Source organism: Melospiza georgiana, chromosome 4 (genome assembly GCF_028018845.1).
Source record: "Melospiza georgiana isolate bMelGeo1 chromosome 4, bMelGeo1.pri, whole genome shotgun sequence".
Taxonomy (NCBI): domain Eukaryota; kingdom Metazoa; phylum Chordata; class Aves; order Passeriformes; family Passerellidae; genus Melospiza; species Melospiza georgiana.
The window spans coordinates 56,320,346-56,463,699 of record NC_080433.1 but is presented as its reverse complement, the minus strand read 5'-3'; the positions used below and the strand labels follow the sequence as shown (position 1 = coordinate 56,463,699).

The window sequence follows — 143,354 nt, the reverse complement described above, 5'->3', positions numbered from 1 at the left end:
TGGATCAATATGTAGGACTGCAGCTGATGTCTCAAGAATCAGAGAGAACTTCTTCTTCAACCAATAAAAAATTTTTTCAAAAGTTTTCAGAAAATCTGATTTTATTTCCTGTGACAAAGAGCCTACAGAGGCATAAGTTCCACCACAGGTGGATGCTTATATTTGCTTACTGAATTTGGTCTTTCTTAAGGCTTGTCCTAAAAGCAGTTTGCCTATGCTTTTAGCTTTACACAGCCACGTGGTGAAATTGAATTTAAGTGGTATAATGGCTTGCATACCATTGACAAATGTGTTTTGGAGAGAAATAAAAACATTTTCACTTGATTAAAAAATTCAGTAAAGGTGGCTGTGTAGCTGAGGAGCAATGAGAGAAGACATCTAGTTCTATCTAACATCCATTTCTAAAGCAGCAGTTCTGATTTTTCCTTCTTCCTTTATTTCTGCCCTTTGCCCAGTCTAATGACCTTATTTATGCCATTTCTGGCTCTGACCTGATTACTTGAGTAGCCAGTTCAACTCTGTAACCAGTAGAAACGTATTAATCTTGTGATTATTTAATTTTCTGTCCTCTTAGTGAGCTGATTGTAGAGACCTGAAATGGCTGTGGAAGAAATTAAACATGAGAGAGAGCAGAAGGAAAGGAGCATGATGGTGTAGTTGGTAGCAGAGAAGTTCTCGTGGAACTTCAGAGTGAGATAATGGGAGAAGTCCTTGCAGAAGCAGAATTGGGAGGACTGTTAAATACAGCTGTGAGACAGCTTTGTGACAAAATTATGTCCAGAAGGGATTAGGGATTAGCCCTTAAAGATGAATAGGTGGAGGCAAGTTTGGGGGGCTGGTTGTTCAGGACACACTCTAGAATTCCTATCTTCTAGACAGTATCATGGGGAAGCTGTCTGTTGTACATACCACAGGCCAAGAAACAAGTTTGATTCCCAAAGATTATCAGCATGTTTGCATGTCTTGAACTACAGTACTGTCCAGATTCTGGCTAGTTCAGTAGGAGCTAGTAAAATTGCAACAGTATGTAAGCTAAGAACTGAAAGCTGTATCATTCACTGGTTCAAGCATTTAGTACTAATGAACAATGGGCATATTGTGTCTCAAAAGCTGTTGGATAGAATATGTGCACAAGTGCTGAGGAAAACAGAAACTGTTGAATTTGTATCTCATTTTTAAGTTTTTCACTTCTCCATTGCCTGTATGGTGTGTTTCCTCCTTTCTGTGTATAGTAGGCATGAAACATTACAACACAATTTATCACAGCTGTGTCATGTATACAACAACTGTACTCCTTTACCGGTAAAGACTAAAGGATTCACAAAACATTATTAAAAAGAAACTGTATGAACAATATGGTTCATCAGATTAGAGCTTTTCATATATTTTCTTCATTCTTCTCTATGTATGCCTTTTTTGTATGCTTTGCTGCTCTGTTATTTGTCTTCCACTCCCTTATATGGAGCAACTGAAGTCTTAGTTTACTTTTCTCATCCATGTTTTGTCCTCCATTCTCAAAGAGTATTTTAATATAACTTGATAGCATCTTGTATTTGTCTGTTACTAATGCAATACATACAAAAAGATACACTAGAAAAGAAAGTCAGAATTCAGTGCCCATGTATGTGCCTTCCTCTCAAATGCTTTTCTCATTCATTTCATTGCTTATTTTTCCACCAGTGGCAAAATACAATACCAAGAGCCAAGGCTAGCCCATGCTTCCTGGTACAGGGTCTATTTTCAGCTTGTTAGAGCTTTATCAAGCATCAGCCATTTGAGATGAAAGCTTTACTGCTTCACATCCTACCCAGCGTAAAAACATAATTATTCCATTCTTCTTCTAAAATTTGTTGACTGTTTTTTTGTTTGTTTGTTTGTTTGTTTTTTGTGGAACATTAGAGGAGAGAAAGAAGTTGATTTGATTTCCTGTTGATGCTGCATAATTTAAGGTGTTTCCTAGAACATAACTAGTGAAGAATATTTTTCCTTCTTTTGCCAGAACTAACAATTCTTGTGCCTGTTTCCCTGAAAATTTTTCTGGCAGCTGGAGTCTCATTTGGAGGCATTTTGAATAGAAGTCAGTGGCTATATTTGGCAAACAAACTAAATGGACATACTGATCTCTTCTTGAATAGTCTTGTGTTTAGGGCCTTCAGCTGTACATGAACTATGGGACAGCCTTGTCATATAGTTTCTATTTTTATACCAAATCTCCCACACAAATCCTGTAACCTCAAAGGTTATGAAACAATCTATCTCACCATGTATGAACTTAAAATATTTTGTATGGAACAGAACAGCTTTGACAAGAAATGTTCTTTTTCTAATATATCCCTTTCTGTGCAGAATCCCTGCTGTGAAGGAGCAACCCCTGATTTGGGATAATTACCATTCTATTTAATGTGGAATAATTGCTAGTCACACTTAGAATATATAAACTAGGTCATTTTTATATTCCCTGGCAACTTTATTATGCACTAGTGGATAAAGTTTTGGAAGAAAATATACCTTTCTTTCTTGGTTTTGTAAATGACCCCTGAAAATGGCTGTTATGGTTTGATTTTTCTAATAAAGCCTATTTTTCAGATTCAGCCCAGCATCATAGATGCCATTACAGAATGTAAAACTGCTTTTTTGTTAAATTGATTATTCCCTCCAAAAGTACATGCAACTGTAATTCTAATATTTCTAAACTGCTCAATGAATATTTGAATTTTTGCAGAAAATAAGTCTGGGATTTCTCTTTTAATGTTTATTAAAGAACAGATGAATTTAATTATGACTGTATAATTGTTATGATACTATTATGATTATTAGAGAGAGATGCCTCTGCTCAAATTAAGATGCAAGTAAGACCATATGCCAAAGCTAATAATACAGATTTCATTTAACTGTAAATGTGAAATAGAGCGAGAGAGAAACAGATAGGAAAGAGAGGGCAGGAGGGAGAAGGAGTGAGAGACAAGTTAAGTAGAAAGAGTCATCACCCCTGTGCATCCAGTCGCATCCCACTGGTCCTTTTCACCCAGAGCTTGTCGGTGTTGGGGTCCCATGGAGCACACACAGAGTTCTGTGGATTAATATAGCCCAGGTAGAGGTGGGAATGCCCAAGCACGTCCCCTGAGGTGGGGGATATTTTACACTGTCATTTGCAGCAATGATGTTGCAACAGGTGAATCAAGAGCAATCCCCTGGTGGAAGGCCTCAGGAATGAATGAGTAAGGGACACACTTCTCTGGTCTTTGGTGGTTTGTGTCACCTTCTAGACATGACAGCTGCCTCTCATGTCAGAGCAGTTGAATGTCCTGTGAAAATGTGACCTTCTGCGGGGAGGGAGGCAGAGTTTTACAGCTGGGCCAGTTTGTGTAAGGGAAGACAACTGGCATAGCAAAAACCACTATTTTGTCTTTGCTGGGTCTGCTTTTTTTCTGGCCCAAATCTCAGCTTTTAGCCTTTGGTGATGGATGTTCAACCTCTCTGCTTTATGAAGACCAGAGGCTTTGTCACCACCTCCCCAAAAACTCCCCTTCTGCTCCCCCTTGGTTTGTGCGAGGAGGGCGTGCAAACCTGGCCTCGGCAAATGAGTCTGTGGGCTGTGGCCTGCCCAGCCTTGTTTGCTCCTCCTTACTCCTTAGATACTTGGACAATAATATGGCCTTTATCTTATCTCGAGTTCCTGTCAGGTGCCTTAACTCAGGTGCAGTTTCCTGAAATCAGAAGGCATACATGTATCTGGAGGGTTGGGCTTCAGTGGCTGTAGATGAGCAGTTCCTTCTTTGCACTGTTTGCTGCAGTGGGCAAAGTCCTTTGGTGGTCTTAACCGTGTTTAAGACAATTATGATTTTTAAGTCTCTTATAATAATAATATTAGCATTTGAAAAATTGTGTTCTCAAAAACATGTCACAGTTTGGTAGCTCAGTTTGAAACCTGTCAATGCCATGTAGTTTAGCAACCATTCACTCTAAGCTCAGTAACCTGAAAAGGATACATGACTCTGAATAATGTATTGGGGATAAAAGTTCAGAAATAGCGTCAGCTAACTTAATTTCTTGAAAAATCTGGATCTCAGTATTCATGTCTAAAATGTGAAAAATAAGTCTTCCTTAGATACATATGACCTTTGAAAAAAAATGGATTGAAAAAATCAAGAATCCAAGAGCTTCATATGCAGCAAGGGACAAACTTCATTAATATCTGAAATAGATACCTTGCTCTGGAGCAATTAAATAGAGACTCCGCTTCAACATCTTATTTTTTTTCTAATTTTAGTTAAGTCAAATAAATTATATTTATTAATTTCTTATGAATTACCTTATCTTTCCTATTGAGGGGATGCCTTGTTTAAGCTAGATAATTGTCTTCAGATTTTGATCCACTGATACTATAAATAAAAGTTTTTCTGTCACCAGTGTGCCTTGCATCTGGTGGCCAGCTATATCAAGCAACAACAAATTGTTTTATCAAGCATTGCTATGTTTTTAAAGGTCTGCTCCACCCTGAAAATAAAGATTCTACTGCTTTTGGCAGGAGAATGCTGAATTTTCCTTTAAATTCAATTTGCAATTCAAATCATGTCTTCAAAACAGGATTATCAAACATCAGGTTCATGCAGAATTCCTAAAACATCTTAATGCAAGTTGGCAGTCGCTTATCACACACTATTAAGCAGTTTTCAGAAATCACAATGTTGTCACTGTAATTATAAGCCTCTTTATATTGTACTACATAAGTGGCTTATTAATCTGAAGAGAAAGTTATTAATAGAAGGGTCTTAATTGCTGTAATTACATTAAAAGTAGTCTTGCTATAAAGCCTGAGAAAGCTCTAGCTGCTTTACAGACTTCTGGGTCTTTGGATGATCATTATGAAATGCCAGTGATTTTAAATTAGCTTTCAGAGATAATTATTATTTAAATTGTAAACTCTGCATTACTTCATGTAGTATAGCCTGAAAATACCTTCTGCTTTGAGATTCTAATGTAGCTAAGGATAAAATTCTACCAAGACTGCCATCATAATTTCAAGGGGTTTTTTGTAGCTTTGTTTTCTGTTTTTGTGGTTTTTTAGTTTTTGGGTTTTTTTAGTATTAATTAATTATTTTCTTTCCTTTTTTTGAAGGGTAAGTGAACCTGTTGAGTAGCAGATCATCCAACTACCAACTATGGTGTAATCTTAGAATTACACAGATTGTAATCTTGGCATACTTCAGGGGTCAGCAAAGGGAAAGTGATGCTGTTCTCAAAATAATTATGTTTTGTATTTTTAAGGTTCTCACCTATGAAAAAAGTAAGAATTGAATTTGGAAAACCAGATTGAATTTCCAGAGCTGCTGCTGCATGAATTTGCAGTTATGTTCGCTCTCATTCATAGAGACATTACCCATGATTTGGCACAGCATACAACTGATGGAGGGGAAATGAGTATTTCACAGAATCATTCAGATTGGAAGGGTGCTCCTGCTCATCTACTCCAGCCTCTTGGCTAGAGGATCAGCAGTATTGCTCAGGGCTTTGTCCTCTTGGTCTGGAACATCTCCAAGGATGGAGCTCACACAACTGGGCAACTGGGCAACCTGCTCCAGTTCTTAATGATAATGTTTTCCTTTTATAGTCAGGATATCCCATCTTTTGAGTTTATGGATGCTGTTTCTCATTTTCCTACTGCACCTTAGGAAAGAGCTTGTCTCTGTCTTCTGGATGGTCTCCATGTACCACTGCAGCTGTCTCTTCTGAACAGGATAAGCTCAGCTCCCTCAGCCTCTTTTCACAAGGCAAATGCTCCAGTCACTGATGATCTTGGTGGCCCTTTGCTGAAGTCTCACCAGCTGGTCAATGTCTTTAATGTACTGAGGGGCCCCAAACTGAATGTGGGGAGCCCCTCTGAGAGTGATTTAACAAGGATTGATCACTTCCCTTTTCTTAGTAGTTGCAGTCTTTTTTCTCCTTTACCAACCAGTATGCAGTTAGCCTGAAGAATAACACATGGTTTTTTTTAACCCATTGTTGTGGTTTAAACCCAGGTAGCAACTAAGCCCCATGCAGTCACTCACTCACTCCCCCTCAGTGCTGGGAGAGAATCAGAAAGGTAAAACTGAATAAACCTCATGAGTGAAATAAAAGCAATATAAGTAAGATAGACAAAGGTGGGGAAAAAAAGTAAGGAAAAACCCAAACAAAGAGAAGGAAAAATAAAATCCAATATTTTTTTCTTGAAAATGTAAAATAAAACAATTGCTCACCAGCAAATGACCAATGCCCAGTGAGACCCCACCAGCCTCCCTCTCTGAATTTTGCTGCTGAGCAACATCCTATGATCTGGAATATATTTGTGATCAGTAGATGTCATCTGTCCTGGCTGTCTTCCCTCCAGGCATCGTGTGCATCCCCCACCTCCTCACTGGAAGAGGGAATGTCAGGAGCAGAATCAGCTTTGACTCTGTGTAAGCCCTGCTCAGCAGTAACTAGAGAAGCCCTGCATTACCAACATTATTTTCAGCACAAATCCAAAACACAGCTGCTGTGGAGAAAATTTACTCTATCCCAGCCAAAATGAGCGGAAACCTCCAGTAGTTCATCTATGTAGATACCAACAATCTTTCTTCCACAAGAAAGCTGTAGAACATCTCAAGGCCTTCTGCAGTGAACTTTCTCGCCTTCCTAAGCCAGCAGGAGACCTAGGCAAGGGTATTATTCTGCTGGTTTACCTGTTACAAGTGGTTCACTCTACTGGGGTCAGCATCAAGGAATGAGAGGAAGCAAGACACCAGAGGGACCAGAGGGAACTGTGGCACCTCTGCCAGAGAGAGTCTGAAGCTGTCAGAACAGCTGCCTCAGGTTGTAATTTGAGATGCATCTAAATCGCCACTGACTTCCACAAAGCAGTTCCCTTTTCCCTGTGCCTATTCCTGTCCCACATTGGGATGGTGGATCTCAACAAGCTTGTCTATCATGGCTCTGAAAACAAGGTAATTGGCACCATTCAACAGGTATCTAGAAAGCAAAATGGAATGAAAGAGTGAGGGTGGTAACTTCTCATAAGGGTAATAAATCCAGCTCTGGCAGTGCTGTTTTCTGTTCTAGAAGTGTACAATCCATTTCATTTGAAATTGCATATAAATAAAACCTCCAAGATGTGCCTTGCTTAAAAAGCTCAATTTTCCTAAACCTGTATTATGTAAACAACTTGAGTTTCTTACACTTCACATGGGGAAAAGGGAGAGGTATAAGAGAACCACTGATACAAGAAGTAGTACTATGAAAAAAACCCATGTTTTCTATTTCCAAAAAGGCAATCCAAAGATTTGTTTCTAGCTCTGAAGTAACTGCATGGCATCATAGAATTTATTTCTGTTATTGATTCATAGAAGTGCTGAATAAAGATGTGTCTTTCTCATGCCATGATTTTATTACATGTATAAATATCTCTGTATTCAATTTATAAAACAATTCAGACCACTGAATTTTTTAGGTTTTATTGAACCATTCTCTAAATATAAATGTATTAAAGCATTAATATCTTCCAGTTGCCTGAATTCTTGAGAATTCTAGAGAAGACATTTTATTGCTTATTTTGCTTTGCCATATGAGACAAGGTTAGATTATCTTTTGAACAAAGTCCAAAGAAAAAATTTATAGTACTAGCTAAAGGTCAGAGTTCTTTCATGTGGAAGTTCTGTTGATAAATCTTCTTGACTAAACCAGCTCAGTTCTCTGACAAGTTTCTGATATTGTATTTAATGAGCTGATGTGGGACTTGTTTAATTTTTTGTACTATTTTAATTTAAAGTAATGTATAGTCATTAATATTGGTGCATTGATTATGACAAAGTAAGGTAGAATCTTACTGAATCAGGAAATTGTAAAACCAGATGGCTCACAGTAATACATGAAATACATATAAAAAGGATGTTGTTTTGGAAGGTCAAAGGAATATCCTGACACTGGGTGTTTCTTTATCAGCGTAGTGTTGGTTGATCTCTTTCGTCTCAGCTGACAAAATGCAACGTTCAGTCATTGTTTATGGAAGCAGGAACAGGGAAAACAGTGCCTACTGAAATGTACAAGAACTAAGGAGAGGCCTGGGAATAGGAAACACCTGTGAGAAAGTCAGGAAACAATGAATTCAATGCTCCTTGCTCATTCACAGGCAAGGGAATGGAGATGTTAAAGTCGCATCTGTAAACCCCGTGGGCTGAGACAGTGTGATCTAGTTCAGGTCTGCTTCCACCGTCTGCTTTGTATACTGCTAATGGATGTCCACAACTTGTTCATTCATTCATTCATTAGTTTGTTGATGAAGCCAAGGAAGGCTCTGGCAACTCATAAATGCAAGTCTTCTGCCTTGCTTTGTTTTACAAGGGGAGCAGCTTTTAACACAGCTTGATTTGCAAAACTCCAGGTTCTGATTGCAGGTAGCAGGCATAAAAATCATCTTTATTTGGAAACTGAAGAAACAAGCTCTCACTGTTAAATACAAACTCCAGTAATGTGATTAGGCTAGCATATGCTATGACCAAAATTACACATCTGCTATAAGCACTTAAGTTCTGTGTGTGTGTGTGACTGTGTGTGTTAGTGTGGTCTATGAACAGTGGATGCTATGGGGTATCAGAAAGTATGATGAAATGATGGAAATATTAGTGAAATATTGATTCAGTGAATCAAACACTTGCAGAAGTGCCAGATGAATTATATGTGTACTGAGTTTAGGAATGTCTGTGCAGAGGGGGAAATACCTTTCTGGGGGAACTCAATTTCTCCCTAAAACTACCTGATAGGACATTCTGGACAGATTGGAGTTGGTCTCTGGCTCCAGGTAGAAAGGGCCAGGACAAGAGAAAATGGCCCTCAAGTTACACCAGGGAAAGTTTAGATTGGATATCAGAAGAAATTCCTTTGCTGAAAGGGAGGTCAAGCATTGGAACAGGCTTCCCATTGGAGCAGTGGGATCACTGTCTCAGGAAATGTCCAAAACACATGTGGATGTGCTGCTTGGAGACATGGTTTAGTAGAGGACTTGGGTGCTGGGTTAATGGTTGGACATAGTGATCTTAAAGATCTTTTCCAACCTAAATGTTTTTGTGATTCTGTAAGTACCTGGGATGTGTATAAGACCAGCTGTCTACTCTGTGATTTGCAATCCTTTACAAAAGTACAGTACCACTCACTCTGCCTGGACATGTTTTCAGTGGAAAAAGATTAAATATAGCTGGGAAGCTGCAAACAATGGCATCTTCTTTCCAGCATCAACCAGATTTGAAAAACAGGACAGGGCTGGTAGAGGACACTCGTACAGACTTGTCAGCCCCACAGATATCGTGTTTGAACAATAGACTTGTAGAAGTGATGACAATGACAATATTTCATATGCAATTCAGCTTGTTAATTTCTGAAGTGAACCTCTAGTACACAGATGGACAGATTTCTTAGCTGTAAACATATCAGTGAAAAGTTACATGTTTTCCAGGCTGCTTGAAAATACATGCTTTGTGGAGATACTGAATATTAAAAAGGCATGGGGCTCAGTAATGTGAAAACTTTGGGAAGGGGATTTTGTTGCAACGAGCTGTTAGATAAGCTGTGTTGTTAGTTCTGCTTATTCAATAGCCAGAGCACTGAGGTCAGCTGATGTATCATGAAAAGAAGCTACCAGTCTGTTCCCAGTGGGGTACATTCTGTCCCTTCATTGTGGGAGGTTTTATTGTTATTTTCCCCCGAGGTTCTAAGGATCATTTAATTTTACTTTATTAAATATTAAAGCATTTGATGTACACAGTGAGAAATAATGCTTTTTAAATCAGAGGAATACATATGCTACTGGTCTACTACTTTTTTATGTTAATTGGACAATGAAGAGGGGATATTAAAACATCAATTGAGCAAAATAGCGGACAGTCGCTGCTCTCAATTAAAAAGGAGTTTGCTGCCATCTTATGGGCTTGTGAAGTATTTATTTTCCTAAAAGTAGTGCAGCATTATTATGAAAATTCTTTAAATTATTTTCCCTAATCTATAGATGATCTTGAAAGAGCTTGTCCTGTCTAGGGTATTTTTTTTTTTTAATTTTAAAGTCTAAATTCTTTTTAATTGAAAACTGTTTCATTTGGTGCTTTAAAGCTTAATCTTCTCAGTAGGTATTAACACCCCAAATACATAATCTAAACTTCTATAAATTTCAATTATGAATATTTTTTGTATGTTATGAAAACTATTAATTATTTTGTGAAAATTATTTTAAGATCTTAAATTACTATTTTTAGAACCCCATTAGCCATCTGGATGACAGGCTTTTAACTTCCCAAGCACTATACTGCTTTACACGTGTAGCTTAGCTGTTGATGGCTTCTGTATCTTCTGAAGATGCGGTGGTCTTGCCATGTGCTCTGGGGTGCCATACATAGGGAATGCTCTTCTCTCTCAGCAGGGGTCAAGACCATGTAAAACTTTTTTACATTGTAAACAAATACTCATATTAAATAAAAGGTTTTTCTATATCTTTCAACATATAAGTAACTGGTCCAGTAGAAATCATGAATCAAACAATCTAAAACTTAAATCTACAGACTTTTTAAATGCAAGGAAGGAAAGATCAACTATAAGCAGAGCTGAATTCTTGTATTTCTGTAAGTATGATTCCCATTAAAGACAATTAACCCAAAACACAGTACTGTTTTTTGACAGCTGTTGGGGATGTGTTGATGTGAGTATGGAAAGATTTTCTGTTATACAGAATTTTCTGATCTTTAAGTGTTCTGTGTTGTCCTAGAATTGACCAGAAGGTACAAATATTTTGTAGAAAGAGATTCCAGAACAGTAAATATGCTCCTAGTTTGGTGCATTGAAGTCATAAGGAAAGAACTACTGCTTCAACAACTTCATTTGTTTATGGAAGCAGAAACAGCTTCTGAAAAATAGATCAAGTAAATGTTTTGCGAGCACTTCTTCTCACCTGGGGTGTAAGAAAGTTTGAAAGGAAGGCTTCTCTGGTATTGCAATTTACACTTTAACAATTTTTTTTTTTTCCACAGAAATTACTACTGTATTTAAATACGGGGTTTATTTCCGAGGGGGGTGGGGGGGCGGCGAATAATTCTGTAGTGAGTCATTTATTTTCTCCCGGGCTGCTTTCCTTGAAAAGTCCTCACCCAGATTAACTTACAAACAAGTTTGTGATACTGCCAGGCTTTTCCGCAAATCTGAAAGAAAGTAGGGTAGATGGGGTTGCAAAAAGTTGAATTGCAGGTGACTTCTTTTCACTTCAAAAAATTTCCCTATCACTTGCACTTAAAACCTCATTACTGTCCTTTTATGTAGGTGGAAATTTTGATGCAAGAATGTTGATGAAATTATCTTGATAAAAGAATTCTCAAAGGGATTTAGGAAAGAAGATGCGAACGGCTGTGTTTCCTGCGTGGCCAGCCGCAGCGTGCCCGTGCTCCCTCTAGCGGCGGGCTGCGGGCAGGGCCGGCTGTGGCCGCGCTCAGCCCAGCGCTCTGCTGCAGCATCGATCCCGAACATCCCCGGGTGCCCCGCTCCTCGCTCCCTCTGCGGGCTCCCCTCTGAAGCCAGAACCCCAAGGCTCTTCACTCGGTAGTTTCAGTGTCTTCTGCATTGCAGCAGGTTGTGCCTGGTGAGGACAGTGGTGTTAGGGAGCAGTGGAGTTTGCTGCGTCTAGGGCAAAGCTGCCAAAATCTTACCAAATGTGGCCCGTGTTAAATACACTCAGAGAGGGGAAAGAATCATGGAATTCACACTGGTTATACCAATATATTCTTGTGTCTAATACTCTTCCATATCATTACCTGGAAGGAAGGTGTGGTGGAGTGGATGGTTTGTTTGCAGCTGTATTTGAGCTATGTGAATTGCAGGAATAAATTTTTTCCTTTCAGGGAGTTTAGCTATGTACTAATCCTCATGAATAACATTGCAAGCCAAAATAGGATAACGTGAATGTCACTGTATAAGTTTCACTCCAACAATCTCAAAAAGTAACTATTGTTCCTGTTCTAGCATGCAGCTATTTATCATCAAGAAGGAACTGATTTGTGATTAATTTATCGTTTCCTTGTCAATACATGACCAAAGATAGAATTGACTGAGTACAATATGGTCTTCTTCCCTTATAATTCTTGGTCCTTCTCTTCCTAGACTAGGATAATTTGGCAATCAGTGGAGAGTAAGTACATAGAAATCTTTTTAAAGAAGAAGTGCATATGGGGCATGTGTTAGTCAAGGGAACTAATACAGGACATCTGGCTTAGAATTTCCTTGCTGAAATTAGGTTTCCATCTTTGAATGAAAAAGTGGGACAGCTAGTTTGCTTAAGGCAGGCATATAATCAGTGTGGACTGGTAGGTACATACTGGAAATGTCCAGCTATTGCAGACTATATTCCTGCCTCTCTTAATTCCCTAGATAGGCAATCTCTAGAAAGTGCTGGGGAGGTGCTCTCCTTCTTGCATTCCCCTCTGCCTGTCTCTGTCCTGAAAAGAGAGCCTGTGGCAGCACCCAGCCTTCAGGGTTTGTATGGAGTTTCTGTGTTCTTTCAGGTAATTTTGGAGGGACAGAAGTCATGAATACTTTGGTCATCTCTTTGTCTTGGTAATAATTTTTTTTCTTCCATTTATTTCCATTATCCTATTTGCTGTCATTATTGTGCATTTGATTTAAAAATTCATGTTTTTGAAAATAAGCAAATCTGTCTCAATATATTGCAAATGAAAGTGATGCCAAAAAGTGTTGTATCACCTATGTTCTCTGCATTGAGGACTGTTAGTTAAGGCTACATGTCTAGAATTTTTCGTCCTTCTTAAGCTTTAGAAATGCTTTTTTCTAGAATAATGTCTCTTCTGGAGACACAGGCACACACAGTCCCATCAAGTAATGGCTAGTACGCTGAGATACTTCATCCTACTAAATATTCCACTTCTCTGTAAAGGTCTGCAACATATTTTCTTTATCCTGAGTGCTTTATGGTACAACTATAGATCCAGAATAAAGCATTTTACAAGTATCTAGTGACTTTGTTTTAATTTTGATATAAACTTGTCAATTTAGAATTAGCTTTTTACATAATCAGACGGCACAATGACTCAGCAATTAAACCCCAGCATCTGCTACAGCAACACCTCCTGGGAGTTTCTAACAAGAGTTAGGTTGTTATCTGTTTATAAATCAGTCACGTTGAATAAAGAGGAAGTAACCAGTAAGTCAAGTGGGGAAGAATAGAAAAAATTCCTATAACAAAGTAGGTAGTAACTAAAATGTCCTTAATATGTCCTTCTTCCAACTTCAATATGACTACTGAGACAATCAAAAGTCCTGGAGAAAGAGACAAAGTGTTCAGAAGCTTTGTCTCTTAGAGAATGCTCTAGAATATCCTGTCACAGCAGCCTTTATGTAATATTACAAGCTAGACAATCTGGCTCACCTCTAAAGGCTTACAATACATTATGATGTTGTATGTAGGATTGGACACAAAACCAGATATGTTACAAAAAAGAAAATTATTAGGCACTATTACCAGTGTCCTTAGTTTCTGCCATTTGCTGATTATCCTTTTCAGCTTTTTTTGATGGCTGTTATAGTATCAGGATTTATTTTGCAGTGAGGTTAATCTATAGAGAAGGGAGGTTTGAGGTTGGGAGAATGCTTCCTCTTGCAGTTCCTTCACAAGGTTGTGGGAGCCAAGGGGCATCTTGAGGCACAGTATTTGTATGTGTGGGTGGGAAGCTGGGTATCTGCTCAGGGAAGTTTCCGGTGAAGCAATATAATGAAACCGTGGGTAGAGAAGGGGAGCATGGATGCAAATAAACTAAAACGACATCCTGGGGATCTATAACTCGCATTCAATCAGATTTTGTGATGTGTGATGTTAAGATGGGAATGTGGCACTCTCTGCAGGGGTTGTAGGAACCCTGGTGGTTCCTGTACACTCATGGGGTTCCAGTCTGGCACCTTCTGTGGCCTGTGGAAAGGCTGTGCCTTTGGCCTGAATAACAGCACTACTAAAACTTTGTCAAGTGTCAATGTATATATTGTTCACTTGCTCTTCAATTTCAAAACTCATAAACAGCAAACAAACTGGTATAGCAAAGGATTTAGAAACCAAATAGGTTTCTTGAGGTCTCTTGACCTTTGGATTTGGATGTTGGTAGATGTGAAAACCTCTTGAACCATATTTAGGGAAAGAATAGAAGCACCTGAGCAGGGAATTTCCATGACAGATACATTACTTCTTATAAGCATACTCTACAAACTCAGAAGTTAAGAAACTGAAGGTTCTGAGGAACACTGAAGTTCTGGCAGGTGGTAGGCTTCTACAACCACATATCCTGGAATTTTCTAATGTGGCAGCATATTTCAGAAATCTGAATTTGCCCTGATCATGCATGGAAACTTTGGAAAAGCTGCCACAAACTCAGAAAAATGGTTTGTAAACCTCCATGAAGTGATTAGTCCTTTTTTAGTCAGAGATGCCTTTTTTTGTGTACAGTACACATAAGATTAGTGAATAAATGAGACTTTACATCAAGAGTTTATTTCCTGAAAGCTCCCAAATTGGTTAGAAAAAAACATCTAAAACTTATATAGACAAAAAATATATTTCACCACCAAATGCAATAGAGGAAAAATTGGATTTGGAGCCATTTGCAGAGCAGGAAATATGTTTTGCATCCTGAGTTTTAATAATGAAATTGCAAATGTTGTATTCTGGATGAAACTATCACAGTGCCTGTTAAGCATACCCACATTTTACTGAAAAATTGATCAAATATTATGGCCTGGAAAATGACACAAAGTGTGTATTGAGTTGCTGCAACACTTTAAGTGATTAAAGAGACATATAATACAATGATTTAGAATGCTCTTAAAATAGTCACATCTTTAAATTTGTAAATACACTAGATCTTGTAAGAAAATAGTGATCAGCTGTATGCCTTTGAGTTTATGTTTTGGTATTGAATAATGTTGCTATTTTTAGACTAACACATATATTTGGTTTTTTATCATATGCAGCATTGGATACTTGCTAAAAGTTATTGTGCCGTTTTTCATGGCCTCTTTAGAATTATGTTAGAGGAGTAGCATTTTATAAATATTTCTTGTTTCTAATCTTAAAGTAATATCCTGGCATTTCTTTGAGAGGCTGACAGTTGTCAAAATTGTAACGCTTATATATTAGTCATCACTTAACATCTCTGTTTAATAAATGGGGAACACGTTTTCTGTAAAAAAGAGGAAGTAACTTTGGTTTATATAGCATGCCCTTGTCTAAGGGGAGACAAAGACATTCATTTAGAACTGAAAGGGAGCATGTTCTTTGTCTGAAAAACCAATACAGAAAATGCATACAGCAAGTAATGTACCTGCAGCATTACTGAAGGTAATATTTTTTCAGAATATTTTTTTAAGAAATAGAAACAAGAAAACAGATATTAATGATTGAAATATATTACATACTGATTAAAATCAAAAGAGATAACTTCACTGCAGCAAGCTCTGGCAGCTAAAATGGTTTTCAATTATGTGTTTGTATTGCAGTGATGTCCAGAGTTGTTCTGAATTGGCTGGAGGTCATTGTATTGGACAAACAGGAAAAGAATTTCTTGCCATAAAATGCTTTGTATCATAGTTTAAAGGGCTAATGAAGTGAGAAAATGAATGGGTTAAACATGTTAACGTTTACAGCAATGTGTTTATCTGTTTTATGAAGATGCTGTGAAATTCTAAATAAGGTACAATTTTTGCATGTGATATACTGAGTACATTGGTGCTACTACATGGCTGTTGTAGTGTTTCCAAAGGTTGGTGTTCAGACACAGTTCGGGTGTTCTTGGCTGAATCACATTCTTAGATGCGTGCTGCTAGAAATCACAGTTGCAGCAGTGTGTGCAGGTGCACTCCTCAGTTCTTGGTGCTGGCTGATGCTCAGGCCTGAGTCAGCTTCTTGTCCTCACTCCAGCTGTGCATCCCCATGTGTGCTGAGGGTGGGAAAAGGGAAGAGCAACGAGAGAAAGAGCCGTGGCTGTTGCTGTGCTGCATTCCACTGCATTCCGCAGCTGGGTCAAGGCTGACGGCTCGATCCTGTTCAAGTTTTTTACAAGGACATGTAGTGATAGAAGAAGCAGGATTGGCTTTACATTTACACAGAATTGGTTTAGATTAGATATTAGGAAAAATTTGTTTATTGTGATGGTGGTGAAAATCTGGCACAAATTGCTCTGAGAATGTTGCCTAGAATGTTCAAGACAGGTTGAATGGAGCTTTGAGGAACCTGGTCTGGTGCAAGGTATCCCTGCTCAGGACAGGGAGGCTGGAACTAGATGATCTTTCAGATGCCTTCCAATCCACACCATTCTATGATTCTGTAAGCTCTGGTGCTGTCTTTGGGGCTACACCTCTCCAAATGAGCTTTTCTGGAGGAAAGATTTCCAGCCACACAAAACTTATTGCGTGGAGGTGAAAGGAGAGTTAATCAGCCTTGATCCGTCTTCTCTTCATTTTTTGTTGTACTTCTCATGAAAGAGCAGCAAATCTGTTGGGGGGTTTTTAAAGATGTAGAATATGATGTAAAGATTTTACACTCAGACTCAGACACGCTGAATTCCTCTCACCTCTTTTTGCAAGTAGTAGGTATAAATGAAGGATGTAAAGTTGTATCATTCTTGCTGATGTTGGTCAGAAGTTTTAGAATGGCGTAATGACAAACACAATGTTATTTACTACATGTAATAGCTGGCCTGGATACAAGCTAGTAGGAAATTAATCTGTGACTGACTGTCAGAAGTTTCTCAAGCTGAGAGAAATGAAGCTAGATAAAAGACAGAGAAAAAAATGAAATGAAAGCTTGTTCTATAAAATCTCTGATGGGGAGGAGGTAACGAGGTCCTGATTCTTCTTTGGTCAATTTAAACTTAAAGTCCATTATTAAAAAAAACCAACCCAGCCTCCCCCTCTGGTTCCCCAACCCCAACCCCAACTCCAAACTTGATGTTTTATTGGCCTTCTGTTTATTGACAGAGGCAAGAAGCCTATTAATGTGCTACTGCCCCCAGAGTGTCCTTAGAACTGGATGTCTCATAAAAATATACATGCTCAACAATTTATCATGAAACGTTAGAATTGCTTTCAAAAATCATAGATGCTTTTTATTTCCTAATAGCGGTCACTTCCCTTATATTTTCCAAAGTACTTAGGACATATTTTTCAATTATTAGCCATAATTAATAGAAAATAATCTTAGCTTCTCAATGCATCTTAGCTTCTCAAAGCATTATCTTTCCATGACATACCTTACCATGATTCAAAGTAACAATTTTATTATTTTACTCTGCTAAAAATTTATCAGTGATTTTTTCAATTAGTTTATCCTTGAAAGGAGACTTCTTCCAAAGAAAACCTGCAAAAATGGAAGGATGTATTTATATCTACTTATGTTTTAAAAGATCAGTGGAGGAATTTTAAAAATAATGCAACTTTAGGCAATGTTTATACATATTGCATGAGTGCCATTACTGACATAAGTGGAGCTACTCAAGAAGTGAAACACTGTTAAACATGAACAAACACATCAAAACCATGCCCAGAATGTGTGGAAAATATGCAGTGTTCTGTAATTGCTCAGTTTCTGGTAATGGCTCTCTGTATATGGAACAATGGGTGTTTGGTTTTTTTATCATAGTTTTTAGCAGCACAGGATGACAATACTGAAATCTCCCGCATCTATATTTGGACCATACTTCCTTCTTTCAAATGTCACTGCATATTTTTAGACATAAAGAAAGGGGGATCTAAATTCTTTCAACATACTGCCAAACATGTGATGTTTAAACATACCCTTTTAAAATGGACCCTAAATGTAGTTATGGTTCTCCACCAATTCCTATGGGGGAAATAAGTCCTGGAGTCTAGAGTGGGGACTTGGCTTCCGAAAAGGAGATTTCTGTCTTGCATCCAAGGTTTTGATCTTCCCAGAGTGGAGATGCCCCTCCAGGTGTGTGCCATGACCACAGAAGTGTATCCTGCACTGACATTTTTGTGCTCCCTGCCCTCTTTGTGCACGTTTGATTCGTGTGCACATCATGTCAGCACTGAGCTCAGTGTCACCCAGCTTGTGGTGTGGATTGAGCACCTGGAACTGCATGGGCAGAAGCAGGCAATATACAGGTGTACAGGCACAGAATGCAAATACTCATCTCCATATGTGTGTAGGGTGCAGCACATCCAGCTCTCTGTGGCTTTGGAAGGAGCTTTGGGTGGGAAGTGTCATAAATCCTGCTTTTCTCTTTGCTTACCTTTAATGACCAGAAGCCTTGTCCTTAGGGTGTAAGAAGGAAGAAGAGTTATATATGCATTTACCTGAAAAAAATTTGTTCTGTTAGTTGCAGAAAAGTTTATTGCATGACTGGATGCCAAACAGCTAATTTAAAAATGAAGCTTGATGTAGATATAAGAAGCTCTTTTAATGTCATGTATTTGAATTCCAAAATGGTATTCTTTTTCTTGTTTTTGTGCGGACTAATTTTTTTTCTTAACCTCATGTTTGTCAGTAGGTTTTTCCATAAGATTGTCTCTATGTTGTGTTTGAATGACTCAACATTGTTTTGGGATCTTTGTGACCCTTTTCACTCTAACTTTTGCAGTCTAACACAGCAAGTTTCTGCATTTACATTGCTTATCTGAGAATACGCAAAAAAAATAAGGTGCTGTGTTCTTTGTGAGACTAAGGCCTTTGTGTGGTAAGGTAATACATGAGAAAGGTGGGAAAGAGAAAGACATAAAGAGTCTGGAAGGTAGAAGAAAAACCAGAAAAGGCTATTTTGTGCATAGGTGCTGCCTGACTTATGCAATAAAATAGCATAATGATAAACTGCGAATATGTACACAAGATATGTTTATCTTATATTATAGATTTTAACATTAGCATTTGTCTTTAGCTCAATTTTAACTCAGTTTCCACAAATAAAATATATAAATAGCAACAAAAAAAGATAAATATAATTTCCTTATGCAACAAAAAAAGATAAGTATAATTTCCTTATGTAAAGCATTTAGCCTGATATATGCATGCCGTTTTCTTTTCTGAAGAAATAAAAGTTTTTCTTTATTTTTTGTATTTCTATGTATTTTGTTCAACTGCTCTCAAAATTCTCAGTTGTTCTCAGTGACTCAGTTTGTTGGACCCAAATGTGTTGTGTGTGCCTTCTTCCCAATGTGAGAATTGATATGGTTGTTCCATGCTGTGAGTGCTGTAGGCCAAATAGAACAGCTGTTTGCTGACCAGTTACCACTGTCTACATAATAATAGAGAAATATCTATGACAGTTTTATTGCTAGAACTTAAGTGTGATGTCTATATTTGCACTGACTTGTGGCTGTCTTTCACTCTGTTACTTCCAAGTCATTCTGTCATTTTAGAAGTCACTGCTCTTGCCTAAATACTCACATTGCTTTTTTGAAATTAATGTTCCCATAGTAAATTTATAAGTTTGGCAATACCCTATTGTTTACCTGTAGGTTGACGTTTTTTCCTTTTGGGAACGTTATTACTGATGCAAAATGCTAATTTGGAGTTATTTAATTTTTTCCCTTCTTCCGAACAGTCCTACTGAAAATAAGACAGAACCTGACTACTGGCTTTTCAGAAATGACTCAGTTTTCTCCTCTCCTGATTACATCAGTTTTACTGCTATGAGTTTTTCTGTCTTCTCAGATTTCTCACCTGCTCATGACACAGAATCAGAAAGATATTATAAAGGTGGCATTTTGTCACTTTTTCAGTGTCCTGGATATGGCCCATTCTCTGGAAACTCTTTTCACAACTGCAGATATCACAGTAGCACTCCTTTGTTTTTTTTATTTTCCCATTCCAACTAAATTTTAGGGAAGAGAGGGAAGACAATAACCTCATTATAAAGTATACAAGGAATCTACTGATGGACGAAAAATCTTATGTTGGAATGGCTGAACCAACTTAATGTCTCTTGAAACAGGTTTGAGGCTAGGATTCCATGTTGGCAAAACTTTGTTCTCAGAGTGTTATGTTGACAGAAAGCGAAACTGGAGTGAAAGTGCAGATCTAAGACATTTGAGGTATAAAGTCTCTGGGGTATAAAGTTGTCTATAGTAATTTTTCTGTGTGAGCACTTGAACATCATGTGAGTGAGAATGACTCAGAGCTGTCTTTCCTCAACTGAATAAAATATCACCACAATTCCCAGTAATATGTGCCAGCTCTTTTTGGTAAACTAAGCTTATTTATTTTATAGTGCGGCATGTATTAATGTAAAGTTAGACAGCGAGTATAATTTATAGAGGAATAATATTGTTTGGGGGTCTGCATGCTGTTAGACTAGTTGAGATTAAAAGAAAATAGTTGCTGTCTTAAAATCATGATGTGCAGCTTCTAAAAAACTGACTGTTTCTAATAGAGACACATATTTGTCTAATAAAATTAAATAGTAAAATTTTAATGTTATAAATACAATTATAAAGATTATAAATATACTGTATGATATGCAAAATATTAATATATATGTGCATATAATTTAATATTTAATATGAATATGACAGAAATATAAAAGCAAAATAAAAGCAGGTGACTTCTGGTTTAGTAAACATAGTAAGAAGATAATAATAAAAACTGGATTTACTTAAGACTAAAGCCTACATATGTTGCCACTGAGAAGTATCTAGTTTTCTCTGTAGGTATTTCTTTTACTAGAACTTTTAAAAAGCATAGAATACAAACATCCATCAGGAATAATATGGATAGAGTTTATCACATAGCAGATCTGGGGAATGGATGAGATGATTTCCTGATGGAAATTCAAGTTGTTATTTTCCATGATTTGTGAATGAGAAACTCTAATATTTCTGTTTTTTTTTGAAGTGTTGGGAAATTAATTAGTTTTAAGAGCTTAAATAAAAAATAGAAAAATTACTGCATGTGCAAGATAAATAGAAAAGGTCAGGTATTTTTGTAAAGAAAGCAAGATTTAAAGTCTGCTTACATGAACTTTATGCAGATTTTTAACACTGAACTTTTAACATTCTTTTCATGTTTTTACCTACTAATCTGCAGTCTTGCTTAGTCTCTAACAGCAGAAAATCTGGTAGCAGTCAAATTTTTGTGCTCTTCATTGCATGCTTGGGAAAAAAAATCTGGTAGATTAAAACCAGTTGCTGAAGAAGAACTGTGTGCCTGGGAATTCTCTGTCTTTCTGCTGCCTCCTGGGAGGGTTATTCCCTGGGATGCTCTGAGCATCCTACCCCACTCAGTTCCAGCCTTTTCTATAAGCATCACTTTCCCCATACATTGATCAATCAATCGGGGCCAAGTTACAGAGTATCACTAAATTGCCTTCAATATGTATGGACTCTAAGGATTCAAATCAGGAGATGCTTTAATTTTTGCTTTAGCTTGTTTTCCTCTCTCCTGCTTTCTGTGGTTCAAACAGGATGGCATTTATCAAAACTGGTGCTGCCCGGTCAGTGAAATGGCAGCACCATCTTCCTTTAAAGGGTGCTTTTGCAGCCCCTTCCTGCTCCAGATTGCTCTGGGTGCCTGTGCTCACTCCCAGCAGGGTTCCCAGCACAGCTGGGCACAGCAGCAGCACTGTCTTCCCTTCAGAACCACAAACAGGCCTATCTCTCTGCATCAATATTCACACTTTGCATAAGCCCCTTAGAAGATTTCCATTTTTAATAGTTTTAATTAGCATTTATGAAAAACTGGTCTCACATGATATAAAGCAACAGATTAAATTTGTTAAGTGGATAATAATAAAATGTGGGTTGATTTGTTTCACCGGAGTTTAAAAGGCTTCTGCTCAATGGGGCCTCCATGTTAATTCATTAAGCATGCTTTAGACCTTATGGAGATTTTTTTTTTATTTAATTAACACAGATCAAACTCCCAGGAGATTTTATGTCCTCCACAGCAGTGTGTGATAGAGACAGTAATTTAAAACTTATTTATAGGTCTTTGTGTTCATTTACTTCAAAAAGGGATTAAAAAATTCTATGAAATCATTCTAATATGACAGAAGCTACTGAAGTACTTTAGAGTAGGAGCCAAATGTGCTTGTAAATGATGGAAGAGCAGTGGCTAAGACTGGGCTTCAGAAGTCTGTTTTTTGTTCCCCGACAGCAATAATGGCTGGTTCCTGCAAAGCAAACCAATTGAACATTTTCTCCACAGATGTTTTAATCCATGCTGCATAAGCAGGCCCTTGGGTTGGGTCCCAAGACCTCTACCCCTCCTTCTCACAGTGTTCATCATCAGTGGGCCTGGCTGAGCTCTGTCGCAGTGTAAAACATGGGATGGGAGTTTCTGGTGTGGTTAGGGCAATCTCCTGGGAAGTAATGGATTGCTGGTTTCAGCCTCAACAGCCTGAGAAGGTCCCAAAGAGTTGCTGGGACACTGTAATAACATATTATATTTTCTTAATAAAAAGAAATCACTTCTAGAGACTTTTTTGTACTTCTCTTAATGTGATTACTGCCATTTTTCATTGAAGTCAGTGATTTCTAAGTCTAAGAATGCATCACAGATCAGCTCCCTCCTGTCTGTTTTTCATAGTGTTGTGGCTGAACTGTGGTATCCAGATTCTACATGTAAATTGTTTCTCAGATGCTTTGAATTAGAATCAGAAGGGAAAAAAAATAAAATTCACTTGTCTACAATAAATAATGAGAAGTAGAGACAGAGATTCAGAGAGAGAGAAGCATTCATTGAGGAATACAAAAGCAAAGAACGGGATATATATTCCCAAATAGATTCTGTAAAGCATATGAGAACCATGGAAGGAGATCTCAAACAGTTTTGCAGCATCTAAATTCTCCTTTATCATGTGTCCCATCAGGCTGCTTCTGTTCTCAAACAGGGTCTTGAGAGAAAATTATATGATATTGCAATTAAATAATATATTGTGTCTCATATACAAAAGGCAGAAGATCAATTGCATACAGCCTTTAAGTTATTCTTCCAAGCCAGGGACCAGACTAATTCTTAGTGGAAGCAGATGGAACAGAATGAAGATATGCTTTACTCAGGAAGTTCCATCATATCATGTTTTAAAGCCCTTTAAAGAGATGGGATTTGCTCTGGGATTCAGACAACCTTGTGTCCCCCTGTGAGCTAGACCCCCCTCACCTCCATGGATACCTGGTCAATATGGTCAGGAGAGCAATTCAGCTGACCATGGGAACTGAATTACTCTTGTGCTGCTGCTTTGAAATTGCTGACTGTAAAATATCTGACTGGCAGCTCAGATACCTTATGCAGTGAGAACTTCTTCACAGAGGTACTCAGACTGGTGTCTCTTAATCTTGAACCTCAGGCAAAGAGTCCTCTTGATAGACATGATTTTTGAACCTTTGTTTCCTGAAGTACTTCTGTAGAAGTTTGTTTTAATCTACATGGTCTGATGTAAAAGTAGATGAATGCAGGTTTTTACATTTTATTTTATGGTTGTACTGATGGCTACTTCATACTCTTCAGAGTTCAGTAATGATTTTTCAGTAGTGGGTAGAATTCTACGCATGCTGAAATGTTCAGCAATGAGAATTTTACTATTCCACTCTACCAGCAATTCTCTGAGAGTTGCTGATGCTATGTGACAGTAGTCAGGCAGATCTGTATTTCAGTACTGGGATATGGGATCACTGCCATTCTGTGTTCTTTGATCATTAGGAAAACCTGAGCTCTATGTCCTTCATTCTTTTAGTCAACAACAAATACAAAATGTGTGGGATTGTGCAACAAATACAAAATGTGTAAGATTGTGTTGGGAGGTTGCTGCTCCCTTCAAGTTTTATTTTGTACATCTCAGAATTTATTCTTAAGTTATTATTATTATTATTATTATGTCAGTGATATTATTATTATTATTATTATTATTATTATTATTATTATTATTATTATTATTATTATTATTATTATTATTATTATTATTATTCTGATCTGTTGCACTTTGCAGGTTTCAGCAATATTCCTGGGCGATTTTTTGTGTTGCATAACTTAAAATGTGCAATTATGTTCCCAAGCATCATAAGGATTTTCTGTGTGCTGTGCTATGCCTTTCAAAAAAGCATTTTTTTTGTCTTTGAGGACTGCTTTTAGGAGCTCCCAATGATTACTGTCATTTCCTCTTCACTGCTTTTAAGATTTGGGATTATTTTTATCTCCATCCAAAAAAAAAAAAAAAAAAAAAAAAAAAAAGAATTTAAATGAACATCTTTTTAAGATGCTCACAGATTGTAATGATTTAATACAGGGTCTGAGGCCTTCCTGAGGTCTAGCAGAACATCTGATTGTCTGATAGATTTTATCTTAGAAAAGAGAATTACATTTGGAAGAAATTCCTAGCAAGGTAACTAATAGAGCTCTTAAAATTGAACTTTCAAGGGAAATACAATTTTTTTAAAGCCTAAACTTTAATTTTAAATAATGTATTTTCCAGAAAATAAAATTCATAATCCTTCAGTTTCCCCAACACTTAAACATATACTTAGGAGTGAGAGAGACAGAAAAACTTTGCTAACTTCTTCACAACTGATGAAGATTATTCCTGAATCTGGGCTTCTTATACCCATGATCAAAGATGGTCTGTTCTGGAAGACTATTACATCTGACAGGAGAAAGAGTGTTGGTTCAGACCACCTTTCAGGTTGTGTTAATAATGGTTTTTTATTTCAGAAAACTTCATTAAAATCCTATGCACAGCAAGGTTTTTGAGTTTCATCTTTCAAGAACATAGGAGTTATAAAAAGATAAAATAAAACTGTGGAGTCTAAAGGGAAACCCACCCAATCCCATCTGAACTCTGTGCCATAATACACTTCAATGTTTCATAACATCATGAAATAATGCTGTTTTAACCACAAGAGTATAGTTAGGAAGCCATATTAAAATATACAACATATTAGTATAGCTGGGAATTTTTAAAATGCCCCCTCTACAAGTGTTTATACCAAACAAAATACCACTTATTATAAGAAATATATAAAGTATTTACTACCTTCTTTATGTGTTCATATTAATATTTTTATTTAATTTTTTATGATGTTTCAAGATGGGAAATTAAAAATCACAAATGGTAAACGAAATTCCCAACTGCCTCTATTTAAGTACAAAAATTCTTCTGGCCCAGCAAATTGTAAGGAAGGACCACCTTCTCCTATTTCATGACCTCTGGATAAAGTAAAACATTCCATGAGTTTCCTGCAGGAAAGGCCTTAGGCTTATATGTGTGTCACATATTTATACAAAATGAACTCATGTTGGAAGTTCCTCACCCAGGACCCTGGAGCTGTATGTGTTCATCAATCTGTGCACGACTTTAAACTCAGTGCAGTGTTAGCTAATTGGCCTGTGAATGGAGTCGTGGGTTATGGTAATCTTAATGTCCTTTTTTTGGGGTGCAATTTAACTTAGTGTTTTCTTGGTTTCTAACTTGTAACTTTTGAGCAGTGAAGTGGTGAGATGGTGGATGTTCTTGGAAGTAATGTATCCCCTTTTTCCAGACATCACATCTTTTGCTGAGGCACAGACATGACAGGCAACACTAACCTTTTCCAGTGTTTGTAGAGTATTTCCAGTCCTTTATTCACCCAGTGGATCAACTGCTTTGCAAGTTTTATAAATCATGACATGCCTCCTTCCTTTTGAGGCTCCTTGAAATGCCTCTGCAATTTCCAAACTACTAGATGGAGGAGCAGAGCAACTACTTAATGGGAAGGTTTTGGTAAGTGGGACTGAAATTCATCCCATCTAATTTTCATCAAAGCATGTTAAGCATTCAGTCTAAACTTTTGTCTAGACTTCCTCTCGAGAGGATGGAGGGGATAAGAAGCAGAAAACCTCCTCCCAAGGTGAGTAATTTTATCCCCTGAAGTTTTAAAACAGACATGGACTGAATCATTTTCTATGTCTCTATTAAGGAGCCTAGATGGCGAGCTTAGACCACACATGAACTTTCAGCAAGATGAATGTAGTCTGGAAAAAGATGAGAAGGATAAATAAAGCAGAGCTCAACTCTGTAGAAGAGGATAATGAGTGGGCTCATGTAGTCAATGAACTTTCTCTTCTATATGGTATCAGGACACTTGAACCAGTGAGAAAGCATATGGCTTTCTAATAGGGAGAAGACAAAGCAGAGAAGTTGGGAATGTGGAGGGAAAAATTTATGAATGTAACAGATGACAAAAAGAAAAGCTGAGGTTTTTACCTTGTCCACCAGATAAACTCCATGGGGTATCAAAGGGGAGTTCTGTCTGCAGACAGGAAAGGGTAGAAGAAAAGACATGATCTGATATATTTGGCAATATTTCCCCTGCTTGATGTCTGCAGAAGGGGAACCCCCAGAGAGCTTTAGTCAGCCTACCACGTGAACTTCAGGGAGGAAATGTTCTCCTTTTACATTGTCAAACATCCCTTGTGTGCAAGTGACATTTTGAACACTCTGAACGCTATTTCTACCACAAAAAAAAGTCACACAAATTTTGCACTGAGTTAATTCAGATACTCTGCCCTAGTTTTGGACAGAATCCAGACAATCAAAGACCTCAGCTCTCAGTTTTGCACATATTGGGATGCTTCTATGAATTTTAGAGTACAGAGAAGGTAAAAGTCAACCCTTGCACATTATTCAGGGAAACCTTAAGTCTGTGGTAACTTACCTCACCCTGTTTGCTAGCCAATATAAGATGCAGTGAGAATATGTAAATAAGGCTAGCTCCTAGAAGCTGATACTCTCTCACAGACTAACACAAAATTAGGATAGTTGCATATTGTCTCTGCTTTGCAGTCAGGGATGCTCAGAGAGGCAGCTCTTCAGGGAATTGAAGGTAACACAGGAAGGCAGCAGTAAAACTCGGTTGCTGACTTTTGGACTAATGCCCACACCATTTATTGCAATTTGTTTAGCTTAATTTGCTTGAGGCCTAAATGAAGAAGCATCAAACTGATTCTACTTCACAAAGTTCTTTCACAAAGGGCTGACTGCAGCTAGTTGTGTGTAGAAGAGGATGCACACTACTCTAGGTGTTAACGTCACAAAAGATTGAAAGAAAAAGAACCAGGAATCTCATCTGGCCTATGTTTAGTGAAGTTGGCTACATTTTCTAAGATATTTGTGTGACATCAATGTTCCTCTGTTTGATTTTCCTGCCTAAGCAAGAAGCAACTGAGGCTTTGTGTTGCTGTGGGAGGGTGAAGCCCTCTGGTGAGTCAGGGTGGTCAGAGCAGGAGCAGCTCTGCTCCGGCATCCTTGTGGTGCAGGGTGGGAGGAAGGGCAGCTGGAGGGCTGCAGCCTCCCCAGGCCTGTCCCACAGCCTGGAGCTCTGATGTGCCCTGAGAACTCTCCAGCCCCCAGTCCCCATCCCTGCCTCGCCCCTGTGCAGCCCAGAGGCCCAGCCACATGAGTGGGAGGTGGGGGAAAGTTTTCAATCAGTAAAATCCAGACTCCTGAGTTTAGTGGCAAACCCTGGGCACCAACTACTGCAGGTGACAGCAGCTGGGAACTCCTTGTGGGCCAGATGCTCCTAAGGGGACAGGAAAGCTGCTGCAATGCAGCCAATGAAGATTTTTCCTGGCACAGGAGAATTGCTTTGCCAATTTTCTCCATGAAGAGAAAGAAAACAACTGAAAGTTTTGAAAATCTTTCACTCTATTCTGTTTTACTCTACTTTTTACTGCTTGGTGTTTGCTTCCCTGAGTTCTGTAAATACTCTTGTTTCACCAGCTCTTTTTTTGGGAAAATACTGATCATCAGGGCTACAGAGAAAAAAAACTTTGAGAGGAACCACCTGCAAATTAGACTCTTAATTGTTTTTCTTTCCAAAATCAAACCCTACACAAACTTTGCAAGATTTCTGTCATAAAAAAAGCATAAAAGAGCCTCTCAGCAGCCTTCTCATCCAACTCACCTTTAAGACTCACATTTTCCCACTGTAAGATTCTTTCAAACCTTTTACACTAAAGAAAATAAAACAAAAAAGTCCAGACAAAGTCCCCCGGTAGCAAAGAGTATGGGACTTGAGTTCTGGAAGGAACAAAGTTACCTAACTAACTGTAACAAATGGATGGCAACAAGAGCACTGGGCTTTGTTTCACTGTTTCTCACATCTATTCATTGTTTAGATTGGCAAAATTATTGTCATTTTATTGTCATTGTGGGTCCCGGTGGCTCTGCTGAGGAAACCACTGGAAGGTTGTGAGTCCCCAGTCGGTGTTTACCATCATTCCTGGGAATGAGTGAGTTGCAGAGTACTTGCTTTGGTGTTTTCTTTCTCTCTGGTACAGCAGCTGCTTGTATAGACAGCACTAACATTTTAGCTGATCCCCTGAGAGTCAGAAACATGCTGCTAAATGGTTCTAGTTTAAGACCCCCTGTTGCCTTTTACAAATCCTTATTGCATTCCTCAGAATAGGAGGCACATCAGTGCAGGGCAGCTCTCTGCTGCAGCAGTGCTCTCAGCTGAGGCTTTGCAAAGCCCGAAAGCCTCGCAGAGCTCGCTGCGTGTCACAAAAGGCAAAATTAGTTACAGCTCAGGTTACCTGCCTTAAAAGTCTAATATGAAAGTATTGTTTCCAACCTGGCTTAAAATGATATTTATAGTCATTCCAGATTTTGGTCTCATTTTACTTTAAAGATCCATTGAAACTCAAATTAAGCAAAGCTCCTGCTGTTAGCTCAGTCACCTGTGAAGGACTCTGCAAAACACTTACACATCCTTTGAAAGTAACTAAGAGGAAAAAAAGACCCTGCTAAGGCTTCCCTTTTGATATAGAGGGATTTGTACAACAAGGATTTTCATTTGTTTTAAGACTTTCATTACTTAAATATTTTCAGAGAAGAAAGCATACATTATTCTTAATTTCTTCCTAAATTGGGAAACTGTTATATCTAAGGCAGAGAATTAAATTGTTGTGTTCTTCTTAAGGATCTGTGTCTTGCTAATCTTCCAGATAAAATGAACTCTAGAGTGAAAGTCATTAATCATGATATTTTAATAATATGCGCTTCAAAGGAGTATCTGCCCTTTCAGATTACGAATATCCGATCAGTGAAAGCCAAGTGTACCGTGACTGGCTGGGGACATCTAGTGGAGAAAAACTAAAATACTAAAAATACCAGGAACTAAAAATGCTGTTGCCCTAAAATCAAAATCAGGACTTTCACGACAGAACAGAAACTGGCTCTCTTTAAACTCTAAATTAAGTTTCTGGACAAAATAAAATTGTTTCATATTTGTAGAAGATTCGATTGTGTCTTTGTAGTTGTCTTTAAATAATACTTTTAAATTAATTTAATTTAATTATGGATGCAGGAGGGTTTTTCCCCCCTATTGTTTAATTTATCTGGTAAGTAAATTGCTTACATTTATTTCGGATTCCTTGCCTAACATAAAACAAAGATAATTTTTGTCAAATAATAGTTGCCAACTGTTTAATTAATTTTGAGATGTTTGGATGGAAGATGTTAAAAGAAGTATGTACAGATAGCTCAAACATTCCTTTCTTAAAATAGAATCATAGAATTTAGGCTTTTTAAAATTAAAGCAGTCAATTAAGTGGGTTCTTACTACTCATACTACCAATGTTATTACTTTTCATCTTTGACATTTTTTATATGACCTTGCAACTCAACTTGGTTTTGGAACTGTACTGTCATACTAGCAAGAAAAATGCTTACTTTGACTACCTCAAACACAGATTCAGAATCCTGAGTCTTTCTCAAGGCAGTTTTAAATCCCCAGGCAGTGGGATATTGACTTGGTAGGACACCAATGAGAGCAGTGTTCCTTGAGATTGGTCAAAGAAGCCTGCAGGTTTTAGAAGCCACTTGGGAGTAGCATCAAAACAATTACTCACCTGCCATTTTGATGATAGGCAGGCCAAATAATATTTAATAAACCCGGTAACCATCCTCCCATCTATCTCACTACAGTTACATACTCAGTTCCCTTAGGAAGAAACCCACACAGGTGTGTACAGGCAGGCTTGTGACATGCTAAGTCACTTCTTATGGAAGCAGTCTGAGACTGATCCCAGGAGCCAAAGCCAAGGAAACCACCTAGTTCCAAGCAAAGTTTCAGATTAGAACATATGAGGGGGCAGGTGTTATGGTATGATCTTAGAATTCTGAAATAGCTTGGGTTGCAAGGGACCTTTAACGATCAGCTAGTTCCAACTCCCCTGCCATGTAGAAAACCATAATGTGGGATGTAGCTAAACTGAGCTGTACCAGGGACCTGTGGGGAAGTAGCACACCACCAATGTGTGTTGATTTACATTTCTGTTGGTGAAAGAGAGTTATATTTTTGGCCAAAACTAGCAGTGGTTTCAGACAGGGACATTTAGTAATGCCTCTGTAAAGATGCAGGGAAACACAGCTTGTGTAACAACCACCTAAAGGAAGAACTGGGCTACTCTGGGTCAGAAATTTGAGAGAATCAGGAAAGCAGCTCCTCAGAGGTAACATGCAAGCTATTCTACTCAGTCTATACTATGTTATTCTCAGTGCATCAAAAGACCTTTGGATAAAGGGAAAGGTGCCACAGATTTTTAGTTTAGCATAGAGTTTTCAAGGTCGTTCTTAAGAATGGCAAAATTCTGAAAAGTCAAATAAGTGTACATGAACCCCGAGCCTTAGCCACTGAGAGTTGTTCTCAAAAGCACTCTTCAAGAGGGCAGCTAGATGAGGGAGTCCATAAGCAGGAGTAGGCAGGTAGATTGAGGTTATCCATAAGCAGGAGTAAAATTTACTTCCTTGGAATTGTAAAAGACTGTCCTTCTTCTCTCCAGATAAATCTCATGATAATGCTCTCTTCCACAAATTTAGTTACACTAGCCAGGTTCTCAACAGTCCTGACTACTGCTTTCCTGAGACTAGTCAGAACTATGTGTGGTCAGGCATTATTACTATGGAGTTCTACTGTAATACCAGCAAAAGAAAAGACTCAACCTTTTGTCTATTAGAATCCATGGGACTGTGATAAACTGTTCCTTTATCTGCTATTTGTTTACAGAAATTGTCCTCTGAAATCTTCCCTTCATTTAATAGGCCCTGGGTGAATAGTAAAAGCCTCTTTGGAGGAAGAATCTGTACTGCAGGTCTAACAGTTATTTAAATTAGATTTTAAGCCTAATAGATACGTAAGATTTGCCAAGATTCTGCATCATATAGCTAAATCATACACTACTGCAGTCCAGCTCTTACTCCAGTGAGAACCAGTCCATTGGCACCACTATGTAGCTAAATACTATGTTTTGGGGACTTTTTTCAGAGATTCCACACTGAGAGAGTTTAATTTATAGCTCTGATGAATCTACATTTGAACCGGAAATAGTTTGGGCATGTGTGTGACTGGATTAGAAAAGAGAAAATTCATCCTCTGCTAGACAAAATTGCACCGGAGATTTTTTCCTGGCTGTGAGCAGAGTCCCTCTTGGATCAGTTGACCTCTTTAATAGAAGAGTCTGTCCTTCCATTAAATCAAAGGGAACAGAAGTCAGTCCTGTAAGCAGGTGGTTGTCTCTGGGTGATGTCCAAGGTCAGACTTTCTAACTCTTGTCTGAGTTACTGGGGAAACTGCCCATGAAATTGGAGACATTGTGAAGGTAGAGGCTAAACAAGCTGTTCACTCCCCTGCCACTGTTACCAGCACTCAAGACTAATGTGTCTTTGTGAAAACAGAAGGGCTTAAATTCTCACCCAGACTGATGAGATTTTAGACAAGCTGCACAGTGCATTCTTCCTTATGGAAAAAAGTTAATTAAGTGCTGCTGCCTTCTGGACTCAGTTTCAGCATTGGCTGAACCAGCTCATTGCAGAGAATGAAGGTATTTGCTCAATGATACATCAACAGCATCTTATTTCTGTTGAGCAAAAAAAATATATTCCCTGGGATCACATTAAAAAAATATTAAAAATATAAAATATTTTAAATTTTATTAAAAATATAAAAAATTTAAAAATATGTATAAACTATTAAAAAATGAAAAATATGAAGGGAATTTTTTAAGACTGGTTTATCAAGGTGGCACACAATGACTTAAAGCCACATGTAGGATAGGTGGATTTACCAAGGTGAAGTGCTTATCTCAGAGGTGTGCCTGTCCCTTTTTAAAACATTGAAATTATATGGGAGATCTGTGCCCTTTTTAAAAATGGTTGGCTTAGGCAATAAAAAAGACAACATTTTCTGAACTCGTTATTTTGAAAAGTTTTACATGAAAATTAGAGTAGCAAAGCATAAAAATCCAGGTGTTCTAAATTCAGATTTTGACTAAACTTCCAGACATTTCTGTCACAGATTTGTTGAAGTTCTGTGCTGTGGCAGAGTGCTGTGAGGCAAAGGAGATAATCAATTTTGTACTTGGAAAAATAAGAGAAATCTTTCTTGACAAGAAAGTTACTTGCAATTGTTGAAAAAGAGGGCTCTGCATTTTTTAATTCTTAAAATGCGGAAAGCCTGACAATATTTTTCTCCAATCACTATTTTTTCACCCTGTTATGTTTAAAAGACTCACTTCTAGTATTCTAGCTAATTGATCAGAAAAATCTGACCATTGTTGCTACAAATTTCTTCATGTTCCTTGTGTCATAAAGTGTTTTTGGAGATGCTGCATGGATTTCTTCAAGAATAAATGAAACAGCAGTCTAGTGAAATCTTGCTATAATAAATGAAGATAGAGTAATTAGTATAGGAAAATAGTGGGAAAATCAACCAGATAGTGTACTGGGGATTTTCCAACCCTGTCATTCTCTTTATCAAACCTACTCCTTAACACCTCTAATCAAATGTTTCCAAGTAGCCTGTTCAAATACTAAACCATCTTAAAATTTAAAATGTTCTTATTGATAGCAAACTTTAATTCTCTTAGCTTTTATCAAATCTGCAGAGGGCAGATTTGATAAAGGACAGTGGGTTTCATACTGTCTCTAAAGCCCTTTCATATACTGAAAGAATATTCCCAATTCCACAAATTATTTTTTTTTAATAAAACAGAATGTTTCTATTAATAGATGTTGGAGGTAATATTTACTGTCTTTTATATTATTAAATATTGGGCTGTTTCCCAGAGGAGAAGTAATCTCTGTATTACATTACAGTACCCAAAAATGAGCACTCCACTCTAGGTGACATCTCCTACACTAAACAATTCTTGTGTCTTGTATGTGATGCTCCTCAAAGTATGAGACATTTGAATGTCTTTTTACAATGGTATCACATTCTTGTCTTAAATCAAATGTCTGATTCACTGAAAGCCCAAAGCCTTTTTTCAGTATAGCTTAATAGTCAGCTATTTCCCTATTGTATTTACCACTCGAATATTCCTTACTTGGCACTTTACTGAGCCTATACTGAATTCTACCGTGTTGATTTCAAGATGCGCCTTTTGTTTATTAACATTACTAAAAAAATTAAACCAAGTTCTGCTGAACATTTGTACCCTGCTCTAGTTTGAACAGCTCTGCAAATGTGACAATGGTGCTCTCTAGTCAGTCATCCAAGACATGGAGAAATGACTGAATGCAGCCTCCAATGGGTGTCTGCAGCCTGTCACTTGATTTCTTCTCACAACTGGGCAGATAACTTTTAACAGCTACATTGTGAGTGCATTTTCTTGGGTAGTTACACACCTATTTACCAAAGTTTATCAATTTGTACTCTGTATTTCTATATTTTGTGAGCAAGAATTGTATTTAAAACAGTGCCAGTAGCATTACTAAATGTACTGTCTACCAATATCTGATCAAATTGCACCCTTTGTGAGTGCTGAAGCAAAGATTATACTAACTTTTCAGCCTTTACTATCTGCTCTTCTCTTTCTTTCCTTGTTAAGTACCAGGCATTATTTTCTTGCTGTCCTCCCATTCCTAAACTGTTTTTGTTGTTGAATTTTATGTTTCTTGTTAAATGAAATTAATTTTCATTTTGATCTACACTGCATGTTATTCCTTTATAGTCTTACATGTATGCTTGTAGGTCCTTGTTCCTGCTTGTGTATTTCTTATTATATTTTTGTTTATATCTGGATTTTTTTGCTTCCTTTTACTTTTCTTGTCTGTTAAACAGCTTCTGATGGAGCCATATTGGTCTCTTACCGTGATCCATGTTTCTCTTACATCATGAGAGTCTACCATAGTGTCTTTAATTTAATCCCTTTCAGTAACTGTGAATCCTGTTGTAGTTTTTTATTCAGCTGCTCTGATTCCTGCCTTTTTTAGATTTGTGAACTCCATAGTTCAAGATTGCTTTCTACCCCAAACTTCTCAACCAGATCCTCCCTGCTAGCTGGAACCAGCTGTAAAACAGCTGCAAACTTCTTAGTACCTTCTTCCATCTTCCTAAAGGAAAGTTGTCCTCAATATGTTCTGAAAGCCTACTAGACTTTCTTCATCCTGATATTATTTTGCAGCACTTTTCTGTGTGTGATTCAAGTCTCCCAGAACAAGTAAGAGGACACCCTTTGGATGCTTTTATTATTTACAAAAAAAAAAAAAAAAAAAAAAAAAAAAAAAAAAAAAAAAAGGCTACCTCAAACTGTACCAAGCAGCACTCTTCTAACTCCTTCTGATTAGGTTATTTCTAGCATATCCCTATGATGACATTGCCTTTATTTTTCTTTTTTTTTTACTTTAACCTTTCTCCTTGAGATGCTCAATTCACCTCTCACCTCTTCTGGCAGTTGAGCAAGGATCTGCATTTTTGATGTACAGTGTGGCATCTACTTCTTTTTCCCTAGAGCCTGTCTTTCATAAACAAAGTGTATTCCTTTATCCCAGCAGTTAGAGGAGACAGCATGGAAACATAATCATCACTGAGCAGTCACAGGCAGCTGCTTAGTCCAGTTGGGACTGCTTCTGTGCCATGTTCAATAGCTACCTCAATAACTCTAGCAGTTCTAGTGAAAAAGAAAATTTCAGAAACTTCCTCAGTTTTGTCATACACTTTTCTGTGTTTTTTCATCAGAAGGAAAAGTTTCAACAAGCTTGAGGTGTAGTAAAGTTGGAAAATTAGTTTATGGAACAAAAAAATCCTTTAATTATTTACACCATACAGAACTGTGGTGAGTATTCCATCCTTAAATCTAGACCTAACTGGTATGGATCTGGTCAGAAGATCTTATCATAAATGGGGATTGAATTATAAACACCAGATTTTAGGTGAGGAAGGCATGGTACTTTTCCAGCAGAGCGAGATTAATTTTTTCCTTTCAAAATCCCAGCCTACTCCTGCTGAAGTGGGCTCTCTTTAGCTGTAAGCAAATTTTTTCTCAAAGCTACAGAAATCTTCATAAATTTGGTGCATCTCTCTAAGCTAGTAGGGGTTGTTTGGATTGCTATGAGCAAGCCACACCAAACCTGACATCATCCTTCCCAACACTGCAAGGGCTTTTTATAATTTCATGATGGAAAATACAACCTCTCCCTGTCTGGTAAATAGTTTTAATCCAAACAACAGGGGATGACAGCTACAGAGTTTCCTTAGGATTATTGCATCATTATGGAAACAAATTCAGATCATTTATCACAGTGTCAGAAGTTGTTCAGGGTGTCTCTGATTCACTTGCACTGAAAAAACACAGACTCAATGAATGGTTAATTTGAAGGGCCTCTGACAATCACCTAGTCCCCCTTCCCTGTTTAGACCAAGGTGAGCTACAGCACACTGCCCATGGAGGTGTGCCCATGGACTTTTGAATATCTCCAAGGATGGTGACTCCACAATCTCCTCAGGCAACCTGCTCCAGTGTTTGAACAGTAAAAAAATGTTTTCTCTTACATTTAATTGGAATCTCCTATATTTTGATTTCTGCCCACCCTCTCTGTGGGAACTACTGAGAAGTCTGGCTCTGTATTTTTACTCCCTGTCATCAGGGATCTAGACTAGGCTGATTAGTCCCAGCCCTTTCAGCCTCTTCACCTAGCTCGTCATCTTCATGGTCTCCTGCCTTGCTGCCTTCAGTAAGTTTGTGTGTGTCTGTTTTACCCCATATCTTCCTTCTTGCCCATTTTTGAGGTTGACATTTGCTTTCTTCTAGGAAAGATGATCAAGAAAGGCTTCACAAATTACATGCTACTAAGTCACATGCACCTATGTGCTTTAAAAGTTCCCTAGTCTGATCCTCCTCCAACAAGCAGCAAATCTTGTTGCTCCAGAAAAATGCCATTACAAGGGTTGCCAGAGTGTGATGGGGAAACCAGTCTCATGGTGTGCAGGCCATTTTAGAGATGTATTCAAAAAACAGACTTTTTTGGCCAGAATTCACTTTAATGTAGGCCATATTATTTATTTCAGCTTTAGTTTTAAAAAACAAACAGAAATACCTCTTGACAAAATTAAGTCCAATGGCATTTCTTTTATGAATAATGTAAGCCAATTCAAAGAAAAATATATAAGATATATCCTCTAATAAAACATTCATATAATTGTAGTAGGAGTCATATTATAATATGAAATTGTCTCCTGAGGAACATGCTAGAAGAAGCTTAACTTCATTCTGAATAGTAGTGAACAAAACATTGTTCTTTCTGTAAAATACTGGACAATATGTATCAGCAAGAATGTACTGATCCATACATGCACACAGGATGCATACAACTAACTAGGGAATTTGTGAATATAGCTCTGTCTACTTATTTGGACTTCTGAAAAATTTAATTGTTATTTGCATGTCTGTTCCTCTTACAATGCACGGTAGAAAGATTTTGTGTAAACTTCAGATTATTTGGATTTGAAAAATTTACACCAAGGGTAATGCAAGATTTGGCTGAGAACTGCTTTTGTTTGGTTTTTTTTTGTTTTGTTAATGGGCCCTTTTGAGAAACTCCCTGCTTCCCAAGAAATCATAAAAAAATTCCAAAAATGATCTTTTAGACAAGACCATCATCTCTTCCGAGCATGAATGTAGAATACACAGCAGCAACCAGGAATGGTTAGCTGGCTGTGGCTTCATTTTCTCCAGATGATTGAATGGCTCATACTTCAGGAATCCAGTACAATATTAAATAAGTGAAATACATGTTCATCCTCAGTTCTTCCACATTCTTCTGCAGGTGAATAGCCATGATTGGGATCTATAGACAAAGGGAATGCTGCTTTGGTTATTACAGTCTTTACTGTCACTCCCAGAGGCTGTGACTACAAGGCTTAGTTGTTTGGACCACAAAGTTCTGGAATCAGGTAGTCAGGATGGGAGAGCAAGAATGGTGATTTACGGCAGCCTTTCCTCAGGGGGGTGGATCTCTTTCCAGATGCCAGCTTGCAGTGCCCAGTGCAGTCCCTGTGTGCAGGGGATCTGCTCAGGCATGGGGGGCCCCTGTGGACATGTGCCCATGCAGGACACAGGAGTGCAGGGGAAAGTTCTGGGCAAGGATTTCCCCCATTTTGCAGCTATACCTGGGCTTATGAGTCAGAACACTGAGCTTTTCTCCCATTAAAAGGCAAGATTTAGTATTTTCTCTCCAAGTGGTTGATGTCCTCTCTCCTCACTAAAAATCCCGAGAGGCTAAAAGCCTGTCTTCTTCACTTGAGCCAAAATCAAAGGAAGTAGAATGAGGGTCTCTGTGAGTTTAGATGGGTTTGGATTTACAAAAGGCATACTTTGTACACCAAGTATACATTACTGATTAAAATGTACTGATTGAAAAGGAAATACAAGTAATAATGCCATAAGCTTTTATTCAGAAGCTGTCTGAAAAAAACAACATTTGGTTGTAATGCAAATATACCAACACATGCAGCCTTTCTTTGCAGGTATGTATTAAAAACTATTGCCCTTAGACACTCTAACAATTTGCATATACAGATTCCACTATGTAGAGCAAAAATGACTTGCATAATGAATTGCACATGCACAAAAAAGAAGGTGTGCAAAATAAACACATCAACTGCCTGAATACTAATTACCTATATGCAAAATCTGGAGACACTCAATATGCAGAACCAATCAGTTATCACAGTGAACACCTATAACTAATTTCCTCCAGGAAGAAAATTTTCCATTAGCTTTAGTGAATTTATACCCATTATAGAAAGGTTGTAGCTAAATAAATATTATTTTAGTTTAATTGGATTAAAAATTAGAAATGCAAATTCTGGTGCACCATGTCTCTGAGTCCTTGTCTCCCTTTTTATGGTAATACCCTTCTAATGGTTTAAGCCTATGAAGAAAAAACACTGAAGATTTTAACTAGCAGCTTTGCAGGGGGGCAGAAAGGAGCAAAGAAGATTTAGTGGTGAAAAGAGCAAATAAATAGGTGCTCCAAGATTAAAAAGAGGGTAGAAGTGCATGCTGAGCTGTTGAAAGACCTCTCTGTGTTTAAAGAAAAATATTGTTTGGTTCTTTCACCAGTGCATGATCAAAATAAGAGGTACAAATTAGTTCATGGCTGCTGAAGCTACAAAACATCATGCAGAGAGCTGTCTTTGGGAACGTTTTAATGAGGAGAAGAGGTCATCAGACTGTGACATTGCTTTTCAGAATTCTTCAAGAACAACACAGACTTCCTGTTCCAAATGTGGTAAAGAATAAAACAACCTTAGTAGTAATCGTACAACTTTTGAACCGTGTTCCTTGGAAATACTGTACCGTGCTCATTTTGTAGCTTTAGTTAGCTATCTCAAAGGAACTCTTCCATATTTTCCATGTGCTCTTATTTCAAAAGTACAGTGAAATGATAGAGCTTCAACAAGGATTATATTTATAAAATAAAGTTTTATTCAGTCTTCTAAAGAGATTTTAATGTTTTCATTGCTCTAGGTGAAATGGTACACTGTGGCTCTGTTCATTAACATTTAGCATCAGTGCAAAAATCAAGGATTACCACATACAGTTTGAAAGGACATCCAAAATGACTTTGAAATTAAATTCACTACAATCTTAGTTTTGCAGCATTTTAAACATGATTTTAAAATGTATAAGATAAGTTAATGGCATTCCAGGTCAAATATTCCCAGGCCAATAATAAGTTCCACATAGAATGTCATTATTTAAATTTCAGGCATACTGTATATGCTGACTAGGATTGAAGAAGTCCATTGTAAATGTAATAAATAAGATGTGTACTACCATGCATTTCTTGTAGAAGAAGCTTTCTTAAGGATATTTATATTTAGAAAAACTATTAGCAAAGAGAAGATAGTGGTAAATCAGATAATTTTTCTAAGTTATGGGTATCTCACAATTGGAATGGCATCAGGATTGCCAATAATTATTGAAAAAAGGAAATAACTAGCAATTGACAAGAGTTTTTACTCCTGATAAATGATGAATTAGAAGAATGTGAAAGAAATAGAATTAAAATAATGATTTCTAACCTTCTTTTACAAAGGTTTCTAACAGCAAGAAAGAATACAAATATATGTAAAATAAGGTTCATGAATCAGGTACTGTAGTTAATAATTTGGCTAAAAATTGACTTATCTATTAATTAAAACAGAAAAAGCTATAAAACAGGCATTTCTATTTTTAGAATGATTGAAATAAATTTTCATTTGGAAAAGCATCAGCAACAATGGTATAAAACTGGTGTAGATGGTATTGCATGTGGCATGGAAATTTTATTTTCATCCTTTTGTTGCATATTATTTAAAATTATAGTCCCTATGGCAAGAGAGTTAAGGATAACATAAACCATACTGAACAACACTTGTCTTTTCTTTTTCCATTAAATAAAGGGGTAAAACAAATTTGGTAGCTGTCTTCTGTAGTCAGAAAAAAAATCTATCATAGTGGTTTCTTTCAGCTTTTCCCAGAGCACTAGTAAATGTCCACCACATGAAGTATGTCACTTCTAACCTGAAGATTGAAAGTCTAAAAAACCCCCATATATCTATTTGTTAACAAACATGTGTTGTCATTCAAAAATATATTTTAGTAATAAATATTTATTTTTATGCTGATAGTCTTACAGCTCAAAACCTTAATTATTGCCTGCTCATTGCACTCTGCAACATCCTCACATGAGTCTGTTTACTTAAGCATTGATTTTATATTCTGTGGTATTTTTTCCTTGTCTTTTATGTGAGGTACTAAATAGGCAGCTGGAAATATTTCAGTGGTCTGTTTCATATCTAAAAAAGTCCTGATGCAAATTTTTCCCACAAAGGCTAAGGAGTTTGTTGGTTTTCAGTTTAAACCTTTAATCCTGTTTGAATGGATTGATGTCTTTTTCCTTGATTTACCAGATTCTTCTGTCACTGATTAGGCCCTGGGAGTTTGGGCTAATCTGAGTTTCTCCTCTTTTTGTATGGTCATTCTAGTGCCCATTATTCTTGTCTTTTTTTTTTCCCCTTTCCAAGAATACCACTGTATTCTATTGAATAACCATTGCTCATTGAAAGAAGATGTCTTAGATAGCCAATTAGCTGTTCTGCATAGAGACTTTAACCAGCATGGTAGCAGTATTTGTTACAGGACTGTAAGCAAAGCATTGAAAAATAAATGTTTAAAAAGAGAGGGGAGGGAAAGGAGATTCTGAATTTCTGAATTCTGCTTTCAATTATCCCAAACTACATCTAGAGCAATAATGACAAGTGCAAGTTTTACAGATCAACATGATAGGAGAAAAGACTCTTTGATTCAGTGAATAAGCTGTGATGCAGAAATCCTGCAGCAGTTTGACTAGTAAGTATGCTTTTATAATTAGAGTATCAATGATTCTCTGACTAAAGCAAAAGTGTTATAGAATTCTTTGACAGCAAATGTGGGCAGCTCTTGGAAACTTTCATATAACTGTCATAAAACAGGACTACTGAATGTTCCCAAACTGAATGCCATCAAATGCTGTTATTAACTGCAATGACTGCAACAGATATCTAGTGTCTTCTTGTGACATAAAAATGTAAGTTTTGAAAAAACCCCCAGAATTTAGAGAGAGTTGTAAAATTAAGGGGTATAATCTAGGAAAATATATATCTCTGACATTTCTGTATGTATCTTTTTTTTCTATAATCAGAGCTTAAACTACCAATCCTCTGTTAATATGGTGTGTCAGTAAAGAAAACAAGCAAAACCCACAACAACATACAAAACAAGTATTTGAATTTTTTTGTTTACATAAAGTGATGTTCTTCATTAAATGGCAAATATATATCTTCAAAATGGAATGATCCATAAACTAAAATATCTGCAAAATTATAAAAGCATCATGGTATATGTGTATAACATTATGTGACATTAGTTGAGTATTTATTTGTAGTTCTATTAGTGACTATTAATAAGATTATGGCTTTCATGCATGTATTTTATTACTTTAATCAAAAGTTTGAACTGTAGTTTGATTTGAGCATTTTCAAAAATATTTTATTTGCTTACATAAACATATTGTTTAAAAGTTTTAGTAATATTTAGTAAAATTCATATATTTATGTAACTCTTCTGAATATTTTTCAAACATCAGTTATACAGAAAAAGAATTGATTTTTCTATCAAAATTATTTTTGCAAATTTATTTCATATAGTTTTGGTTCTCAGTGTGAACTTTTTTAGTAAACAAAAGTCTGCAATATTTTTGAAGTGGACCTATGTGCTATTTTGGGCAAGGTACTACAGCAGATCTTGAAAAAGAGAGGTCAATCCTTATAAAACAGAAAAGGTTCCTCAGGACTTTTCTATTTTAGAACATGGGGTTTTAACACAGAATTTTCTATTAAGAAGCTACTCTGAATGTCTGCTGGTACTGAAGGAAATGTCTGTTGGTACTGAGATAGCTGCACCCACCTTTTAATATTGCTGGGTTAAACACAGTACCTCTTGTTGGTTTTTCCCTTAAAGTGTTAATTCAGTGAAAACAGAGCATTCTAGTGAGCTCCACCTGATGGGTCCTTGGCAGGAAGATGTAAATATCCAGGTATCACTGTGCGCTGCATTACTGCACTGTGCATGCCTTGTGTTCTTGTCAGGACCTGAGAAAGTTGTTTAATGAGTGTGAGGCATACAGAGGGACAGTCTAGGTGCTGTACACTGCTGTGGAAATATCGAAATAAAACAATTAGCTGATTATGTAATAGCATACCACTGTTGCCATAGGGAGCTGGGAGACATTTTACATTGCTGAGTCATTGTTTGAATGACAAAAACCCCAACATTGGGTTTCATTGCAGTCCCCACACATCCCATGGTGCTTTTAGCAGGATGAGGAATGCTGAACTATACCCTAACTGAACTCCTGATGAATTTGTTAGGTTCAGCACATCCATGGGAGTGAGAAACCCATAACCTATTGCACAGTTCTGCTTTTATCTTTAAAGAGCTGTCATGTGTCACAGGTTGCAACCTTCTTAGAAGGAAATTCTTTGTACTTAAATGAGAAAGGCCATTTATAAATGTGTTTACATGAAAAACACATTAGTATGGGTATCTTGAGACAGTTGAACAGGGGGGATCCTAAGTCATAGGATTCTGAAAAAGGTAGCAGCTGTAATTAACATACAATAATCCCCAAGAACTCAGTAACTGATATTTCTTGAAGCAGTGTTTTATATATATATATATATATATATATATATTATAACCCGGGTGTTTATTTGTATGACAACAGTGAATATGTAATCAATCACTTAATTAGGTCCAAGGCTTCTAAAGTGGCAAGCCAGGGGCACTGATCTCTGGTTCTGTCAGCAGAGAATGGTTGGGATGTTATTTAGTCTTCCCTTGAGAGTAATTCTTCTCGTCCTCAGGGCCCTCTGTGCATTCCTTCCATGCAGTGCAGCCCTGCAGGTTCATGCTCAAAGACTGAAAGGTGAAAGAGGAGAGGAGAAAATCTTTCAGAAATTTCCCAGAAGCAATCTAATAGACAGTCACAGTGTAGTGAGGCAAGGGCAGCACGTTGCTTGGAGGAGCCCTGATATGTGAAGGTAAATGGCCTTATCATTGAGATCCAGTAATTTAGGAGGCCAAACTCCCATTTTGTGGCAGTCATGAGAAAAGAAACTGTATCCCAGAAGAAGAACAAGAAGGGAGCAGTCTGAGTAAAAAGTGTTGGCCTGTTATCCCTGCAAGTCCAGCACAGAAAAATATTACTCAGGGAGAATAAGTGAGAAGAGAAAGATCCAGAGGGAAGGCAAATACTGAGAGAAAAAGGAATGCACAAGATTCTCATAACTGGTGTTATTAACCTTATGCTGCCAATTTCTTACTCAAATTGGTAGCTAAAATGTAGTAACTATGCATCTGTGGTGGCATTTATTAAAGCCTAATCAAGGAGATTTAAAATCCTAATCTTAGGACTCAGGATTCATTTAAATATTATTACAATGTGGAGGCAGAAGCTTTGATGCTTTTCTCTAGCACTTTGGGATTCAGTTCATGATTGCTGATGAGTTGAGAGAAGTTCCACCATGCATGTATCATATCAAGTACCCAGTCTGAGAAGTCAAGTGACGTTTGCCTACATTTCTTTCCAATCTACTGCAAGATACTTTTCCAACTCATATTAGAAAAAAGGTTACAGACACTTTTCTGTTTCTCTTTCTCTCAGACTTGCAGACACATATTATAGTTTTAAAACTGGAATGTTTGCTTTGCATGTAAACCCTTGTTTTGAATATGAGTGATAAGAAATTATGTGTGGAGTCCATGGTCCCTAAGTCCTTTCAGCTCCATGGAGATAGGCATTTCTATTCATATTCCAGGAGTCTTCTGGAGCTGAGAAGGAAAAAACAAACCCTGTGAAACAGGGAGAAGGCAAAACTATCAGGTTTTTCTTCCTTTAAAGCAGCTTTCTCTAGTTAAAAAATGATAATTTATAATCTTGCCCAGGTTAAATAGTTTTTGCAGATATTGTAGCTATCTAGTGAGGAAGCTGCACAACTGCATATATAATTTTACAACATCATAGATTGAAAGAGAATTATGAGAGATCAATTGTCCTGAGAAGTGAGCTTTGAACGTTCTCTTTCCTGGACCCAGCCCCAGGCAAATTTTTGTGAGCAGGTTTCTGTATAAGAAGCACATCTGAGAGTAAAGTTTTGGACAAAATACACCAGGCCAACATTAAAACCTCTTCCAGTTTTCTATTGGAAAAACTATTGAGCTACCATGAGGTAAAAATGGTACTTTACCTTTGCCCAGCAGGACACTGAGGATCAGAAAAGTCTTATGTATGTAAAACATAATAGTGATGATGGAGATCATGATGATGATAATAAACATCATCTTTATATCATAATATTAGATTCAATAGTTGTAGATTACATATAATTTCTTGGGATTAATTAAAATATAGCAACAAGCCTCTTGTATTGCTTTAAGCATTGCTGCAGCATATATTTGCAGAGACTGAGAAAAAAATTTTGCACAGCTGATCTTTTGCCAGCTGAAGGTCACAAAAGAAATATCAAAGAGATGCTTCATCTTCATTTCCAGGACTCCCCTTGGTACAGGGACAGGGAGATGGAGAAGAACACAAAAGTAGGAAAGTCTCCTATTGAAAAGTTGAGAAATATCAGTAACTTAAAACTGGCCAGCAGGTATTCACATTCTCTGTGAACACTTGTGTGTTCAGACTGTTTGTGGAGGGAATTTTGTGCTCTTCATCTGATTTAATATGTAGCAACTGTGCTTCTGGTAACAGGTCTGCTGCACACATTGTTACAGACTGCTCAGAGAAAATGTAAGGCTGGCGGGATTATGCCTTGCTCTCAATTTGTGTGGGTGGCTGCTGCAAGGCTAGCTCAAGGTGTAGATCATGAAGACCTGGTATTTTTTTCCCATAGAAAGGTCACAGTTAATGTGTTAGAGTGCAAGCCTCCTTGGGACATCATGCCATAACTATTCATGGCATTGGCAGCTTTTTTCAGCTTATATACCCATTTATCAAATGTGTTACTTTCTCTTCGCTTTCTCTTTAAATGCTTAAAAGTTTAATACATGGAGGAAAAATACAACCAGATGTATTCTTCTGATATGCAGCCAATAACAAGTAGTGTGATTGTACATACAACGGAGAGATTTTTTTAGTGTTATGTGCTTTTTTTTAAATATATCACTCCCTCAAATTTTATGAATACAATAGTGTCTCATACATTCTGTCTTTCAAAAATAAAAGCTTTTGGCTCTTCTGATACCAAAAAACCCCTAATAGTTAAGAAGCTTAAACACAAACAATGATTTTTTAAAAATTATTTCATGAAATAGCATGCTTTTTGTACATTATTGAACTCAATGGGTTGATAACACTGTTTTAGATATACTTTGCATAAGGAGAGACTGTCAAACATATCTGATCTGAATTTGCATTCCACACAGGATAGAGTGTATTTTCATTAGAGGGTCCATGGAAATTGAATTTGTTCTTCTTTCATCTGGAAGACAAACATTCTATCAAAGATTGTGGAGAACATTGCTTTGCATTGCCTAGGAGGTAGTAGGGCTCTTACTGGAGAGACACCAAAGGGCTGCAGAAAGCCCAGTTTGGAGGAGGAAGCAGCCTGAGGTGGGTGCTGAAGTTTCTGGGTGGAAGTGGAAAGGAGCATACCACAGTCGTGCCTATTGAGATGCCTCTGTGCTGGTGCCACTGTACACCCAGTGTGCCTGCAGGCTGTCAGCAAAGTGGTGTGCCTTGTGAGGTGAGCTCTTCTTTAGTCCATGTACAGTCCCAGGCATTTGATGTAAACTAATCCTGCTGCTTCTTTTGGACAGGAACTTCACAATGTGGTGGCACAAATGTGGGGTGACAGAGAGGCTACCTCTTCCATCTGTCTGGGGTGGACAGGATTCTTGTGTCTTCACAGTAGAAAGTGTACCAATCAAAGGATTTTGTGTTTATTTCTTTACATTGGTGATGAAAAGTATTGATTTCTGTTCTGGAGGTACGCAGTTCTTCAAGTACGTATCCTTATAGGCTGTACTATAAAAGTTCATAATTTTATCTTTTTCGAACCCAATTAGTTGTATTGATTAGTGGGTCATCTAAATGGAACAAAACAACCCCACCCAAACTGCAAAGTTACATTGTTCATTTTGACTCCAGATTGCTGATGAAATTTGTTTTCCTCATCCATCCATTAGGAGCCCCTTCCCCAGTGCCAAACCACCCAGCACAGTGGGATCACCTGCTCCCAGAAGCCCTCACACGGAACGGTTGCCATTGTGCTGGTAATTATTACATCTGGTTTGGGCTCTGTGAGCTGGAAACCTAAATCTCAGCACATAAACAAAGCTGAAAAGTAACTTTTCAAATCAAGCTACGCATTTTGTGTCAATATCCAGACTGATGATTTATGGCAAATGCATTATTTTTAAAGAGATGCCTGCACATAGTATTCATAGTCCCTAATGTTTTCATTAAGAAAATTGACAGTATTAATCAGCATTTGAACATACTAATTGGCCATGTGCTGTTCTAATTTCCACTTTGAGCGCTGCAAGGCAAGGTATTGCAGTCATGAACTGTGGATTGTTGCTAATCTGTAGGATACCAGGGAGTAATTAATCAAATTATTACAAAATTATGCAGATATACTATTGATTAAAAAAATAGAGAAAATAGAATTTTTTTAGAAAAGAAAATAAAGACAATTTAGTTTGTTTTTCAGGATGAGAAATTGATTGGTCTTTGACTCGAAAAACAGAAAATACTGCCTTTTTTGGTAGTCTGGTGAATGGATTAATATTAAGGACTCTGGGACAAATACTGTAAAGAACATCTTCCAAACTGGAAAATGCTGTCACAGCTGAGGGCATGTAGAGCTGATAATTCAAAGTTCTCTGTTAATTGTATTATAGTCTCTGATGTCTGTTATTGTGTTAAAATATTAATTTAATGAATTATTGGGTTTTTATATCTTGTGTTCTTGAGTCTGCCTTTGATTCTGAAGGCAGGAAGATGCACTGAAGAGGAATTTTCAAACCCCCTTGCTAACTGAAGAGCACATGCCCTTCCAAAAGGCCATGGGACTTCTGTTACATAAACACTCTCAGAATTACACCACAAGGATATATTAGCTAATAAAATTAAATTGTACATTGATGGTGGCTCTGATGCATTTTAGTTTAGGTACAAAATATGCTTGTGCTTACATGAGTGTGCATGCACACATTCAAAAAAACACAGCCAAAAGTTAGAACCAACAGTGTCAATACAATACAAGTGGGTATAGGCTATTTTTCATTAAGATAATGGTAAAAAGGTGACAATATCTAGTTGTTATACATTGGAAAAAAGAAAAGGTAGGTGTTACCTTAAAAAAGACTTGTTATTTTATCCTATGTGCTCCTTTCCATGTTCTCTCCCTGGAGACGCTGTTCTCTGTTTCCTCATACGAATGCAATAATGACCTCAGATGAAGCTAACAGCAAATCACAGGGCTTTCTCTTCAGCTTCAGAAAGAGGCAAAATAGGGTGGCCACACGCACAGACAGCCCCATTTCTGAGTGTCATTGCTGGAGATTTACTGATGCTGCCCTTTATGTCTCTTCACACTTGTGCACTAGGCCGGACACGTCTGCGGGGTGACACACAATGTTCATGGGGGTGTAAGCAGTAATGTTTAGCTGTCCCATTCACATGCTGTAAGCCTGACACCCAACACAGCTGAACACATTTCTGACCTAGAGTGGAGGTGGGAACCCTCAGGGAACCCCAGGGATGGTGCTCAGAGTCTGTGTTCCCAACAGACCCAGGCCACAACAGATCTTCACAACCCGTGGCTGCTATCGTGTGTAAACACCTCCTGCTTTCATTACAACAAACCCAAATTGTCACCAGAGTCACCAGGCTTTTCCTGAATATCCTCAAATGAAATTGCTTTCTTTGGTTCTGGGTTATTTCTCAAACATCATTTTCTAATATTATTAAATGGCAAAGAAAAATTGGAGATAGCGCAGCTAGGCATCAATGAAACTATTGGTAGGAGATTTTATTCAAAAATTTGTTCCTATGAGAATGGTAATCAGGAAAAAAAGTTTGTGCATGAAATCCTGCTACTCCCTTACCTTTGAGACTTGCATTTTCAAAAAGCTGATGGTAGCAGACTGCACATTTTCTTTGCTGCTACTCCAGCCTGATCCCTCTTCATTTTGCTTTTCAATGTCTTAAAATTTAGTTTTCTGTGCAGTCATTCACACTGAACCCTGAAAAGAAGATACTTATGTATTTATAACAATAAAAGAGAAAGAATTTCTTGACTTTTATGGACTTCTGATATTTTATTAGCCAGTCTACATTCACCCTCACCCTTACTGGTCTCCCTGTGGTAGCTCTAGCTCTGCTGATCTTGTAGACAAATGATGGAAACATCTGACTTAGAGCCTTTTAGAATCAAAGAAGATTGAGAGGGAAAAGACCTGCTAGGTCATTTTGTCCATCCCCTGCCAATACAGGATCATGACCTACTGTACAATAACTTCACTAATGTCTTGCCAAGTCTCAATTTAAACAAATCAAGTCGTGGGGATTATATTACTTTTTTTTTCCTTGGGAAAAATATATCCCTGTTTTTCCATATTTTCTATAAAGAATTGTTGGGATATTCTACTTCATATTCTTAATATCACCATAATTACAAGAATAACTTATTTTCCTCTTGTAATACTTGTTTCTTTCTTGGCATTTTCAACATATATTTAAAATATATGTATGTTATATATTTCATTAGGTATATTATATATTTTATTATATATAATATACATGTTAAAAGCACATGTATATGTTAGAATTATATATGTTCATATACATGTTAAAAGTATTTCTCATGTAATTACTTTCAGCTTTCTTCATAGGTCAGATCATAAGTCCCTTATTAATACTTGCTGTTTAATTTAATTTCCTTCCACTTTATTAATCTTTCTGCTGCTCAAAGTGTAGGCTGCTCAAAAAGGTATGCATTGCTCATTAGATTATTCTAGGTGTGATTCTTAGGTGTTAGTGTTCTACAGCAGGGCTTTTGTCTGAGTCATAATGTGATGCATCAGTATTTGTATTTTTTCCAAATCTCCAAATTTCTGACCAGTACTCATTCCTGTTTTTATTGCACCAATATACCTTTTCCATATTGCTGAAAATCTGTTTTAGTGAACTATCTTTCCAATTCTCAAGAAAGCCAACTTGCCCATCATTTTCATCACTTAGTATTTGAACTTATCCTATTTATTTCCTTGTGCCCTTTGAAGAGTGTAATGCTTCTTTTCTTTTTCAGAGTTTCTGAATCTTATATTTTACTGGAATGAAAATAAAAAAAAAATTAAAAAGCAGCTAGACTTTGCATTACATAAAGTATATCCAATTTTTAAACATCAACCTATTTTTCCAGGAGTGGCAAGGGCTAAACTGCCACCAACATAAATACATGTTTCTTGGTTGCCATTGCTACAGATTGGAGTTAAGACTATAATGGATTATATCTGAATATTTACAAGCCCATACGTTTTTACCTTTCACTTGAACCTAACCTTCATGAAAAATTCTTATGATACTTTTTGCTTTGAAATAATTTGTATGTTGCTTTAATTTTAACAAAACTTTCATTTTTTTTTTGTTTCCAATGGAATTCTTTGAATTGATGGCCTGACTAGAAAATTTTGAAAGCCCAAAACTATAAAGAATAAAAGAAAAAGATATTGCATGATTTTTAAAAAAAATTCCTGGTACTACTTAATCACTTTTGAATAAAGCAAATTGTATTTGAAATTACTGTAGAAATTTATAGGATTTACTATTTACTTTGTTTGGCTACTTGTAAGATATTGTGCAGACCATGTAAGTTAGGTTGGATTTCAGTTTCAAAATATTATTTTAACTTTTTTTCTATTTTTAAATTGCAAAATTACACAGATAAATGAATATTTTATAAATAGAAGAATGTTTGAAGTTTCTGTATGTACTTTATACTTAATGCTTGTATATGTAGCTGTCCTCCTCTTTCCCCAATAATGTAACTAAAAGATCGTAAGTATATATTCCTTAATAAACACATATTCCTTCACTGACAAAAGCAGCTACAGGCAAAAAGTTGGCAAGTAAAGAGTTAACAAAAAGGTCAATGAAATGTGAAGACATCTGGTCCTCAATGTGTACAAAAATAATATTTGCAGCTTTTAGATGTCTTTTATGTTTCTATTGCGCAAAAATAGATTTTTTTTTGATTGAACATTTTCAGCCTTCCATTGACTGAAATAGATGACTGCCTTAGGGCATTTTTGGAAGGGAAAACTAAAAGAAAAATGACTAAATTCCTTTGTTCAGAACTGCTGCTCTGCATATCCAGTAAATTTTTTAATACAAAGACATATCAGTCAATGGGGAGTTTAGTTTGCAAAAGGACTGCAAGATTAGGTTCTTAGTATGCAAGTGTGACCACCAAACAGGCATGATAAGACTGTGGTGACCAGGAAGGGGCAGGTGCAGCCACCTTCTCATTTTTCATATTTCAGAAATTTACAAGTATTAAATTTCTCTTCCTCTCCTCCCTGGCCCTCTCTCCTATTTTGGAGAGACTACTGAAGCAGTCTTTGCGAAACAGGAGAGAGAGCCAGGGAGGAGAGGAAGAGAAATGGTTCACACTGCAGAACAGCCGGGAAGCAATCCCAGCTGGTGCCATGGTTAAGGCAGCCTGATGCTCCAGCACAGGAGCAAGGTGACTCTCTGGGCACATGGAAAGCCTTCAGTTTTTGCTGAGCTTTGGTCTGGAGCTGACCATGCTGGCAGTACCTGTAGAGATGGTAAATAATGCAGGCACAATGGATCAAAAAGCCTGTGTATGGAAGAACTCTGTGGCTAAGGAATGACATCAGCAGTTATAGTACTTAATTTCATTTCATTTTTAATCAGCACAGATGTGTTTGCTAGACTGTTCCTCAGCTTTCCCTCTTGCTTGTATCCATTAGAAGAGGCTGCTGTGAGAAGCTGTGCTGTAGTTTTTGTGATGTGTGTAACACCACAGCCTTAACTGAAGGTGCACTGAAAGGAAAAGCCAGATCCTTGTTCTTTCTGTGGCTGTCTGGGAAGCAGCTCTGCAGAGAAGATCCTGGAGACTCTGGTGGGCTATGAGCCCATAGCACACCCCTTCAAAGAAAGAAAGTCCAACAGCCTCTCCTTGGGTGCATCAGAACCCACACTGCATGCCTGCATTAAGGGAGATCCTTTTTCTCCCAGCACTGGAGCGGCTGCAGCTGGAGCGCTGCTCCAGTTCTGAGCTGCCTAGTAGGAAAGGGACAGGGATGTACTGGAGTCAGCAAGGGGCCACAAAGATGCTGAAGGGCTGGAACTTGTGAGTTGGGAGAGGGTGAGAGAGCTCCCATTCTTCAGCCTGGAGAACAGAAGGTTCAGGATGACCTTCCTGTGTGTAAACACCTGCTGGATGGGGAGGAAAAAAGGTGGAGCTAGGGTCGTAGTGGTGGCCAATGATAAGCCAAGAGGCAATAGGAACAAACTGAAATGGGTGAAATTTCAATTCCTCATAAAAAATTATTTTTTTAGTGCATACATGATCAAACACTGGAACAGCTTGCTTGGGGAGGCTGTGTAATCTCTGTCCTTGATGATATTTGGAATTCAACACAGCCCTGAGCAACATACTGGGGCTGATCCTGCTTTGAGTGGGGCAGTTGGACTAGATGATCCCCAGAGGTCTTTCCAACCTCACCCATGAAGGGATTCTGTGGTTCATCATAATAAACTCTGCTGAGGTCATTAGAGATTTTGGAATACTTCTTCCTTCTTTTTCTTTTCACCCCCAGGGAAAATCATGTCATCAACAAACAAAAGGCTGCTCACACTGTGGTGTACCACTTCCCTTATTTTGCTTTCTGTTTATCTAACAGTGTTTTCTGTCAGGGCCTGGACCAAGGAAGATCTGATGTCTCATGCAGTTCATGTTACATGAAATGTTCACACTGCAGTGAATTAGTGATTGGGTTCAAGTCTCGTTGTGTTTCCTGGGGCAAAGGCAGTATATATCACTATAAACGTGCTTTTATTTTAAAGGGTTGGAGGTTGATCCTACAATCACTTTCTAGTGTGAGCAATTCTGATATAAGGTTTTCTTCCCCAGAGCTACTCACTTCTGAAAGGGTGACTCTTTGCAGGAACCGACCGTTGTGTTGTATGCGGCAGTTTAGAAACTGGACTGTGAAAATATTTCTTCTTCTAAACACACGATGATAATGTGGATGGTTGTTAGCAATGCAATTCCTCCAGCAAATGGGAATGGCTACTGCATACAAAATCAGTTTTTCTTTCATTATTTTTCAAGCAGTTACTTAAATATATAGATATAGTATCTGCTATAGAGCAAGTAGGAAACAGAATGGGGAAAAATGAAGATTTCTCATTTCAATTGTGGTCCTTTTTTTAACTGGCAGTTGTTCCTGTTTTCAAGTGTTTGTTTCTACTTTAATGAGGATACCAACTTTCATCCAGTGAGATGTGTGGGTCACTTTGTTAGCGCACTTGCACACACTAAGGCAACACACCAGCTGGAAATTTGGACTTTTAGCTGAATTATTTTTCCCCAGCAAATGGCTTTCCTTTTGACATATTTTAATGTACTTGCACACTGAGAGGAAGAGTGGGTGAACAGAAAACAGACTGTTTTATTAACCCAGCAGTCACCTTTGAGATTCATACGTGTCCACTTTTTTCTTGCCTTTGTACCTAATCCCAAGAGCCTGGTACCTGGCTTCCCTTGGAATAACAAAGTCAGTCACAAACCTCCAAACATGATTGTTAACTGAATGCCAACTGTTTCTTCTCATCTTTTTTTTTTCCTTTTTTTCTTTTTTTCCTTTTTTTTCCAGTACTGTGTTAGGGATTGTGTTCTTATGGGTGCCCAATAAACATAATATCAATTTGGATTTATATTGAAGTTTTGTTGTGGTTTTGATTTTTATTTTTTTTAATAGTAGATATACATTGTTGAAGAAATTAAATTGCTGCTTCTATTTTGTGTGTGTGTTTTATAGTGATTTTTTCAGCTCTGCGAATAGTAGGAAGGGAAGAAATAAAGCAATGCTGCAGGCACTTACTGGACTACAGTTTCAGCTCAGAGGAAAGCTACAGGATCAAAAGTGGCCAGACAAGCACCCTCGAGAAGAAGCCCATGCACATTATTCACAGTGTCATATGCCAGTTTCACAGTATCCTGCCTTCAATGGATTTTTTCCAATGGGAACACACTTTTCATCAGACAAAGCTCCAGCAATCTCAGAGGTACCTATACTACCAGTAGATATTTACAAAGCAGATTTCAGAATGCTGTGTTATCTGCCAAAAGCTATTCTTAATTTTAACACATTTAGCTCATTTTAGAGTGTGCCTAAATGAAATCAGGGGAGAGGTGAGGATGAAGCTGCTGGAATTACAATGTTCTAAAAAAAAATAGGGCTCAAGCAAGCAAATACCAAGGTATTAAACTAACTAAATCTTGTCCCTGTGCTGTTTCAAATCATGTCCTTTAAATCATTACTCTTTGGATCAACTGTCTAATGGTCCAGGGCTGGACCTGGACTATTACACGCTAAAGCTCAGCAAAAACATTTGCACTCTATGTTCCTCTTGGGTAGTGGAATGTCTCTGGAGTTTTCTTTCAGCACCACAATGTATTTCCAGACAGCAGACAGGCTAAGATCCAGCCAGCAGGCAGTGAGAACAGAGTCCAGCAGCTCCATGTTTGCTTCCTTGCCCCTTGTCAGAGTAGGCAGCATCTCATGACAGAGGCAGAGAGGATGCTGCAGCCTGGTAAGCCTGTGCCTGGCAGAAAAGGTTTTGGCACCAGCCATTTGGGGATACATTTTTTCATGCACTGTTGTTGAAAGCCTGGGACAGTTCTGGACTGTGCTCTGGTGCCCCATCTCCAAGGATTGGTGATGGACAAGTGGTTTGGTACAGTGGCTGTGGTGTCCAGGACAATTCTGCACAGTCTGTCTAGTCCTTGACCTTAGCAGAGAGTGTGCAGGGCTGCAGAGCTGCCTCACAGCCACATCACCTCTTGTGAGCTGTGAGCTGCTGAGTGGAGGCTACAAACCTGGCACTGGACTTAGATTAGATGATGCCACCATATTTCTTTCTATTTGAAAGTAACTGTGGTATTTTAAATACCACATGGTGGCAGCTGTTGATAAAGGCTGGTACTAGTTTGTTTTTCATTTTTAAAACTGAAGAATTGTAAATTTCAGTAAGTGGAGCAGCCAGGTTTCAGACATTTCAGACGTGTTACATCAGGAATGTTCTGATAACTTGGTATCTGATGCACTGAACCTTTCTTTCCTAGTTTGCAGTGGGACCAAAAATAAAAATATAAATAGAGATTCAAACTCTGAATCCAACAATGAATATTTTAAGCCTTTCTTTGACTGCTAATAAACTTTCTTTCCAGTTTTCACAACTCCCCTTCTTTTCTGGGCTCCCTCCACTCTCCCCTTCCTCCAGTATTCTTCACTGTAGCCTGGGGAAAAGAAGTTTTAGAAAAATAATAAAGTTTTTATTTATTCCTCACAGCTTTTCTGCCCCTGTGGGCATTTGTCTGCCTGTCTGGCTAATGTGCTGTAATGAATCTGCTCTCTGCCATACACACACATATCGTCCTATCAATCAGGGAGAGGAAACGCTGAGTATGGTGAGCACTAACAAGCACTCAGAGGGGTCAGTACACCAGTGCACTGCAGTGGCATGCTACTTTCCCTACAGGCTGCTTTAATTGGGGGAACATGAATGAGGCAGCATGTGGCTGGCACCATATTTTCTTGCCAATCTCTCTCCTTTGGCAAAGTGACCCCCTCTGCGTCACCTTTCGGGGCAAGGCTAGCCCCGCTCTGCTTCCTGCCGCCACAGGAGCCCCTCTCAACCTCGTTGGGCTCTCTGGGTTAACTGGAGCTGCTGGAGGAGCAGGTTTGCAGAGGCTAGAGGGTGATCAAAGGGTGCTGCAGAGCCTGTGAGGATAGCATTTCTCTGCAGGTTGAAAATCATGATGCAAATAGAAGTGGGAAAAGATGGAGAAAAGGGCGCTGCAGAAATTTAAAGCAAGGGGGAATAGGAGAGAGAAATGGTGAAAAAATAGGAGATAGGGAAATGGGAAGGGCTGAGAAAAAAATCTTGAGAAAACAAATTAGGGGAGAGAAAAAGATAAAGAAGTAAAAGATAAAAAGGTATGGAAAGTCACATATTACTGAAAAGCAAGGATCAAAGAAAAAAAAAGAGAAAACAAAAAATATTCCTGTACCTAAATTAGGACAGATAAGAAGGAACACCTCCAGAAGAACTCAAAGAATATCAGGAGACTGGAGGTATTTTTCATGGCAGCTTTCAGAATTTGGACAAGAAATTGTCCAAATATGTGTCCAATGCATAATCAAGTGGCAGTGTTTTAAGTTATATACCTATAGATAGGTTGACTTCTAGACCCACCCACCCTTTGTGGGGTGCCAGCACGCTGTTAAGGACCCATTGTCATTGCCTTGTAGCAAGACTTACTACTACTGAGTAAATTTTCTGCTAGAGGTTTCTCAGCAAAGTCTTTGTTGGCTGTTTGGAAGGAGAAAGGGATTTGTTGAGAAGAATGAAGAGATTACAAATCTCTGAAGGGCAATAACATGTAAAGTGAGATCTTGGGGTTAACAGTATGTAAGGATGGGGATGTGTACCTTTTGGCAAGTATGAAATTTTCTTTGCCCAGAAGTTCTTGTGCTCACAGATGTAGCAGGTTTGCTTGGCCATCAAGTGATAAAAACATCTTAAAGCAGTTTCTCATTGCCCAGAGCAAGCACTGATGGGGAATCCATTTTGTGTGAGGATTTACTGTGGAATGCCATTGAGAACGCTGTCTTTGAGATCAAGGGTTTGAGAAGTAGCAGGAAAGGGTTAGTTTGGTACTTTAAAAACAGTAGCAAAGGCCCAAGAAAGAGCTTGAAGACTGAGACCTCTCTTTGTGACACAAAATCTTGAGTCAGATTAATTTCTGTGTTGATCGAGGCCAGTTAACTGTGTTCTGCAGGAAGCCAGGTTAACCTACACAAATACCCAAGGCAGTGAAAGAGCCACCAGATTTTTCCCAGCAGTATTTTTAAGCTCTATAAAGTAAGATGCGCTGACTTTAGCAAACACTGATTGAAGATTCTGGAAAAAAATCCAGATCAAAGTAGGATGCCACTTGTAACTCAAAAAGTGACTTCTGCTCTTGAACAAATGCCTGATAAGGTGAAAGGCAATGCGTTATGAGGTATGCCATCCATCAGTCACTGGGCAAAGGTTTACACCCTGCTGCCCTTTCCTCAGGAGTGTTCCACTATATTAATGAAAGTTCACCTTAAACACTGAATTCCCTTTGAAGGGAAATTCATTTTCTTTAGGAGTGTTTTTTGTCCAATATTAGTTTTGGTGGAGATTTTATTATCTCTTATTTTCTTCAAACAATCAGTTAAAACAAACTAACAAGATAGAATCAAATGGAATAGAATAGAACATTTTAGGTTGGAAAAAACCTTAAAAACATCAAGTCCGCTGTTAACCTGACACTGCCAAGTCCAGCACTAAACCCTGCGCCTAAGTGCCACACCTACACCTTTTCTAGATACCTCCAGGAATGGTGACTGCCACCTCCCTGGGCAATCTGTTCCAGTGGTTAACAGTACTTTCTGCAAAGAAATTTGTCCTGATACACAATCTAAATCTCCCCCAGAGCAATTTGAGGCCATTTCTTCTTGGGATTCTTTATGCTGAAAACCTGTAACTTTGTCAAAGACATAAATCAGAGACTGTGATCAATTGGAAACGAGCAACATTGCAGCAAAATAATAAACCGAATTTCCATATAAAATGTGTATAAAGAAATTAATTAATTCAGTAGGACTAGGGATATTTTGTTATATATTTGGGCTGATCTGACCATTAATGGGTGCTGTGTCAATTCATACCACCGCAGTAGGAAGCTGAGGACTAACCAGAGACCAGTAAATCATTAAAGTATAAAAAAGATCTAAGTTACCTTGAAGGATTTTGGGAGTATTATCTGTTTAACTAGTGTAAAATAAAATTTAAAGGCAATCTGCAGAAAATCCCTCAACAGCTAAGAGACACCAAAGCATTGAGAACATACTCTCCAGTATACACAGCAAAGGTATGCCACAGACAGAGATTGGAAGCTGATTTCAGGTACCTGAGTAATGAGTATAAACATAAGAGTAATGTTTTACTGCATATACTGGGAAAAGCTCTGCATAACAGTCTGCCTGTTAGCCTCTTTAAAATCCTCACTTTACATTTATTTTCTCAATGAGTGGCTAGGAAGAATAATATTGTTGCAGTGGCCTAGGACACTAAGGAAGCTTGAAGATAAGCTTCTCACAAACATAACATAATAACAAACACTGTCTATAAATGGTTGTATTTCTTTAGGAAAGAATTGTTTTAGGTTGCTATTTTAATTTTAATAATTTCTCTTTTGAAACCTTTCTGCGGGCAAATTCTGTATTTAAAGATAGGACAGGTCCAATCCAGACATTGCTAGGAGGGAAGTAATGGCTTTTTAAAAGTATTCTGAAAGTCACAAATACCTTTAATGTCGTCTGCTGCCTGCCTTATATCTCCCATATAGGGAGTCTCATTTACCCAGTGTCTGCTACACTGGCATCTTTCCAGTTTCTTTTTTAGATGTGCTCTCTTGATTGCAGCAACTCCAATACTTCATACAATAATGCAAACCCTTTCTTAAGCTGGTATGTTTTTCGGTGGATTGGCACATAATTGGAAGGATTTTTGACAGATTAGGAGACACTATGAAAGGGAGAACAGAATGGCAGTTTTTTACTTCTCTCACCAAAAAATATATAATTTAAAAGCCTGAAAATGCACTCCATGTCCAAGAAGAACCATTTCAGATCCATGTACATATCCCATCTGCCTCCTTAAGCTCTCTAATACCATTATAAGGCTTTGCTTCAGGCCACAACTGCTGTATAAGTGATGCAGTAGCAGCACACAGAAACACAAGAATACTTAAACTAAAATAGATCAGATGTCTATAATGCTTAATAATCTGTTTCAGAATACCTTCACTGGGCTCTCACCTATCTCCATATTGTATTTGCATTGCCCTCCGACAAAGGAAGGCATGATGAATCTGACTCCATGTTCTCAGAAGGCTAATCTATTATTTTATGTTATTATATTAAAGAATGCTATATTTACCTATACTAAGGAGTACAGAAAGGATACTTACAGAAGGCTAAAAAGATAATAATGAAAACTCATGACTCTCTCCAGAGTCCTGACACAGTTTGACCCTGATTGGCCAATGAAGTCAAAACAATTCACACCAGAAACCAATGAAACAATCACCTGTGGGTAAACAATCTCCTAACACATTCCACATGAGCAAAACAGAGGAGAAGGAAATGAGATAATGATTTTCCTCTGAGGCTTCTCAGCTTCCCAGGAGAAAAATCCTGGGTGAAGGGAGTTTTCAGAGAACGTGAATGCCGCATCTCCAGAACAGGTACCTACATCTGAATTTGATGCCTTAGCAATTTTTGTAGCCAGTGGGGCAAATGGACCCATTTAAGATCCAATTTATCTGGCTTATCTTAAAGATGTACTTTGAAGTAAGACAGATTACACCCTCCAAGTGATATTTTCCTCCCTGTTGAATGAGAAAAATCTAGATACTTGGCTTGGATGTAGGCAACTGCATTTTGTCAAAAATACAGTCGAATACATTCCACGTCTATGTTTTTTTTTTGCTTCAGAGAAAGTATAGAATTCTCAAAATTTCTTGATTCCACTTTGAATTAGCTTATGAGATGATGCTTGAGGGTTAAAATTTAATTTTATGTTAAATTACCACAGTATAGTAATTGAAGTTGTTATGCTTAAGTCTTCCTAGACTTTGCTGAAGCAGTTTGCAGCAGCAGGGCTGGCTGTCTCTGCAGATTTTTTCATGACAGTCACTTAAAATATGTTACTTTTTACTTTTGTGCACTATAATATTTTTATTTTTTTAAAATAATGCTTACATTTATTTACATTAAGAAAATACTTAGATTTTGTATTAGTATTTCTATCATGAGAAGAAGTATATAGAATAAAGGAAAATTATGTGAAGGGGCACATAAATAAGAGGGAAAAGGGAATTGGGAAAAAGAACAAAATGCAATTTGGAAGATCTAGAAAGAGGAGGAGCAGAATGGAGACCAAAAGAGATGGGCAAGTAGGAAATAAATAGAGAGATCTGTGTAAGATCCTCAGGCTCACTCATTATTTTGTAGACTTTCATAATATATCTTCTTTTTTCCACACTTCACAGACTTCATCTTTTTAACCTTGCAGTGTCTAAAGTCCACAGTCTCTATTCTTTCTCCCATATGCCTCATAATTTTTTTTAGACATTTTTATATTTTTCTATGACTATTCTTGCACACACCTCTACACATCTGAGCACAGCTGTTAACCTACTTCTGTGTGATAATTCCTGTGGTATGGAAATCACTGATGTAACTGCGATTCCAAGAGTGTGTTCAGCAGGTCCATTGCCTTCAGCAGTTAGAGAGAGCATTAATGCTGAATCAAAATTTGATTTTTGTCTCAAAATTAGGATTGCAGGTAACAACCTTTTAAAGACTTGAAGCTGTCTATTGTAAGGGTGGTTCTTTTTAAAGTCTGCTGTAATTCTTGATATGAAGGAGGCGAAATGTGGAAGACAGATGTAAGAAGAGACCCAGTCATGGTTTAATCACAGGATGTCCTGATTCATTCCCATGTATTCTCAGCTCGGAACCCTGAGCAGTAGTGAGCTGTCTATCCACACTTGTACATTTAACAATGGCTAGGACAAGTCCAGGCAGCCCTACTGTTAGGAGAGTCCCTGGCACAGGTTTAGCCTATGCCTGTGAATGCTGCCCCTCACTGAGGCTTGGAAGCTACAGGGTCCTGGGACAATTCATAATCAGCGTTCTGCAAAGAGCTGCATTCTTCTAGTTATCAAAGGCTTCAGTGACGAAAATATGAACTCTTCCGTGACTTCTGTGCTCAGTGTCCACCACCATTCCTGAGTGCATCAATTTTATGAATGAAATTATAGCTTGAGAGGGTCCTGTGAAACTTCTCTTTTGACAACCCTGTGCTGCTCAATGGGTGCTGCAAGCAGGGGAGGAACCCATTTGCAAGGGATAAGCTTTTTTTTTTCCTTCCCATGAAGAATATGAGCAGGTCCCAAACAGAATTAACAAAGACTTTGCAATTTTAAAGTAGAGAACAATGGTGCAAACACTGCTATCTCTACCTTGAGAGTGTTCAGGCCTTTCCAGTGTTAATGAAAGGAGACTCAGTTTCTTGTCAGCTGCAGCAAAGAGAAGCTCCACAAACTTGGAAAGAGATCAGCATTTTTTGAAATGCTGGCCCAGGATGAAAAGCATAACAGGATTCCCAGCTTCCTACTGACTTCAGTGGAAAGGTGAGGATCATGATAGGAGTTAGGATTCCAGTATAAATCTACACTTGACTTGACAGTCATACTATTCCTGAACAGACAAATGGCAGCCAAGGACGAAGTAGTCAAGCTGAAGGGTCACTAGGGAATAAAAAGAGCTTTAAAAGAGCAGTGCTAGTCTCTATGACAAGAGCTGTAGTAATTGAATTTTGAAGGGACCTGACTGAGATATTAAGTATTATACGCTTTATTAGTAATTACATAACAGATAATATTAATGATACTTATACAAGTGTTTGTTAAACCAGTAATTCAGATTTAATGAATAACAAATGGCCTTTTTTATTAGAGGGAATCCCACGCTTAATTTCTGAGATTAATCTTATTTAAAACAAAAATTCTGCCTCTGAATAGCTGGTAGTGTTCAGCTTAAATTAGCATCTGCTGAAGTGAGTAGTTGAGCTTCATCTGACATTTATTAGGACCAATGCATAAAGGCTGTACTGTGGCAATATTATTTAATTGTCAAGGCAATTAGTTGCCACTTTGGATATCAGAATTGTCACTGAGTTAAAAAATAAGGGAAGAAGACATGGCAGAAATAGTTTTCTTTCTAACTGGGAATTGTGTCTGAATTTTATATTAGTCATAGAAGTGAGAACTGATGACATAGATCAGACTTGGACATAACAGGGAAAAATTATAATTTTAACAACAGTTGATTTATTTATGACTTCAAACCAACTCTAAATTTTCTAAAAAATTATGTAAATCACTGGATGCTAGGCTAAAATTCTCTGTAATTTGTATGGTTCCCTTACCTCCCTATTAAAAAATCAGGATTGTTTGTTTTCTTTTCAACAATATAAAGATATTTAGAATAAAAAACCCTCATTCACTATTCTGTGAGCCTTACATTTGCTCTGAAACATGTGTAGTTCTTCTTAAGCAAATTCTGTGTACATGATTCTTACCTTTAACTATAAGAGTTTCTTAGTTTGAAAAGGATTCATATAGTTATACTCTTTCAATATGCAAGTAAACTGGCCACTGCTCACATGAGAGAGTCCTCTTCAACTGTGCTTATTATTGTCTTTTTGTTCTCAAATGTTTTCTAGAGAAATTTAAAGTCAGTTTTGCATATCTGCCATTAATGTTCACAGAGTAAAGCCAGAAATAGGCAGTGTAGAAATGGGAGTTCATTTTGCTCAAAAGTGCAGTGTCTAGAACTTCAGTGTCTGGAAGTCTATACTCTGGCAGCTTGTACATTGGCTGGCCTTTGGATTAATGTAGGAATGCAAAGCTACAAGTCCTTAATCTTCATAAAGAATGACAACCATCTCTAAATGGCTGGAGCCTGCATGTTCATCCCATCCTTCTCTCCTCCTCACCAAAGTTCAGTTTATTGGTTTCAATCCTGTCCAGATCAACTTCTACAGTCCATATGTTTCATGTGTTGACAATTTGTGTATCTGGACATATCAGAAAAGTTATTAGGTGATTCTTTGCTTTATAAAGGGGGAATTAGGGAAATTTAAAATCAAACTCTAGGAAGAATTAAGTGGGATTGTCGTTTTGGTCTATGCTGGACACCTCTGGGCTGTGTTGTGATCCATCTGCCTAGAGGGAGGATTTTGCTTATCCCAGCTGCCATTTTCTAGCCTAGCCCTAGTGGGAGTGCATCTCATCTATTGTTTCAAGAAGACTTCCAGCCATATCTCAAAGTTCAGTATGCTGACCACAGATTATCCTGCCTATTTTCTGAGCAGTACCAAACCAGATTAGGTTAATTAATAGCTATATTTTAATTGAATTAGCTTCCATGCATTATTTATTTCTGACCAAAGGTCTAGAATTTGTAGAGACCAGCACTTCAAAACTTGGGAAAGTAATAGTTTTTTTTTGTACGTGGGACATGAAAAGTTTGAGCCACAAATAAAAGATTGAATCATTAAAATGTTAGATCAATTGATTTTGGGTTAAACAATTTTGTTGGAGTGAGAGACTAACATATTGAAATGAATGGAAGCTCCATAATACCTCTAGTAGTTGAAATCAAACTGAAATATGATTGCAATAGTGTCAAGATATTATATTTTATCTGTGGTTACCTGCAAGTCCAGCAAAACAAGAGAGGCTGACACCAATAGGATTTAAGAGATCTTACGCTTTTCACATCATGGTGTTTCTGCTCCTTTTATTCTAAACACTTGTAGATCTCTGTTGTGATCTTGACTGCAGTGTTTCCTCATAATGATTGCTTCTATATCGACTCCCAGGAAAATTTTTTCTTAGTTAACTGAAGTATAAAGCAAACCTCAACTTTACTCAGGAAGGTACTTCTCTTTCTTTTCTTCTTTTTCTTGTTATCAGTCATTATTCTAGGGCCAGACTTCTGAAATATGCAACAACTCATGCTAATTTCAAATCTGTGTACCATCTTCTTGTACTATTTTGAAAAGGGGCCCTTAGTAATTCTCTGGTATTTCCTGAAGTGCGTTTTTCCAGAAATGAAGCACATGGTTACTGTCAACAGAAACCTGTGGTCAACCTTGGTCTTGATTTCTCCACTAGCTGGAAGGAAATAAAAAACTGCACTTGTCTCTTCCATCTGTCCTGACTCACAGCTGGTTCTGTATTGGTTTAGTTACACTTCAAATGTTCTGCTGTATGAGCTTTGATCAGGAAAACACGATTGAATATCTCATATTTTCCTCTGAGAAAAGAATATAAACAGCTCTTTATAACTGACGTCAGTATTTTTTGATTTGTCAGGGAATTTAAGGATATTGAAATTTTTTTTCAGATGTCAAATGTACACCTTAAAACAGAGACATCTGTAGTTCAGGCCATTGTATCATACAATGTAGAGGTAGGTACTCAAAATGCAGGGAGAATGAGGTCAATCATTGCCCATCAAATGCAAATTCAAAATAAACCACAAACAACTCAACATGAGTAAAGAAATCCAAGAATTATGTTCTGTAAATTCAGTTGCCTGCTGTTCATTCTGTAGTATAGAAACAATTTTGTCCATCCAACACTTTTCACCAAATATTTTATCCTTTCTCAGGAAACAGCTATTTAGATGCAATTATTTGAATCTGTGAGATTGCTTGAAACTCACAAAGCTGAGAACCATAAAAAGTGGTGATGGAGAAAAGTCTGATAAACAGAAAGAGCTTTGGTGCTGTACAAAGGAGAATACCTGTTGTGAATTGCAGCAAGTTTCTAGTGGCCATAAACACAAGGAAGAAAAGGTACTGTTATTCTACAGCCATGGTAGTTTTCAAAGCAATGCTACCTGCAGAGGTTGTCAAGAGAGCAGAAAAACCACAATAACCCCCACATCTCTAGCATTCCACATCCCACTTTTTTCACCCAAGGCTGCATATTTATTTTGAGATTAATTTGGTACATGTAGTGTACATTTGCCAAGTTTTTTTTTTTTTTGCTATTTAAATCTTCAATTCCAAAGCTATGTATTAATCCTATTACTGCTAATTGAGAGAAGTCTGCAGTCTTTTTGAGTTAGGTGAAGTTCAAGTTGTAATTGGTATCAAAGAAAAGCACAGAGTAAGAACTGAATATTAATATTTAACTCTTGCCATTTTATTATTTCCACTTGAAAATCACAGCAGTGGTTAAAAGACCTTTTTATGAGTTCATGAGGGTAGTGAATTGGAGACTATGGGATGAGATTTTTCATTCATGCAGCAAGATTGACAAAAATTGCTTTGTAAGAAATGTAAATGAAATATTATACTGGGGCCCAGTAGTACTGGTTATAGCCACAGGTTTCTCAGTATTCCCATTATGAAATTTTCCTTGTAGGTTAAGTACCTGCACTGTAAAATTTTGCTCAAGGTTAATACAGCATACAAGACCAACCCAGGAGCTATTTTGTTCCAAATCTTCCATTTAGCCTTTTCCAGATAACTGTAGTTTTAGATGAGGTTTTGAATTTGAGTACTTTTTAAATGAGTGCTTTGAAGGCAGAACATCTCATAAGACATGCACACAATGGTGGATTAATTGTTTATGATGGAAAATAAGAACAAAGACCACCACCAAAGGTCTTTGATATCAGATCCCTAATCAAGTACATTTATTTGTACATTCCTTCAAAGACATAAATGGTGAATTTTTTCAAAGGTCAAAGAAACTAAAAGAAAAATGTCCATTGACTTGGTGGCTTTGGAAATAATTTCTACCTCTGACTAAACAGTATTTGGAACACCAGTTAGCAAAGAATTTCTCCATGTTTTATTTTTGTCTATTTTTTGGAATTTTATGCATTGGGAGTTTCAGGCTCTGTCTTTAATCATACCCATAGACCATATTCACTATTATACTTTTGGGACTGCTATAATCAGTCATTTGAGATCAAACTGGATGGAGACCAGAATGACAGTATAATTTCAGATCTGTATCTTGTTGTTGAAATATCACAAAAACCATGCTTAAAAAAGATGTTTGAGAGTAAGAAAAATTATAAGAGGTAATGTTGGAAGTCAGAGTAAAAAAGCAAAGAGATCAAAACATGGAAAAAAAAGCAAAGAAGATATGAAAAATTAGGGAGAGCAACACTGAAACCAGCAAAGTGGACACAGCTTGAAATACTGCATTTCCACTACTCACTTTACATTAGAGATGACAAATTGTGGTAACAATTGGTTATTTTTTCTGTTGAAAGTGTTTTTCTTCCTATGAATAGTGAAGACAGTCTAAACTGATCGTTTGAGATCATTTGACCAAAATGCATAAATAGCAATGGTAGCAATTTTGGTTCCAAACGGAGATATTTGATTCTTGCTCTGTATACTATGATTTCAGACAAATGCACAGATAATCAACATTTCTTTATTTGATCACAAATTTTCTTCATTATTACTTTATATTAATTTACTTCAGAGTTTTTTACCTTCAAAGACCTTGCAAGTTCAGACCAAAAGTAGCTCCATGAAGGCCTGGTAACTTTGTGAGGTGCATCGACACAACTGTAGTTGCAGTCAGTTCCTTATGCAGAAGAAAACTCAAGTGTTCTCTAAAGCAAACAAAAGGTTTCTTTCTTTTTTCCTTTTTTTTCTGGCAAAAGATTATGAAACTAATACTTCAGTTGAAACTAATGATAAATATAAGCTTACAACTTTCATCATTAGTGCTGTTACAAATCATAGATATATTTTAAAGAACAAACTCCACTTTTTGTTTATATCTGGACCATTAACAATTGAACTGTGTCCTGCCTTTCTAATATTGAAAGAGGCAGACTATGGTTACAGAATAAAGAGTGTGAATAACTAAAAAATAGATTGTATTAAGTCCTGAAATAAACTATTGTATCTAACACACAGAGAATCAAAAAAAATGTTGCTACTAGAATCTCTAACTCACTTGGAGGCTGAGGAGGAGTGAGAATTTTGCCTTGAAAAATTAAATGGAACTGAAGACAAATAAACAATGTCATCCACTTTGTAGTACTGAAAATGCTGATTTTGTGGCTTAAGTGATAATATTGATAGTTAAAATATATTTCATACATAGTGTTTGAAGAATCATCTAGTTCATTCAAACTCCAGGACTACTTCCCTCTAGATTTTTTTCTTCAGTTAGTAAAAATGCCAACAAGATTTGAATACTGGCATTCAATTCATACCTTTTGGGGGTTGGGGGTCATTGACTCCAGCATCCTTTTCTATGTATTTATGTTAAGCAATCTTCTGGCCTCCACTGACATTTTCACGCTATCATATAAATTGTAATGTTGCACAGTCTGGCTGTGAGGAAGGTGTCACATCTTGCAGGTAAAAATTGAAGTTGCAGAGACACAAATTCATTTCCTCATATCTTAAGGTTTAGCTTCCATAAATGCCTACATGGATCCAGCTTTTTAGTCATGTAAATAACAGGCATCTAATTAAAGTTCATTGCCTTCTGTGATGAGAAGTTCTCCTTTTGTGATGAACCATAAGAAAGGAGCACGTCCAGAAGAATGGAAAAAAAAAAATCCTGCTTTTTTATGAAGTCTCCCAGGGATATCTGAAAGTGATTCACTTTCTGGAGATCCTTTCTCTTCCTATTGTCCAAAAGACAGACTTTTTCATAATGTAGACTAGAAAAATGCCTCTTAGAGATGAATGTCACTTGTGATGAATGCTCAAAATTGTCCAGGGACTCAAGTTCAGGTAGGAAATTGCACCTGAGTCTTTAATGTCTTTGTGTAACTGGTAACCACGGAACTATTCTTGCAACCCAGATGATCTTCCTCTAGAGACTGAGTCCACTTCTCTCACAGCCAAGTGAAGCATGAAGTCTTTTCTCCCCTTTAAGTCAGTAATGTGCATTTCATTCTTTCACAGCAGGAGTACAACAAATACTGCTCTACAAATGACTGTGAGATGCCAAAGCATCTTTTAGGATAGTGATATAGACAGCTTGATGATCTGGCTGACGTGGTGCTCATCTTACACTGACCACTGGGAGTCAAGATGAATTGGTAACATGATGTCTTCTGATCTCAAACACAAAATATTTCATATTAGATATTGTGTGTTAACTACCTTGTGTATCCACAATGTAAAAATTTTCTACAATAGCTCTGCAGTAAAACAAATATCACTTCCCTGCAGGCTGGCTAAAGATTGCCACCTGTAAACCAAAAGACCTGGGACCAATTTCAAAACCCACTGGCTTTCTGACTTAATTGAGCTTTATATCCAGTCTACAAAAGCAGAATTTTACATGAAGAATCATTCTGTGTTGAGACAGAAAAATAGCTTGAAAACATTTTTAAAGCATTCCAGCCAGTGATACTTTCAAGAGACTTGGTCTGACCAGACACTCCATTGATTTGTATTTAAAGCATTATTAAAAAAACCTGCTGTGGAAGGCATTACTTTGGATCATAGGCAATAAAACTTAAGGGGAGTCCAACTCTATGGAGCCCTATGTCTTTTTGAATAAAATTGAACACATGTAAAATGAAAAAGCCCCAAACAAAACCATGAACCTTTTCTGTGCTCTTATTTGAAATCTTCATATCAAGTCAGGCCTCAGTGTGTACAGGGCTATTTTAAGCACAGTTTGTACCAAAAGAGCTGCTGATGACATTTCAGATGTGATTCCCTCACTGCTGTGCTCCAGTTAATGGGCCACTCTTGTGATAGCAGCACTATTGCTTCTAAAAATGTGATGATCTGCTGCAGATAGAAACATCTTTTTCTGCATTATGTCCATTGATTAAAGAAAAAAACATACTAAAGCCTTATATGTGGAACTCAGACTTGGAGGAAATGAGGCTTAACTGGATTTTATTCTTAAAAATAATAAGAGAATCTACTAGAAGGAATAGGCTCTTTTCAATCCTTTTTCCCTGATAATTTGGTATACCTAATATATAAACATACCTATGACTCCCTGTAAGCATAGCTATACCTGCTTAGAAGACATTCTATATGCATGTGTGGAAGTGTACATATAAATGTCAAAGGCTGTGAGGAGTGGTCCATTGTCACTTCACTGATTATGACACCATAAATAGGCATATGAGCACTGAACTAGTGCTCCCAAACGCCTCCTCCCCAAGAGTCTAACTTCTTCTTACTCATAATGTTTTATTGCAGAAACAAGCACCTGGTAATCAAACAGACAAGCAGCCCATGATTGCTGCTGAGGTAGCTGTGATACGCTGTTCAGTACACTTGCACTTGGTCAGATGCTCAGATGAGGCACATTAGGTTGATATTCCCAAAAATGCCTTTATGATTGGGAAATGCGGCCTCCATGATTTCAGTTAATTAATGAATGCTGAATTATGTAGCAAACAGGTGAATATATAATTTTTCCTTTTCATCAGTAATACTTAAACTCCCCAAAGTGTAAACAATATTCAGCTACTTAATCTGAAGAACATTATCAATTTTTTTTTCTGCAATCGCTTTTTTCTCAGTTGGAAGATGAATGTGGATTTTCTTTTTAGCTTTGCGGTGTTCCTACAAACATAAGCACATTATTTTATGTGGCTTCCTTGCTGCCAATGTTGGCTGTATGCAATGATTCAGTTAGTTGGATTACTTAGTGGCTCTTGAGTTCATAATGTGTGTTAGCTCTTTCAGAAAGTATTTCTGAAATACTCACTGAAAAGGGAATATGCCAAAGTGAAATATTAAATAGTGTTTTTTAAGACTTCCACAAATACAATATACATTCTTAATTCAATGTCTTTCAGTATCCAAGTCACTGCAATTTCAATTATTAGATATTAGTCAGAAACTACATGACACTGATGGCATAATTTGAGAAAATCCTACTTCAGAAACTTAAAAAAAAATGATTGAAACTTCTGTTCACCTGCTTGAAATCCGCTTTAGTGTAGACTGACTCAGGTCTGATTTTCAAAAGGTTTTATACTTTGTTTCCCCTCCACTATTTTTATATCAGTTTTACTACATCGGATTTTTTCTCCTTGCTACCACTTTTCTCTTACATGCCATTGCTTAAATCCTTTTATACCTTCAACATGTGCTATTTCCTACATGTTAAACCCAATGAAGTTATATTCCCTATCATATGTGTTTTCTACCTTTCAATCAATATTAAAATTGGAGAGTTGTTTCACAAGATTTCTTCACAAGAAAATACAATATTTTTTAAAATAATATTTGTTGAAAGAGCAAGAGCATTATTCCTTCTGTATTGTCTCATCTTCCTGTTGTAGATGTGAGGTTTTGCAGTTTTTCTGGGTTCCAAAGGATACCATTGTGACTTTGGAACTTCTCTGAAATCAGTCGAGAGTCTTGGATTAAAATTCCTTAAATTCCTGTAAACTCAGAGTCAATAAATATATATGATTTTTGTTTTAATAAGAGGGTATACTGTAGAAATCTAAATTCACTAGTTATCTCCTATAGGGTGAGTGCTTCCTTATGTTGTTCTGTACTCAATAAATAAAAACCTTTTGAATATGCTGCAGCGTGAAACAGTGTTCCGGGAAGTTCGGTTTCAAAGTGACATCCATTGCTTTCCCAAGGCAGCAACATTTGATAATTTTCAGCACAACTTCCTAAAGAAATGTGGCATGTTTTGATGGTTGTTGCTCTCTGTTTGCTTCCCATTAACCTTCCTTTGCTTACACCTCAATATTTTTGCTCCTGGAGCCAGTTTCAATAGAACTGCATTGAGGTGTCATGGAAGATAGGCAGATAGGCATTGAGGTGTCACAGGCAGATAGGAAAAAAAGCGTAAACTGTACAATGGGAAAAGATAAGATAGCTCTTAATGAGTCTGCAGAGTAAAGACCAAGGGCAGCAGATGAGTGGGGGTGCTGCAATCACTGCAAAAAGCCATCAGTGGGTTGATGTGGGCTCAGGAGCCCGTGTGCTGAAAGCTCCCTTCCCTGGCAGGAGTGCAGTGATCATGGAAAGCTATCCAAAACTGGGTAACTTGGAGTCTTGGGAGAGAAAGCTTTAAGGGAAATATAACAGAAATCTGCAGGAAACAGCAGTTTATTGGTTTCACTATTCATGGAAGAGCTTGTTCATATGGAGCATTCAAATTATACCGTGTAAATGTAAAATTCTCATGATAAGAGACACTACGGAAATATTTTATTTATCGTATTTCAGCTCACACTCATTTTGAGGCTGATACTCTGTGTCTATTTCTGCACTACAAGTTTTTAGGGTAGCGTAATAAATCAGTGCTTTTGCCTGGTGTGTTGAATTTTGAACAAGGTTTTGTATTTTTTTGCTAAGCTTACAGTGTTTCAATAGATAGCTTTTTTATCTGAACACTTGAGGTAACTTATCTACTTCAGTGAAGTCCTGTTCAGTGCAGAAAAGTTCATGGAAAATATATAATATTAATATATAATATATAATTCTAGTACTTACTATTCAGGCAAAGCTGCTAATCAATACCAATAATTTAAAATGAGAACTATAGGCTTTTTCTACTGTTCAAGAGATATCCTGCTTACTAGAAAAGAGAGAGAATCTAAAATAAGATGCAATTCCCAGGGGAAAACCACAATTTCTGAATTGTATTACTGAAAGCAGAAAGATGAATTAATGTGACTAATTTCAGAATCAATCTTGCTGTATTAAACACACAGCTGGCCTTGGACTGCAGCATTTTAAATGAAATGAAGAAATAGTTTGATAGACTATAGATAGTTCATGTATTTTATTTATCACATTATTGAGAAGAGAAGTAACTTGTTACCACTTTGGAAAAAGAGGTATTCTTTAGCTTAATAATGTTCAGTTCCTAGAGAGTTCAGATGCTCAGATTTTAGTCTGCCAGGGCAACATATTTTACATACAGTTAAGAATCTAGGTGAGAACAGCTAGTTTTTCTCTAAGCAGTTTTGTTGCTGTTTGTGCTTTTTTCAAGCTCAAATCAATTGTTCTTGACATAATCAACTCCTATTTCTGTTCCCTGCTGTATTCCCTGCTGATCTAGTGCAAGTTCTGCTTATGTCGTGGTTCTTGGTGGCCTTTTATTAATGTTCTGATGTAGAAGTTGAATATTAATCTGTAAGCTATAAATAATATGAGTTTCTGTTCCTCCTGATTACTCAGGAAGAAAATAATTTACATTTCATGCAGGTTTGGACATGGAGAAAAGAATCTAGAAGACCTCCAAACTTAGCTGCCACATGTGCTATGGGACTTGTGAAGACCTTTGCACTGGGCTGCTCCTGTGGAAGTTGTAAGGGGCTGATATTGACTGCAGCTACAGAGCATTTTCAGAAGCCTCTACTGTGACTGAAACAGGTTGTAGGCAGAAGTTATTGGATAATTCTGATTTGTTCCACCAGATCAGTGCCCCAGTGTGCAAAACATTATACAGACACAGCGAACTACTTCCTTAAGGGCCTTACAGCTTTAAAAGACTTTATTGACAGAAAGCACATCTTAAACTTTAAAAGTTTCAATGTCAAATCCAGCAGTATAGAAAAAAAGTGGAAAGGATAGCAATAATCATTCAATGCAGATACTGAAGTTGTATGTTTGTTTAAATACTTTGGCTGATATTTTACTTTTTTGCATTAAAAAATAGTTGAAGCTATATCTGAAACAAAATGTTCTCAGTTCTCTGAAATAAAGAGACATTCTTAGCTCTGAGGGTCCTAATATATTCCTGTAAAAATGAAATCTGCCTGAAAAATTAGGACTCTGTACAAAGTAAATTTAATTGGCTTCTTCAGAGTGGAAAAGCAATATGTAGAAATTTAGGAAACTGACATATAGAAATTATCTTGTGCACGAAAACTGTAAATTCCCCTCTGTCTTGCCCAGAATGGGTTATTTAATCTCTGCTTTAAATAGTGTGAGGGGTTCCAGCTGAGTGAGGTGTCAACTTGTGTGGTCAGATGCCCCTGAAAATATTGCCTCAATTTAACAGCTTTGTAAGAATTGTAGCAGATACGTTTTTCAAGGGAGACAGGGGAAACTACTGGGGGAGAGCAGCCAAATGCTGGAATGTGTCTAGTCTGCTGTGAGCAGCATCCTGAGCTAAGATCCCAGAGGATCAGAGATCTTCCCACCCTCCTCTGCCTGGTGAAAATGCTCCTCAGCACAGCTCCTGATAACACAGTATATGGTGGCCCCCCATTTATGTGATATACCCAGCATTAGCAAGGCATTCAGAATTTGGAGGCTGTATTTTACAAAACCAATTTTGGTGGTTTATGGATTTAGCATAAATCTGTCTTTTAGGGAATGATTATTTGGGAATGTTTTAGTCTGGTAATTTTTGACTATAGTATCACAAGCCCAGCTCTGCACCATTGATGTAAAGTACTCTTCTGCTTTGGATTTAGATAGAATCCTCCTATTTGTATAAATGATATTAATTTTCAGATGTTAAAATTACAGTTCTTTCAAGAGGAATTAATTTATACCTGCTTTATCTGAATTACATATTAATGAGACAAAACCTTATGTTTAGGCTATATTTAATAAGGAAAAAGTCAATTCAGGGAGTGCGAAAGTTCGGTTTTTTCTGCATGGACACAACTATGAAAAGTAAATTACTTCACAGACCTCTCTGGTTTTTAGTTTGGATGCTAAAAGAGCCAAGTTTAAATGGAACACTTAATAAGTCTGAATTCATGGATGATGACTTTGTATTAGTCCAGTCAACAGGTCAGTCTATGGAGCGTGGTTGGAGACTGTACTTTGTTTAGACTAACAGAAATATTTTGCACATTGTTCACCTGAAGATGGAGCTTGAGTGGTTCTGAATACATATGAAAAGTATAACTTGTCACACAGAGCTGCGGTTAATAACTTTCTCTTTGGACTTTGTCCAGGGGAAGAAGCACCATCTTAAGCTTATTTAGATTCTTGTGGCAGAAAAATAAAATCTATAAACAAACTTTCTTTCTTTAATCTTCCTCAACTAACCTATGCTCCTGGGTGTTTTACAGATTCTAATGTAAGACTCCTGTAATTATTGAACTGTTCTTTTGACCTGGTTGCTTGAAGGATATTGGATTTCTCTTATCTGCAAATGGAGATTAGCAGTCAGATCACCTGAAGTGCTAAAACACTGCTAATTTTTTTAAAAACAGATTTATTGCAAAACCTTATTTTTTCTCCCTACCTTGAACTCCAGCATTCACATTTCACTCATTGTATTATCTGTTCAGTGTAATTTGAGGATGACATTCCTGGGATAAAGTTTTAGTATGCTCTTTAAGGTCTCCAGTACAATATTATTAGCTAACTGGTTCTCTGGAAAAGAATAATTACATAGTTGGATAATTGCTAATAATAATTTACAATAATTAGAGGGTGTTTTCTGTGGCTGCTGTTTCCTGGTTATTTCGGTGACTGCTTCCTTAAAGGACTTCTTGCCTGTGAGTACTTCAGCTCACAGTACTCTCTGAGGACCTCTTTTCTTTACATTCCAACTTTTCAGGTAAAGCCATTGATTACACAGTTCCCAGACACATAGATGTGTCTATGAGGACCTGAAATTTCCTGCAGTGTAGCTACCTAAAAAACAGGGTATATCTAATTGTGATTAGGCTTGGTCCTAATTCTGTGCCTTCTGATTTGTGTCCCCAAATTATAGTCCCAACTTACTAATTTTCTAGGGTTGTTGGAGCAGGAAAGTGGTCATCTGTGGCAGGAGAAAAACAAACATCTAGTGTATGAGGGAAAAAAACCTGAGGAGACAGACATAGTCTTTCCCATTTTGAGTGAAAATGACAAGTCCTAAGTTGCTTTTTCTGGAATTTGAAGCCCATCAACAGTTTGTGAACTAGAGCCTGAGCTTTGACCTCACAGAACAGAAGGTTTTATTTCCCTTTTTGGTATTCTCATTATTAAAATACATTCCTTCTTTGTTACAAAATTTTGTAGATGGAGATATTCCTAGCACTAAGATCAACAAAGAAATGAGTTGTTTTCCTTTTGTTAACTAGAAGACCACTCTCCTAGAAATTGTCTCTTCACATGTAAAGGGGTATCTACCTCTCAATTTAGCAAAGATCACTTCTGACAAAAACGAAGAGTGGGTAAGGGCACAGAAAAAAGTGAAAATGAAAATTAAATATTGGAAAATAATTCTTATTCCTACAAATGCAAAAAGAGTACTAGACACCATGCTTGTAAATAAAGTGACAAGCATATGGGGAGGAAAACAGGGTCACTAGAGCCAGTGACCTCCACAAAGAAAGAACAAGACAGTTGTAAACATTATCTGTCCTGTTCACAAACCTTCTTTAGTCTCTGTTTACAAGCCTGAGAAAAGCATTTTAGGCAAAGCTTTAAAAGAACCTGGAGGACTGTACAAAAATGCCAAGAATTGGATTAATTGGCATAATGCAAGGTGGCTGGGCACAGCTGGGGAAAGTGTCAGTGTAGGGAGAATCCCCACCAAGTAAGACTGTCTGTGCAATTAGCTATCTGAACTCTAACCCTTCCAGAATAATTAATGAATAACAGAGGGGATCAAGACAAAGACACAAAGTGATTTGGTGGGTGCTAGCAAGTAATACATCAAAGAATGCTGGTAATTGGCCCTGTGGCTTTCATTCTTTGCCCTATTTCTTTCAATTCATTGACTCAAAATAATGGGTTCAGGTTCATTATCAACAGGTTTTAGCTGCAAGAGCACAACACTTCAACAAAGCTATGATTGTAGCAGTGCTGGTGGCTAAGCAAAAGTTGTAGAGTGTAGCACACTCCCTTGAAAAGGAAAGTATCAGCATAGTCCCAGGCTTTGTCTTACATGAAACAGTTGGTATCCACGAATTTGCTCTGAGTTTCCAAGACCTGGTGCTGGCCGAGGTTACGATGCTGGAATACAGCTGGTACGGGCAGGTACGTACAGCTCTGCTCCAAATGCTCCTGCAGCAGCAACATCCATATTCTGTTCCCTCAGCTGTAAGAAATGAAATAGAATTCCTGACATCATGTGTCACATGCACATGACATTATTTGCATACTCATGGGGACAGTTTAGAGACTTTTCTCTCCCTCTTTTGGCGGCATTGTTGTAAAGGGAAAATTTATTATTTTGAATCCATAAAAATATCTTTCTGACCTGCAAAATTGTACTTGAGGGTTTGAGTTTGTTTGTTTGTTTGTTTGGGGTTTTTTTTCTGAAATCAGAAATTGAATCTCCACTGTTCTGTTTGTTTCTAGTGTAAATGCTGTTGTAAAAGGTTGATATAACTGTTGAGAACATAGTTAATTAGAATGGCTTTTGATAAAGAACAGAAGAAGAAGAAGAAGGATATTAGAGCAGTCATCTTCAAAGAGTGAATGATATGTACTTTTTCTCTGCTGTCATTTTGCTGTGGTCATTTCTCCCTAGTAAATATTGTTTTTTTCCAAAAATCGTGGCAAACATAATTGCATTTATGGTTAAAATCTGTGCGGCACTTTAGGTAAAAGCTGTCCTTTTGGTTTAGTATTTAAGAAACTTGAGAAGTGGTTTAAATTACAAGCTTACTTATAAGGACAAATGGGTGTAAAATTGTTTTTCTTCTTGGTTGATGATGTTATTCTGAATTTAGTTTCATAGCAAATACACAAAATGGTGTAAATATTTTAAATAGCAAACTGTGCTCCTTATTGTCGTACACAGCAACATAGAAACTTCCCATTTCCTTTGACAGTCTGTGAGGAGATAGTCTGCAACTATTTTCTGTCTAAGTCTTATGGATCAGATTCTGATCTCCATTATACCACTGTTGATCGGAAAGAGCTCGAGTGAACTTTATGCAGAATTTCATTTCAAGAGGACTATGTTTTATGGTTGTGAAATCATACAGTAGAATATTGAGTAATTATAAAGTTAGAGAAAAAGTTTCTGATACAACTTGTGGTATTTAATTTTAATTTTAATCGTATTTCAGAGAATAGCAATTATGCATTAAATATTCAAATACATATGTGAATTACTAGTGTATAAATGTAGCTATAAATGCAACAATGTGGTGCATGACAAACAGCCTCAAGCACATAAGTGCAGTCATGCTGTTTGACATAATGATGTCACTGATCTGTGCGTGGTTGTGCTTTGTTGTTGTCTTCTGTTACAGAGGTTCCTCCATTAGAACACGTGCCTCATCAATAGCTTTGCTTGTGCCATAGGCAAAAGTACTGCAGCTTAGGAAAGGCTTCATTAGGGTTAAATTGAATAGTTATCTTTTGATAAATTCTAAGCAACACTTCCTGGAATTTTAAAAACCTTTAAATGTTTGTTTTAAAACACTGCTTTGCACTGGGAACAGTGCTCCAAGCCCAGTGTGACAAAGCTGTTAGTCAGAATGTTTGCTCTCTGCTCTTTGTGATTCCAAGTGGTTTTGGCAGAGGTCTCTTGTGAAAATCTCAGCATGACTGAGATGATACATGAAACACTTTGAGAGTATTTCAGAATTGTTAAGTTCAAAATGCAGTTCTTTCTAAGGCTTTTCATAGCACCGAGGAAGTCTCTTCCATCTCCTCACACTAGGACATGAATGCCATGAATATATATATATATATATATATATATATATATATATATATCTTCACAATAATAACTTTTAAGGATGGCAAAGAAAGAGTAAACTGTGATTTTTTTTAGTCTTGCCACTGTTATATGTTGTTAAAATAAATATTTAAAAACTACTTGTATTGTGAAGAGCCGTGCTCCAAGTGCCTTCTGTCACACATATTTCAAGTTCCTGAGTTGACAAAATAGTGATTGATCTTATCTCAGAGGTTCTTACATTTTTTCAGAAAGTTGCTCCTCTTTTTGTATAATTTTGCCTTCAAGTGAATAACAAGACTTTGGGAGAGAAGGAAAATCGTTATTAAAAATACACACAGACTTGATCAAAATAACTTTGATGGCTAGAATGATGAGTACAGCCGTTCTCTTCCTTTGACAGATTTTTTTTGTCTGAGATTTGAGGGCACTAATATTGATTTAGAAAGCTCCATCACTCAATTTTAAATGAATTGGAAACTTTTCCATTTTCTTCCCTATCAGCCTCCATAAAAAAGGAGATGCTCTTGCAGGGAGAAGTGTTATTCTCACTTTGGTTATCACAACGTGTTTATGATGTGGGGCTTAACTAAACAGCTCCCATTTATGTGATTAGGAAAAAAAGACAATCTTTATTTAGGGTGGGAGTTTTGGCTGTAGCAGCTGGATACAACTCTGGACTGTGGAATCTGGACCCCCTTGAGGGCGTTCTTTCCATCAGGTACCCTCTGCTTTTCTTCTCTCTGATGGAAGTGACAATAGTAGAAGCCCATTCCCTGCTCTCCCTCTGCTGCAAGTAGCTGCACTCCAGAGAAAAGGCAGAAAGCTGCATGTGACTGTGCAGCAGCCTGGATCCTTTTGGACCACAGAATGTTTCCCTGAAATGCACAGAGAGCTGATACTTTCTACTTATGATTATCAAAATGGCTCTTATGCACTAAAAATAGATTTGGTTTGGTAGCAGAACTAACTGTAAATGGGAAATGCAGAGGAAGAGGAGCTGAGGGACAGTTGTGTCTCTCAAACATGCCCAGTTCCTGTCTTTTAGTGAGAACAGGAACAGCTCCAGACTTTTAAGGACGTTTAGCAGATGAGAATTAAAATACAACTCTTTGCATTGCTTTGTAATAGAGAGTGCACAAAGTCTGCAAAAGAGAAGGGAGTCTTGGTTGCTGAAGGTCAGTTCGTGTTTCAAAGGCTGACCTCCTTTGAAAAGGGTCTCTCTGCCGAGTGTTCCCATAGGCAGGGACCCAGGGGCTGGATTCATGCTGGCCTGCGGTCAGGGAAGTGCTGAGCTTCCGTTCAAATCCCCGTTCCCTGAAAGAAAAGGCATTTCAGTGCAACCTGAGGTGTCTTTGACTAAGATCCGGATACTTTCTGAAGCGGGGTCTTCATTTGGCTGATATGATGTGCTTGAAAATCTCAAAGGCTGTAAACTTTGCAAAATCCAGATTTGTCTTTGCTGTATTTTTTTATCTTAACTTGGCATGGTTTATCTGGCACTGCACAGAGCCTTACAGGAACTATTAGCAAAATATGAGCTGAATTGGTCTGGGAGAGAAAATAGTATTTTTTTTCTCAAATCTCTAGGTACCATAAAGGGAAAAGCATAGGATGGCAGTAACTACACTCAGGGAATACAATCTGTATATCTAAACTTTATTCCTAAACTTTCATACACCAAATTTATTACCAAGTCTTCCAAAGATAACAATATTCACCATATTCCTAAACTTTCATACACCAAATTTATTACCAAGTCTTCCAAAGATAACAATATTCACCATGACAGAGCCCTCTGAGATTACTAGTTAAAAGGTTTATATGGCAGGAAGATATTACAATAATAGCATTTAAATTTAATTATTTCTCTAACAGTGATTAAAGGAAGCGTTTTAGCTTTGGAAAGGAGCTGACCCCTGTAATCAATAATGTTTGTACCTCCCTGCAAAGGGTGTTGCTTATACAAAAGAACAAGATCCATGTCTGGATCTCAGGGAAAAGGATGGCAGGATGTGGAAGGGCACAAGGATGCTGAAAAAAGAATCCTGACCAGCCTCTTCTCATGGAAATTATTGAAGTGGAAGACAGAAACAGGAAACAATTGAGGGGAATGTTTCAGATATTAGATTTGCTAATGTGTCTTGCCCAACCAAGAAGAATGTGGCTAACTCATCTCTCCCTCCCCACTAAGGCCAGGCCTTCAATTTTTTTGGGCCCTTTGCCTCCTGGTCTCTTCCATGATGGTTTTTATACCACTTGCAAGCATTTTTTCTGGCTGGAGGTTCAAACAGGTTTTCTCATGATAAAAAAAAATAAACTTCTGTGAATGTTGTCTTGTTTGTAGACCTCTGAATCCCTCTAAGATTTTCAAGTGCCCTGTGGGGAGCTAGGCTGTCCCTGTCAAGAGCAGAGCTCAGGGAAAGGCAAGTGCATGTCCTGTTATCTCTTTTTAAGTTTGGCAATGCTGTGAGGATAGCAATGACACCTTCAGCACTTAAGAAAGCAGCTCTGTTTCAGTGTCCAAGTGTTACGTCTGTCTGATGTTTTTGTCCCTGAACAACTTTTGGTATTGGATCTCTTCCCTGCTTGGTGATATCAGAAGTGATATTAACTTCTCCCCGTGTTGTTGCTAAAAACTGTGAACTGCTGTTTGAATCTCAGCCTTCTTGCATTGGGTTTTGTGCAATGCAATAAAAACTTGTTTGTGAGAACTTTCAAAGTATTTTTGTAGCTTTCAAGTAAGTAAAGAACAATTAAACCAGGAAAATGCCATGCTAATTGTACCTCATTTGTCATTACTGGTGCCCTCCAATATTTGCTCTCATAAAGAGTTAGATGGAACCTTTAATATTAGACAGAGAATAATACAGTGTGAGAGAAAAAGCAGTGGATGCAACTCCCTATGTTTGAAAGTATTTGAATGTGAAGATTGAAATATGCCCATAACACTTACAGCAGTGTCAAAACTAGGCTTTCAGGAGGCAAAAGTGTCTCCCTTAAGGATCTAGTATATAATTACTATTGTAAGAATTAAAAAAAAAAAAAAAAAAGCTTAGGAATCTTAGTGTGATTTCTAGTTATTCCTAATTTGGAGGACTTAATTGCATATTCCTAATTTGGAGGACTTAATTGCATTATATGAGCCTATCCTGATCACAGAATTTTTAAATCACAATTTGAGGTAACATGTCCTCAACACCACATAAACCAGAGTTTCCTTACAAAATACAGAAAGCCTTGATCCATATTCAAGTTCTTTACTTGAGTCTCCCTACTGTGATGAAAGAGTCATCTCATCTTGTATTAATTTTGTCTGGAGATGTATATATTATGAATATTATTATGCTATAGCTTCTGGGGCAGGTTTTCTCATTTATTTTTCAGAAATTTAAACTGTTAAAATAATACCTAAAACTTCCACCGCACTTCAAAAAAACATGTTTGTTTGTGAGAAGAGGGTGGTGTTACGCAAACTTTGCCCTGTCTGTAACAGCCTATGAAAGTCAAATACAGAAGCAAATTTCTAGTAGTTCCTTAAGAAGCAAACTTTGTCCCCACCCTTCATGGGAAGGGAAGCAGGAGCTGTGAAACCCCTGTGCTTGCTCCTCTTGGCATTACTGACCTCCCCAGCACGGGCATGTCTGCCCCCCGTGCCATGGCTGGAGAGCTGGGGTGAGTACTGGGAGAGGCAGCCGCCCCTTCCAGGGACTGTTCTGCTTCTTGGTGCTGGGGAGAAGCAGCTGGCAGGAGCTAACCTGGGTTCAGGGGCTGCAGGAGAGCACGCAGGACCTCACCGTGGTGGTGGCAGCTCTGGGGAGAGCCCAGGAATCCCTCCAAGCTCCCGACTGTCGAGTCTGTGTGTGAGAGAGCAGCAGCTGCCCAACAGGGCTCAGTGGTGTAGTCACTAACAATCAATTTTAGTGCTTGTTTCTTAACTTCCACTAACACTGCACTGTATTTTTGTGGCAGGAACTGCTTGGTCAAAAATTTAGTTCAATGCCTTCAGTATTTGGACCACATTACAATTAAGCCATTGTACTTCTATAGCCATAGTCTTGTACCATAGGTAATGAGTTTAAGTTAGACCATTAACTTAATAAACTGCCTTCTGAGGAGACAAGAAGATTTGATTTCCCTGTTCTGTAAAATTAAACCAGTTGTACTACAGTTGTACAAAATTAAACTTGTTGTACTACAAAAGGGGTACATGATTATTACTGCTTATTTACACGGAGCTTCTGTGGAGTTCAGTGGAAGTTTTGATGATTAATTCAGAGCAAGGCTCTTTTCAAATATTCACATGACAGCACACTTTTTCATTGTGCAGTTTACTGCTTTCACTGATTCATTTTATATTTAATTATTAAACAATTTTTTAGAACTATAATGACTTTAATGATTGTATGTACAAATGTTAAGTTCATGTTTATGGATGTATAGACAGCTAATTTCATTCACAACTAAAAACTAAATTCTCTGCCGTAAAAACTTGATTTTAAGTATAGGCAATTTGTCCCCAAGGGAAAGGAAAATAAAATTCACTGATCTAAAACAAAACCTTAATAATGCCTCTCTGTCTCTCTAACTTATAATTACAATTTAGTATCTAAAGAATTTAATGATACTTGCTCTTTTGCCTCCATAGTCATGGACAAATCTCTCAAATTTGGATGTCCAAAATATAAATGAATTTTCAAAGCCTGAAAGTGGTTTAAGAGCATGGTCTACAATAAGATCAGTGGAGACTGGCATTCTTTAGTCACTTCTGTGGTTCTCAGAAGAATATCATGAATGTATACTTTCACATCAAAGTCAGTATGCTTCCTGAAATGCTGAGCAGAGCAACTGACTTTTGGAGAGCTATACATAAATGTATTCTGGCACTGCTGTGGCAACTGACAGGACTGAATATTAATTTAAATGCCTAATTTTAAATCAAGATTAACCTAAAAATTCCACAGTTAATTATCTCAAATAGTAAACTAAAGCTGCTTCTGGTTAGCTCATCTAATCTGTGTCATTCTAAAAGACTGACACGTGGGCTGAGCCAGTTATTGTTGTAGAGAAGCAAGATCTAACACAGAGCAATCACTTGCCTTTTTTAGACATAATCAGGACACAACTCCCTAATTTATTTTAAAATCCAAAACTTGCCTTCTGGATCTGACATGAATTTGTATGAAAGAAACATAGCAAAAAAAAAAATTAAAACCAATAAAACAATGTTATATTTGAGGCCGTAATTTTCTTTTCATGTTGACCTGCTATGTGTTCCCCAAGGTCAGGAGGCCCCAACACTTCTGCTGAGCAGGAAATGACAAATGTGAGCAGGAGCACTGAGGAGTAACACTTGCTTACAGGAGACACCCTTCTGTATTCTCTCTAGGGTGATTGGTCATGTTGGGTGAATGCAGATGTGAGGGTGTACCTAATTGTAAATGTAATGTATTCAAGAAAGCAAATGAGAAGTTTCTAAGTCAGATAGGTAAAAGGCAAAGTTTCCCTTGAGCTGTGTGTTGTCCTGGTGTGTTTTGTTCTAATCTGCCACTCTAAGCTGCCTCACTTTGATAGAGTTGTGTTGCCAGCACACGAGACAGTGAGCTTTCCAGGCAGGTGCTTTCCCTGCACCAAAAGCTGCAGGAACACTGTGAGGATCCTTTGGCAAAAAGGAACAGGAGGGTTGTGCTGTGAAGCCACCTGGAAGCAGTAAGTGAGGAGCAAGGGGCCAGGATTTGTTTCACAGTCATTCTTTTTTGTTGGGAGGCTTTTTGGAACTGTACCAGTACGTTGCCCATCTAGATGAAAGGTAAGCAGGGCTGGTCAATACTGTGGTTACATCTGCCTGTCACTGGCCTGGCACCAGTGGAACAGGTTCTGCTGAGCTGTGAAAACACAGGGCTGCAGGCTGCTGTCAGCACAAGGCTGGGAACTGAACAAACTCTTTTCTGCAAGCCATAATTGTACCACTGCTCAGTAAAGGAGCACTTGCAAAGCCCAGCAGAGTGAAGCACAAAATAACCTTGCTGATCAAGCAGCCATACCCATTGGGACCTGTTAACTTTTCATCTTGGCAGAGACTATATAGGTGTGTTCAAAACCTGCTGGTTTGATGTTTATTTCAGGAAAAATTAAGTCAGGATAGGGGAAGTTGCTTCTCAAGTCTCAGGCTAGTCATCTAGCAGGAAGTACTTATTGCTTTCCTCAGTTTCACATAATGTTTCAAAGCCTAGCTTCTTCAGAGGGTGTTCAATCCAGTTGTTTGCCTTTACACAAGTGGGATCCCCCTCTTCAACTCCCTGCAATGGCTGCATGTGCTACAAAGTCTTTAGGGGATGATATGATATATTGTAATGCAATATAATTTTCCCCTTTTTGGGGTATTTAATGAATTGTCTCTTTGAAATGAAGAGTAATTCTGTTCAATTAAATTAAGTCCAACCAAACTCAGATAAAACTGTACCTAGATATTTACTAAGTCTAAATGGCTACACAAGCTGTGTTAGAGGCACTTCATCTACCAGAAGGATCCAGTCCCTCAGTCTTTGCACAGAAATACACCCTCACTGTCCTAAGATAAAGTTCTCCACCATGTATCTTGAATCAATTTTAATCGAGTTTGTTATTGATTTTGTTACACTACTCTGAACTTCCTTGTTAAGTCACAGTCTTAAGCAATAGCCGAAAGTTTGGGATGGAGAAGGGGAGAACAAAGCATGAAATGTGACTTGTCAGATTTCTCAGCCTATTCTGGAAAAGGAAGTGCAGGACAAATTGCAAGATAATCAGGCCTTAAAATAAAATAAAAAAAACAAAAACAAAAACAAAAACAAAAAAAAAAAACAAACAAAAAAAAAAACCAAAACAAAAAAACCAACCCCCCAAAAAAAACCCACACCAAAATATTTCAGTATGTTTTACAACAAATTTCAGAGACTGTTTAAGGGAAGCAGTGAGCCAAACACAATTCTGTAGCAAACCAGTTCAGCAAAAGATTTTACTACATGTGCTCTCAGTTGTACTGGTTTGAAAATGGCCAAGTAAACAGGAAAATTTGGGTTTCTTATGATTATTATAGGAACTGATCGTGACAGTGCTTTAAGTGGAAATTCAGAATCTCTACCACATAATTTGTGGATTCTAAATGTGGAAATACTTTTGACATCACTTTGCACTTTTTATTTTCATAACTTCCATTCCGTTGGCAACATAACTTCCATTTCTCTTCACAAATTCCATAAATGTAATCAATATATTGGAGAAACATGAAATACTCTTCTATAATTTCTGCTGTTTTTTGCAGAACTGCAATTGCTTTAGCAGCATCATAAACGGTGTGCGAATGTAAATGCAAGCTGTTAGTGGACTGTATTGACAGCATTCAACATGAGATGTGTTTCACACTGGGGGAAAAAAGGACAGAATGCAGAAATAACATGAGAATGATTTACAAACATGAATGAGATGGCAGACTTAAAAGATGAAGACTAGGAATGATGTGGTGAATGAAATAAAAACAAAGATATTAATACAGTTTAAAAACATCTGTAGTCCACATGTTTACTTACACGAAATTTAACCTGTGAATCAAGTATATGTTGCCTCCCTGTTCTAAAGTAAATCTTCTAATAAAAGAAGTCAATCTTCTTTTTAATCTCAACATTCCTAAATCTTCAGTCTCTGGGCTTGATGTCTATTTTAAAAGAAGGACTAAAAATAGGAAAGTGAACTATAATGACTTTGAGCAATTATAGCATGACTCAGACTACTTTTTCTCAGAATCCACTGTTAACTCAAGCTAAGGATGGACTCTGTTCAGTTTTAGTTCTAATACTAGGCTATCTTTCTGGCAGAAATTTGGTAAAGACAGCTCAAATCTTTGTTGTATAAATTACGATGCCATGGAAACTTTAATTAAAGAAGTTCAGATACTCAGCTACTATATCTCAGTGTTCAATGAAATAAGTTATAAGTCATGATTCAGACAATGTGACCAGCATTTAAAATAAGGATGGTTATTTATTTTACTCATATGAGATAACTCCAGAACCATGATGAGAAAACAAAACCTTTCCACTGCAGTGTGGGAAATTTTCAAGTTCTGTTTCCAGAAATGTTGCAGGACCTTTGGGGCAATGCAATTCCTGCTTCTGTTATCTGGCTGCTCAAGAGCCCCTGAAGTCTTGGTGCCCAGGAGAGTCTCCTGCTCTCTTTAGAGACCTGCAGGCAGCTGGGACTGACTCTGCCACAAGCCTGTCTAGTGTTTCTGCGCTGCTTTCTGCTCCCCCTCAGAGTGGATGATCTGGTTGCTGCTCAGGGCACCCATGAGCTGTTTAACAGAAGGAAAGAAAGTTACTTTTTCTGAAAATAAGCCCTGAGAAAAGACAGAACCTGAAGACTGTCTTACTCCTCCCAGGAGTAAATAATTTTGAGAGAGCTTGAGCTCCCAGAGGTGAAGGGAGGGAATGAGTTACCTTAGTGCCTCCAGATGTTTGATCAGGTCTGCAGCTTCTCTTGCTTTATACTGAAGTCTTTGCAAAAAGATGTCCAACCAGTTATAAACACAAATAGGAATTTAGCTTATCTTTATAGTTACTAACATGATAGCACATTAAAATACCTCTACTTTTAAACCAAACTGAATTAATCAAAATTATCTTTTTCTTTGATGCACATGAATCCTGTTCATTCTGCAAAATGCTCAAAGGGTTAAATTAAAGATTAAACAGAACAGAGAAAGATGCAGGAGAACGTCCTCCTCCTTCAAATAATATTTAAATTATAGAAAGCCTTTCTACAGGGTTAAAGTCAAAGTGTAGATTTCCCGTTATATTTAATAATGTAACTTCTTCATACATAATGATAAAACTTTTTTCTTGAAATTCAATTTCTGGAATTACCATAATTAATTATGTCAGAAAATAATGGAAACAATTTATTTTCTGTTTGTTTGAATCTTGTTTAAGCTGACTATTTTTTATGCACAAACACTTTTCTATCAGTATTTTTCAAAGGACTTTATGTTTAAAGATCTTTCAAGTTAATTCCATTGGTTCATTATGTTTCTCCACATTGCTATTTCCGATTCATAACATTTCAATTAGATTTTATTTTAAGCTATGTTCCATTTTTATGTCAGCAGACTGTGCCTGAAACTGCCAAAAAACCTGTGTGTCATTGAGGACCGTGATTTTATAACTGTAAAATGTCAACAAATTTATTAGATGAAATTCAATAAGATTCAATTTTATAACTATAAAATCACTGTACAGTGATTTTATAACTGCAAAATGTCAACAAATTTATTAGATTAAATACAATAAGACAGCTTCAAATATATACGTATTTAGCAGCTACTGAAAGTCTGAGTGCATCATTGTTGTTTTGCTCATTTTTGTCAAACAGTACAAGGAAAAGCATGAAAGAAATTAAAAATATCATATAAATATTGTTATTCAAGATTTTTGAGCTTCACTTAATATCCCTACAGATGTGCACAATTGAGGAATATGCATAACTTAATGTTATGGAACATTAAAGTAAAATGAGTTCAGAGAACTCATATTTAGAACTTCCTATTTTACCACTACTAACTTTCAGTCAGAATAAAAAATTTAAATGAAATATTTAAATGCTCTAAATGTCAGTCTGTCTTTGCTCTGTGCTCAGGAGCAGAGCTCTCATTTGGAAGGGAGTATGGTGCGGGGAAAGGAGTAGCAGATGTCTTCAGGTTAGGCACTGCCTGATCATCTGTAAGACAACTACATCCATTTATGTATGCAAATTCAGAATTCCCTCATCTAAAAATGAAAATCACTCTTTGCAGGGAAAGTAGGGCTTCCAGAGACAGCTTTTTTTTCCTAAACAGCAACTTATTCACTCTTTTTTCTAGAGGATAGGAAGCCACACTTAAGTAGGAATCCTTGTGTTCTCTGTGTGTTTATCATACCCCTTGGATACATTTAAAAACCACAAACCTTTTGATACACTTGTTCTGGGGGTGTAAAACTTCACATAAAATTTTGAATCTAACCTAGCCCATAATGGAGAACATTAGTTTTTATAGTCTCAAACTTATTGAGTACTGTTGTTTCAGCATTCCTATATTGAAAGATGCAGGTCTACAAACGTGCTGTAGTTTTGAAAAATTTTCCAACTTAAATGTTAATGATTATCCACATAACCCTACAGTGCAAAGCTACATAAGGTTGTGTGGATTGTAGAGGTTAGCCCCGGTAATTGAATAACTGGTGTTCCAGGTGGAGCCTGAGGTGGGATGCAAGTGTTGTGGTGTCTGTCTGACCTCTTCCTACATCTGTCTCATTTTCATGAGCAAAACAATTTGCACACAATTATTTTTATCTGTTAGAAAAGCTGAACAGTTGGTGCCAGCCTACATAATGGCTGACTATTATAATGCCTGCTTTTTTTTAATTAACAAAAGAGCTCTGAATATTCTTAAAAAGTTGACATTATTTCATTAGTTGTTGCCAGTCTATGAGTAAGCCTACTGAAAAGAATATCATGTTCTCTGCTGGATATCTCCATGAATGTTTCTAAAACATGACTTCCCACAAGCATGGAGGACCATATAGCAAGGAAATTAGCAGGCATGGAATGTGTATTCCCAGGCTGTTTCTTTTCCCTTGTTAGCTCAGAGTTGTATTTATTGTTACATCTTTCATAAATGTGTAATGCACATGTAATGCAATAACAATCAAGCACTCCAAAAGACAGAAATGGGTGTTAAATTTCTCATCCCTTCTCAGTTCCTCAATTTTAACAAAGAGGCTTTTATATATTCAATTTTTTACCAGCATTACAGAAACAAATTTCAGAATTTATTCCAAAATCAGAATTTCACTATAGGAGCCTCAAATATTCCAGTGTATTAAAAAAATCAGGAAATGTGACACGTTGCATTACCACCCACCACATGGTGGTTATAACTATTGGTTGATTATGCCTCCTGAGCAGCCTGCAATGTGGGACAGAGCCTGAAATTCTCTTCCAAGTTTTCAAAATGTGCAATGTGAAGGGTTTCTGACATACCACAAGATTTAGGGAGTAACGTGGCTACTGAGGGCTGCAGCTGTATGGATCAAGGTGGTGGCAGGTACTGGCCTGCCAGGATGCCTGAAAGTAGGTGTAAGTGGTGGGATGGCTTGGGACCGCATTTCATTCCTTTCATGTGCTCCACTACTGCTTTATGCTGCTGTAAGGCTATACACAAATAGCAATAAGCTCTAATGGACAGATTTTGCCTGCTGATATTTTGAAGTAGTATATATGGGTAGAGAACTTATGATGAGTTATGATGTGAAAAAAATCATTGCGTTGGGCTCACAGAAGAAGTATGAGAAAGGAAGGTCCATGAACTCCTGCTGTTGTGATATCCCTGGATATCTGATGTGTATAAGCAAACATCCCGATTTTCCCATGTACTTCAGTTATACTTTCAAGAATAATAACTTATTCCCGAATTTTAGCCTCTTACCCCAGAAAAACCTTCTGGTATCTATCTGTACAGGCACTGGTGCCAGCCTCAAATACACCCCAACTCTGTCACATCTTATAATGAAAAATAGAGTGCCCTTACTAAAAGCAAATGAAAATGACACAGTGAAGATGAATCATCAGATTGTTTTTTAAATTCTACACTTTGCAGTAAAACTCCAGCAGCTGAGGTTTGCGATTTCCAAGTTCCTATGCTAATTTTAATCCACTGCCATTCACTTCCATGTTAACTAGTATCTGCCTGTGAGCTTTCAGCCTACAGATAGAATATGTTGTAAGAGCTGCTAAATCAATAGAAATCTTTCTAAATCAGTAGAAATCAACTGCTCAGCATCCCTACAGCACTCTACCCAGAGCAACACACTCATGGCACATCAGTGGGGTTTCAAGCAGACATGCAGAGGGAATTTAGTGATGCTGAACATTTGTTAGCTATTCCTGCTTCTTCCTGACCAGGGTTCAAGGATCCTAGAAAACATAACTGTGGTAATGATGATCCAACAGGAACAATTGGACAGAACTAGACCTAGAACATTTTTTTACGTGGACATAAGGTAGCTGGAAAAGTGTCTTATTAAGGACATTATTTGCTCTCCTGCCTCCATGTATATGGAGCAAATAAACTGCTTCTATTGCTGCTGTGAAGGGCAGGCTTAGCCCTAAATTCTTGACACTGTGACTGAGATTAGGCTTTTAAAATACATACATTAATACACAGATACATATATATGTGTATGTATGGATGTGTGGTGTGCACACACACATAGAGCTAGGCTTTAAGCTTTACTGTATCTGAACTATCTGTGTAGGAACTCTTAGTTATTTTAGTTGAAAACTTGTGAGTAGTTATTATCCATCAATGCACTAAGCATTTTTGCATAGTAACGGCAGCATTAGTGAAATATTAGGAGCATTTGATGGACTTGCTGGGACTAAAAGCTGTGGTGTTGGGTGCTGGGTTTATATGGGCCTTGAAGCTGACCACTACTGCAAGGATTGGGAGCAGAGACATGTCTTCCTGGGGTAGATTCATCACCTATATTTTTTCCTACAGTAGGCTGCAAAACACATGAACTTGAACCCAAGAGGCCGCTGTGCTCCACACAGAGATTAAGGGTCACAGTGGGGCTATAATTGAGTTGTGGAATTTATCACGTAGTGGTGCGGCTTGTATAAACAAAGCTTTTAAATTTAAGTTTTAGAGTAAAAAAGGGAAACAAGAACAACATTTCCCCAATCAGTGAAGCCAACTTAGAGACTCTTGAAACATTTTTTGGGAAACAGTTGACAGAAAGGTATTTTGTGGGCATGCTCTACCATTTCATAAGAGACTTGTTCTGAGCTACTAGAACTATCTACACTTCTTAATCATTAGGCCAGGTCCCAGCAGTTTCTTACACAGCTCTCATATAGATACAAAAGTGAAAGGAAATAAAAAGCCCAAAATGTATTTTGTGTGTGTGTTGAAGACACAGACTTTGAAAAATATAAAAAGTATGACTTGTCATCAGGTGTAAGTGGGCTTGGCCGCCTGTGGCTCCACTGCAGCTGCATTAGATGACAAAACCTAAAGACCCATGTATAAATATTTTTTTCTCTCATAGTTTTGAAAGCAAAACCACTGATAAACTCTTTCTTATAAAACAAAGAATGCATGCAAAAATGTGTCCTCTATATTCATCAGACATACTGTTGAATTTGATAGACCTAACATTTGTACGCTGCATATATTGTTGCTTTAATGCATTCCCTCACTACTTTGATAAAAGCCTTAAGATGTTGCCACTAGTCCTTTGATGTTTCCTTCTGATGTTACAGTACCTTTTTTTTCTTCTCTTCCAAAAAATCTGTTTTGCATAAACATGAGCAGAGAAGACATTTCTAGTTAAGGATAGAAACATCATGTTCTATCAATAAAAGGACAAAACGACAAGCTATATCTAGAGTTTTATATACTCTTTTGAAGCCCTTATAGACGAAAATATTGTAAATATTTTAGAGAAATAATATTTTCACTAAAATATTTACAATATTTCATTAATTAAAAAAGAAATATCTTGGCTGTGGTGAATTTTCTTGTGACATAACAATTAATTTTCTGACAAACTGGGAGAATAAATCTTACAATGGCAAGAAAGTATTTGCATGTCTATTCTTGTCTATAAACTACCAATTTCTTAACAGGGATTTATGGGTTATTATGCAGGAGAAAGACTGAATATTTTATATTTAATCTCAAAGCCTCATATTGAATTTTTGAAAAATAAAGTTGCTTAATCTGTTTTTTGTTTTTGTTTTTTTACTGCAAATAAGCAAGGTATTATTATTATTAGTGGTGGTGGTGGTAGTAGTAGTAATAGCTGTAGAAGAATAAGGAATGTTTCAGCTCAAGATCCCAGTGAAGAGGTGGTGACATTGTCCCAAGGGGACTGGAACAATTGTTGCCCTCAGAATTTTCTGAGATGAAAAAGATGTACTAATAGTGATAAATAGATAGAGTTATTCAAATTTATCAAGGAAAAGAGATTCAAAGTTTTGCTCAAGGCCACATGGGGAAAATGTAGCAAGGGCAGGGAATACACAGCACTCTTGAGTGCCAATCCACTGTAATTTAAGTTCCTGGCAAGTACTGTGGAAAGAGTGATTTTCCTGTGAATGGCATGACTGTTTCGCTGCATTCAAGAAGAACCTAGTGTAGTGGAGCCACATCATGGTCTGGTGATTAAAAAATGTTAACTTAAGCCAAGAAATGCCAGTTGTCTTACTTCTTCCAAGACATACATATTGTTTGGCTGTTTAAAGTTGCATGATCAATTTTCAGCAATGTAAATATGGATGGAATATAACGTCTTTTTCACAAAACTGAAGCATGGTAAACTTCTTAAAGACTTTTTTCATAGCTCACTAATGCAGGATGCTTTGGAAAATTACTGATTAAAGCTCCAGTCCTACAAGCTATTGTCCATATGACTATTTTCCCTGAAATCAGTGAAAGCCCTTCACAGGATCCAATGGAAACTCTAAGTAGTTTTAGTATCAGGGCCTAGAAAGGTATTAGCAAGGATAAGGATATCTTGTACCTATAAGCAATGATAAAACTGAAACCAACACCTTCCCACCTCCAACAAGATGGATGGAAATAGTGCTAAAATAAGCTGCTAGTTAACAGGGAAATTTGGGAATTAGAAATAAGTAGGTAAAAAACCCCTCCTATTTATCTGTGGAATCAAAAACTATGCAATTATAAAAAGTTGTAGAGGAACAGAAAAATGGAAGGAATAATTGAGAATTAATATTTATTGAATATAGTTATTTCTTACCCTTCTACAAATCACTTTCTGCTTTTGTGTCCACCTTCTGTGCTCTCTGTGTTGCTAAAGATATTGAGTTCAGACATAGGCGGAAGGAGACACGGGCCAAGGACTTCAATATCTGTAGATCACTAGTGGAGAGACCCTAGGTCCCTCCCATTTTTCCTCTGCAGTACTCTATATACCCTATTTCAATACTGATTGATTTTATTGTTCAGCTATAACACAGAAATGTAATTTGTGTCAGTGATCAGGCTGTAAACAATCTCTACCCGTGATGGGTGATATGTAGACTTTATTTCCTGTGGCTGTGCAGGACACTTGCTGCAATTCTCTTCCTACCAACCTTTCTCTTTTGCTTACCCACCACACATTATCTTCAGAGACAGTTTCCATGTCTGAAGCCTACAGTAAAATTACTTAGAATTTTACTGTACAGCAGCCATGGGCACCATGACTCCTTTTAACTTGTCTTGCTGCTGTGCAGACTTTTGTTTCTTATCTGTCACATCTCTATCTGTCACATCCCGGGGTGCCTTGTGTCAGGCCTCCCGAATGAAGGACTTTAAAAGTAGATTTAGGAAATTAATATCCATTTTTAACTGTCTTCTAACACATAATTCGCTTTACTGTGGTCTAAATCCTGGGACTACTGGACACGCCATACACTGAAATTGAGATCCCTAAACAGGAATAAAGATTAAAAATGTTTACTGGATTTTCTTTGACTCTTAATAACTCTTCAGCCAAAAAACAAAATTACCAGGTTGCTAACTGCTCAATATTTGCAGTTAGTAAAAAAAAATAGCTGCTTCCCAGGACTTCTCTTCCATGTGGCATTATTCCCCTCCAATCCACAGTAATTTTTACATAGTGGACACACAGTTTTCATACTTTGACATAAAATTTGTGTCAAATAAGTTTCTGTGTGCGTCCTTTAACAGTGAAGCCATGCTGCTGGTACTGTCTTGTTTGTGAGATAGAAAGGCTGAAATTTTCTTTAATGAAGCAATATAATCTTAAAATTATTTGCCTACCCATCTCTGGCCAAAATTTACCACCTCTAAGAAAACCTTAGCAACAAAACAACCACATTGTTTGGATCCATAAGATGATCAAAACCCCTGCTGGGAGTATGACTGTTCTTGTTTTCCTGGTTGTCTTTTATATGATTCTCAGCTCATGCTGGCAAAGAACTTTCTGGTTGATATACTCCTGTGGTGTTTTGAGCTTCATGTCTAACATCAGGGCCCTTTGTTCTGTACAAATACACAGAAGTCTTCTCTTCTCCAGTTTTTCTTTTATTCTGTTAAGGCTGTTTAGTTTTCATTATGATGACAGACTAATCTTTCTTTTCCTTTACAGTTGCTGTGGTTTAACCCCAGCAGGCAACTAAATACCACGTAGCTGCTTGCTCACTTCCCCTTCCCCTGCCTCCCAGTGATGGAGGAAAATCAGAAAGTAAAGAAAAGAAAAGAAAAGAAAATACAACTCATGGGTTGACATAAAGAAAGTTTAATAAATAAAACAAATAAGACATAATAAAATCAACAAGAACAACAAGAACAACAATACTAATACTACTTTTGATAATAGTAACAGAAAGGAGAAGGAGAGAGGGAGATAAAACCCAAGACAAGTGATGCACAATGCAGTCGCTCACCACTTGCTGAATGATGCTGTCTCTGAGCCACAGCTGGCTCTCCCCTGCAGGTAAATCTCCCAAGTTTGCATACTAGGCATGGTGTTTTGTGGTGTGGAATATTTTTTTGGCCATTTCGTGTCAGCTGTCCTGGCCATACTCGCTCCCAGCTTCTTGTGCAGCTCCTCACTGGCAGAGCACGAGACACTGAAAAGTCCCTGGCTTAGAGTAGCTGCTACTTAGCAACGACTAAAACATCTGTGAACTATCAACATTATCCTCAGACTTAATCCAAAACACAGCTCCGTACCAGCTACTGAGAAGACATTTATCTCAGCTGTAGCCAGGACATTAATTTTATTCCACTTATTTCTTTTCGGGGCTTTGTTTTTGCTCTCAAGTATTATGGTGAGGAATAGAGGGAGACCCAAAATACCTTCTAAGCAGAAAGTGATCTTAATGTTTTTTCTATTGCTTTGTATTCTGATAGCTTTTTATGAAGGCTTATTTTTTTTTTTTCTCCTTACATTATCAGCTTAATCTAGATGATCTAAATTTTCCATTTTAATTGGTCATAGTGTTTTCCCCTTTCATAATAGCATTAAATCCAGTTCTTGTTTTGTGGCTACTCATCCTGAGTCAGCATATCCTCCTCTTTCAGCTACTCTGAATATTGCCTCAAAACTTTCCAGTAAATAGGAGGATAATACCATTTGCAAATCTCAGGTGAATTGAATATTATTTGTTGATACTACTATGCTTAGTTTTTTATTAAAGGTTTACAGTGATCTTACAGGGGAAAAGGGGTTTGCTGACATAACTGAAAAGGACTTTTTCATTTACCTTGTAAAATATAAGTTTCCACTGAACTGCAATATAAATGCTTTTAAAAACAGAAAATCAACAATAATTTAAATAGTATTTTGGAAGTGAATATGAAAATTTAGTAGTCTACATGAAAATAATTGAAAATGTAGGTTAAATTAGCTGGGCTGGAGACTCATGGATTAATGTGACAAGCTAAATTCTTCTGCTGGAAATCCAGCAGTGAGGAAGGACAGCAGCAATTTTACACTTCAAGTAGTGGGATTTTGTAATCTTTAGAGAAGGATACTCCTGCCTAATAAAGAGATCATCCTGACTAATTGTGGGCTGTGCACTCATGCATGTGTGGTCAAAGAAGCAATAAAAAGGAAAGAAAATCTCAGACATCAGCACAGCAATAGTCTGAAGTCATGTCTACCTATGCTGTACTTTGTGTTAGTTTTCTGTAAGAAAGCTTCCTCACTCTGACAAGCACTTATCCATCTGCTAATTCAGTAGGATGGTCCTGAGGGCCATGAATGTGAGGATAAAATCTGGACTTGAGTGAGAAAAATAAGAGTATTACCAAAATTTAACTGTCTTAGGTATGTGCTCTGCATCCAGTTATCAAAAATGTGATGAGCCTGAGTAAATCTCAGTGAATTCTGTTGTTAAATGACTTTGAGATAGTGCTGAATAAACTGTGATTGTGAACTGGGTTGAGAATAACTCTAGTGTTTGTCGTGTTTGATGTTGAAGATAATTATCTCATTTGAGATTACAATAATCAAAAATGACTACAATAAGAAGAGTTCTGTGTCACAAAGCATTTAGGCTTTGTGGGCTTTTGAATGGCAATAGTGATGACAGAATGACAAAAAGATTGAAGGAAACTGCTAACACAGCCATACTGTTATGCTATTGATTTCTTCTAGCACATATTCTTCAGCTAATAATGCATTTAAGACACAGATAGGAAGTTTCTTTCCTTTAAAGTTCTGTATCTTTTCTTCCTCTTTAACTGAAATTCCAGCCAGAGTTAAGGAAATGCCCTTATGAACCATTTCTCCTTTCTTCCCCTCAAACTGACTGGATATACATGGACATCCATTATTCATGGCCAGATTTGTACTAGTCTTTTCTTGTTTGCTTCTCTGTGTTTGGGTACCCAGGCTCTGGGGTGATGCTGTTGTGTAGAGGTGATAAAACTGATAGAAGTCCAGGCACTCAGGTAGGTGATGATGCTGGCTAATCAATATTTCTGTACTTTTAGCTTCCTGATAAAAATCAGGTTAATTGATTCATACTTCATTTTGTGCCTGTGATGGAATCAGTTTTATCTTCCACCTCCTTAAGCCAGACCACAGAGACTAGCATTGTCCTTCTCTCTGTAACATGGCCTGCTGATTATGCTGCAAAATGCTAATTAACTCACTTGATAATTAAATAAATTTGTTAATACTAATAAACTCAGTTACTAAATCTTAGCATTAACATTCACAGCACACCATTTTGGTGCTGTGCAAACACTGTGATGTTTTCCTGCTGAAGGTTCTGTGGCAAAGTGCTAAGGACTCTTTATAACAGCTATTGTTATTAAATATTCTTTCTTTCAACTAAAAATAGTTAATAGTAAAAGGTACAGATACCACAATAATTTTTCTAGGCAACTCTAACAACTTTTTAAGTTGTACATTCCTTTCCACATTAGGATTGTTTAATTTGAAAGACTTCTTCTGTACAATACAGCTTATAAATAATGCTCTTAATAATGGCTTACCAGTAGTGAGCTTTAATTCGATATTCATACAGTACTCTCATTTAAACTAAGTGGGAGTTCCTCTTGATTAATCCCAGTAAAATCAATCATCTTTTGTTAATTGATGTTTTTATTTAGAGGCTATTAGTTTGAAACAGTTAAGTAGTTTGAGCTTAGCCTAATAATTTTCCTCCAACTCCTCTTCCACAGTGTTGACTGAGTGCAAAAAGGTTTATTGTACCTAAACTGAGATGGAAATACTGTAGAGTATAACTGACACTGAAGAACATGTGATTTTTTTCTGCTAGGCTGACTTTTGATTCTATTTATGGTGTTTTTACAGCAGTTCTGGTTCTAAGTTTTTTTAAAGGCTGATTTCAGACTGTAAAGGGTGAATTTTGATCTGTTGCATGTTAGAAATGGCATTAACATTTTATCTTTTTTTTTTTTTTTTTTTTTTTTTTTTTTTTTTTTTTTTTTACTAATTGAGTTAGTGCTGAATGGAACATATTGTGAACTAAGATTAGTTTAAATACACATCAAAAGGCAAGACTGCTTTCTCAGTTCAGTACTGAAAGTACCAATTATGCTATTTTTGTGAGCTTTCCTGTCAACTTCAGAGTACAGTAAAACTTAAGTGTTTGGAGCTTTGCATGCTGCAAGTGCTCTACAAATAAATTTTTTTGCTTGCCTTGTCTTTAGCAGATGCTCATCAGTGTTAGTCAGAAATGCACGTTTTCTGACCCAAACATACAAAATTACAGTTCAGCAAATATGCCTCAAAATCAATTACAAGTTTTTAAGTGAACATTCATATTCATGATAACTTCTGGTAATATTAGGTGTTTTTTCATTTATAGCTAAACTCTTTATTTGACTCTTATTTTTAAGAATATTGACAAACACAAATTCTTTGAAGTTATTAAAGTATTTCAAGGGCCACATGCTTAATGCATTGAAAATCCACTGCTACTACTCTCAGTCCATAAGTGGAAGTGTATTGCCAAAAGAGGACACAGATTTCTGACTGACATTCAGGTAATGAAGGAAATTTTTCTAACCCTGTGAACAGTATGTCAGCAGCATCCTTGGGGCATGAACATGCTCAGACTCATTGCCACTTACAGCCAGAAAATATATTTGGGCCAGGTAGATTTTTAAAAAATTCTTTCACCAGCTGATAAGAACTTTTTTTTTTTTTTTTTACTTTTTTGTCATATAGCTATCCTTGATATGCCATTCCTGTTTTTGACAGAAACATCACCTACTGCTGTCAGCTAACCCAATCTGCTGGCTTTGTATGAAAGCACACTCTGTGGCCAGATCCTAAGCTGGCTTAAAATGCTGTTGCTGCCTTGACTTCAGAAAAATCGTGTTGTGAAGCTGAACCTAAGATGCCTACTTTGAAAGCTTCCCCCCTTGCCCTCTTTATCATTCTGAGGCTGAGGAAATAGAAATAGAAGGCACATTTCTCAGACTGAAGCTAGTTTTGTCTGTGCCTTTGCAGAAGCTATAACCCTTCACAGGCTTAAAATATCTTGTCCAACAGATCAGCCTGCCTGATGTGGCTGCCTCACCAAACCACCTTGTGGCACTGGCTTCATTTCCTCTGCTCTTGCAGTGCATGGGCTGGGGGGTGCATATTTCTTTACATTTTGTTGTCAAAATGAGGGAGGACTGAAACACACAAAAAACAGGGTAGTAATGAGCAGTGCTGTCATCTGGTGGTGGAATTGTTACCACTTTTAGCAGACTGACCGTGCTTTTCGACCAATAGCTTCTTTTTTTTTTTTTTTGAGGATGTTGATGTAGTCCCCTTGGCATACATTCATGAATCTCTCATATTAGAACAAGGCAAACACAGCAATTTTATCCAAAATGACTAAACTTTTTAAACTTTATTTTTGTGGAAGAATAGCACACCAGAGGTAAATTTACTTGTTCAGGCTTTGAAATTTTCTTCAGCTTGCGCTGCAAAACCAATGGAGTCCAAAGGAATGAGGAAGGAAGGACAAAAAGACACTCCTCCCTCAGACACATATTCAAATGTGAAAGTACTATTTTCTGCTCTTACAGTTTTACCACAAGTACTTTTCTACCACATTATAGTTGATTTCCATATCTTTACATACCAGGAAAATACACCTTTTAGACCTAGCTTCAAGGACTGTTTTGCTGGATGTAAATGAACAAGGCAGGCATTACTGCCATCACTAAATCTCAAAAAATACAGTCTGCTCAGCTGGGGAGGCAGAAAAAGTGTACAGCACAGAATGACAAAATTATTACTTCATGATCTCTCCTTGTACATTTTAAGGCTGACTCCTTTTTGAGTTCTCTTAACCTTTAAAGTGAGAGAAAATTGAAAAAAAATTATAGCTGCAACATGAAAAAAATATAGAAATCAAAGAACAAACCAAAGTATTTTGAAATTATTGCTACACATAAATGTAGTACACATGCCAACTGCATTTCTCCAATCTCAGACCTATATTACAAACTTTACAGATGGAAAACAAAAGAGACTATGTGGGGGTTCATAATACAATCATCTTTTGTCTTCCCTGAGTGTTTTCATTGGAAGTTAAATGGTTAAAAATGCTAAAATTAAAATATAAGCTTTTACATCTGAAAGAATTTTCCTTATTGTCCATTAGCCTGTGTTATAGGAGTCCTATATTTTGGAGTAGATTTTTTTTAGATGTATGGCATTTGCAAGAAAATCTTGAACTGTTGAATAAAATACATCATCCTGGTTACAGATTTTCCGTGCTGCTATAACTGCAATATAACTGATATTTCTATGGATCTGTGCTAGCCATTGGAGTTGACAAATACAGAACTTTCAACGTTGCTATTTTGTTTCTCCTGCAAGGACTGAACAATCCACACTGATGGAAATTCACTGGCACTAACATTTTTAATTCAAAAGGAGATGATTGTGCTTTCTGTACTCAAAACTGATTGAATCTGGTTGTGGTATGCTCTTCTCCATTTAATAGCAACTTAGTAACTGACCCAATTTGAATAACTTCTGGAGGCAGAGACAAGTAGTTAAATAGAGGTATCAGGACCTAGCTCTTTAAATGTAGCTCACCATACAAAAAGTTTCTTCACATTCTTGAAATGCTATAGTCATATTCACTGTCCTGTAATAACACCAACAATAAAGAGGAACTGGAACAGTAAAGATTTATTATATTCACAGATTTCATGAATCAGTGAGAGCACGGACAGGGTCACAGTGCAGAGTCAAAGCAAGGATATTAGCTGGGGTTTCTTAATTTGATTGTGAGCCATTGTTATGCTTGTGTGGCCTATTACCTGTGGTGGTTGGTTTCATTCACAGTTTAGATTTTCAGCTTAAATTCCAAGTTAAATCAAAGGGATGGTTTTGTAAAAATACTTCCTGTAGTTTGCTTTGCTTAACTTTATAAGATGTTTTTATAGTGCAATGGTAAAAACTTGATTCTTTTCTACCAGTGAAGACCACAAAGTCATGGAGACTCATTGTTATTTTAAAACATGACAAGCTGGCCTTAAGACCTTAGGGATCCTTTCTTCAGAAGTCAAGCTGGTGATGGATAAGGAGCCATCAGAGCTGTGTGTATCTTAACTGCAGGAGTTCAATTAAGAAGCCAAGAGTGTCTCAGGTACACGGGTGCAAATGGAAGTGCTCTCTTTGATAATGTCTCTGTAGTTGCTCAGTGCAGGTAGTTGGCTCCCCCAACTCATTTCTGATTGCACAAGGAGGTTAGCAGAGGAATACCTGAAAGGACTGAGCTCCATCAATGTTCAGTGAGTGCTAGAGAATGCCACAATGGGGAAATGTTATCAGAATCCCAGTGCCTGCATGGGGATTTGTCAGGAAATCTTAGCTGTAAGATCTACTTTCTATTAGCTGCAGCCCTGAGAGCTCTGCTGCCTTTCTCCTCCTGAGAGAAACACTGTTCTGCTGCCTATGCTGTGCAAAGAAAGTTTTCTTACCCAGCACTCATTTCTGAAAAGTCTGTTTGGCAGTTGTTTTGCTCCCACATTCCTCTTGCTTTTCGTAATACTTGGAAGTGTGATGGAGAATTTCCAATTACTCCCACCCTGCCCCACCTTTATCAGCTAGTTTTAGACATTGAGATACTAAAAGACACAAGAAGCAGTCATTGTTGAAGAGATGGTCTTTGTCAATGAACTTTTAAATGTTTCTTCTTCAGTCCCTTCACCCTTGAAAGAATATTCACAAGTTCCTGATGAATATGATGTCAAAGGCTAAATAAATGAAAAATAATGCATTAGAGTCACATGAAAATTTTTTCTTAAATTGAAAGCCACTCTAAGGCATCAACAAAACACAGCTCTAAGTTTCCAGACTACATGTCTTTTGTATTCTTTCTTCATGCATATTAATGGGAAGGTCTCATCTAGTCAGATCAAAGTTCCTATAGGAAAAATATTCCCATTTAAAAATTAATTACTGTGTTTAGCTTAAGTAATTAATTGGCATAATCACACATGCTTTTATAAACTAAACATTAAAGTGAACAGCTACAGTATTTGGTGATAGTCTTTGGGATAGAACAGAAGTGTATAATTCCTAAGTTAAATTGAATTTTCATTTTATTATTAAATAATTTTACTAATATTTTTCCCTCAAAAAGTTTAATAAAGAGAGCAGGAGAAACAAACAACTGATATTCATTTGAAATAGATGTTAAAAAGGATTATTTCATAACTAAAAATGCTTTTTCTTCCTAACCTTTAAAATACATTTGAAAGTCCTAAGATATGGAGCAAAAATAGTCTGTGTTGTGACTGTGTTTCTTATCTTAAAATGGAATTAAAATTTCTGGGTACTTACAGAACATTTTAATAATTAAGAGAGGATAATTAAATGCTTATTTTCTAGCACAGTGGCTGAAAAGAACATGAAGTCCCATCACTCATTTGCAGAGAGGTGTTGTGTTCAGGATTGATGATGAATGATGCAATCCTATCAGGGTGAAAAATTTTTCTTCAAAAGCTATTAAAAATACTGAAACAAATTAATATCCAGTAAAAATGGCAAACTTCAGTGAAGTCTGCTGAGTTCTGTCCCGTATACTATGATTTTTTTAAGCGTATTATTTTGTAGCAGATGTTTAAGCATTTTTTAAATTCAGAGTTAATTTAAACCAAAAGTTGCCAATAAAATAGCCAGCTCTCAGGTCCAAAACCCCATAAAATATAGCAAGACTTATTAGACCCCTCATTCTAATTCCTCTAAAATCATGGACTTTTATATTATTGCATTCAGTTATTACTGTAGTACTCAGCTTTGAGTTCAAGAATATGTTTGATAGAAGTATACCCTGGATTTGGATATTCTATCTCTCCCAGAAAGTCATCGATGGTTTGTTTGAAGGAAACAGTAGTTAGAGCACTTCCTTTTGAGTACTTCACTGTTTATGCACACAATTTCTGCTATGTCTCACTTCAGTTTGTGGCTAGTGGCTCTTAACATGCTTTTTGTGCTAGCTTTCATATTCAGCATGTCCATGAATTTCACAAATTTTTTTTCACAAACTGACAACAAGAACATAACTGAGCTTCTTTAACTTTCATTGAAATATCCCTTTCTCAGTCTTCAATTACTTTCATAGTTCTTGTCTACATACTTGGTACTTTTCAACAGTGTTTCAAAAATATTTAGGGTAGAAATATTTTTAGAGTTCCATTATTTATCTCTCCTGAGCCATAAAAAAAAAGCAGAGTAAAGCCAGGCTCCTATTCACTTCCTTCTTTATGCCATTTTTCCTTTCTTCCTATAGCATCAGTGGGTCACTCCTGCTGAGTTGCTGGCTTGTTATGACCCCAAGTTCTTTACAGACTCATTGCTTGAGGTGTTTACTTCATTGTGGCATCCTGTATTTCTTCCTCCAGTATATGCAGATTCGTATTACTTCGACTGGGAACACTAGTCTAAAAATATTTATGCTTTTAAGTTTGTTTTATTTTTCATTAGTCCTAAATCACTGATGGTAAAATTGAGCAATACAAAACTGGGCAGCCCCTCTTTCTGATGCCAAGCGTTTGCTGATCACTCTCTTATGCGTGCTCATCAGCCAACCCTTAATCCAGTTAAAACACGCTTTATTGATACTGTGCAGTGCCATATTTTTAATTAGAATATTGAGTGATACTAAGTCAAAAGGCACACAAAAGTTGAAGTGTATTACACCTACATCGTTACCTCTGGCAGCCTAACTTAAAATCTCATCAAAGAGCAGAAGTAGATTTGTTTGACAAGGCTTATTTTGCACAGAACTATGTTGACTAGCATTAATTATATTCCTATATTTTAATAATTTATTAATTGAATCTCTTTTCAGTTTTCCTATTATTTCTCTCGGGAATGACGTTGGGCTAAGCAGCCTGGGAATACAGATGTCATCTGCTTGCTCTTAGTGGAACACCAAGAAAGATGTAGCACTACTGCTTAATGGAATCAAGAAAAATTCCATCAGCAAATTGTGAAGTGAAACAGTTTATGTAAATAAACTACTGAAAGTTTAGCTATGCTATTGTGCAACATATTAGAAATGAAAGCAAACTTAATGTGAATATGGGAAAAGATGTTACACAACTGTACTGCAGTGTTACAACATGATGATGTGTGCTCAAATTAGAAAGAGCGATTGAAGAAGTCTGAATATGCATCTGTAATTCTGAAAGGCTGTTATGTTCTTGTTCCCAGAACTGGCTTGTCAGTGAGATATAAAATAGAAATAGGTACAGTCAGTTTCCTGTGCACTGGGATCTTTTTCTGGATTACAAAATCCATCTCAAAATTTTCATTTCTGTTTTGGCTTTGTGGAACTGGTGGAGTTATAATATTTGCATTTGTTTTGGATGCTTTTGATTTCCTTCATGCTTGAAGTTTCTGATTCTGAGTAGACTTTAAATTCACCATGTTTAGGAAAGCCAGATATTAAACAAAAGCGGTGCCTAGAAAGGAGTGGATAATCTATTAACTGCTAGATTATATGCTGTCCTTGATACCTCAAATAATCTAAGATAATTAGCATTTACAGTACATGGCTAGAGCTGCTGCAGGGCAATGTTTGGGAGGAGAACCAGCACTTCATCTGCACCAATTCATCACCTTGCTACACTTTGCAGATGTGGTATCAGGAGCACTTGGCAGGAATGGCCAGGTAAGCCACTACACCATGGGCTAGAGCAGAGGTACCAGTAGAACAGCACTGAGTCCTGGGCTGTGTCTGAGCTTTGTCTGAGCCAGGGTCTGGATCATTAGGTGGTCACTGAGTGCCTATTGTTTGCTAGCTATTAATAGAAATCAGGCACACCAACAAGTGCCAACAAGGCCATTCATCTTACAGAACAATAGGATGGCAGAAAGGCATTTAATAGAAAATGGTCTGCTGAGAGCTCGAAGATCTGCTTTATCAAATCACACTGCTTAATTTTTGTCAGAGATGTGAATCCAGGTTCCACAAATGTGCCAGATTATTGGATGCACTATCCTGAAAGCATTTCAGGATCTTCCTTCATGCTTTTCTGCTTTAAACAAAGGACTAAATATTAATTGACCCACAGAGACAAAAAAAGGAAGGCTACCCTATATTCAGATTGTTGTGGAAGTAAAAGGTGCATCAGCATCAACCTCCGAATCTTAAAATTCCAAATAAGCTCTGGTAAAATATTGTCACAGATTATGGGAATTCCTCAAAAGATTCTGAATTGAAAAATTGGTCTCCCAGCACTGCTGGAGGATATCATATTAGGATTATTGGGAAAAAATTAAAAATTCTTCTACTCCGGCTACTCTGGAAAAGCTTTTTTTCCTTTTTTTTTTTTTTCCTGAGAACGATTGTTTTTTTTTGGATCTAAAACATGCCCATGATTATGGTCTCTAAACAGCTAAGTCTATTTGATCTTAGTAATTTTACTTGTGACATTACTTTATGTGGAACTGATCTTTCAGTCTTTTGCTTTTTTGCATTTATTTCTCTGAACTTCTAACCTGACACCATTCTTTTTTCGCCAGACTTGATAATGGTTATTTATATTTTCTATATGTAGACTATCAATTCAAATTTCCCTGTCTGCTTTTAGATTTCTTTTGCTTCTTCAGGTTCTTAGGGCCTTGTCCAGAAAAGTGTTGAAAATCTCCAAGGATGGAGATTCCACAGCCTCTCAGGGCAACTGTGGGCGCCAGTGCTTAAATGCTCCTTGTCCATCAATAAAAGGAAACTCAAAATCAGGTCAAAGTTTAACATTTGCAATTTTTGCAATACTTACTTAAAAGAGTTAAAGTCATCTGCGATATTCAGAAAATCTAAGTCGAAACTTACCTTCATACCGCTGATGAAAGTTATAAGAGAAGTCATTCAACATCGCAATGGAGGATAAATCAGTCATGCTTGGAATGAGACACTGGACTCTCTTGTTTTATAAAATTATGAGGATTTGAGTTTTTACTCCTAGTTTACACGTATTATATGCACAGTTCTAAAAATAAGTTCTATGTTTGAAGAGCTTGACTTGAAATCTCAATATTCCTTTCTCACAGTATGAATTCCCCCCCCCCCAGTCCACTTTTATTGTACATTAACAATATAATTTTAAAAATAGGTTTTCCATTCTGCTTTGTCTCCACATTGTGGTTTGAGTTTAAAAGTGCTTCACTTTAGCAGTGAGTATTAAGACTTATTTAGAATATATGAAGATGAAAATCAGGGCATAGATCTATTTTTAACCTCCAAGATTCTGCTTTGTAGTGACTGTGACTGGCACAGTAAAGAGGTGGAGGGGTTTGCAAAACCACAGCAACATAGATCCTGTCAGCAAAGCTTTACTTCTTTTTCTGCCTGTGTAAGTTCAGGACAGGATATAATCACTGAAAGATTATCACACTAAATAAGCACTTCTGATAAACTGTTTTTTACCTAATCAGCAGTTAGCTGAATGTCTTACACAGATATCCCCTTTGCCCAGTGGGATGGCCCTGTGGTGGTTCACTAAGAAAACAGGATGCAGAGAGATTTTGGTCTGCCATTAGCAATCTGGGGCCCAGAGGAAAAAAACAAGCCATTGACTTTTCAGCAGTTTTCTTGTAGCAGACCTATAAAAATTCCTTATTAAAAACACATTTAAAACAAGGTAGTATAGATCTTGGACACTGCAATTTTCTTATGTTTCTCATTTAATTTGAAGGTATACAATATTCTGGATTTTATGTTTCAGGTAGGCTTGTAGAAATTCTAAGGCAGAAATTCACTGCTTGTTACAAGGAGTTCATCATCTTCATTAAAGATAAAAAATTAGTAGAGGTGAAATGCAGTAAATGCAATTGTGGCCTGTGTGTTGATCCAGTTCCCATTTATGCCACATAAAGAATCTGTGTTTTCAAAGCTGTTGATTGCAGAGTTCTGCACTGCTGGAAAGAGATTTTCATCAGTTTAGGTGCTGCAAGGCTCTGGGCAGTGTCACCCTGTATGGATTCTGTCTGTGAGTGTAGAGCCCAGCACACCATGAATTGTCCAGGGAAGCTTCTGAAAGAGCAGCAGACATTGAGGGTGCAGAGCATCCTTGCTCCAGCCATCCAATGGCACATATTTGTTTTCCCTTAATATATTTAATTTTGCCCCAAAATGATATTATGGTTAAACTGGCATGCGATAGATTTAATTGGATTGTCATTTAGCAAAATACTTGAGTATCTAATTTTCAATATGAGCTTAAGTATGAAGGACTAAATAGATGCATAAGTATCAGAATTATTTATGGTTTTACATGTATGTATGGTTTTACACATCATAAATCAGAGCTTAAACTAACTGCATTACACACTTTCTAAAACTATCACAAAAATCTAAGTTAATACAAATAATGATGCAAGTAAATCCCAAATATATGTGAAATTTTTGCAATCTCATATATTATGCATACCTTCTTGACATAAATCAGGGGAAATTCCAAACAGTGTATTTAAGATTTTATACCAATTTTTAATTGAATATTATTTATTAACTTTAGGGTTTACATCAAAATAATCAATCTCATATTCATTACTGCATGGCTTAGTCTTTTTTATATGAACTTAGTTTAAAGAAAGTAGTTTAAAGAAACATAATTAAAATTATACTATAATGATTAAAATAAAGTAGGTACTGCAATATGTACAAAAACATGATTCAAATGAAAATTACTTTTATGGCTATCTATGTCTGCTTATGTATTTTAGGGGAATCAAAAAGGAGTTTGCTTAAATGACTAAATATTTTACAGAAAAAAGTCTTCAAAGTTTTCAAAGCAATTTTTGCTATTATTTAACAAATATTAATCATGCTTACAGAGGCCACTTGAGAAAAATTTATGATAAGACATTTGTTACCAGTCATGCCATAGGAAGAGAAGAGAGCCAAAGGGCTGAAATGACAGCAAGGTTTGTGTATGAAGTGCTCCTCTGGTAGTTAAATTGCAGGCATGTGACATTGATCTGAAATGGGAGCTGTTTGAAGTGGCAACTGTCAATCCCTACAATCAAAGGATGACCCAAATTCTTACTCCATCAGCCATTTTGGCATGACCACTCAATTTATGAAGCTCAATCCACTAAAAAAGTGATCTGTCCTCAAAAGGCACTCCAAGAAGTCTGCCCAGCTTGTGGATAGTGAGCAGTAATTCAGAACTACAGCTTGAACTCTATTGCCAAAGTACAGCAATGCCTCATTTTAGTGACTGTAGTTATTACCAGGTGGGACAATTGTGGATTGAGGTGTGAATGAATGCCTACTGCTGTTATTATTTAAAAGTGGTTGGATGATATTTCTCTGTGTATATATTTACTCTTTCATGTACAAAAGAGTCAACATTAATTTTAGAGTTCATATATGCATGTGGATTTGATTGTAGTGATCTCAAGAGAGATCACTTTTAATTGAGAAAAATGTGTAGCATATTTCTGGTCTTTTCTCAGGAACATGGTAATCTTTTCTAATTCTGTTTCTCTTTATAATTATTCAGAGTGTTTGTTCACGCCTGTAAGGGGAAAACGGTAAAGAAATAAAATATGTGTAAGTGTGTAAAAGTGAAAAAAATTAATAATTCTATCCAAGTGTTATCAAAGCTGAAACCATTGATTTGAAATATTTTTAAGTGAGCGTATGTATAAGCACTGATACTAACAACTTGAAACTTCAGCAATTATTTCTATTCCTTCCCAGGTACAAACCCACCTGGAAAATCAGTCCAGACACCACCTCCAGCCGGGCCAGCGGCACCAGGTGAAGCAGTACGTGGCCCTCGACGCCAAGCTGCCGGGCCAGGCGCTGTCGCTGCCGCAGTCGCACGCGGTGCAGCCGCTGGGGGTGGCCTCCATCCTGCGGGGCGCCCCCATGGCCCCCGTGAGCGCCGGGGACAGCGCCGTCACCAAGCTGCTGGCGCTCGGCGGCCCGCACGAGAATGCGGTAGGAGGGCGCGGAAAGGGGAACGGGGCTCTGTCTGCTTCTGCACAATTGCTACAGCACCCTCCTCGCGCTACAAGTGGGCAAGAAATGACTTTCTTAACTTTCAAGGGGTTATGGCACTTGCTTTCTGTCTCCTTTTGAATTATGTGGGTTGTTCCCTTGTGTGCCTGTGAATAGCTCACTGCAGGATCAAGCTTTTAGACTGCTGCCAGATAAAATGTGCTGTTGCATCTTTTTACATATACGTCATATGTTGCTGTACATTTTCTGAATATGCACTTTGCAAAGAAAAACATCCTTTTTTCAGATGGGAGTTGTTTCTGTCTGAAGGTATTAACCTAGCTGCATAAAAAAATGTTAAATACAGATTACCTTCAATACATAACTGAAAAAATCACTCATTCATTTTTCAGTTAGCTGCTATATTTTTATGTGGGTTATCTTGAGTAAATTGGCAAAGATATGCTAACTTTAGTGCCACCATTGATTTTAATAGAGGTTCAGCTATAATACAATATCAGATTCTTATCCAATGTGAGATGTAGGTCATTATGGCTTTTAATACTTCAATAGATTTCAAAAGAGACTGTTTATTAGGTAAGAGGGGAATTCCTACAGAAATGAGAAATGGAGATGCTGTATCATGTCTTGGACTTCAATAGAACAGAAGAATCTTACAAATACACTGTGACTCATTCAAGCATTTGGATGTAATGTAGCTAAGCATGAGGGAGCCCATAAAGCTTCCTGAGAGTTCATCTGGGGCCTCTCCATTCCTTCTGCATTGACAACTGACATTTTGAGTCAAGTTTATGGATTAGTGGAGTTACTTCAAAATGCTATTTTAAATGGCCTTTGTGGACACCTATGTGACCACCTCCATGCTGGCAAAGTGCAGTGTGCTGAAACTGTTCTCAGGCATTTTGGGTCTGATCAGGAGCCTGCCCTGTACCCCTCTCCATCCTGGTGAAGACTGGGAGGGTGATACCTGGCACTGGCAAGATCCTGGCAGCTTTGCAGTGGTTTGGACAATCTCCTCTCAGACTCAGGGGGATGGATTGCTGTCACAGTGGGATTTCTTAATGTGGGTGTGCCCTGTGGTTAAGAGTAGGCTATAGATATATTAGTAAATAATATAGAGCCAACACCCAGGTTGGTGCAGTAAACTGCACTTCTTCATATTGCTTAATTGCCAGCATTTCTTGGTATCATTTTGGCCCTGATAGTGCTTTCCTGGATAACTCTGGGCACAAGTGCTGGCACAGTAGTTCTGTGTTCTCTGGTTTTAGAGGGGCAGAGGAATGCATGCATGAGCTGTGCTCTAATGTGACCAAAAATTCTGTGTTGAAAGGTCCCATGTCTGTGCGATGCTTTCATTTCACAGGAGCATCTACAACTTCAGCTCCCAAGAGCTGCAGATAACAGAGTTAAAAGTGACTTGCTTATCATGGGATCTTCCCCAAAATGATATTGTGAATAGAACCAGACCATAATCATCATTGAAAACTCATGTTGGACTTTGGCCTGAATGTATCTATAGGCCTTCAAAGTACTCATTATTTCATCCCAAGTAATTATTGAGCTGCTTCAGTAGTTTTTGGCTTAGATTAGATCAAAACAGAGACCAGAAGGTGTTGTAATCTTCACTGCAGTATTGTTCCTGCCTCTCTGCTGGGGCTCTTCTCCATTCTCTGCAGCACAGTCCTTCCTGTCTTCTCAGGGGCTCCTCCTGGGCTCTTGACCCACCCCTTTTATCCCAGCTATCTTTACGAGCCACAGCTGCTGCCCGACTAAGGACTTCGCAGCTGTGAGTCATTTAGAATAGCTAGGACCCACCAAATATAATATAGATATTCACTAGGACTCCTACTATACTTCAGTTATTGTATTCTTATTGTTGTTATAACAATACATATATTCAGGCCCCCACAAGAAGGTTGTCTGGAAAAGTATCCAGTGTACTGCTAAAGAAAGAAACCTCTACCTGCCCAAGAGAGCAGCATGTAACTCCAAACCTGGAGTGACTCACACAGCTGCAGAACCACAGGTTCCTTTCCGTCTTCCTGCACCAGTGCAGCAATGCACTGTGATCAAGATGACATTTGATGAAGGTGATAGGGTCACAGTTACAGCTTAACAATGCACTCCTGTCATCTGATCATGGTGCTGCAATGAGGGGTTAAATATGGGCATGGGCTGGTGTTTAAGAGAAAGATGTATCTTGCTAAACCACAACTGTTGTCGCAAGAAGTAAAAAATGTGAATATTGTGTAGAAGTGTTTGAATTGTTTGAATTGCAAGATAAAGACTTCTGAAATTGTTTTATTGCTGTAATAGCTATTCAAGATTAATCCTCTGTATTTTAAAAATAATTTTTTTCCATTATTATTTGTACTGATTTGTCTTAAAATATTATTTTATCAGATGGAAGAAGTTATTGAAGACATAATCAATATGGAATCAAATTTTAATGATGAAGGGATAGGTTGTTCTGAAACCCCTTTACTAATGCAAGGAACTGTAAGTATTTTTCTGAATTTCATCCTATTTTTATACTAGAAAGCTTCTTTGAGTTATTCAAACACTTCACAGTTCAGAGACTAAGGAATAGTATCAGTGGACTGTTCTTCTTTCTCTTCAGCTGATTGCCTTTTTGTCAATAATGATTACAGAAAAGGGCACCAGTGTGATGACACATAGTTGTTTTAAGTGGTCTGAATACCATTTGGGGTTCTAGCCCAGCAAAATGCCTGGTGCATAACGCATTAGAGTTACTGATGTCTCTGCAGTGCTAAAAATAATAAGGATAAAAAGTCTCTGGACCCTAGAAAGCCATTTAAAGCCTTGCTTAAACATCCTTCTACCTCATCTAAAAAAAGTTTAAAAATCCCCATGTAATAGTTTCTATGGTATAAGTGGTGTCTTATCCAGAAGTAAGGCTCTGGTTCTGGATTTTCATACAGACAAGTTGCATTTAGTTGAATAATTTCAAGGACAAGTAAGAGGAATGTTATGTCTTCACAATAATTAATTTAACAAACTTCAATTTTATGATGTCTCTTTGTGGATAAATGTGAGAGGACTAACAAAGGCTTTTTATGTTTCCATATATGTTACATATTGGAAGAGGAAGGATGGAGCTCTTCTGGACACAAACCCACACAGAGTGTTATTATTTATGAAAGTAATTCATATCAATACCTGTAATGCACTTTACAGAAGGATGTATGATGTCATTTCTACCCCAGCTGATGTCCAGAACTGTTTGTCCTCAGGGCTTTGAACTGTGCACCGGTAAAGGGGAGCTTCCCCGTGATGAAGGCAGGGTTGTCGCAGGCTTTGACAATCCACCAAGGGCACCTCAGGATGCAGTCAGGTCCTGGCTCTTTATCGCCCTCTGGGGGAACAGCTTTTTCCGACTTACAGAACTTCCCTGGCTCCAAAAATACCTCAGGAGACAAGACCTCTACTCTTCTGTGTGGCCCACTCTACAGTCCAGCATTAGTGCCAATGAACATTTCCATGAACACCTTCTATTTGCGTGCCAGCTACAGAACTATTGCAGCTGGACTGATTTACACATATGTCTGTACAGAACATAGCAAGGAAATTGTCCCTGGGAAGTGAATTAATATTTTGGCTCAAATTGATGTGAGGCAGGGGAGGATAATTTCTGGTATGATAGCGTGGGATGGTGATGAGAGGCATGAATTCGGGGTTTTGGATTGAAGTCATACTCCCTTCAAAACCTTTTAAAATTGGATGATGTTAATCTGTCCTAATTCCAGGTTCATTAGCCTTTATCTTCAGCCTTGAAGGACGTTTGTCTCTAAAATTTATTGAATACCTTACTCTTGATGAGGAAGGAAATCTGCAATGTCTTTTAGACCTTGATGGTATTGTACTTGCACAGATTTGGGACTCTTGAAGTGCCTCTGGGACAAGTAATAATATTTTGAATTATATTTGTGCTGAGGAAATCAGCAGGCTGCTAGGTAAGCCAGGGAATAGCACACATTTCCAAATTGCTCTGTTCAATACTGTGGCAAAATAAAGCCTGCCTTCAGCAAGGCAGGAGGAAAACTGCATTGCAGTGAGGAAATGGAGTGGTGTCTCTGCTTCTGCTGTCTTGTCTTTTAGCATTTTATACTTTTAAAATATACAAAATAATTAGTCATATGGAGATGATTTCAGGCATTTAGCTCATGCCACTTGCTTTTAAGCCATCTTTCAGGCAACATCCTAAATCTGCCAGAAAAGTTTTGGTCATAAGCTGTGCAATAGAGAAAGATAGAGACACAAGTAGAAAATATATTTTCTACATCCAGTTGTTCATTATCATGTTAAACATAATGAAATTTATCTGAGCCAAACATGTATGTGTTACAAGAGTATTGGACTAGGAGGCATGATCAAGAGTGAGAGAACATCTAATTTCCCTGAGATGTGCTGGGTTTGTGCTGTACTTCAGCAAGGACGCACAGTAGCTCTGACATCTGCACAAGGTGCCTGCTGTGGTGGCTGGCACAAACATAGAGCAAGTGAGATTACAGATGAGACTGAGTTGCCTCTGTATCTGGCTGATTTTGGCTTTCTCTTTAAAATTCTCCAGCATTATTCCTAAGTATTTCTAGAATTTTTTTTAGACTTTCCTTACTTGAGACTTGATTTTGCAAACTGCGCAGAGTAATCTCTGAAATTCTGAAATGGACTGACTTGGTTTTCAGAATGTGGCAAAAGGCTCAGGTATTTTTTCAGCAAAATCTTTTCTTGAAAAAGATAAATTCACAATGCCATTTTTCTGTCTCAGTGTTCTCAATGACTTAGTGGCTGAGTAATCTTTCCACTTTTACAGTGCAACCTGTTGTGTGTTGCAGTGAACTAATGTTTACTTTAGTTAAGTGCACCCATGTACCTTTTTAATGGCACATTAAATGAAGACATTGAATTCTGTGAGACCACTCATGTGAATAATTGCTCAAAGGCTCATTGTCTGACCCTGAATTAATGAATTACAGTTACACATTAGTAGAATCAGAGAAGTGAAAATAAGAACATTCCTGCATCTCTCATTAAAATAATTACAGCTTCTGAGGAGCAGATTTTCTGGCTTGTGTTTGGACCCAAATTTACAATTTCATGAAACTGTCTGGTTTTGGGTGGTCACTTAAGAATTGCTTAAACTAGGGAATATTCTGGCTTTCTTTCTATTGCTCTTCAGAATACCCTAATGGCAGAAACCTACTTTTTATAACAATCTTTTATAAATTCAGTTAAAATAGGACTAGTTTTCTCTACATGCAAGAGGTCTTGATTCCCCTGAAATAATTTGTAAACCAAATTATATCTTTGTTGATAAAGCATAACTGAAATAAAATCATAACTATTCTTATGAACTATCATGTAATGACAACTGTTTGTTCATTATGGAGAAGGTAAGACTTAACTTAAAAAAGATACCATTGAAGATGGTATAAATTTAAAGTAATTTTTCCTTGTTGTAATAATTTAATTTTATGAAATTTTAATTAACAGACAGCAGAGTATTTTTTTAATAAGACAATATTTTTCTCTAACTATATATTAGGAGCAACATCTGACCATGTAAGAATAATTTAAAAAAATGAAACAATATATGAGTGAGTTTTAGAAGTAAACTACTGACATGTTTACTTCTAAACATTTATTTTTCAAATGTCTATCACCTACTGACATGTAGGTTAGATATGGTGACAGACATTTGAAAAATAAATACTTTTCATTTTTATCAGAAATTCATTCTTATTTAAAATCCTTACAGTCTATTTAACACAGTGAATTTAAAGTATTTTAGTCCTTCCAAATGTTCAGAACACAGGGAGTTTAGATGTTTAGGTCTGTTAATACAAAGCATATATTACACCATCATTAATAGTTTAGGGCAGGTATCAAAAAGTTCTACTCTGTATTGTTTTTAATATCAGCAAAGAGAAAAGAAACATATTAAAGCAGATGTTGAGAAGATTAGTCACAGTGAAGAGAGGAAAGAGCAGAGTTAGGAAAAACACAGAAATTAGGATTTCTGTGTTTTTCAAGGTGTAATTTAACAACATGTGATCTTATGAATCACTTCTTTGCACTAAATGTTGTTTTGCTTTGATAATATACATATGCAGCCCTAGGACTCACCAGTAAACCAGTAATGTAACAACCACAGTGGAGATCTGTATGAAAACAGCTGGCAATTTACCAGTAATTTCATACAGAAATAACTGCTGCAGTCCAAATAGTCCCTGCACAACTGGGATAATGCTCTCTACTTGACATGCAGTCCACTAAAACTTACGGCAAAAGCATTTGGAGATTGGCTTGGAATGAGAATGGAGTGAGAGGAAGTTTATGTTCTGCAATAGCACAGGCCTCTCTTGCACAGACCTGGGTGGGACCAGCAAGAAAAATAATTTAATCCTGTGAATGTTTTCAAGGATTCTAAGTTGCCTTTTTTTTCTGGTGCACAAAACATGAGCTTTCAGCACTATTTTTGAAGAAGCCTGGGGCGAGAGGCTCTGTAGCAGTTAGATGGCTGGCAATGAGAGCTAAGAAGTAGTTGCAGAACAATGCTTCAGGCACTGCACTACCATGAAACTGGATTTCAAAATGCCACCAGCAGAGGCCCAGCTGCTGATATGTTGAATTAGTTCAGCTCCATGTTGCTGGAGTGGTCAATACTGAATGACTAAACTAAATGGAGCAGTTCATTTCACATTGGAAGAAAATTGAAAGCTATTTCATGGAAAACCTTTTCATTCAATTTTTTCCCACATCCAGTACAAAATAAAGCCAAGAAAAAAGTTTCCATGTTGATGTAGGAAGAAATTATTTACTGTGGGAGTGGTGAGACATTGGAATGGGTTGCCCAGGGAAATTGTGAATGCCCCAACCCCAGCAGTGTTCAAGGCCAGGCTTGATTAAGGCCTTGAGCAACCAGGTTTGGTGGGAGGTGTCCCTGCCCATGGCAGGGAGGGTTGGTGCTGTATAGTTTTTAAGGTCCATAACTACCCATTAACATTATATGATACTATGATTTATTTGTAATATTTAAGAAATATTTTCTTTAACTATCCCTTTGAGTGACCTTAGTAGCAAGAATGTTGAGAAGAGAAAAATTAAACCAGTGCCAGAGAAGGGAAGCCAAAGCACCTGGGCATGCTGGAAGTCAGGGGTTGTGCCAGCTGTGAGCTAGGGAAACAGCTGGGCAGGGAAAGGTGGCAGTACTCTGTAAAGGTGGTGCCTTGCAATGGGTCACCTCTTCAGGGATCCTCTGAGGCTTCACTGCTTCACTTTCATTTCATGTTCACTATTTTACCAGGACTGGGAGCAACTGTTTATTTCCAGTCTGCCTGGGAGTCAAGTCAGTGGGATTGCTTCACTTCTGCCACTCTTGCAGGAAAAGAGCTTGTGGAGAAAATCCTCGGTGTCTGCATGGCTTACTTGTATTTGTTTTGCTCCTTTGGCATTTGGAAAAACCTTGTGTTGTACAGGTACAAAGTAGAAGTTAGATCCGAATAGGACAGAGAGATGTTTCCCTTCTTTAATTTTTATGATTCTATTAACTGCAGCAGGTATAAAGTTCTGATTAAATCTGTTAACTCTGCATTTGATTTCAGAGAGACACTATTTATTAGTAAAAGCATGGTTCACTCTGTCTGCAAAATCTCACTGCTATTACAAGGTCATTGACGTCACAGTTTCTCATCATGACATTAATAATTTGTATTTGTATTAATTATTTGTTAAATATTGATGGTGACCATCTGGATGGATTGCAAAAGCTGCCGTCTATCCCATTCTCAGGAATCATACAGAAGGAAGAAATTCAAGTAGGGATACTCCAAAGTGTTTTATTCAACAAGTGCTGCAATTATTCAGTCATGAAGTAAAGCCAGCTTTCCACTAGAGGTGCATATAGCATTGCTGATCTAGGCAGCCCCTACTGCATAATCACAAGTACTTTTTATTTTGTGAATACTGATGTAATTTGGCAACCCTTAGAAGTTGATAAAATCTGCTAAAGTTCAAAACCATTTTAGAGAAAGGACCAGAGTAAACATTAACAACCTCATTTGCTTAGGTTGGCTAACTTGAAAAGGCTGCATAGCATCAATGAAAATGCTTTGTCAATCACATTCTACACTAGATTAGTCTTAAAGTCCAAGGAAGAATCAAAGTTCACCTAAGTATATAAACCTCTGCCTAGCACTCTCTGGTATCATTTACATGTTTAAGGAAAAAGAAAAATGAAGGAGAAGGAAAAGTCAGTGGCTATTGAGGAAATAATAGACGCCTCAAAAATAAAACTGGTGAGCAAATATTTTCTTTGTCTTCCTTCAATGCTATAGAAGTGTTAGGTAGGAAATTGTGTCTTTCAGTTGCTTCAGTTGCAAAAAAACTAACTATGAAAAGCACAAATTCAGAACTCCTCAGGCCTGTTTCCTGCAGCTGGAAGTGTCTTTTGTTATCACTGCCACTGCTGTTTTGAATGTCATGCGAATGTCAGATGAAGGCTTGCTTTTGGTATTTCACACAATTTAGTAGTTTGAGGTGCTAATGGGCAGTGTACAGCCCTCTTGCCTGCACAATTTACCTCATGCTGTAGAAAAGGTCTTCACAGAAAAGAGCATACATTACTTTGGGTCAGGAGAAGAACTGTGATCTACTTTTACATAGCTGCAGCATTCAAAAGCTGTGCAAAATGACCAAAAAGCTCAGCTCTGTCTCTGGTACACTAACAGACCAATACCTACAAATCCTTCTCTATTTTGGGTGTAGAGCTCTGGCTAAAGGGAGCTAAAAGACTCAATTTTCATGCAACTGCAGTAAAGCTTCCTTAACTCTGAAACTAAGAGAAATTTTCTTTTTTCTTCTCTGATTTCCTCTTTCTAAAAAGTAATTTTCTTTCCTCTTCTCTGGCTTCCTCTTTCTAAAAGGTAAACAGACAGAAATGAAAGTATTATTCAAAAATATGCAGTTGTTTGTATGCAAGTACCTTTACAAACATGGTCTTATCACAGACCTTAACATTTTTTTAATAGCAGTAAGAGAAAAGGATAATTAAAACAGGTTTCTAACTCTCCCAGTATTCATTCCTTATTAATTCCAAGCACTTGTGCAGCAGGAATCTGCCAGCAAATTCCTGCTGTTTGGGGCCACCAAGGAGATTTGTTTTATCCCAAAGCCTCTGCTGCATCTTGCGTTGCTCTCTGTATACAGCAATGCAAGGCTTGAGGTCCTTAGGATGTGGCAGGCCATAAAGAAGATTATATGTAGCTCACTGCTCTCTGCAGCATGCAGGTTATGATGCCTTCTGGAGAGAAACTTTATGAATTTCTGTCAATGGCACTTACATAGGTTGAATAAAAGACTTGTGAGCTCAGAGGCAACAACAGTGGCTGCTTTGCTCTCCAGGTACAGTCCAGCTTTTTACTGCAAGACAAAACTACCTTATGGAAAACAAAGATTTCTTGTCCATTTTGATAAATACACTTCCAAAAGTACAACTTTAATGATCATCTTAGCACTTTCTTTTCCATCAGCCCAGGCCTTCAATGCCCTTTAATATATGCGCAAAGTAGTTTATTAAGTAGCCGAGTATTTGCACTATATTTAAATTTATATTTATACATATTTATATTTACACTAGAAATATGTATTTGTGAATTTATCTGAAATCAAACACTACAGAAAGTATTTTCAACCAAAATGAAATTCTGCATGGTACACCCATTTGGAAACACTAGAACACAAACTTTACTGCAGTATGTTCAGAGACTTAGATGTTAGATGACACCTCAGAGGACATAGTATAAAGCATAAAATATATAGAGTATATGATAGAAATAAATGTCTTTTTCACTTCTCTCTCAGCTTTATTTTTCCACTTTTTTGTGCTTTTCATTGCTTTTATAGAGAGAATTTAAATGATTTGATATATGCGTTTACATGCTGTATCCAACAAAACTGAAGTAAGGTGGAACCAGGAATTAGTGCATTAGCTGGTGTTACTTGTGAAATAATAGTAAAATAGCTAACAGATCTATCATTTAATTGGCATATTTTGTTTTCAGAACCTGGGGTTTAGTAGGCAGTACTCTTATGAATTGATTTCCATCTGCAAGTTGGATGATGACATTATCACAGCATCACTTAACTTCTGGACAGTGTCTGTTAATTTTGTGATCAGAAAAGTAAGAAAGAGCTAAAAACATACAATTAAAAGGTAGTAATTGAAAGGGCATGTACATCATGCAAAGGGTTGATTCTCCAGAAAATTCCTTTGCTTGGTCATATTTGATCAGACATTTATCTAGACAATGGACTTCTAAGTATATGACCAGGGCAGAAATGTACTATGACTGGAATATGAAGAGAGTTCATTTTTCTCTGATGAATAATGAACCACCTTGATGATCATTATTGGATGATAAAAAATGAACCAGTTTTCATGCATAATATATAATATCTGATATAATATATCTGAACATTAAGTCCCTGGTTGAGAATTGTGTAATTATGAAACATGTTAAAGATAAATATAGAAGGGGATACAATTTTTTCAGATGAAAACAAATCTGAGAAGGATAGTATTTTCTGCTAGTCTCTTTGCATAATAAAAAGAGAAACTGGAGCATTTTTGAATTGCTGTTGCTGAAGACCATTTGTACTCAAATATAAGTATTTTTTATTGCAACTGCAAAAGGACCAAGAATATTTAGCTGTAAATGGGATCTTCTACATTCTGAGAACAGTACACTAAAACTTTGGCAATTGACAGTGCAAACACATCCTTACAAATAAAAAGGATAACACAGCTTATGTTCAACTTTCTTTAAGCAGCACAGCAATTGAGAAAGGAAGCTGAACCCTAGTCTTTCCAGCACAGTACTTGTATTGACAAGATTATGCATCCTGTCTGCAATAGAATTGAAAAGATGAAAAGTCACAATTTATTAAAACACACATTGAAGATACAAGAACTGCCCCAGTGTTTTCCCCTTGTCAAAACCTGCAAACACCCATTACACCAGGTATTGTTATTTAGAAGACGGATTTGTTAATATGTGTTAATATACATTTATTGATCAACTCACTATTTGGTCGAATGCAGTGCACATTTTGAGGTCAATTCGTGAACTTGAGAGATTGAAAAAAGATTTTGTTTATCTGTCATTGTGAAGGCATGACAAACAATCAACTGTGTTTTTATGTTTGGTACCCCAGTACCACAAACTTTTATGGCATATGTGAAATGAACTGTGGACACAATTCCATATTGAGATTTTTGTATTTGGGATGCATGTATGGGATAATAATGTAAACATGATACAAAATTCCTACTTTTGTGGTTTTTTTTTCTTTAATTGAAATTATCAAGCAAGAAGTAGATGGGTGAAAAGTTTTTTTTGTGGCTAAGATTAAGTAGCCTCATTTTACAAAACTGTTCCTCGAAGTGTTGCTATCAATTATGCTTGTGAAAACATGATTTAAGTGGGATATATTTAGGAGTGGGAAATGATAAAATATTGCACTAATCTTTTGTTTTAGATGCAGTCTGAGCGAGTACCAATTTTTACCAAAAGCCAAAACAAATTTTCTCTTGCAGATACAACACTCAACCTTTCAGGTTAGGCAGCTACATAGTCTCTCTCTTCTTGTGACAAGTAAAGCCAGATGTGTTGTGGTTCCCTGTTAGGCTTGCCAAGTCTGCAGGTGCATCACAGGCCATCTGACCATGTGTAACAGGGTGAATGATCCTCAGGATGCTCTGCACAGCACAGCAGCTGCTGTGGAAATGTGCCAACACTGCTACTGCAGGAAACAGGCACTCTTGGGTTGTTTGTCTGCAGTTATTAACCCCGGAAAACAGGACAGCAAAGGAAGTTCCTGCTAGCAGGACTATTCCTGCAACTTGCTTCCCACTTGCATCTTTTCATGAGCACTTCTGATCCAGGCAGAATGAAGGTGTGTGGTAGAGGCAGTCTGGTCCTGACCTCTGTCTTCTCTGGGGGCATGATGACCTTTCCAATCACTCTTGGGCTTGTGAGTGTGACTGTGAGGTAGCGAGGCCCTTGGAGAGATGGCAGCAGGATAACAGGACTGGCTTTCCTGTTGTGTGTTTGCAGGTTCCTCAAGGGAAAGCGGGCTGGCTCATGAACTGTTTTGACCTGTCAGGACAGTCCAGATGCCTTTGCTGAAGAGCTCTTGATATCCTAGAGTTTGGCCATTTTAGACACCTAGAACATGTCATGTGTCTGTTTTTTAAAGACAAACACATCCTCCATCATCCTTGAGTAGTGACATCCTTTGGGTTTATGGAGAGCTGTTTCCTATTGGAATTAATCTTTTTTAGCTAGTCCTGCATATCCAAGGTTTGCTGTTGACAACCTTGTGTGTGAGCACACTTTAGTAAAATGCAGTACAGGTTATTTAGAAAGTAACTGAACAGAATTCCTTTCAGGTTAAGGAGCAAGCTAAAGAGAAAATAAAGTTTTTCTATTTAAAATAAAAAATATATTAATTAAGTGCACCAATAACCAATCCTTGATCTCAGTGTACTGAATATTTTCATTAGTGATCTTGGAAGAAAAAGATACATTTATGCTGATGAAATTTACTGAAGTAGCAAAAGTAAAAATATTGCCAATACAAAGAAGGATGAGGATATCATAGAGGAAGAATTATATGACTGTGATGACAGAATAGTCTAAATGGAAGGAATGTAATAGTACTGAGTGGAAGGTCATTCATTTAAATACTAATAACAGGAATGTCTGCAGTAAGCTGAGAACTCATTAACTGGAGATGACAGAAAAAGATCTGGTTACATTAGTTGTTCAGGGGATAACTATAAGCCATCAAAATGATGGCACTGCATAAAGGAGATAAATATGATCTTAGTATCCATCATGAGACTGATTTCCAAGAGACATGAGGAAATATTGAGTGTGGGATTCACTGGGCATGAAACGCTTTGAATGCAATAGGCAAAAAAAGGTGTCCACCCTTCAGAAAAAAATAATTCAAAGCAGAAAAGGTACAGAGAGGCTCTTGTTAGAACATGACATTGCATGGGAAGGCTGTCTGAAGAACCACGGCCTGTCCCATTAGCAAAGCAAAGTCTCAAGGGAGCTATGTTCACCCCCAGTAGTCACCCAGGGGGGACATTAAACAGTATGTCTTAAAGGAACACAAAACAAAATAAAATTTGTCCACAAGTGGAAATAAAAGATAAGCTTTTTGACAATAATTTGCAATCAGTCAACTTTTTAAACATATTCCAAATAAAAACATTGGGGATGTGAAACCTAATTGATTTTAGACAGAGCATTATTGGTTCATGAACTAGATTATGTAATGATATGTTAAATGAACTCAATGTCCCGGAAATGCTTTTTAGTCCAGACTGGGCATTACCATTTTCAGCAGAATTCTCAAATTAAGAAAATTCTAGCTTTGGAAAAGGGTTGGACTGTTATTTTCTAGCTGTGCAACACTGACTGTGATACAACCATGATCCTTACAGACTTGAATTTTACAGAAGGACAAACATATTGTGCAAAGATTAGCCAAAATTGAAAAATACTTGAATAATATGTGATCATGCAAGTGAAAACTGTTGTGACATAGACCTGTTCAGGGACTAGAAGTCAATTGGCATAGACAACCTGTATTGATATATTTTATTGCTGCATTCAAAATCCTTCTCTTGGAAAATATAGAAATGCTAAGTCTTCCTTAAAATTACATTATATTTACCAACAGCTATCATGATATAAGATTTGGAATACCACATAATTCCATTTCATAATGCAATGTCTTTCACTTAATGTTTTCCTTTATAAAAGCCCCCCAAGCTTGGTATTAGAGACTGCAAAATGTGATCAAAGCTGTCCATTGCTAGTCATCCATGCTGTTAATAACCTTTAGTATTTGCTACACGATCCTGCCTGCACAGCAGTTCAGACCCAAGTATTGAGCACAGCAATCTTCTCTTGGTGAGACCTCCATAGGACATCCCTTGGACACTGTCAGCAAGCACAAGTCACAGGCCCCTGTGAGGTGTATTCACTCAGGTAGTCCAGCTGAAGTTTGCTTTTATAATTACTCTAAGCTTGAAAGTTGAGTATCTTTCAGGACTGAGCCCCATGAATGGAAATTCTCATGTTCCGGTCTTTGCGCACAGGCGTTGAAGATCCCATGACACTTTATACAAAAGGAAGTGTGTTAACCCCAGTGTCCTTGCCAAATGCTAACTTTGTTAATTACAGCCTGCTTTCTTCAATGCTCCTTGCAGTTTTAATTAGAAATTCTATTATTCTCTTCCTGTACTACATTGTCACTGGTTATTCCTAGTTAACCATTTGCTGTGCTAAAGATTGTTGATCTTTTATCCAAAGCTGGCTGTGTTTCAGAAGTGGGAAAGATGGCCTATTATATTCTGCTGTTTTTAATATTTCTGTTCTCATTCCTTATGAGCCACTTGCATTTAAGTTCCTTGAAACATATACATAAATATAAGTATCATGAATACAAGTTTGGGAAATTATGTGACTTACAAGGGCTTCTCAGAACAACACAGGTATGAACCAATATGACACCTGCAAGATAAGTAATTTGCTGGTACCTAGGAATTTTCATACCCAAAAGTCTATGTTTCCACATCTAAATTGAAAACAACAACATGGTTCTGATGTGGTGGAATCAGCTGGGTTTTTAAAGCATTTTGGGATTCATCAAGTTTCACAGTGCTGTAGAATTGTAAGATCATCATTGTACACATATGGTATGATTGTGCCACTTTAAGTGATTTGTACCTTTAGTAACATTGTGTTGAATTTTTGTAAAATTATGTGTGTGTATATACATATATATATATATACACACACACACACTCATACTTACCTTTTAATGTAGGCCTGGAAGCTATTTGAAGCCTGAGTACTGCAAAAACTTTCCCTGCTTAAATGACACTATAAGCAATAAATTGCATTACGATGTATGGAATTTTGGTACACATCCAAACAGCTGGATACATTTTGACTCACAATTTCTATAACATATTGTGCTATGTATTTTGATTTTATAATTTGAAAATTAGGTGCTTACAGATGTCTTCACTTCTAAAAGAACTTCCTGTTTTGTCAGACAAAAAGCACATTTCCTCTTATTGTATCAGCCAATTTCTACTATAAGATTGCTCAGTGTTCAGTAACATTAGCAAAGAAATTGCTTGGAATTTTCTATACTTAATATATCAATGCAGAACAAATTCAGGGAGACAGTTTCAACAAAATACTTTGACACTTTTTTTGACTGTATATTATAAAATCTCTGGTAATCAGAAAAATTATTAATTTTAAAGGAAGTCTTTCTTATGTGATTTTTAAATGAAGTGTTTATTTGGAGATTTTCACATTAGGAGCCCAGTGAGATTTCCTGAGAAGGTACACATTGGAGGCCTGCAACATTGTCCCCAAACTTTCTTCAGAGTCAAGAATAAGAGACAGAGATCATTCAGTTCATTTGGACACACTCAGATGTCCAAAACCAGTCACATTAATCACTTTCTATTTCTTCTCCTGATCCTGAATCCTGACACTGAGAATTATTCCTTGCACACTAATTCATAGCAGATTTTTTGTGCTAAGTACGAATGAGTGTGTCAAAGGGAGACCACCAGTGGCCATATCCACAAAGCCACTTGTCTGTCATCGTGGCCATTGCAAAACAATTCAGATTTCTACTAAATTCACAGAAGAAAGAGACAGTTGATAGTGCAATTGGCATTAACTTTCCATAGCATTTCTTGTCACCTGTGCCAAGATGACAAGCCTGTAGTTTGTCCATCTTCCTTCTGGCCCACCTTGTAGATGGGCATCACGTTTACTCCAATAACTGTGACCTCCTCAGTTAGTCAGGACTTGTGGTGAATGACTCGAGATGGCTCAGTGAGCTCTTCTGCCAGCTCCCTCAGGGCCCTCAGGTGAATTCTAGACTTTAGAAATTTAACTAGACTTTAGAAATTTAACTGTCTTTCAAGGATAAATTTGAATTTCTGTCTGAAAATTAGAATTAATCAATTAAGCATCTCATGTTTGTATCAAGCTGTGGTTTACATGCCTGTTTTTTTCATTAATGGCATTGATAATCTACTAAATTGAAGACTGCCACCAGTGTCATGCAAATTATTGAACTTATATACACACCTGTGTGAACTATGTAAAGAATGAGAGATGTGTATTTCTCATTTGTTAGATTATTTATTAATTATATTGTTTTCAGAGGTTACTATTTCCTAGCATTTCACAAAAACAGTAGCCTAAGTCATATAACAGCCTTGCCAAAGTCCACTGGAATCTGGACGTGCAGGAGTCACATTGACTCAATTTTTTATGTCCTTCTGTTTTCATATCATTTGAATAAACCAAATTCATTTACATGAATGTAGGAAGTTATTAAATATGATGAGAGCTAATATGAGTTCTCTCTTGTAATGTCTTTGTTCCTATCACTGGAACAAAGAAAATGCACAGGTAAAACTGCAGTGACTTCTGTAACACTTGTCAGTGTACCCCTCAAATGAAACAAAGGTACCTAACGTGAGAATGCTCTTAGCATTCAAATCCTGCATCTTAAACATAGCTTGTTCTGAGTAATACTCATCTGAATTCCAAACATTCTTTAAAAAAGTATTTTCATTGAGAGATCAAATGTATAAGCAGATTTTTAAAACTGATTTGGTGTTGTGCTTTGTAATGGTATTCAAGAATTTTCAGTTTTCCTAAGTAATAGAGCTCTTGTTTAAAAATCAGCATGTTACTTATATTTGTTCAATAAGAATTCTGATTGCTTCATTTCACAATATGTAATAGAACTGTGAGACTTTATCTCAAAGTAGATTCTCAGATTATCTAGTAAAGTTATTAGTTAATTTAACAAAATCATTATTTAAAAATAAAGCTAGATTAAAATTCCAGTTTTAACGTAAAATATAGGCAGCACTGCCATGGAAAAACTTCACACTGTGCGTGTAATTGGGAAAATTGTCTCCGTTCAAAGTAACTTGTGATGAAGCTCACAGTCTCTACAAAAAGAGAAATTACAAGAGTGATTCCCAGAAGACCGATGGTTGGTGTTTTGATGACCTGCCTGGAAAATTCCAGGTTGTTTCAGGATCCATAGCTGATGGGCAAATCTGTAAAAACACATTTTCCTATCTATGAAAAACAATTTTCTTAAATAACTCCTAATTTCCTTTCATGCTTTACTGTCTCAAGTCAGTGTTTGTATCCACATATTTTTCACCCACTTTTTAGTCCCTTTGGGGTTTTTTGGTGTTTTTCTTTTGCTTACTTTTGGATTTTTTTCTCTTGGCCATGTGGACCCAAAATCAGTTTCTAAATCCTTCAGTGCTGACCACAAAAAAGCCCCAAATATGTCAGTACAAATTTTATATGCATGATTAAAAAAGCCAAAAAAGTTTTTCTTTTACTGCAAAGGATCCATGCTGAAATATTGGTCATAGAGTCACAGGAACTGAGCAAAGCCTGAACTGCTCTTCAGTAAACTTTTGCATATTTTACAGTTATTTCATATGTGTAAAGTTATTCAAATAAAAGTAATTGTACAATTACCTGAAATCCACATACTTTAGCCTTACATTTCCTAGTGTTCATTCTATGGGCTTATTTAAATAATATTATATTATATTTTTAAAGTGAATAAGGATACTGGTACACATGATTATACATGTTAAAACCATTAGGTTATCAGGTCTATCATGACAACAATACAGTTCCTTTCCTCAAAGTATATTCTCTGATGTACTGTCCACTCTAATTTTAACTATTACATATACCTACATCCCTGAATATATTGCTGGACCAGGTCTTCTATGAGGTACCAATTCAGAGTTTAGAGTTGTGGTTAAAAAAATCATACTGGAGCGTATGGTCAAAATTAGCATGGTAAAGTTGATTTTCAACCTAATGGATATTTGAAATGCAGACATGGCAACACTGGATTTAGAAAATACAATTTGGAAGCAACTGTAGATCTCAAGCCCACACTGTAGATCTGAAGCCAACACAAATGGCACCTGTAGAAAAATGGCAGACAGTGACTCTTTGCTTTCAATTATAGTTAATATTGTGTAACAGGAATCCTTCCCTTAAGATACATGTACATATACTCCCTCCAAAGAAAACCAGATTCATATCCAAAGATATTTTCTCCTTGCATGCATCGGTTTTTTAAAAAACTATTTTAAGTCTTTTACTTATTTTAATTTTTTTTTCCTTATTCTTCTTTCCTTTCCTACCCCTCAAGCTATCTAGCAGCATTTTGGATATATATAACAGTGACCAGGGAATGGCACCAGCTAATATGGGTCTCACAAATACTTCTTGCCCAGCTAATCTACCAGTAAAAAGGGAGCTCACAGGTAAAAACTCTGAGATTTTAGTATATAAATGCATAAGCAAATGGCGTGTGTCTTAAAAGTTGAATCTTTTCCATGAAAAAAGATATCCATAATTAAATTCCTGAGAATTTTCAGTCTCTGGTTTCATTTAAGGAAAAGAACAAAGATAAATGAGAAATGTTTTCTTTCTCTTTTTCTCTTTAGAAATTCAGAAACTCTCTATTTACTCCTGTTTTTATGAACATTGTGCTTCTAAAAAAATCTTAGTATTTTAGAAAACAGTATATTCTTCCACATGTTGGCTTCTGACCAACAATATAAATCATTATCATCCATTAAATTTGTTCCAGGGTAGAACAAATAGGTCTTTTAAAACTTTACAATAAGGCTATTCAAGGTAAAGCTATATTAGTGGATCACAAACTTTAAAAGTTACATTCAATTAATCCAAAGAATGCTAAAAATCATGTACAGTTTGTTAATGTCACTCAGAGGAAACAGTGAGTTTATTCAATATCTTACAAATCTGATTAACTCTTGCATTATGGGATATAGAAAATCCATATTCACCTTAGTGTATTGTAAGTTTTATCCTGATGTAAAATACAGGAAATTGGAGAAAAATACCCCTCCGTAGCATTCCTATATTCTTATATTTTAAAAAAGTACCATAAAAATGTTAAGCAACCTGCCAGACTTGCATAAAATTTAGTACTGGTAGAATAAAGATTGTCTATGATCTGTTTTAATAATAAAAAAGTAATGCTGTAAAAGGACTGGAAATCTGGTCTCTGTGACAAGAGGCCATTTTCAGAAGATGAAAGAAGTACTGGAATTGCATTTTAAGGACTATTTTAATAAATGTTACTTTCTGTCAGAAGCAGATACAAGAGCAATGGCAAAGGAGAGACAAAAAAAGGATAACCACAACCTCAGTAAGTATATGTTCATCTTCCATCTCATTACATGGAATGTATGGAAAATGCAAAATCATGATACATTAGCTACCACATCTCTGCTCTTCTTCTAGACCAGCCTCTCAGCAGGCCAACTCAGACTGCAAAAACAGCTGACCATAAAGTTTTCTTTCTTGAAATTAATTTGTCTCTGACTTTTGTCTTTCAAAATACTTTGCATATTGCAATTAATTTATTTCCATAAAATCTTCTGCTATTATTTTTTCACTGTAACACACTTTACTTGATGTTTTCTCTAAGAACTACAGTGCAAAGCAGAAAAGAAAGGAGGCAGGTTATGAGAAAAACAGCACTGAAAATCCAGACTTCACACCTTATTTACTGAAGTGCCAAAGCAAGAGACTGTATCTCTTTATGGGTAATGGGGTAGGAAAAAAAAATTGCATCAGATAACTTCTAAGTGGTTGCTAACCTCTTAAGGTTAGATGGACAACAGTGCAGATATGTGCAAATGATTGGCATGTTGGTTTTAGAGAAACAGTCTTAGAAAAGTAGAATTCATAGTTCAGTGTCTAAATACTAGAATTACAAAAATAGAAAATATTTTAGTATATATAGAATAGGAAAAAGAATGCCATCAGTTTCATTACTGGGAGATTGCCTATAAAATTACACAATTAATTTTCCCCTCTAAAGCATAATTTGAAACAAAAAGGCTGCAGGATTCTTTTTGGAAAGTGTTGAATAAAGCTGTTAGAATTTTCAAGTTCTCCTTTCCCATTCTTCCAACAGAAATAGTATGGGAGTTGGATTCAATGATCCTTATGAATCACTTCCAACTTGAAATATTCTATGATTCTATGAATTTAAACCTCAATTAGTAATTAGTTAATAGCCACTATTTATATCTTTATTATCTTACTTCTGTCTTGTTTCTCTGGCTATTTGATATCCACTAATCAAAGAGGGATTTATGGCTTTACTTGTATGAAATTCCATACCCGAAATTATACATCCACTGGCACAATGTGCTAGCAATCACTGTGGACAATATTCTGCTACTTAGAATTTCCAGAAGGCATCCTTATATCTGTCTGTAATTATTTTTTGTGGGTTACAGGCAGGCCATGAAGATTTTCAGACGTGTTGCTAGCATATAATCTCTGAAATGCCAGTGCAGCCTCTCTCTGTCTTGTTAGGGCAGAAATGGGAGTTTTGCTGGACTAGGAAAGGGGTTGGGTAGGAGTTACCTGGAGCTACAAGGGGAAAGAGAGGCTCATCACAGATACATCAGGGATGCCATGGCTTGCTGTTGCCTCCACCGTTTGCTTTGGGTTATCACAGTCCCTCCTGACCCCAGAAGAAACGTCTGAGATCTTTCCCTCACCACTGGCAGCCAAACTGAAGGGCACTGCAGACAGGCAGCATCTCTTTTGGCTGGGCTCCAGGTGTACACTGCAGAGCCCAAAGGCTCTCTGGACATAGCTCTGCTGTCTAAAGGCTTGGACATAATCGTGCAGTGAATATAAAGGCTTCATCGGTGTGATTTACTCTTTTAAAGGGGATCAGGTTTCTTAGTGATGGTCTGAAAAATCAGTTTGTGAAAGCTGATTGGAATGATACAAACTTTCAGTTTTCTGGTTGAATTAAGGCCTCCATTTCACAGAAATGTTCTGGTACATTCTTATAACGAGTAATAAAGGTTCTGAAAAAAAGTTCCTTTCAAAGAGTGTATATTGAATGAAACCATGAAAAGGGAGTTTGATTTAAGAAGTGGAGCCCCTTCACGCAACAGACAGAGTTTAAAACATTGCCTAATGTTTCTTAACTTTGGGTTTTTTTGCTTCCAAACAAAGAATGTCATATTACAATCCTGTGCATGCAGTTTGAAACATAATTTTCTAATTTGGCTTATATATAGCTTGATTGTTCAAATATGGCTGATAACTCAGGATATCTCTGGAAAGGTTACAGATGCACATCAGGAAAGTTCTATTGCAACATCTTTCCAAGCTTAAAAATCTCCCCTTCTAACTCATTGACATAACCACTGGAAGTTTCTTTTCAGGAAAAAAAAATGCAAAAATATAAAGAAAAAGGAATTCTGCAAGTGTTCACTCGTAAAGATATTTTTTCATTGCCTTGTTTTATAGCTAATGTGTAGTTGACTACCTTTTGATGAATATCTTAGAGTTTTTTACAGTGTAAATATTAATTAAACAACAACTAATATGCCATAGGACAGTATAGTAAAAGCAAATTCTTCAATTTTGTTTGCCATGCAATTATTTTGCCAACAAAACAGAAATATATCTTTTAAATTTTCCAGTTTCTCTCTGTTTTTGTACACTGGGCTCTCCTACGAGATCCAGCACATTCATTGCAATTTGATACAAGGGCTCACTGAGCAGTACACTCAGGAGGATTATAACCCTGTCTTCTGAATATGTGAATCAACACCAAGAAAACTGAGATGCTTTAATTTGTTAAGTGAAATTCCTGTTTCTATAGAAAGCAAGACAAGATAATGCATCCCCCCAAGGTAGAGTACTTTATCAGAGTAAATAATAACACTCAGGTTGTTCCTGGAGCTTGAGCCTGCTAGGGAGGAAATAACTGACTGCTGCACAAACCGAGGAGCCTCACGCAGACAGAAAGCAAACCATTTTATATACAGGAAGAAAAGGACTAAAAGTGATCCAGGTGGTGGGGCTGAGACTGAAAGTGACGTGCTCATATGAGTATGAGAAGATTGAAGTCAGCCTTGGAAGACCCACTAGGATGCCCTTGGCTGAACGCTTATAACTTACCTCTACTGGGCTGTTTGTATTTATATTCAAAATTTGGCCATTAGACTTTAAGTGTACATCTCCAAACATGGTGTTTTTTTTCATTTTCTCTATTTTTTAAAAATGATCATAAATATTTTTTGTGCTGTCCATCGCCAAAGAAAAGATGTACAGGGCGAAGTGGTTTTGGGACATAATCTTACTCTGTTTTAGTGAGTGGATACAGCTGTAGTTATGTACTCTCTGTGGGTTTAAATGCTGGTAATTGTAAATAAGGGATAATGAAGCTGTTACCTTGTGATTTGTAACAGGAGTTCTGCCAAAATATCAATTGCTGGGTGAATTGTCTTGTATCCCTGTTGGAGTCACCACCAAGACTCCACTAAGCTGAAATCTCTGTTCTGTGGGAGCATGGTGGAGAGAGAATATATACACATCAGGAAAAACAAAATGTTAGATCACATTTAGACAATATGTGACTATTTCATTCTCTAGAAATTGAATTCTAAATGGAGGAAAACCCTGTAGTTCAGGTAAGATACAGATGGTACTAATGATAGAGTTTGTCCTGAGAGTAAGGCAGAGACAGATAGGAGCTCATGTTGGGACTGCTATTTGAGGAAGATTTTTTTCTATATATTGACTAACATGTTTTTAACTAATTAAAATGTTTTATGTGTAATTTCTCCAAAAATATTTCAGTCTAAAAATAGTAAATGTTTCTTTTTAACAGTTGAGAGAAGAAGAAGGTATAATATTAATTACCGAATCAAGGAGCTTGGCACACTCATCCCCAAGTCTAATGATCCGTGAGTTCAACTGTCTTTGCTATAATAATGTTTATAGTATTAATACAGGAGAAAAGAGACAGTTGTGAATATTGGCTATAGGGTTGAGAAATGGGATACAAAATCTTCTATACCAGGTCACTGGCTCAGATCAGGCTGTTGAAATAACAAACCTTTGACAGATTTTTTGTGCCTGTTGAAAAACTTATGTGAAAGCATAATAATATGAAAGCAATTTCAGGGTGTTTAAGAGAAACTGCCACTTAAAGGGAAAACAAACAAACAAACAAACAAAGCTAACCAACAGAAAGTCCATCTCTCTGTCCCTGAGCACAGTTGTGTGGTATCTCAGGGGAAGGAAGTAGTGGTCCTTTCAGCTCTTGCCATGGCCCTCTAGTGGGATAACACAAAATTTATGTTGCCACTGTCTGCCCTCAGACTAAGAGAAAAAAAGAATCAATTTAAGAGTCTGTAGACTGAGCATTTTTCAAAAGTTCTCAACTCATTGCAGGGAAAGCACCAGTCCTAAAATGCAAGGATAAAAGTAATAATTGCTATAATTGCTATAATAATATCATTTTATACTAATGCATATACTTACAGAAACACAAAATGCATATTTCTTGAACTATATGTGCATTCCCTTAAAGCTTATATTTGTCATCAGCGGAAAAAAAGCTGCCTTGGAGAAAAGCCCATTGCAGGATTAACAATAACAATTCAGAGTGATTTTTAATGCAGAACTTTAGCCTTAGATTTCTCTTGTCACTCAGGGAAGACTTAAGACAATGCAGCAGCATGATTGTAACTTGCATAAAATTGATTATACAGATTTTGTCTTTGTAATTTGCATGTCAATACAGATGTGCATGATACTCCAAATGAAAACATCTATTGATATTTCAGCTTTTTTAACCTTAAGACTAAGAAACTTTTGATTACATTAAGGATTTCTGCAACAATACAAAGCTGTGTGAGGCTTACACAAGTAGAAGGTTGGCTTTATTTGAAGTGAAGCCACCAGAGAGAAAGTTAACATACTGCATCCATTTTAGAGAATTCACAAACTCAGAGCCTTCTGTAGCATCCACCAAAGACTGGATAAATGGGCATGGTTTTTGTTATTAATATGGAATTAGGTGTTAAAACTGAATTAAAAAACACCTTAAGTACCTAAAGTTTTGGACATGTGATCCATTGCAAGCAGAAATTGATAGAAGTGTTTTAATTTTGCTGGTGCATCTTTCTGTATTCAATACCATTTGGGCAAGTAATTGAAAGATTTCTCAGAAAAACAGTGGATGGCACTGTTGGTTTGCAGCTATAAAGCAAAAATAGAAACTGGAAATGCTGCAATTAGAGATGGGCATGGGGTACAAATTGCAGTTGCACTTTTTGATTGCCTATAAAGGTGTTTCACCTACATGTTTTGGTGTGGATTCAGGTTGACTTTGTGAACTTAATCAAAACATTAATACCTAGAGTAATCATTTAAGCTTTTCTTAAAATGATTTACCTGGACCTGCAGTTTTGCTTCAGTAAGTGGATGATGGACTTCACCCTCAGTTTTTGGTGTTTCTGCCTGATGAAAAAGTTTCAGGTATAGACTCTGAAATCATTGCCTTATCTTGTTTTAGTTTGCAAACCCATGACTGAGTTCAGCAGTGTGACCAGACCCACAGTGGTTTATGTTTACAAAGGCACAAGGTGAACTTCAGTATCTCACATTCTGAAGGCTGCTGTCTTCAAAAGGCTGATAATCAGTACTCCTTTGGAAAGTAGGCCTACTGAAAAGCTTTTAAGTTGGTGCTAAGAAAAAAAAAGACATCAAAACCTGCAGGGCTTTTGAAAAACCAGTTTGCAACACAATTTTGCTATAGCTTAGTGCAAGGATAAATTAATTCAAAGAAATGTAAGTAGTGGTTTTGGTTTTCTTTTTTTTTGTATTTGTATTTTTAGGCAGAAATATATTCATTTGAACATATAAACAAAACATTAATATTTTTTATTGGCTGAGCAGATCAACATTATTATTACCTTTTGGTATGGTCTTGTTTTGCCAAATCATAACTCAGCATCCTTATTCTCTCTTTCAGTTCTTGCTTTTTACTTCATAACACCTTACTGTGCCCCCAGTCTGCCCCCTCTGCTTTGAAAGAAAGAGATTTATCATGGCTTACCATACTTTATCTGTAACATTTTATCACTCATAGCATTTTTGCCTCATATTGATTTCAGAAGATTCTTCTTAAAGTGGAAACTTAGTTGTAAAAGGAGAAAGCTTACTGATGCTTAGACTAATGACAGGGAAGAAAATCAGCCTCTGCATTGAAGAGCAAACACTACTATAACTAAGCCATTGTGGTTAGCATGCCTGTCCCAGATGGCTTGCTTCAAGAAGATTACATTCAGAATCAGAAACAGAAAAGGACATTTTTTATGCCATTTGGAAACCTTTTGTGATTTATATTTCTTAGAAGTGCTGTGTGGGGTTTTTATTTCACTTTTGTTTTGTTGGTTATGTAGTGAGCTTGTTTGGCTCCTGCAGAGCTTCTGCAGGGACTTTCTTTTGACTGGATTAAACCCCTATTCTTTTCACTTTTTTCTTTTTTTCTTAATTTAATGATGAAAAGTGTGGATTACATTACATAAATGAATGGGTGTTTTAAGTTCACTTCATCAGCATTAGAAAATGAAGATAAGTGTAAGTTACAAAGAACTATGACTCTTTTGTTTAACTTTCAATGCTTAGATATCCAAGTGCTAGATGATTCAGAAATGCAAATTGGTTTTAAAGAACAAAATTCAAAAATAGAATTTAAAAATGCCAGAAATACTCAGCCATATTTTGCTGAAAAACTCATAACCTGCTCCTTTTAATTATACCTGCCTTTCTATTTGTGTTCAGCCTTCCAGAATCCACCTTTTAGGTGGTTAACAGGATTCCTTATTGTGATTGGAGTCTGGCAATGCCTACACAAGAACAGTTTAATGGTAGTTGGACTTAAATTCCCAGAAAGCTAAATGAGAAAAAAGAATTCTATTAATGTTTCAGAGCTGGAATGTTAAGAGAACTGCTGAGGATTTGGGCAGAAGCAGTGGGCTGCTCTCACTCTTCCCTTTCTGCTCTCCGCACGAACCAGTGCCTGACCTCTGTGCTGCCTCTGGACAGACCCTCTGGCAGCCAGCACAGACACATTCCTTGCAGAGGAAAGCTTGTGTACACTCATGCTGTTATAAAGTGGAAATTTGCTGCCTCATTCAGAATAAAACACTTTGCAATTGTGCAAGTCCTCAAAACAAGTACAAAGTCCTTCCAAGCACTTCTTTGAGAAAATTTCTTTAGTTTAAAGCTAATTTCTCAGAAACAGGGAGAGAAATGTTCTGCAAACAGTTTCAGCTTTGCAAATGTATTTGTTATCAGTAACTGGCCTGTGTCTGGCAAACTCTGTACCTATCACACTCTCTCAAACACTGCTTTTACTAATTAGTTCTAATCTTAGATGGCCACGTGCTCCCATCCTCCCTACAGGAGCTCAACTTCTGTAAACTAGTGAAGCTCCTTTGCCTGCAACAAAGTTTAAATAATGGAATGAGCTGAAGATCAGTCTCTTTTCCATGTTCTGTTTATCCAATATAGGAAACTCTGCTTGGTGAGAGTTACATGTTTTGTTCTGGGCATTTGAGATTTGTAGAGAGATTCAGATGATAAAGAGGAGACAGGATTCAGAGACTAATGAAACATAATGTGTTTTTTACTTTTTTAAAAATTTTCCATAAAAATCTTATTATTTTTGATTGGCCTCTGTTAATTAAACTCTCTGACATATCTGTGGATTGCTAGAAACTTCAAATTACCACACGGACACACAGGAAGAAAGAAGCAATCCTCCTTTACATCATTTCTCATGACCAGACTGGCAAAACATCTTACTGCTCTCAAATGACTTGGCTTGAATATAAAATTTCCCATGTATTTCAGAATTTACTGGATGGTGCCACACATGCATTTAATAAAAATCATGATTAAGAAAAAGAAAAAAGCCAAAAAAGCAACAACAGAAAAACACTGAATACCAAAAAAATCCAGACCAAAGCAAATTAATAGAACTGAAAGGCCAAAATGAAGAAAAGAATTCCTGCCATATCTGAAGATCAGTAGATCTATAGCTAAGTTTTTAGAATCAAAACAGTTAGGAATGCAAGTATTTTGTCTGTTTTCATACAGAAACTTCCAACTAAATTAGTAACAACTGCTAGTGATTCCTCAATTTTTAAGGGTTCTAAAAATGTCTTTGTAGGGCTTTTCATTTCAGTTTTAATCTCTAAGTGCAATCAACAAATCTCTAAAAAGCAAAAACTACGATTTCCTAGTGACATTTTTATAACTTTTCAGGTAGTTTTATTTACACCCAATTTAGAATTCATTGTTTTCAGAGAAATAACAGAAACCAAATAACTGATCAGAGAAATTCTGAATTCCTCTAATGCACTTCTTGTGCTTTGAGTTAATCAATTTTCAAATGTTGAGCTGCTTTTTCTTCCCCTCATAGATGAATCTGCTTGCCTGCCTGGTCTGTAGAGCTAGATGCACTTCAGACTATTGGTATGCAGGAATCTCACCTTTACCAGCCCAAATTTGCCTCCATCCTCACCAGTTGCATTGTTGCTCTGCCAGCCCTGCACATCAGCACAGAGCCTCTGCTGCTCTGCAGCACTGTCCTGTGGCTGCTGTCCCTGGGCTGCAAGGAGTGAAGAGTGCCTGTGATGCAGAATCAGCACACACACCTCCAGGATGTTCCTTAGGTCCTGGTAAAGAGAGACACAGAGTGAAATACATGTTGACTTCTAAGGTGATCAGCTGTTCCTTTGCTATGTTGCCTTCGAACACTGGAAGATTCAATATTCTTCATTTAAGAAGAATAGGTTCAATAGGTTCAATATTCTTCATTTAACCAGTGTTTGTACATATGAGAAGTGATGTAGAACCATATGTGGGGTACACACACATGCACAGGCACATACACATGTGTACACCAGTTAAAGAACAGTGTCTTAAATAACAATAGTACCTCTGCTTTTTATCCTAACTCTCCATTAGAGTTTTGCCTCTCAGATCTGTAAATATTACCACAAGAGATATCTATCCATATGTATCTCATGCAAAAGCTGACCAGGTCCATCTCTCTGGCAGTTTGAATCCAGGCATTAATCTTTCAGTGAAGATTTATTCAAAACTATGAAAAAAATTGCCAAAGAAATAAAAACTAAAACTATCAAGGAAACATGAACTAAAAATAAGCCATATCACAAGATGATATTAAGTGTAACATGAATTAATTTAATCCAAAAATGTTCCAAAAACAGTAATGAACATATGACTTATTCATATGTCAATCAGAAAAATCAACCAAAAATAATTTTGTCTGATTTTGAATTCATTGTTTTTTTTCATGAAAACACTATGATATATTTTCTAAATGTGTGGTATATTCATTTTTTTCTGCTGCTGTTAAATTTCCTCAATTATTTCCATTTTTCCAGCTAGGGGTTTATTTCTAATTTCATAGTACTATATCTTTAGGTTTGGACCATCAGTTCAAACCTGTCTTAGTTTTGTTTTTAGCACTTATTAGAGACTAACCTCCTTGTCAAGGCAGGTTGTGTTTCTCCATTTAGCATATATAGCTCATATCTGAGATGGGAGTGGAGAATCCCTGTCTGAAAAGTTCTTGTCCTGCTAACTTTATTTATTTTATGTAGCTTCTTTATTCATGAGTGGTCTGGCATAGACAGACAGACCCTTTACTGCCTTTCAAACTCCACTGTAATTTAGTCATAAACAGAGACTTCTCAGTATTTTTACCTAACTTTCTAAAACAGTGTGGTGGAAATGAAACTGTGACATGGTGATGGCAGTGAAAGATTGTCCAGAAAATATGCACACTAAAAGCTTCCTTAACCTGTACAGTTTAACCTAGGTAAGCCATTTGAGAGGAGAATGCCCTCTCCTAGGAGGGTGCCTGTGGGATGCTGGCAAGAAATTCTGTCCTCTCACCTGCTCAAGAGGGACAGGGACAGGAAGGAGAAGGCAGAGGCACTGCCAAGAGATGATTCAGCCATCATGGCAGAGATGTGTGCTGCCCTTGGCTCCCAGTCCCACCTCTGCTCTAGCCTTTTTGACTAGGCAATCATATCTAAATCAGAATACATACCCAAGACAGTAGGGTTGTAGACAACAATTATTTTCTCTCTGACCTCCTCAGCCTTTAATCCCAAAAGCTGTGCATTTCTGGCCTGCAGCACTGAGAGGAGGCCAGGTCCCTGTGTTCAGGAGCCTCACAGTTTGTGTGTTGTCCAGAGATAACTGACATTTGAATTTGAGCACTCTTGGATCAAAAAAAAAAATGTTACTCCCAAATCTTTAGGAAATTACCTGAATTCTGCGGCATGGTTAAACACTGTGATGCTTTATTACAACTAATTTTGCATTTGCTTCTAAGTGTTTTAAAGTTATCAGCCCCATAAAGTTTTGTCCATGGTAAAGCCTCTGGAAAATCTGGGTGGTCTGGGTCCCTAAATCCTGTACCTGCCTGGCTTTTGCACTATACCTTGAGGAGATAAATCACTGCAGAAATCTCTAAAGGTGCTCAGCCTCATAAGGGGAAGTGGAGGGGCAGGCACTGATCTCTTCACTCTCGTGACCGGTTATGGGAATCAAGGAAGTGACATGAGGCTGAGTCAGGGGAGGTTTAGGTTGGAAATCAGGAAAAGGTGGGTAGCTGAGCACTGGGAACAGGCTCTCCAGGCAAGTGGTTATAGCTCCATGCCTTGCAGAGTTCAAGAAGTGTTTGGAAATGCTCTCAGGCTCATGGTGTGACTTGGGGTGTCCTGTGTAAGGCCAGGAGTTGGACTCACTAATTCTGATGGGTGCTTTCCAACCCAGGATATTCTATGATTCTATGAATAAGGAAGGTGATAATAGCTGGGCATATTTTTTTCCTCCATAAATGACAGCATGTAAATATATGTCTTTAGAAGAGGTATTAAAAAATGCTTGTCCTTCCCAACATCAGATTCCTACTTGCTCTTAAAACAGCTTTGTGTTGGTTTGGGACCAGAAGCTTGACCAACTTTCTGCTCAGCCTAAGCAACTTGCAGTGAAATAGTTTGGATAAAGCCCATTTAACTTCCTGTTTAATGCAGTGAACCCATCCTGTATCATAAAATACTGAAATTTATTAGAAATTAAAAATTTTTAGCAGAATTCATTATTGTTCCAAGACCTTACTTAAAGGAATGTATGATTGATAAATGGATACATGAAAGTCTTGTACAGTTTAATTTGAACAAGTGTTCTGTTGCTAGTGAGGCTGCTTGTAAGCTGGAAGTCAAACCATGATTTCCTGAATGATGCACAGGATTAATCTAATTGTTTTGCAAAGCTTTTATTTTGAGTTGAGGTCTGCATGTAGCTGTAGATTTTAACTTGTTTTTTAAATTGTTTCAAGATTTTTGAACATGATTTTTGTCATTCCCTAGTCATTATGGTTATGAAAGTGTGATTTTTCTGGTCTGTCATCAATGAGGAGCGGCATTCAGCACAGATCATTTTTTTCTCTACAAACATAAAAGCAACCTCATTAGTAAGTCAGGTAAAAGAAATAGTATATTCAAAATGATCTTTAAAAATTTAGGCTTAAGTCCTCAGTAATGTATATTTCCTAGTTCATTAATGCAGAAATACTGCACATAGATTTTAATCTCGGAGTTAATAATAAAAGCAATTTTCACTAAAAATATAAAAACTGTAATGGTAGAATCATGATATTGCATTTAGCTCTCCCACAAAAAGTCACTTTATTACTTTCTTTTGACACTTATTTTCATTCTGGGATTAATTTTACTATATAAGGGCTTCTTAACTATTCTATTAAAATTTCCATTCAGAAGCAATAATATCTAAGAGTGAATAATAGTCATGTAAATCATTATTTCATATTAATGTAAAAGATTTTGTAAGTTCTTATGAATTCTGCTGACATGCACAATTGTGAAAAGGTTATCTCTACATTCTGCAGTGATATGCGCTGGAACAAAGGAACTATTTTAAAAGCATCGGTGGAGTACATCAAGTGGCTACAAAAAGAACAACAGAGAGCCAGAGAATTAGAACACAGGCAGAAGAAATTAGAGCATGCTAACAGAAGACTTCTGCTCCGAATTCAGGTTTGTATAAGCGTTGCCATGAACTACAAAGCTTTCTCAGTACTTGTCCCCCATTAAATTTTGTTAATCTATATAATTTTTCCTCAAATTACGTTTATTAAAAATAAATTGACTTTGCCTTTTTATTTCTGTGTATATTAGGGAGGGTGCATTCTTTAGATTTCTAGGAAATTTCTTTGATAATTATACTTTGCATAAAGTAACTAGTGGAAAAGTATTAAAGTATTTGTACAAACAGTTTCACGTGTTAGAAACAAAGACAAAAAAAAAAAAAAAAAAAAAGGAATTAAGCATATTTCTGCAGCCAAAAGTCAAAAATCAATACTGGTCACAAAGTTCCCTTCAGTATTTTAATTTTCCCTTTCAAAGTATTTAATGCATTAGGCTCCCCAGTAAAAGACTATCTTATGTTATGTCTGCTTTTGACACTAAGAGGTAGAATATAGCCCTTCATGTCTTAAAAAGCAATATTCTAACACAGACACACACCTATGGAAATGGGATGGGTAGATAGGTAGATATAAAACTGATCATCTTACATATGTTGATTTACTTATATATATGTATAATATTAGCATTATCAACCAAAGAATCTTCTTTTTCTCTGGATAACAGTTTTATAATGAACTATCAAGTAGCAAAATTTTTCTGCTACCTTCATTGGATTCAGTATGCAATGGTTTTAGAGAGGCTGTCTACCTCTTCTGCTCCCATAGAATAGTTGCTTAATGACAAAAAGGAATATAAAAACACTTGACAAATTTTCTTCAATAAAAATTTTATTAAAATCTAATCTCACCACTGGGCAACAGGTATAATAAATTTTCATGCATGATGAATGATTTGTATACTTTCTGCAATTGTTCTGAAGGGACTGTTTTCTCTTTTAAAATTGTTGTCTAATTATTTTTGTTTGAAATGTTAGGAACTGGAGATCCAGGCACGTGCACACGGCCTTCCGGTCATGTCTTCGCTCAGTGCTGTCGACTTAGCAGCACAAGTCATCAAGCAGCAGTCTTACCCAGAGGAGAACTCTGTAGACTATTCTCAACAAATGCCTCTGGTACATGGACAAAATTCTGATGTCTGCGATGGATCTACAGCCTTTTCTGATCCCCTTTCTCACTTCACGGATTTGTCCTTCAGCGCAGCTTTGAAAGAGGAACAGCGGCTAGAGGAGATTTTATTGGACGACACAGTGTCGCCATTTGGAACAGACCCACTCTTGTCCTCCACATCTCCAGCTGCATCAAAAGAGAGCAGCAGGAGAAGCAGCTTCAGCACAGATGATGGAGATGATTTATAAAAGCAGAAAGGGTCTCATACTTCTCTAAACGTTTGTTGAAAGACTTAGTTAAACGAAAGCGTGGTGTTTGCTCTTATTTTAAATACCTACAAGGAGAGACAGTGTAAGAATCAATTACTACATGACAAGGATTTCAATCAGCCCTTACTTCGCAGGAAAATAAGATGGACATGAACCCATATCACTCTGCCCCAGATTCACCCTCTGTTCACAGCCAACATTTGCATAAATCTCTCTTCACTGGGAATATTTTTACTATCACCTCATGAATTTTATCAGTACTATGAAAATGGTTACCAAAAAGGAATACCCATGTTGCAAAACTGTATTCAAACTCTTTTCACACATTTCTCTGATACAAATATGAGATTTAGTAATTTGCTAATTTCTTTTTCTTTTTTTATAACTAAAAGTTCTACAGAATTTGAAGCAACAGAAAAGTATTTAATCTGGGAACTGTAGAGATGTTACAGGTTTTAAAATCTAAAAATGTCAGATGGTAATGCTTTCACACAAGCATGAAGTTTAAACTGTGTGGGCTTCTCTTTAAAAGGAGAAAATCCATTAAGCTTTCTATGGAATGCCTTTAGTTTTTTGGGGTTTTTTTATTTCTTTTGTAGGAAAAGGACACTCTTTTAAATATCTATTTTAATGACACAGAAGAAAACTGGGAACTAATGCAATGACAGTGATTCAAATGAATTCAGACAGAAAAAGACAGAGCATTGCAGCAGAAAGACTGTGTGGGTATACAAGACAGCACAGACACTCCACGTTACACTTAGCACAATTTAAAACAAGCACTACTTGTGACAGTGCTATGTCAGCTATTTATTCCAGGAATATTCAAACTGTGTCCTTTTTTATATGGAAGAAATTGGAATTCAGATACAATACTGGGCTGCTGGATGACGCTTTCAGTGTCCTTTGACAGCACAGTGAGGCTTTTGCAAAGGGACTCTATCTGTGCATGTGCTTTTGATCCACTTGGAAGCAGAGGGAAATTACAAGGTTCCCATTGCATGCACTCTAAACAAGAATTTAATTTCATATTTGGCTTTGGACTCCCTGCAGAAAAGCTTGAAAGGAAGACTTGTCAAACTGAAGGCAATATTCAGAAACACTGATGTGATGCACTGCCTCTCATAACCAGCTGGCTAGGAGGGGGCATTCAGAAAACTCACTTCTATACATTCTGGAGAGTGATGTACACGCCTAAAGAACATTAAGTGCAATCATTCCAGTTGTAATATTAAAACATAGGAATACAAACTGAAACAGGTTCTTCATAGCTCTTCCTCAATCAAAGCCAAAAGATCACATTAGGGAGTAGTTATGGATTAACCCAAGGTGGCAACCAAGCCTCATGCAGCTGCCAGAGTGACTGGGGAGAGAATTGGAAGGGTAAAATCTGGAAAGCTCTTGGATTAAGATGAAGACAGTTTAATAGGGAAAGCAAAAGCCATGCACACAAGCAGAGCAAAACAAGGAATTAAGTCACTGCTTCCTATGGGCAGGCAGGTATTCCAGCATCTCCAGTAGAGCCCCATCACACCTAATGGCGACTTGGGATGTCAAATGCCATCACTCTGAACATCCCCCCTTTCTCCTCCTCCCCACTTTATGATTTGATATGGAATATGGAACATGGAATCCCCCTCATTGGGGGATTTGGTGTGGAATATCCCTCGGTCAGCTGGGGTCACCTGTCCTGGCTGTGTCTCCTCCCAGCCTCCCATGCACCCCCAACTTCCTTGCCAGTGTGTCAGCATGAAAAGCAGAAAAGGCCTTGGCTGTGGAAGCCCTGATCAGCACTAACAAAAACATATCTGTCCAGCACAAATCCAAAATACAGCCCCACACTAGCCACTGTGAAGAAAATTAACTCTACCCCAGCTGAAACCACCACAGGAGTTCTGTAATGATTCAAAATATGTCTCAAAAATATGAATTAATTTTGCTGTCACTGAGCCTACCTCACTTCAGAAGTGTCACAGGTTTGGAAATAGTAAGAGATCAGTGGATCACTTTTTGCATGAACATTTTAAGTTTTTAAAAACATACTATCCAAAACCAGAGCAATTGTTTCTTACCATTGCCTCTTTTGTTATTGGTACCTTGGCCCTCCTAACAATCCTTGTGAGGTTTGTGTTCCTGCCAGGCCATAGCACATGCCTGACCAACCCTGGCAGGGTCACAAGAGTTTCACAATTGGAAAATTAGCAGCTGGATAATAAATCACACTCAGATGGCTATGAAAGATGATGGTGTGTCCAATTTCACAAGTATATTTAGAATTTTAGGAATCTCGAGGTTTTCTATGAGCTTGTGCAAACTACTTGGATGTAAGGTGATGTGTAAGCACAGACCTGACCATTAGAAGAGGCTTTGATACACTCACACTTCGTGGATAAAAAAACAGAAAACAGACATGTCCTGGTAATTTTCTTTTGTTTTGGTTTGGTGTTTTTGTTTGTCTTTTTATTTTTTTGTTTGGTTTGGTTTAGCTTTTTTATTTTGGGGTCCTTGCGGTGGGGTTTTTTTCATTTTTTGTTTGTTTGTTTGTTTGTTTGTTTTGGTTTTTTTTCTGGTTTTTTTTGCACTTTTTCTTTGTTTTGTTTTTATAGCATATCAGAAAGACAAGCGAGTATTAACCAAATATAACTGGATATAGGACTGACCACCATTTTAATTGGGTTAAATAAAAGAGGAGTCACTTTGTCATAGTTTTGTCAAAGACAATTGCTAATATTGACATCTGAATACAAAACATGATGAATTAAAAGTAACCTTTATGCCTATATTATGTCTAGCCTGGTATGAGTATTGTCCATTTCAGCAGACGAAAGGAAATGTTATTTGGTTAATATCAAATGCTATTTGTCCTTGTACTGCAGTTTCTACTACATTAGTTTTAAATACACCAATGTGGATTGCTCATAATGGAGAAAAAGAAATTAAATATTAATGTATTACATGATTTTCCCATTGAACTTTTACATGTGAGTTAGACCATACTTCTGAACTATACTGACTTTAAATAACATCCTGAATTTCATCACTTTTATAAGCACTGTTCTAAAAAAACATTATAGTGCATCCATTAAATTTTTTAAAGTTGATTTTCATTCTTCTGACAATTCCTTCAGTCTAGGGCACCAAAGTTTTTCTCTCTGTCCTTGCATGAGAAACTTAAGATAGTCAATGCTTTTTTTGCAAGGCACTGTATTGCATCTATCATTGAACATATTCAGGCTGTCTTCCTGCACACAAAACCCCCAGCTCCCTTGCCCAAAACAATAAATACATCAACCCTCCTAGGTGTTTACTATGGCAATGGCATTTCACCAAAATTGCATTTTTTTCTAGTAGGAAGTCATCATAATTAGAATTTCAACTAATAATTACAACCTGGGTTACAGGCTCACCCTTGAAATTAAATGGTGGTACAGACTGCAAAACCAGACTAGGACATTCTGGGAATTAAGAGATGCTGCTGAAGGTATTTAGGAGATGCATGTGCTGGTAGTCACATCCCAGACTTTCTGGAGTAAACACTCCCTCTCCCACCCCAGGCTTGGAAACCATGCTGTGAAGCTGAGAGGACTTGTAGGGCAGAGCCAAGCCCAGCCCTGCCAGCTTCTGCAGAGGAAAGGGGTTTCATAACTACAGGGCCAAATCCTGACATCTTCTGTCAGGCAGAATTTCTTCGCTGTCCATGCAAGTTTTATTGGGCTGAGTTGTGGTGCAAGAAAAATAAAACTTCTAGGTATTTCCAGCAGAGATCTGTTTAGTGAAATCTCATGAAAGAGATGCATAATATGCCTGTGGCTCTGGGCCTAGAAAAGAATTTGAAGTCTTGCGGATCTGGACCTCAAGCAGGGTAGGGGGTAGAAGAACTGGCTATTTTTGTCAAGATGTATTAAATGAGGAGTTATTACTTGTTTTCAGTAACAGCTGTTCAAAGCTGGTGGACACATTCCTACAGAATCCACA

The 143,354-nt window shown here is 37.1% G+C and overlaps 1 protein-coding gene across 1 annotated transcript; it reads left to right on the top strand.

The window, feature by feature from the left end:
- Positions 1-52,970: 52,970 nt before the first annotated feature.
- Positions 52,971-139,358, top strand: TFEC (transcription factor EC). The gene is made up of 8 exons (XM_058022869.1): positions 52,971-53,171; positions 106,630-106,872; positions 109,297-109,392; positions 125,236-125,350; positions 126,208-126,264; positions 129,769-129,844; positions 137,905-138,052; positions 138,978-139,358. Exons 1-8 carry the CDS (start codon positions 52,971-52,973, stop codon positions 139,356-139,358), a joined length of 1,317 nt encoding a protein of 438 aa, XP_057878852.1.
- The last annotated feature ends 3,996 nt before the right edge of the window (positions 139,359-143,354 follow it).

What these genes read in the sequence shown, in the direction of transcription:
- TFEC (XM_058022869.1), top strand. Translation starts at nt 52,971, where the DNA reads ATGCTGCAGGCACTTACTGGACTACAGTTTCAGCTCAGAGGAAAGCTA. An exon ending in AAGCTCCAGCAATCTCAGAG is followed by an intron (nt 53,172 to 106,629) that starts GTACCTATACTA and finishes ATTCCTTCCCAG; the next exon opens with GTACAAACCCACCTGGAAAA. An exon ending in CTTTACTAATGCAAGGAACT is followed by an intron (nt 109,393 to 125,235) that starts GTAAGTATTTTT and finishes CTACCCCTCAAG; the next exon opens with CTATCTAGCAGCATTTTGGA.